We start from the raw sequence: 144,179 nt of genomic DNA, 5'->3' as shown, positions 1-144,179 counted from the left end.
TTGGCAATCTCTCTGCAGCCAGTTGGTGGGAATTCAAAGTAAGGCAAGATGGACAACAAAGTGGCAATTATTACTGCTATTGATGCAGCAAGGGCCCTGCCTGTTATACAATACCTCCCAACAGTCCCGATATTAGCGGGACAGTCCCGATAATCAGAGCCTGTCCCGCTGTCCCACCCGCCGCCGGCAGTGTCCCGCGGGCGGAGGAGGTTGCCACGGGAGATAATCACTACTACATGATCCGACTGAATAGACACTGTGCGCAAGCGCACAGCGTCTATTCGCCCCCTTTTTGTGCCCGCACGCGGCTTCGCCACGCGAGTGTCCCTATTCTGGGATTTACAAAGTTGGGAGGTATGTTATACTAATTGGTAATTATTACATCCCTGTACAATATGTTGGAAATAGTTTGGTGGTTACAGTTGTCATCAAACGGGGAGTGGTTAAAAATTGCCTTGGCACCACCCATCTATTGGCCCCACCCACCTAATACCTGAACCCCCCTGAAGACTACAAATCTGAGATTTGTAAAAGTACTGTAGCAAATCACTTTTCTTTCAGTTTCCGGGGGCCACTGCGCTACTGCCTGTGTGCGGTCTCCTGACCATGTATGTGCATGAGGAGAATACCAAGTAGGCTACAACAGCTAATGCCATCTTCAAATGGCTTTAGCTACTGTGATCATTGGAGCAACTTGGCAATAAAGCAGCTTCTATGGAAACCTATGCTTTTGCAGTGAAAAGGTTACATTCAGGGGATACACAGTATTTGGGAGCACCACGGAAAACTGGTGCTTCTGGGGTATAGCTGGCAAATATTAATTAAATATGGCCGCATAAGAGACAAAAGTTATAATTACTGCATGATATTACTGTAGTTATACTGACATTATAAATTCTCTGAACCAGACCAGGGCATTGTTATATCTCATTGTTGAAAGGGAATATTTGATATATATTTTGATATATATATATATATATATGTATACTGTGAGAAAAAAGTGACAATTTGATAATGGAAACAGTTTGTTCTTTCTGTTTTGCTTTTGAGAAATCGCGTTATCTGGCTGTCGCGTTTCATGGATTAAGTTCAAAAACAGTCCCTTGTGCAAAGGAAACAACTGCTTCCTTATTCTTTGCTGGGTGTTTTTTTTAAACATGTTTTCATTCCTAATCTAGTATATACAGCATCCTCTATATTTTTATTCATACTTTTATCTTACTCTTAGATATGACTTGGCTTTCAAAAGTGTAGAGAAGTCTTCTAACAATTCACTTTAGTTTTCATGTTGAGGTAAAATTGGTGGGGAAACACAAAGAACACTGCAGATAGCGCTCCAATCGTGTTGTTACAGGTCAAAAAGGAAAAAGTCCCAACGTTCAACGTACAAACTAATAATAAAAAAGTTCCTTATAATCCACTCTAGGTGCAACAGTACATGCAACATTTTGTGCGGTGAGGTGGAGACACTAAAGTATGGACAAGCCACAACATTGTGCTCAACTTCATACCTGAGCCTCTCTCCCTCTACTAAATCTAAAGCTAGGTGTACACTTCCATTACAATAATACTTGGTGCCCATACACTATGCGATTTTGGGCCGATTTCACCCGATTTCGGCACTTTGGGCCGATAAATCGGGTGAAATCGGCCCAAAATCGCATGTGTGTGACATCTGATGCGCGGTTCCAGGCGCATTGGACCGGATCAGGAGGTCGGACGTTCAGCACATAAGATCATGTCCGACCACCGTGTGCTCATGCCTGACTGGGGAGCAGTGGGGCGGCTGCTGAGCGCTGTGCTAGCGGGCAGTGAGGAGCAGTGGGGCAGGCGGTGGGTGCTGAGCGCTGCGCTAGCGGGCAGTGATCATATCATCAGCGTAATGCCGGGATGGGCAATGGCGGGTATTCGAATTTTAAAATAACCTGTCAAATGACTACCAGTTCTCTGATTGGCTGAGAGCTCTCTCAGCCAATCAGCAGCTGCCCGGAAGGGAGGCAGCTGATTGGTTGAGAGCGCTCTCTCTCAGCCAAACAGATCAGGCATTTGACAGGTTGTTTTAAAATTCTAATACCCGCCGCTTTGAACCACAGAGAGCAAATCTAGTAGAGACCAAGTTTTCCAGCTGCATAGAGACAATTTTACAGTTTACAGACCTCTGCTTCCCTGTGGCTCTGTGCTACCTGGTAGCACTGTGCACTGTCTCTTCTTCCTTGTAACTGCTCTCTGGTCTTCTGCACTGATGGAGAACTTAAATCCACACACACACAGGAACCTTGTTAGAAGCTGCTACCACTGGGCATGTGCAGCAGCTCTCATCTGCCCCTGATACTGCAGAATATTGCTATTGTCATAATTTCAGCCACTTGGCAAGAGGAGGGGGGTTTCAGAGTAACCGCAAACCCCCCCTGCATATGCAGATGGGTGGTGTAAGGGATAGGCACACAGCACTTAGTTATCTTTGGAAGCTGGTTACGTATATGAAGACACATTTGTAAACACAACATGAAACCCCAACCTCTTAAATCAATTTCTTTAAGGTTTGAGTTTCCCATTAAATCAATTTAGTACTAATGATAGTGAATGATAGTGAAGGCAAGAGATTCCTTACTGTATTCTTCTTTACCATGTGGAAGATACTGCTCGTAACTAGAATTATTTACTTTCCTTTTACATATATGTTTTAAGTGCATCAGCAAAATTAAATGAGACTTAAAGTATCAATTTTGTACAGACCTCTATTGTGTTCAAGGACAGTCTCCTCGGAAAACTTTGTAATTGAAGATAATGGCTTGCATGGGTTTCTAAGGCCAGACTGTCATGGAATAGAATGAAAGCTTTTTTATAATCTAACATCTAAAAGAAATGAAGAAGAAAGTCATTTAATTACTAATCTGCAGAACAAAGTAAGCTAAGTACTAGAAGGGAGCTATCAGAGTTAACATAAAACACCAAGATGACTCATCTGTACCCTGTCTGTCACATTAGGAAGGAACCTCACTGAGAACATTTAAATGTAAATAAACTAGAATCCAAAGACATCTTCCCAAATGTTGAGACTGGTGTGTTATTTTTAAGCAGGTATACATTTACACAAATCTGAAGACGTTTTAAGGGCTCCCCTTCGAAAACCAACTGTCAAAACTGTATTTAGGACATCAGTTCCTACTATAACCCAAAAACAAGGTTGGAAATCTTGTGTTAAACTTTTTTTTTATAAAATACAGTTAATATTTTTAAGTGTAATTGCATTAGTAATTTAGGGGGAAATTTACCAATATGAAAAACCTAGTTTTTCGTATTGGTTGTTTCCCTACGACTGCATACGACTGTTTAAGTCGTATGCAAAGTCGTGTTCCGGAGGGGGATTTACAAAGCAGTCAGATACGACTGCTTTGTAACCCTCTGAAGGGTTAATCAGCCATCTTGTTTCTCTTTGAAGGGTTAATCAGCCATCTTGTTTCTCTGTGTTATAGTCTCTGTTCCTGCTTATCTCAAGAAAGTTATGTTCTGGCTTGTTTCCAGTTCTCGCTTGCTAGCCCGTACTTTGTAACTTTCGTCAGGAATAGTACATTCTGTGATTTCTCATAACTTACGAATGCTACACTCCCCTGTAAGGCGACGTATAAGCCACCCCACCTCTATGCTGTTATTCCCCTACCTCTGCACCAAATATTAACCAATCATGTAATTGAACCAGCACCGTATGTTGTGTATAAATATGTCGTTTTGTCATCATTAAATCAGAGCTAAACCTTGTATCTGTGGTCATCGTTACTGGTCATATCATATAAGGTTACACTCTCACGGAGCTCTAAGGGGTCTTCACACTGAGGTCAAATAAGGTAATTAATAGATAAGGAAATCGATACATCGGCGCATGATCGATTTCCCAACAGAGCTGGGGGCTCGTCCGGGATTCGAAGTTCATTCCTACACGGTTGTCAGCAGACTCCAAAAGTCTAATCTGAGACCGCTGTGAGGTTACGGACAAACTCGATCCTGAACCTATGACTCTATCCCTGGGGGATATCGGATGTCAGTTCATAGAAGTTAAAATCTTCTATCTTTGTTTTGTGTACACACTGATCTAGGATCAGATACCGTACTTGGTGTACGAAGAGACTACGGGTCTTTATCCAAATAGAACCTCATTTTGAACACCCACTATTTCATTGGCCAAATTTCTTTACTATGTTTAGTTTGAAGTATAAGTTTTTCTTATTTCAATATCCTTGTGTGATTGGTAAGTATACACACTTGTGATATCTGTATTTCTTTGTAAACCGTGCGGTTGGTAAGTTCACGCACAATAACTCTATTGTCTCATTGATTACTGTATGCCAACAGACTTGCGGACTTATGTTCTCCCCTTTGGAGTAACGCAACGTGAGGCTTCATATACAGTTTTCACATTATAACCACTGGACTCTATCCACTGTCACGTAGACAGTCTGTGGTTCCACTAACAAACCATATATAAATAACAATTTATGAGATGTCTAAAGTGAATACATGATTCTATAAGTGTTTGGATAAAGACTAACCCTCACAGTCTGCTGCAACAGGTTTTACCTGCCTCTCTGTGACGGTGCCCCTGATCTAATACACTTTGAATCTTTTCACGCTCTCATATTACATGTCAGATTATGAATGTCCACCGATAGGAAATTGCAATAGTTGCCAAAGTAGTTTAATATTGTGGTATAAGAATCCAGAATATTATCCAATATTGGTATCTGTCAACAAACAAAGGATAAGATTTAAATCCACAATTAAAACATTCTCTAATGGCACTGTGTGTGAGGCAGTCCTCATAGTAGGTTGTCACTTACGCACAGAAATCACCAGTAAATATATTGATCAACTCTATCCTTTCTTCGTGACAGATCTACCAATCAATCTTTTCACCTATCCCATTATTTGCCCAAAATCTATTGAACAAATAAAACAATTACCAGAAAGTAGCCAGATTCTAAACTTCATAGATCTTAGTGAAGATTATAGTCATCAACAACAAATCAAAAAGTGGAAAACATTCACACGGAATCATAATAGAACTGTACATAAACATGGATTCAAAACAAAGTAAAAAGACTGTAACATATCCACCTCCCCTACCTAACGAGACATGCCCACAATTCAGTGATCATTTGTATGAGAAAGAATCAGCTGGTTGTTTTGACATGAGGAAAACTGCAGTTTCCTCTACTCACAACTTCCAGAACAGTAATAAGGGTCCGCCCAATAGACAAAATAGGGGACCCCCACAAAGTAACAGGAGACCTTTAAGGCCTCCACAGAACCAAACCTTTCGTGCACCACCATACACCAGGGATTACAACAACACTGGCGCAGTTCATAAACAGACTACTTGTTTCAACTGTGGCCAGAACACACACTGGGCTAGAGATTGCCCTTTCCCTTCTCGGAAACCACAACAACCTTGCACGCCAAGACCCCAACAAGGGCTTTCCCGACAGGGTCCTACACCACCTCAAGAAAGCGTACTTTTCAGAGTTGACTGGACCGACCCTACCCATTGACGGGGCCCGGAGGAGGGTATCCCATCTTTTGTACAGTTCACTACTCACTGGGAAGATTCTCCCCTCATCACATTATATGTAGATGATGAGGGACTGTCCTTCCTGGTGGACAGTGGGGCCACTACCAGTGTTCTATGTTCCCTTAACTATGATGGTGAACTGCAAAAGACTGTTCCTATTGCACCCATAGTACCTGACATCAATTCACTTATCTCAGCCATCCCTGCAAACGCAGCTTTCTTTAGTGTCATAGACTTAAAAAAATGCGTTTTTCAAGTATTCCTATTGACACAGAGACCCAATTACTCTTTGCTTTTTCATTTAAAGGTAAACAATTAATGTGGTGTCGTTTACCCCAAGGCTATATTGACTCTCCCGTGGTCTATAGCATAGTCCTCCAAGCCACATTGGCTCCATGGCACCCCCCCCATAGTTCTGTCCTGCTACAGTATGCAGATGATCTGCTTCTCTGTAGTGTCACCGAGGAGGCCAGCCGGTTAAATGGAATTTCATTGTTAATGTGGACACAAAGTGTCAAGAGCAAAATTGCAATGGTATAAAACGCATGTCAATTACCTGGGTTTTGTACTCTCTGAGGGAGAAAGGAAAATCAGTCCACAACGCATACAGTCTGTATTGGGCCTGGTCACCCCAACTACCCAGAAGGATATGTTGTCTTTCTTGGGTATGGTAAGTTACTGCAGACAGTGGATTTCTGATTGTTCCTACTATGATAATATCTTGAGACAATGCACACTCAAAGACAAACCCAAGGTTATACAATGGTCAGATGAAATGTATTCTGCATTTAAAAAAATTGAAAGAAATGTTAGTACAGAGTCCCGCGCTTGGTCTCCCGGACTATATGTTATCATTTCACTTGTTTGCAAGGGACACATGTACAACTATGGCGGGTGTACTGACCCAACTTCACGGAGGCAAAATGCGCCCTGTCGCATTTTTTTTTTCAAAAGTAATGCCTGTCACTGTGCAAGGAATGCCAGCTTGTCTTCGAGCACTGGCTGCCTGTGCAATGGTTGTTGAGATGTCCACATCACTTACATTAGGACATCCTACTGTGTTACATACCACACATAATGTCCTCTCCATCCTCAAAGGTCTACACACACAACACATGTCTGCCCAAAGACTCAGCGGCTATGAAGTACTCCTACTAGGGAATCCTTCTCTCACTGTAAAATACGCAACAAACTCAGAAGGACCTGTCCCTGTACTAAACGCACTTTTAGGTCTTAAAGGACCTGACGACGAGGCGCCGCCTCAACATGACTGTACTCTGACAATTGACTTAGAAACTTCACCCAGACAAGACATGTCGACTGTGCCTATCCCCGATGCCGACATAATATTTGTTGACGGCTCCTGCAGCCGTCCCAATGACAACACGTACCAGGCAGGATATGCAGTGGTTAAACTTCCAAACACCACCCTTGAAGCAAAGACAATCCCCTTACAGTCAGCACAAGCTGCAGAACTCATTGCACTCACTCGAGCTTGTCACATTTACAAAAAACAAACCTGTCACAATTTACACAGACTCCAAATACGCTTACGGAGTTGTTCAGGCAACGCCGAGGCTTCACTGGCGCTGATGGGAAAGGCATATCACATGCGCAACTCATCACAGATCTCTTACACGCAATTACATTACCATCTCAAATTGCCATCCTTCATTGTAAAGCACACACTGGAGGAAAGGATGACATCAGCAAAGGCAACGCTCTCGCTGATACCGCTGCTAAACGTGCTGCCACTACAGCAACATATAACCTCACTCTTGCTGTCATCTCGCCTCCTTCGCTAGATGATACATACCTACTGACAGAATTACAGGCTGCTGCCTCTAATTCAGATCTATCAGATTGAACATATCCAATACTGCAGAAGAATCCACGGACTGGATTAATCTGCAAAGAGGGGAAACCATGTATACCCCAAACCAGTGCATCATTGTTCATAGTACATTACCACGGAGTAGGACACCATAGTATAGTAACAACTACTTTACTCCTCTCCAATGATTTCTACATTACTAATGCCAAAGAACTTGTAAAACAGTACATCAGTAGATGTATAGCGTGTCTTAGAAACAACCCAAACAACCCAAATAAAGCAAGACACCAACATCTAGAATACCCAACCACACCATTCACACATCTTCAAATAGATTTTACACATATCAATAATGCAGGAAGCTTATCCCACTAAATCAGAAGATGCAAAAACAGTAGCCCGCATACTCACGCGAGAGATCATTCCGCGCTGAGGATGCCCGCTCCAAATCAATAGCGATAAAGGTTCAGCCTTCACAGCCAAAGTCACAGCAGAACTAGTCAAAGCACTGCAAATAGAATGGAAGTTTCACATTCCATATCACCCACAGAGAATGACTCCACAAAAGACTCTAGGTTACTCCCCCTTTGAAGTACTGATGGGCAGACCTTTCCCCACTCCCTGGGCAAAGAACCCTTTAGTTACCACAGAAGGAGACTTAGAAATAATAAGAGAAGAGTATGTCAGATCCCTAATACAGAAACTTAATGAAGTTGAACAAAATGTTATCTTTAAGAATCCTTCTCATCCACAGATACCCACTCACCCATTTAGGGTTGGAGACAAGGTCGTTGTAAAGATCCTACCCAGAAATAAACATCCAGGAGATTTCACCTACGGTCCAGAAACAGAAGTGGTCGCGGTTACCAGGACGGCTGTCCTCACCGACGAAGGACCAACGTGGATCCATGCATCCAGAGTGAAGAAAATTCCACCTCCACCACACGTCAACACAGAGGTCGACACCGATCCCGAGACTGACACAGACGGGACGAGAGAGGTAATAACGGGGGCCAGTGGCTCTGACCTCCAACCTGGAGAAGACCTGCCGGCTGGAGGTGACGAGGAATCAGGGGTACAACATTCTGAAGCCGAGGACGACGCTACAGGATATGACTCCCCCCACCTTAGCCCTAGTGATTTTACTCGGGCTTGTTCTTTATAATTGTTTTGCTGAAGTTGATATAACCCAAAATGATGGACGCTTTACCTTCTGGTATAATTCTTCTAGCACGACTGTCGCTACTTTTATATTTTCTTATTGTGATATTGTATCTTGTTCAAACAATCAAGGCGGGAATCGAGGAGAACCACCGCTGCCCTGGCTGTGTAACATCCACCACACACCACACGCTGTAAGTCACGTATATATCTGTGTCACTAGTACTTACTGGGGAGATTCTTGCAACTCATGGGGGGCTGTTGGGTGGAACACTAGAGCAGATACCACTGCCTTTGATATCAGCCAAAACTGGGGATATCACCCCGATGTTGGCCTCCAGAAATGGTCCCATGGTCGATCCTTACTAACCCGTATGTCCCTACGAAAAAAGGGCACTTGCAATAGCCAATTTATCATTAACCTAGAAAACCCGGCCCCCGGCGATGCCGGACTATATGTCATGGGTAAATATCAATCAGGAGAAAGCGGGGGCCCAAGGGGAAGATTTCATTTAAAAGACATGTATGATAACCCAGAATACACCGCCCTCAAAACCACTGTAAAACCTAAAACACCACCATCATTCTTTAAACCACATGTCGCTACTTTTAATGAAATGTTAGCCATTAACAACCCCACTTACGAAGACACTATAGCCATAGAGACTGGGTTATCTGACGTAAATTATTGGCTAGAATGGATGAAATATAATGCACGTAAAGTTAATCAAACTGATTGTTATGTGTGTGGAAAATCCAGACCCCACTTGGGTACGGTGCCCATACACATACCTTCAGACCAAGATAAATGTTTCTTTAGCCTGTATACTGATACTATTGTAGAAGAAACCAAATGTGAACAATGGAAGAAAGAATATCCCATAATGGTAAAGAATACCAATCCTGGTAGTACCATAATCATTTATCCTGGTAATTATACATGTTATTACTCAAACAGCACTGCACAAAACACTGTAGATCTGAAATTGTTTCCTGATGGGTATTGTGCTGAACGAAGACATATCAGTATACCCACCATGAAAAAATCATTAGGAGACATTTATTTTATTTGTGGAGACATGAGACTCAGGACAAAGCTGGACAATCCTTGGAAAGGAGAGTGTGCCCTGGCAAAGATTATTATGCCCATACACATTCTCCCAGCCGATTTGTCTGAGCCTCCTCCCACAAATAAACCTACCACAAACTCCAGAAACAAAAGAGAAGCTCCAAAGGAAAGCTTCGATCCACACATATACATAGACACTATTGGTGTTCCCCGGGGAGTTCCTAAAGAATTTAAGGCTCGTGATGAGGTCGCTGCCGGCTTCGAGTCCCTGCTTCCCCAGGTAACCATCAATAAAAATGTGAACTGGATAAATTACATATATTATAATCAACAGCGCTTCGTTAATGATACTAGGGACGCTTTGAAAGGTATTGCTGAACAGTTAGAAGCTACATCACAAATGACATTTCAGAATCGCATGGCTTTAGATATGATGCTTGCCGAGAAAGGAGGAACCTGTGTGTACATAGGTAAGGTTAATGGATGCTGTACTTATATCCCAGACAACACAGGTCCTAATGGAAAAACTACCCTAGCTATTAAACATCTAGAAAATTTATCCATCGAACTCAAGAAGAACTCAGGTATCACGGACCCCTGGAGTAGCTGGTTCGGATGGTTAAATGATTGGAAACACGCACTAACACAAATAGGCATATTTATCCTCATTATAATTATTGTACTTATGATAGTAGGATATTGTGTCTTTCCCATATGCAAGAAGATTGGTTCCAAGTACCTGGATAATGTAACACCTGCTATGTACACTGATCTTGCCAAAAGCCCTCCATCACCAGAAGATTATGGTGAATATGTCAAAATTCACCGTACCAAACAAGATGCCATCTACAAGAATCAAATTGTCTAAAAAGGACATTGATTCTAAGAGGGGATTGAAGGGTTAATCAGCCATCTTGTTTCTCTGTGTTATAGTCTCTGTTCCTGCTTATCTCAAGAAAGTTATGTTCTGGCTTGTTTCCAGTTCTCGCTTGCTAGCCCGTACTTTGTAACTTTCGTCAGGAATAGTACATTCTGTGATTTCTCATAACTTACGAATGCTACACTCCCCTGTAAGGCGACGTATAAGCCACCCCACCTCTATGCTGTTATTCCCCTACCTCTGCACCAAATATTAACCAATCATGTAATTGAACCAGCACCGTATGTTGTGTATAAATATGTCGTTTTGTCATCATTAAATCAGAGCTAAACCTTGTATCTGTGGTCATCGTTACTGGTCATATCATATAAGGTTACACTCTCACGGAGCTCTAAGGGGTCTTCACACTGAGGTCAAATAAGGTAATTAATAGATAAGGAAATCGATACATCGGCGCATGATCGATTTCCCAACACCCTCCGATGGTGTAATGATTCGTATTAGCGGCCGTATATACGGCCGCTAATACGAATTATTTCTAGCAGTCTGCACGGATCAAGTCAGATCCGTGCAGGCTGCAAGGTGTAAAAAAAATAGAAAAATAAATAAATTTAAAAAAAAAACGGCGTGGGGTCCCCCCCACAGCCGAAACCAGCACCAGGCTGAAGGAGCCGGGGCCGGTAATTAAAAATCAGGGAGCCCGACAAATAGGGGTTCCCCGATTTTTAACAACCAGCCCCAGGCTCCAGGTCCGGGGCTGGTTCCCAAAATACGGGGGACAAAATGAGTAGGGGTCCCCCGTATTTTAAGAACCAGCCCCAGGCACAACCAGCCGGCAGGGTAATGTCACAGCCGGGGGACACTTATAATATAAGGTCCCGCGGCCAAAACATTCTCCCTACCGACCAGTCAGCCTGGCCAGGGGCCCTGGGGGAGTGGGGACTCCCCCAATAAAGGGGTCCCCCCCCTCCAGGACTTACCTGACCAGGCTGAAGCCTGGTGCTGTCCTCGATGCCCCTGGGCGGTGGGCATCGAGCTGATAAATGGTGTAAAAAATAGATAAACCATTGTTTTTTACTGTGGCACTACAAGTGCCAGCAAGCCTCCCCAGCAAGCTGGGACTTGGAGAACCACAAGTCCCAGCCTGCTGGGCATTAAAGGGCCCGCTGGCACTTGTAGTTCTACAGTTAAAAAAATAGTGCACAAAACACACTGACACACTTTTAAAATAAAACTTTATTACACACAAAGCCCACATACTAATACTTACCTATCTTCTCTCCGTAGGTATCCCTGGTCCTGTGTCGGCGTCTTCTGGTCCTGTGTCGTCTTCTTCCTCCATGTCGACGTCGCTGTCGCCGTCCGGATCCGACGAAATCCATTTGGGAAGCTGTGGAAGGAAACCATACTCACCTGTCCCAGCGCGACGTAGTCCAGGTAAGGGTCTTTGCAAAAAAATAAACCGAAAACCCCGAAACCAAACCGGACACGACGGAGACACACGGTGTGTTTACATCGTGCGGCTCCGCCTCCCGAATGCCGCTATTGGCCGCCTTGCGGCCTAGCGGCCAATCAGGAGCCGCTAGGCCGCAAGGCGGCCAATAGCGGCATTCGGGAGGCGGAGCCGCACGATGTAAATAAACACACCGTGCGTCTCCGTCGTGTCCGGTTTGGTTTCGGGGTTTTCGGTTTATTTTTTTGCAAAGACCCTTACCTGGACTACGTCGCGCTGGGACAGGTGAGTATGGTTTCCTTCCACAGCTTCCCAAATGGATTTCTTCGGATCCGGACGGCGACAGCGACGTCGACATGGAGGAAGAAGACGACACAGGACCAGAAGACGCCGACACAGGACCAGGGATACCTACGGAGAGAAGATAGGTAAGTATTAGTATGTGTGGGCTTTGTGTGTAATAAAGTTTTATTTTAAAAGTGTGTCAGTGTGTTTTGTGCACTATTTTTTTAACTGTAGAACTACAAGTGCCAGCGGGCCCTTTAATGCCCAGCAGGCTGGGACTTGTGGTTCTCCAAGTCCCAGCTTGCTGGGGAGGCTTGCTGGCACTTGTAGTGCCACAGTAAAAAACAATGGTTTATCTATTTTTTACACCATTTATCAGCTCGATGCCCACCGCCCAGGGGCATCGAGGACAGCACCAGGCTTCAGCCTGGTCAGGTAAGTCCTGGAGGGGGGGGACCCCTTTATTGGGGGGGTCCCCACTCCCCCAGGGCCCCTGGCCAGGCTGACTGGTCGGTAGGGAGAATGTTTTGGCCGCGGGACCTTATATTATAAGTGTCCCCCGGCTGTGACATTACCCTGCCGGCTGGTTGTGCCTGGGGCTGGTTCTTAAAATACGGGGGACCCCTACTCATTTTGTCCCCCGTATTTTGGGAACCAGCCCCGGACCTGGAGCCTGGGGCTGGTTGTTAAAAATCGGGGAACCCCTATTTGTCGGGCTCCCTGATTTTTAATTACCGGCCCCGGCTCCTTCAGCCTGGTGCTGGTTTCGGCTGTGGGGGGGACCCCACGCCGTTTTTTTTTTTAATTTATTTATTTTTTCTATTTTTTTACACTGCAGCCTGCACGGATCTGACTGATCCGTGCAGGCTAAAACGCAAATAGAACAGGAAAATGGTGTTCTATTTTCCTGTCGTATTTGCGTGGGTGTTTCACACCACTAAGCAGCCGTATTGTCAGTACGGCTGCTTAGTAAATCAGAAACCACCATTCTTTTGAATGGTGATTTCTGTCGTATCCTATCGATGGTGTAGGGCATTCGTATTTGTAACTACAAATACGAATGTTCCATCTTTAGGACTACGAATTGTTGTATTTTTGGGATTGTAAATCCCGAAAATACAAATTCGTAAAAAAAAGGTGTATTTCTCCCTACGAATACACCTTTTTTCTACGAATCCATTTTGGTAAATGTCCCCCTTAATTTCATGAGCTGATTTTTTTTATTATTATTATTTTATTTCTCTAAAGTTGCTAATAGTGTATCAGGTAGGGTGAACATCCATAAAGTAATCTACACAATCTATTGTTGGTTGCAGCTGCAGTGGCAAACGCAGGATTTTTCGAAGGGGGTTTCCAAATGTAATCCAAAATCTCCCACTCTGCAGGGCATTGGAGTAAGTATGGGAGTCTGGGAAAGCTGTAACAACCCTAAAATTGGTCTTTTTATACACGGGATACTGTAATACAGTATTAATATTTAACAGTACAAATGGTCTATAGTATAGGTTGTTTTAAACATTTAAATAAGGTAAGTAGTCAGGAAAAGGTTAAACATATCATAAATAAATTCATAAACATAATATAACCAGTACTGCACTTTCTAAGCTCACAATCTCCCACCTCATAATAAGGATCCTGTCTCTTCCTCCTGGCAGCTACTCTCTGGTCCATTGCGATGTTTGAGGGCTTAGACACACACATACAGTAAATGTGGTAGAAGAAGCTGGTACAATGGGCATGTGCAGCAGCTCTGCTCTGTCCCTTACATTGTATGATGTGGTGGCAGCTCTATTGATCATATTATATACCAGCTATTGTTGTCACAATTTAAGGCACTTGCCAAGAGGAGAGGGGTTTCCGGGCAACCAGAAACCCCCCTGTGTTTGCCTATGATTGCTGATGTGAGTTATGAGTAGTTTAAAGTCACCAGGAACACTGGCAGTAATTGGAACAGACCTCCCAGCATCAAACAAAATAACAGTGGTTTACTGGTTACCTGAAGCAGTTATTGAGCTACCAGCATGATTCACATGAACAGCTAGAGTAGTGCTACTTGTAGTAAGGTGTACACAAGGGTCATTATTCTATGCAGAGCTTAGATTTTTTTTGTCGCAAATGTATGAAAAATACTAAGGAAGGAGGTGTCCACCCCAGGGCGGTCCCATCTATTAGAGACTAGGATCTGTCAAGTACATTTCCTACAGACTATACCCTGATGTCTATCTGTACTCAACCTACAGGGAACAATTACATCCAGTCCCTCCTCTCTAGATCTCTGCTGGTGTAAATACCAGAATGACATATGTACCAGTGATGTGCAGTGGTGGCTGTGTACAGAGAGGCACTGCCACCACCCACCGGCCACCGCCTGTGCTGACCTCTGTAAGGATATTTCTCAAGCCCCTCGATGTGATAAGCCCCTTAGGTACCCGTGAGAATGTAACTTAACACTACACACCAAACACACGGTGGCGAGTTAAGAAACACTCTGTTTAATATCACAAAAGCAGCTAGTTAAAAGCAGAATACATGGGGGTGTACAAGTATGCGTTACATTCTTATTGGTTTGTTAATAGTTGCTGGGCAGATTCAACAGGGGGCATACAAGATATCATACACAAGAGAATGGGTAACAGAGGGGGGAGGTTTCCATTATAAGGGAGTTTATGCAAGAGCATACTGCATACCGAAGCCAAAGGGGGGATGTAGTAAAAACTCAGTATCGAGAGATAAGGCACACTTCACAATGCATGACCTTGCAACGTAACCATGGCAAAAACAGTCTACATGCCATTTCTTATATGCTACATGGATTCCTCTTTTAACCCTTCAATCCCCTCTTAGAAATCATTTAAATGATATGATTCTTCTTACTAAACTCCTTATTTCAGTGTTTAGCAAGGTATTGCTTGTAGCCTTCAGGGGAATTTGCGTGTGCAGGGGCAATGGATTCATACATAGGAGTGTTCTCAATACCTTTGGTAGCAAGCTTCCTGCAACATGGTATAATACAAAAAACGACAATACAGATAATAGTAAGAATAATCAATATATAGATTCCTAACTGAACAAGGGCCTGTTCTATACCATTTGGGTGACCATTCTTATTACATCCCTATGTCCATCGTTTGGAGACACAGGGGTTGATGGTACAAAAGTCTATCTGGTAGGCGGCTACCTCGGTGTTGAAAGAATTGTACCAGAAAGTGTATACGCCTGCCTTTTCAGTCATGTCCACTTCAGTTTTTGTGCAAAGGTATCTGGCAGACAAGAATCAATAGAATAATATACGTTATCCACCATCGTCCAGAATCCTGGAATGACTTCATCTGCTGGTGAATCGTCTTCTCCATCATGTAGGAGGTCAGGGCTGTCTGCCCCCGTTAGTACCTCGCCTTGTTGGGGGTCAGAGTTGTCTACTCCCGTTAGTACCCCTTCCTTGATCTGTTCTCTATCCGGGTCGTTACTCGGGACTACTCTGGATGCGTGTTATCCACGTCGGGCCTTCTTCAGTTAGGACAGCCGTCCTGGTTACTGCTACGATCTCTGTCTCTGGACCATAGGTGAAGTCTGCTGGGCCCTTGTTCTTGGGTAGTACTTTTACAATAACCTTATCTCCAACCTGAAAAGGGTGTGTTGGTTCCTGTGGATTAAAAGGATTTTTACGTACAACATCATTTTCAATTTCACTCAGTCTGGTTATGAGGGATCTTACGTATTCTTCTCTAATCTGTTCTAGATCTCCTTCCTGTACTACTAGTGGTTTCTTAGCCCAGGGTGTGGGGAAAGGTCTTCCTATTAGTATTTCAAAGGGTGAGTAGCCTAGGGTCTTTTGTGGTGTCATCCTAATTTCTGCTAGGACTATGGGGAGGGTTTGTTTCCATTTATTAAATGTTCCTCCTGTTGCTTTCCTAAGTTTATCCTTTAAAGTCCTATTCATTTTCTCCACTATCCCTGAACTTTGAGAATGATAGGGAATGTGAAATTTCCACTCTATTTGAAGTGCTTTCACTAAAGCTTGTGTGATTTTTGCTATAAAGGCAGTGCCTTTGTTGCTATCTATCTGCAGCGGGCATCCCCATCTAGGGATGATTTCTTATGTTAGAATTCTTGCTACAGTTTTAGCATCTTCTGCTTTTGTTGGGAATGCCTCTGACCATCGTGAAAACATATCCACTATAACCAAAGCATACTCCTGTTTTGTACCTTTGTTAGGTATGTGTGTAAAATCAATTTGCAAATGTGTGAAAGGAGTGGTAGGATACTCCAAGTGCTGATGCTTTGCTTTCATTGGGTTATTGGGATTGTCGCGTAGACAAATAATGCGTCTGCTGACATACTGATCTACCAATGTTTTAACATCTTTGATGTAAAAGTCTTTGTTTAAAAGCATAGCTGTGGTATTTTTGCTATGGTGTCCTACCCCGTGGTAGTGAGCAATGAACAATGGGGCGCTTGATTGTAGTATGCATGGTCTCCCCTCTTTGCAGATCAATCCTGTTTTAGGATTTTTCTGCAATATCGGGAACAACCAGTCATCCAAATCTTTTGGTGATGCTGAGGCCTGTAATTCAGTGATCAGGTATTGATCATCAATCACAGGGGGTATTATGACTGTCAGATGTGATTAGGTAACAGGTTGCAGTGCTGCTTCTTTGGCAGCTTTGTCTGCAAGGGCGTTCCTATAGAAATGTCATCCTTGCCACCAGTGTGTGCCCTGCAATGTAAAATTGCGACATCAGAGGGCAGTGTGATAGCATGGAGCAGGTCTGTGATAAGCTGGGCGTGGGAAATACCTTTTCCGTCAGCCCCAACAAATCCTCGGCGGGCCCAGATCATGCCATGATCATGAACCACGCCATGGGCATATTTGGAGTCTGTGTAAATTGTTACAGGCTTGTCCTGGTACATTTGGCAAGCTCTTGTAAGGGCTATGAGCTCTGCTGCTTGCGCTGACTGGTATGGTATGGGTTTAGCCTCTAGGATGTCATTTGGGGGGCGTACAACAGCGTAGCCCGCCTGGTATGTAGAGTCATTGGGTCTGCTGCATGAGCCGTCCACAAAAACATGGTCAGAACCTTTTGGTACAGGGTACATGTCAAGTCTAGGGGAGGTCTCTGACTCTATTGATGCAGAACAGTCATGATCGTCAGGAATGTCATCCTGGGGGCCCTTTTGTCCTAGAAGTGCATTTAGAATGGGTGCGGGGCCTGAGGATGCGTTTGCATACTTAATGGTGAGTGAGGGGCTTCCTAGCAACAGGACCTCATATCCACTAAGACGCTGGGCTGACATATGTTGTGTGTGTAGCCCTTTAAGAATTGTCATGACATCATGGGTTGTGTGAAGGACAGTTGGGTGGCCTAGGGTGAGTGTGGTTGCCATCTCAGCTTCCATTGCACAGGCCGCCAGTGCCCGAAGACAGGCAGGCATACCTTGGACCGACACCGGCATCACTTTAGAAAAGAATGCCACGGGGCGCAGCTTACCTCCATGTTCTTGGGTTAGTACCCCCGCCATGGTTTTACAGTTGTCCCTTGCATATAAATAAAGTGGTTGTACATAGTTTGGGAGGCCCAATGCCGGACTTTTCATCAACATACATTTAAGGCTTTCATATGCATTTAACATTTCTTGTGACCATTGTATCTGTTTAGGTTTGTCATTGAGTGTGGCTTGTCTCAAAATGTTATCATAGTAGGAACAGTCAGAAATCCACTGTCTGCAATAGTTTATCATTCCCAGAAAAGATAGCATTTCTTTCTGAGTGGCTGGGCGGACCAGACCCAGTACAGACTGGATGCGTTGTGGACTGACTTTCCTTTCCCCCTTTGTCAAGACAAAACCTAAATAATCAACATTCTTTTTGCACCATTGCATTTTTGTTTTTTGACACTTTGTGCCCACATTCACAGAGCCAGTTTAACAGTGATATACCATCCTCTCGGCATGCCTCCTTTGTTGAACTACAGATAAGCAGATCATCTGCATACTGTAGCAGGACTGAACCATAGGGGGGGTGCCAGGGGGTTAATGTGGCTTGGAGCACGATGCTGTACACAACAGGGGAATCAATATACTCCTGTGGCAGACTGCATCATGTTAACTGCTGGCCTCAAAAGAAAATGCAAATAACAGTTGTGTCTGGGTGTCCACAGGTATGCTAAAAATGCATTTTTCAAATCGGTTACTGAGAAGTAGGCGGCATCTACAGGGATGGCTGAGATGAGTGAGTTTACATCAGGTACAATGGGTGCAATGGGAACAATTAATTGGTTTATTGCTCTGAGGTCCTGTTGACCATATCTGAGGATCTACAGTGTCTAGTTCAGGGTTTGAGTCAGAACTGTCAGTCATGAGCAAGTGTGGTGATGAAACATCAATTCCTTTTCCTGCTTCTGATGGACTGATTGTGATTTCTAGCACAGAGAGAAGATCTCTGCCTAGCAAATTGATTGGGCAGTCAGGTATTACAGTAAATTCATGTTTTCCCATGTCATGGCCCTTTAAGGTCTGTCCCTGCCAGTCAATCTGAAATCTGGGGTTGTCTCTAGGTCTGGGTTGGCTGGGCTGCATGGGGTTACTGACCTGTCGGGGTTTGTTTGAAGGGAACAACAGTCTCTAGCCCAATGGCTATCCCTTTCACAGTTATAGCAGCTTGTCTGCCTGTTGGCTGGGGGTCCCGCAGGAGCCCTCTGAGGTAGCCTGTCTCTAGGAGGACGGAATGGTTTATTCTGTCTCCTCGGATTGTTTTGATTTTGGAAGCGTATGAACGGGGTATGTGATGGTGTGACAGTGTTTCTTTTAACTTCAAAACAACCTGCTGCTTCCTTTTCATACAAATGTTTTCAAAATCCTTCACTGTATCAGAGGTCCAAGTTGAAACACACTGCTTCATAGCGAGGATATATATCGGCAGCAGATTATTAATGAAAGTGGAAACAAGTAAATTATCATTATGCAGAAGCGGCAGACCTGCTTCCTCGGTCCAGCACTTCTTGAATCTCTTCCAGAAATTTGTCACTGTTTCTGACACTTTCTGCTTACAACTTACAGCTATGGGGAGAGATGAGCGTGCTTTAAACACTTCATTCATGTGTGCAGCAAGTTGATCCCACATAGCATCTATGCCTTCTTGTGTGTTAAGTGGGTAACCTACAGCTGTTTGTGTGACTGAGGGTACACTGATAAGTGGAACTTTTTCCCAGTCCCATCCATTGTAATGGTCAATTATACCATCAACAATGAGTCTCATATCTTCATGCGTCCTTTGCATGCTTTCTTTAAATATGTTATGCATCCTATTGGTGTTATCATTGGTTTGGGACAATTTTTAATTATCCTATCCATCCCGCTAAATTGTCTACCCAAGGGTTAAAGAAATAGTAATTTGTGGGGGAGACACGGGCAACATATTCTTTACATGTCTCTCCTGGTAAAAGCGGGGAATATTCTGGTTCTTTACTCTGATGTGATCCCATAATATAACAGTATGTCAGTCAATATGGTCACAATAATATCTGTCACAAGTCAAGTCGCAAATCTACTTAGGATCACTTTAAACAGCAATAACACTCAGTGGCCGTACACTTACCACCCGTTCACTGAGTATCCTTAATACAAAATATACAGTACAATTGTATATAAGACAGACAGAACACTTCAGCGTACGTACACTTACCACCCGTCTACTGAGTGTTTAAACAAATACACAGTTGCAACATTAACAGACAAACATATATTTTAGGCGATCAAATCGAGGAGGCTTTCATATTTGGACCCCTTGTCCAATCGTGGTATCCCGGATACCTGTTTTATGACGTGGACCCCTGGTCCTTGTATCCCTGATACGTTTTATGGCGTCATAAATTTCCTTACATACAATTACGTAATATTAAGTCCCGGACTTAAATATTACCTTGTCACGTGTTCCCGGAACACGGAGTGAGTTCAGATTCAGCAGGTGACCGCAATCCCGTGGAGGGGACGGACGGCTGAATCCCAGACGAAGCCCTCAAATTGTAAGGATATTTCTCAAGCCCCTCGATGTGATAAGCCCCTTAGGTACCCGTGAGAATGTAACTTAACACTACACACCAAACACACGGTGGCGAGTTAAGAAACACTCTGTTTAATATCACAAAAGCAGCTAGTTAAAAGCAGAATACATGGGGGTGTACAAGTATGCGTTACATTCTTATTGGTTTGTTAATAGTTGCTGGGCAGATTCAACAGGGGGCATACAAGATATCATACACAAGAGAATGGGTAACAGAGGGGGGAGGTTTCCATTATAAGGGAGTTTATGCAAGAGCATACTGCATACCGAAGCCAAAGGGGGGATGTAGTAAAAACTCAGTATCGAGAGATAAGGCACACTTCACAATGCATGACCTTGCAACGTAACCATGGCAAAAACAGTCTACGTGCCATTTCTTATATGCTACATGGATTCCTCTTTTAACCCTTCAACCTCCTCCCCCCCCCCCTGCCCTCCCCCACCGAGGAGAGTTGGCAGGGTCCTTTACTACACAGACCCTGAGTACATCCCATCCATTGTGTTAGTTACTGCTGATTTTTTTACGCCAATTTTATTTTAGCAGAATTTAGGCGGCAGTGCAGGGTTACAGTATGTCACCATGGCGGCATTTCAGTGCTAACCATGTAAAATGTGCTCTGACCTAAATGAGCTTTATTTAAACTGCTTGGCCTCTTTGATAAGTAGAAAATGTAAGGGATGCATTGTATGTTATAACATAGACTCATTTATTAAGGAATACATTAGAAATATCACAAATGCCACAATAAACTGCAGCTGTCTGGTCATCACAGATCAGAGAACCTATTGTGCATATTATTAGCAAATAATCCTAAAAGGACCGTAACAATAAATGCCACTGTTTATTTTCTTGGTCAGTAATTTATATTGAAAAAAGAACATTTAAACCTTGGGGGTCTGATTTGGAGTTAAGTGCATCTGTGGCTGATGTCCACTCGGCCGCGTCATCCTGTTTACTGGCTAATGCTGCCCATCTATTCGGAATATCCATCCGTCTTCATGCAGAGGTCCATACCGCCTACAGGTTTACTGTCCATAGCCATCCCGTCTCTGTCCGCAGTTTGGAAATCAGCTTTACATGCTCATGACACTTGGGAGGGTGTTCTGGCTGCCCCCTAGAAACTACCATTTCACAGAACGCGTGTCCAGGCCAAGGACTGTGCCACAAGGCAAAGTTTCCTTGGCCTCATAAGCCGCCCAGGGACAGGCAGCCTGAGTAAGACTAGACTAAAGGTGCCTACACTAGTGCTATATGGTCCTTTTCCACACGATTTTGTGCTATCAGGCAGATAAATCATGTGAAAAGTGCCATATCATATATGATTTATCTCTGGGTACTTGTGTATTATCCACGGCGCCCATCGCATACCATCGCATACCGTATTTAGTGTTATGCGATGGTATGCGATGCGATATTCACGTTAAATTAACCGGAATGTACAATTAAATATCGCATAGCATCGCATGCCAGCAAATGGCATGCGATGCGATGCAATTTTTGATTGTACAAGCACCCTGATGGGTGCTTACAATGTTAAATGCACCCCCATTGTCACGCGACCCCCACTATCAACGCCAACCCGAAGTGTGGCGAGCACAATGAGGCCGCGAGGGGCGGGGTACGCGTCCTCCGACCTTTTCATACCTCCACTATCCTTGTCGGCGTAGAGTTAACGAAGCGTGGCAAGCGCAGCCAGCCCCGCGAGGGGACGCGGAATACATGTAAAGTAATCCGTGTCCCCTTGCGGGGCTCGCTGCGCTCGCCACGCTTTAGGCTCGGTGGCTCGCTGTGCTCGCCACACTATCTAAAATCAACTCCACACCGCCGTGGATAGTAAGGCCCGCAAGGGGACGCGGAATACATGTAAAGTAATCCGCGTCCCCTCGCGGGGCTCACTGCACTCGCCACGCTTCGGGCTTGGTGGCTCACCGTGCTCGCCACACTATCTGAAATCAACTCCACGCCGACGTGGATAGTGGGGGTATAAAGAGGTCGGAGGACGCATACCACCGCCCTTCGCGGGCTCGCTGCGGTCGCCACATTTCGGTTTGGCGTTGATAGTGGGGGTGGCGTTGAAAATGGGGGTGCGTTTAACATTGTAAGCACTTATCAGGGTGCTTGTACAATTAAAAATCGCATCGCATGCCGCTATATACTACGATAAAAATCGTGGGCGCCGTGCTAATACACAAGTACCTATCTCTGATTCCAGTTCAGTGTGCGGGCCTGTGTGCATTGGAGTGGATCCAGAGATCATCATGGCTGCCACAAGGATCCGCCATATACCTGCTGCTAGCAGCTTACCATATGCAGGGCCGCCAAGAGAAATCCTGGGCCCCGGTACAACAACTTCCTGGGGCCCCCATGGATGGAGATCCCCGCACAGTCTGCGGACCCGGTGTTACGCCACTGCTTTTAAGGTGGATACACGTACAAAAATTGACACTGTAATGTCTATTAGACATGTCACACACCCATTACATATTATACCACATGCCATAATGCTCATTACACGTTATGCCACACACCGTAATGCTCATTGCATATTAAGAAGTTAACATGCTCTACCAGGGGTTAACATGCTCTGCCAGGGGTTAACATTCTGTGCCAGGGATTAACCTGTCTGCCCTGATTTACATGCTCTGCAAGGGGTTAACATGATCTGCCAGGGGTTACATGCTCTTTGCAAAGGATTTACACATACCCTCCAACATGGTCCATTTCATTAGGTACAAAATGTTCTGTTCCTGGACTTCCCTGCCAGTGGCAATTACAGATGTGAGCCTGCAGCACAGTCCAATATTCAAAAGGGGGGGTCACATATACTGCCACCCTAAGCATCACTGTCCTGGACTCACTGGCAGTTGATGTGACTGCCCCTCTTTGAATTTTGGACTGTGCGGGAGTCCAACCTCTGTAACTACCACTGGCAGGGAAGTCCAGGAACAGAGCATTTTGTACCTAATGGAATGGGTTATGTTGGGGGGGCTTGCCACCAAATAAAAAAAAAAACCTGTGTGTCCAGACCAGGGCCCCCCTGACAGGCCCGGGCCCGGGTAAATTGTACCTGCTCCCCCCCTCTCTCGGCACCCCTGACCATATGTTATCCTCACTGAATGTAGGCCTAAGTCTCTAGCAGAAATTGTGTCACAGACAAGACATTTCCGACAGTTGGAAATATCGGCAAACACCTGGTCAATGCTGATTTAACTCTTTAAAAAGTCGAAACTGCATTGTTGAAAAAGACATGATAGATTAATGAATCTGCACCTGTTTTTGCCAATAACAATCCATGGGCTTGACTGAATAACCAACGATCGATATTTTCGACTGTCGGAAAAAAGATTAAATACCCCCATGTCACAAATGGAGGTGAGCCATGATGTGTACAGCTCTTTATCAGCTGAAATCGCTCCACATTTGTCATTAGAACTCCTGAGTATCCCTTGCGCTACCATAATGAGGGTTGTATGACTTGTACCATTAATACCAAGGAGGACACAAGTCAGGGGTGCCTCACAGCTGCTGCCCCAGTAGAATCTCTTTCCATCTGCTGCATAGAAAGGCAGCCAGTACTAACCTTCTTGCTTCCAACTCTTGTTCTAAGGCAGCGGTTCTCAAACTGTGGGTGCTGACCCCGAAGTGGATCCCTACCTTCTCAGCATGTGGTCGCGACTCCATGTTGCTGACCATCAGGCTGATGACTTTTCTAATCTCAGTCAGTGATTGAAGGAGTCTATTTGTTGAATTGTCTGTTATTGTGGACTACTCCCATCATTGTGTGCCTCCACAATGCTGCCATGTATGTGCTGTCTGCTGCCTACACATGGGATGTGATGGGTTATGGTATATTAGACTCCTCCCATCATTTTGTGCCTCCACAATGCTGCCAAGCTTGTGCTGCCTGCTGCCTACACATGTGAAGTGATGGCCTTCTGCAGTAACTTGCTGGGATCCTGTAATTATTTTTATTGTCTGATGGGGCAAAATAGTTTGAGGACCACTGTTCTAAGGCATTATTACGTTACATGATCTGGGGCAAAGGCAGAACTACCATTGGTTCAGCTGCACCTGGTGCACCAGGGCCCCTAAGTACTAAATGGCCCACTGCTGCCCCTGTCACCCACTATTTTTTCCTGTTGCACTCTGCCGCCCTCTGACTCTCCCTGTCACACTCTGCCTCTCCTGTGAACTTGGGTAAGGGTGGAGGGGGAGGGCCCAAAATACATTTTTGCACCTAGGCTCACCACCCACAAGTTCCGCCATTGCTCTGGGGTAAAATTGGCTACCGGGCTGGCGCAGTGTGTACATGCTCCATGCTATGGTGCTGATTCCCTTTACTGAAATTTAAAGCATTTTGATTGAAATCTTGCCAGAACATGCAACTCTAACAACCTCAGTCAATGAGAAATAAAATCCTATAGCCAAAGTGTAGCAGAGTATTTGTTTGCTGCAATGAAACTTATAATCACAGTTTGCTTTCCTCATGACCACGGGCGCAGCTACCATAGGTGCGGGAAGTGCAGCTGCTAAAGGGCCCATCTTCTTTGTGTAAGTTGAATATGTTACATACAGGGGGTAGCTACCATAGGTGAGGGGAGTGCAACTGCTATGTAGCCCAGAGCTGGGAGGGGCCACCTTCCCTGTCAAAGTAACATATGCTACATATGCTACAGAATATATATATATATATTTTTTCACCATTGTGTAGTACATGGGACCCTTGCAAACTTTTTCTATTGGGCCAAAAATTATCTAGCTACCCCACTGCTCATGACAGTACACCTTTAATGAAGTGCAGGTTAATGCCTTTGGGAAATCCATACAAGAGCAGGTGTATAGTGTGTAGGACTGGATGAAATGAGTGATATTGGTAGGTACCCTTTGGGGTCATAACTTGGATGAAGAAATCCATGATTCTACCACCGACCACTATAAATAGCGGTGGTACCGATAGATCTGTGAGCGCTTGCAGTTCTAGTAGCCTTTCACAATGACAGCTTATCAGGTGTGGCTGACACAGCACAGTCTGTGCCTGCTCCCAGGACTGTGTTACGGAGTACAGAACATCACCTAGTATACAGTACTTGGGGCTATGTCTTTGCAAGTAGAGACAAACCACAAAAAATCTGGGTGTTGGCTCAACATAGTCATGGGAGAGAAATTTCCTTCAAGTCAATTACTTGTGTCATTCTTAAAGCTATCAGTTTAAACAAGTCATTCCGCGTTTATATTAGGTCCTGTACATGAAAACTTTGCTTGAGAAAGCACAAATGTATACAGCGGATCTCCTTGGTGAAACAACACGGGATTAAATGATGCATGCGATAGTCACAGATGTTCAAATGTGGTTTTATAGCTACAGGACTGGTGTAAACAGTTGCTGTGTACATTCAAGGCACAGTGGCAGAGCCAGCCCTAGGCACAGGCAAACTAGGCAAATGCCTAGGGCATTTTGAATGCCATGGGGGCATGCAGCTCATACAACTAAGCCAGCAGCAGCCAGCCAGTATGAATGAGGTGTAATACAGTGTGAGCAATACTTTGTGGTGTAACGTGAATAAGGAGCAATGGGTCAGGGGCAGAACCACAGTGCTACGGGGCACCAACCAGAATCTTGCCTAGGGCATCAAATTAGCTAGTGCCGGCTCTGCACAGTGGTAAGCATTGCAGACTCTCAGGGGTAAATTGACTAAGATGGGAGTTCTATTGAAAATGGGATGTCCATTCAGATTCTATCTGTTATCTTCTAGAAGGTAAATAAATAAGAAGTGGAATCTGGTTGGTTGCTATGGGCAACAGTTTAATAATCAGTCATCAGAAATTGTGTGGCCCGGGACTGACTGAATAGGCAGGGCCCCCTTTCCGCTTCTTGAACCCCCGGCATGCCTGGTGAGACATCCGGTGTCCCCAGCACTAGCCGCACTACTCTACCGCTACATTGCTTCAAGGGAAACGTAAACTTTGTTCATGACAAATTACACTTGATAGACTCCAATCCTGGGCCCCCTTACTGTCTGGCCCGGTACCGGTGTCCCCACAATCCCCCCCCCTGATGGCTGCCCTGCCCATAATCACATAGAGTGCAGAAGGCAGCACAAGCCTGACTACTACATATAAAACCTGGATGTTGTTTTATGCACTTGATACAACTTTGGTCTCATGTCTCTGCCATTCTGATTCCATATCTCGGTGCACTGTGACATTCCGGAGCAATGTATGGCATGGACGGCATAAATATGTCATACACTTCAATGACATACAGTATGTCTGTGAATTCACAATTCAGGGTAACAATGCCCTATTTTTGTTTCAGTGAAAATATCCCACTCACTTAATACATTTCTAGGCTCTGAAAAAATCATGTTAAACATGAATACAAGAGTATATAAAAAAAAATCAAATTTTTTAATGTTATTTTTGCACTATATAATCAGGAAAATCCAACATGGTGAATGTCCTGGATTCACCGATTGGCTAGTCAGGGATTTTTAACCTGCTGTTTTTCCCAATACGCCAACAGATTGCTGATGGTCATCAGTCAGTGGTTTTGACTGGCAGATTCAAAATGTCAAATGGGGGCTATTCAACTTGTTTTGACCCTATAGTATTTTCTTGTGGAGGTTTTAGACTGTTTTTCAATCTGTTTTTACTTGTGACTTTTCACTTTTTTGGGGGAGGGCGGGAGCATGGTCGAAAAATGACTAAAAAATGGAGTAAAATGTCCACAATTTTACCCAAAAATAGACAAAAACATGTGGATCGGCGGCTAATCTGCCAAGCCACATATTTTTTTTGCCAGTGCTGAATTTTTCACCTAGGTGAAAAATCAGCACTTTAATTGAATGGGGTGAATCCAAATTTACCCTAAAAAAACAGCAAAAAGTGTAAATTTTTAACCTAGACAACAAATAGGCACCAATTCAATATCCCCCTATGTTGCAGACTTCAAGGGCCAAATTCAATAAGCTGTGATAAGACAATTTCCAGGTAAAAAAGCTTTACCGCAAATCTTGAAAAGTGCCTATTCAAAAGATTTGTGGTTATTTTACCACAAATTAAAATTTACCACCTCTAAGTTGGTGATAAATTTAGGGTAAATTCCGATTTTTAAGTTAAAAATATTGTGGCTCGGATCAAAACCCCTGTGTCATAGAGGCTTTTTAATAATATTTTTTAATTGCCCAAGAATTAGGATATTTTTAGGCTGAAAACAATACAAAATTATGGAATTTGGATACAAGGTATTAGACAGGTATATTGGGGTGTTTTATGAGTGGAACAAGTCTTTTAGGCTTGAAGGTGGGTGTAATCATTTTTTGGGGGGAACTTTTTTGTTTTTAAAGTGGTGCAAAATTACCCAAATATACACTTTACATTTTTATGCAACTCCAATTTAATCGAAGCACTGATTCTGATGATAAACACTTTCTATCATTTTGTTTTACTTTTTTTTGTAAATAAATTGTATATAAACAGCCATTTACCCTAATTTAAGTACCCAAAATATCATAACCAGTAATAAAGTTCTATATTGTTATTCAATGAAAGTTTAGTTTTTTGGTGGGGTTACCGGTAGATTTACCTATTTTTCACTTTTCACTGCTGGCAACATTTTTTGCAGTAATCCTGTTTTCACAAATTTGCCGTAGATTATGGTAGGGCGCATACCTGCAAAAGGCCAATTTTCCTAGCAAAAACTCATCAAGAGCTGCAAAAACAAATTCGTGCAATTTCGCTGCTAGTGGAATTCGGCCCTAAGGATGAGTATGGAGAAAATGTAATAAAGCAACGTAACTTTTATATGGACAAACCGTGTTACAATCATAGACGTCGACAAAGGTGTGTCGCTCTGGAACTTCCATCTTCCGCCACATTAAGTACTACTCTCTCCCCCACTTTTCTCCATAAAACAAACTGCTTATCTGGGCGGCCAAGTTGAGCAGCCTATCTGAATCAGAATCAGACCCTTCCATATACATGCAGCCTAAAGAACAGGTCAGCGCCACCCGCTACCCCGCCAAACGCACATGCCTAAGGTTACATGCAGAGTAAATGGTAATTGCTGGCTGCTTTTGCATGCAGCCCCCAATGACTGGACAGCTTTATTTTTACACAGCATTTTAGATCAGAGTTTGGACACGCTCCACTGAAATGTAAAAGTTACTTGATAGTTTTTTGCTGTGCTCCCAACTCTGCCCCTTTGTGGTACGTATTGTCCTCAACGGAATCTAGCCAGTCAAATAAAAGGGATTGCCATGTATTGTACATTGTCCAAGTCTTTTGCCTTGATACAAGGTTCATTGTGTTGTACCCCTTTCCTCCCTTCCCTCGACTCCCTTCTCTCTTTGATGTATCCCTTTCCTTATTGCCATTTTGTGTAAAAAAAAAAAAATTATATTAAATTTTTTTTTATTAAAAATGGTTTAATACATTTGCCATACTAGTAGAGTAGGACAAATTTATAACCAGGAATCCCCCTATAATGTAGCATTCGCAGAGTGACCTAATGTTGGAAACAGTTCTCTCGTCAAACTCTGATAGCAATATTATGTCTTTTCTGGATATGTGACATTCAGAGACATTTGACTCCCACTATTTGCTGACAGATGGAATAGTAATGCAACAGCTGTCCTCTGTTCTTGTGGAGCTTTATAACCTTTCAAAACTTCTCACACTCCAGAAATCCGTGTTCTTTTGTGAGGCTGCCTATGTGCAGGTATAGGCAGACAATCTACAGAAATAATTACTATTTATTATTTTTTTTTATTTGCCCTGAAAACGTTGACAAGTGCTGATTCCGCACCTAGTTTATTATTTTTATTATTATCACAAAAAGGAAAAAAGTACAAAATTACAGACGTTAAAAATTCACTTATACATATTATTTCGCGTATAGCTTATTACACCTTTTTTTTTGGCACATTACTGTAATACATTATCAACATTCCGTAGCACTGTACCTAGTCAATAATCCTTAACTATGTCTGTTTCCCTGCTAGTTCTCCCTCTTTTTCCCCCTTTATTTTACATTCTCCATCTTTATTATTTATATTGTACAAAGTGGATGTGTAGTTCATTTATAGGTGTATTACCGTTACATTGTCTTGGGTCTTATTATTATTATTATTATTATTAAAAGGGTTCTATTCCCAGTTGGAGGATCTCTGTGTTATACCATGAAGTTGTTCTTACTACTTGTCTTATCTTATACCCCTTTCACACCGCACTTTTAAAACGGTTTATTGCCGGGTTTTTTTTCCATTTTAAAACGGTTAAGGCTGCAGTGTGAAGGTGCCAGAGTTGATTTACAGGTTAAAGATAACCGGTATTTCAACACGGTTAAAAAGCAGAGTCCTACACGTTTCACAGCCGTTTTTCTTGCTATGCGAATGGCACTGAAACGGTATTTAGAAGAAAAAAAAAAACAGATTACAGACCTGTGATAGGCTGTCCTCTGCATTCTGCCCTGGGAGGTGTAATCTATGAGTGCCTGTACCCAAAGCTATGTATTGCGGGTCTACAGATGTGGGTACGGATCAATATTGTAAAATAACAGTGGTTTTATTCATATGAACAAGTGATAAAAAAGCGCTGTATCATACAATGAAAAGGAGTCAAAGTCTTTAAACCGGTGATGTTAAAGTGGAAGGGAGTTGTAGGGAGCTGGCGTCCCTACTCCCTACAGTGCACAGTACTCCCTGATACCTTAAGTACAGTAAAAAGTCTTAGCGCTGGTCCCTCGCCGAAATTGCCGTCCCTCGGTGCCGCTTCCTGGCTAATATCCCTGTCTTCCTCTGAAAAACCTGCACACGGACCGGAACTCCACAACAGAATACGCTCTGGGTGCCGTCATCATCTGGCGTCCCCGGGAACTAGCGGAGGCTGTTTAGAAGCTCCGGGCAGTAGTCAGGCGCCCGCCCCTCTGGGAGATCAGCGAAGCATCGCAACTTCACCGAATCTCTGCTGACTGACTCCACGGCACCCGGCATATTAGCCAGGAAGCGGCACCGAGGGACGGAAATTTTGGCGAGGGACCAGCGCTAAGACTTTGGACTGTACTTAAGGTATCAGGGAGTACTGTGCACTGTAGGGAGTAGGGACGCCAGCTCCCTACAACTCCCTTCCACTTTAACATCACCGGTTTAGAAACATAGAAACATAGAATTTGACGGCAGATAAGAACCACTTGGCCCATCTAGTCTGCCCCTTTTTTTAAACATGTTGCCTCAAACCATATTTGATCCTTATTTTTTTGTAAGGATATCAATATGCTTATCACAAGCATGTTTAAATTGTACTACTGTATTTGCGTCTACCACCTCTGTTGGGAAGTTTAAAGACTTTGACTCCTTTTCATTGTATGATACAGCGCTTTTTTATCACTTTTTTCATATGAATAAAACCACTGTTATTTTACAATATTGATCCGTAACCACATCTGTAGACCGGCAATACATGTTCTGCCTTGAAACGGGTTCACTGATGTGAATGGTATTTAAATGGTATTTAAAACGGTAATCTAGTGCAATGTCAAGGCTCAGACCCGTTTTAAATACCATTTTTTTTTAACGTTTAGGCAGTGTGAAAGCGGTATAAGTTTCCTTATTTAGTGACATTTCTAACCAGTCCATTTGGAACAGATGTGATTTACGAGGTTCTAATAATTTTATATCACTGTATTAGACGAAATCCATTGGGATAATATAGTTTTACGTGCTGCTGCGAATATTTTTGCTAACAGTATTTTTTGTCCCTAAGGGCCCCCATACACTATGCGATATGGGAACGATTTCATAGAAACATAGAATTTGACGGCAGATAAGAACCACTTGGCCCATCTAGTCTGCCCCTTTTTTAAACATGTTACCTCAAACCATATTTGATCCTTATTTTTATGTAAGGATATCAATATGCTTATCCCAAGCATGTTTAAATTGTACTACTGTATTTGCCTCTACCACCTCTGATGGGAGGCTATTCCACTTATCTACTACTCTTTCTGTGAAGTAATTCTTCCTCAAATTTCCCCTGAATCTTCCTCCCTCTAGTGTCAGTGTGTGTCCTCGTGTTCTGCTGCTCCTCTTCCTGTGACTAATGTCTCCCACCTGTACCTTCCTCCCCCTAGTGTCAGTGCATGTCCTCGTGTTCTGTTGCTCCTCTTCCTGTGAAGAATGTCTCCCACCTGTACCTTCCTCCCCCTAGTGTCAGTGCATGTCCTCGTGTTCTGCTGCTCCTCTTCCTGTGAAGAATGTCTCCCACCTGTACCTTCCTCCCCCTAGTGTCAGTGCATGTCCTCGTGTTCTGCTGCTCCTCTTCCTGTGACTAATGTCTCCCACCTGTACCTTCCTCCCTCTAGTGTCAGTGCGTGTCCTCGTGTTCTGCTGCTCCTCTTCCTGTGACTAATGTCTCCCACCTGTACCTTCCTCCCCCTAGTGTCAGTTTATGTCCTCGTGTTCTGCTGCTCCTCTTCCTGTGACTAATGTCTCCCACCTGTACCTTCCTCCTTCTAGTGTCAGTGCGTGTCCTCGTGTTCTGCTGCTCCTCTTCCTGTGACTAATGTCTCCCACCTGTACCTTCCTCCCCCCAGTGTCAGTGCATGTCCTCGTGTTCTGTTGCTCCTCTTCCTGTGAAGAATGTCTCCCACCTGTACCTTGTTAAAGCCCTTGATATATTTGAAAGTTTCTATCATGTCCCCCCTTTCCCTTCTCTGCTCTAAAGTATACATATTAAGATCTTTTAGTCTTTCCTGGTACGTTTTGTGATGTAGGCCATGCACCATTTTAGTTGCCCTTCTTTGTACAGTCTCTAATGTATTTATATCCTTCTGGAGATATGGCCTCCAGAACTGAACACAATACTCTAGATGAGGTCGTGCCAATGATTTCACCCGATTCGGATGAATCGGGCAGTGAAATCGGCCCAAATCGCACTTGTAGACATCCCCTCCGATCCGATGCTCGGTCCTGTGCGCATCGGATCGGGGTCGGGAGGTCGTACGGGCTGCACATAAGATTTGCCAAATCTTATGTGCAGCCCAGCCAGGGAGCCGTGCAGGGGGACAGCAGCGGGCGGGGGATGCCGGCTATAGAGAGCCAAGCAGGGGGAGGCTGCATATGGCACCGGGCTGGAGGAAGCTGTGTTGCGGTGGGGTGACAGCGGGAGGCGAGCAGGGAGAACTTGATGACATGACGCTGGCTGCCGGGCAGCGCCGCAGCAGCGGGAGCCGGGAGAAACAGATAACTTAAAAAAAACGCCCATAGAGATGACTAGCAAGCCATTGATTGGCTGAGACCTCTCTCAGCCAATCAGCGATTGGCTGAGAGAGCTCTCAGCCAATCAATGGCTTGCTAGTCATCTCTATGGGCGTTTTTTTTCCCAAGTTATCTATTCCTCCCGGCTCCCGCCGCTGCGGCGCTGCCCGGCAGCCAGCGTCATGTCATCAAGTTCTCCCTGCTCGCCTCCCGCTGTCACCCCACCGCAACACAGCTTCCTCCTGCCCGGGTCCCTATGTAGCCTCACCCTGCTCGGCTCTCAATTAGCCGGCATCCCGCTGCCGTCCCTTGCACGGCTCCCTCCTCCTGCAGCTCCCCGGGGACTGCATATGATAAATCCATGCGATTTATCATATGCAAACCTTGGCACATCAAGTGCCTAATCGTGCTTCCCCCTCCCGGGGAGCTGCAGGGGAAATCAGGTCCGACTTGTCCCTAGGACAAGTCGGACTAATGTATGGGGGCCTTTAGATAGCCCTGTTGCTTGTGTTTGTGGTTGTATATCCCATAGGGCCCATTTTGATGTTTTTGAAATTTGTATATTATATCTAGTCCTTACGAGACTGTTGATTTCCTGCCAGAATGTATTCACTTCTGGACATTGCCACATACAGAGCGGGATGTACTAAGGGGAAAATGCGCATTTTCCTATGTATAAAAAAGGTGCCGGCACGATACCGCATTGTAGGGTATCGGCGATACCCTATAGAAGCCTATGGGCTTCATTTCGACACCCAACGCCTCTGCCGCAAACCCGCCGCCTCGCCGACCCCCCCTCTCCCCCTCCCTTGAGCTTACCTTCTTGCAGGTCCTCCTGGACCCCGGAAGGTAAGCCCTTCCTCCCCCTAGCAACGCAGCCGGACATCCTTCCAGCTGCAGGGGGGAGAAGGATGCTCTGGGGACAGCCTATTTTGCTGTCCCCAGCGTGAAAGCAGCAGGAGGCGGCAGGGAGGAGACAATGAGACCCCCCGCACACCACAGTACAGGTATCATGGGGGGGTCTCCGTTACCGCACCACAATGCCAGCCGCATATGTTAGTACATATGCGCTGGCATCGCGGCAGGTGGGCGGCAAAGGGTGGCGATGTATTTTAATACATCCTGCCCACAGTGCATTATGTCTGCCTCTGATTCCTTACACTTAAAGCATGATGAGTCTATTTATTCATTTATTATCCTTTATTTACATGGCGCCACAAGGGTTCCGCAGCGCCCAATTACAGAGTACATAAGTGAATAAGCAAAATGGTGACTTACAGTTGAATACAGTAGAGGACAAGTACAGAGACCAGAGCTGGGCTGGCCCTAGGTTACTAGGCAAATGCCTAGGGACACTGAAGCCTGCCTAGGGCCAGCTCTGCCTCAACAACGGCAACTGGCAGAGCTTAGGGGGAGCCCTCTAGCCTTGCATCCCTCCCTCAGCTGGCTAGTGGTATCTGCTCCAGGGCTCCTGCAGCATGATGGGTTTTTTAAAGGAGGCGTGGCCATGGGGGTTTGTGATTAGGAGTGTCTATGGGCCAGATGCACTAAGCTTCAAAAGTGATAAAATGGAGAGTAATAAAAAACCAACCAATCAGCTCCTGCCTGACATTTTCAAACACAGTCTGTGACATGACAGGTAAGAGCTGATTGGCTGGCTGTTTATCGCTCTCCATTTAATCACTTTTGAAGCTTAGTGCATCTGTGCCTGTATCTGGGAAGCTGACTTTTGTTCAAGGGAAATTATGTCTGAAAAATCGCTCAGAATGGGCTGTCGTTAACAATACGCTCCCGCATCGTTGCTCCCTCTGCCATTGGGCCCCCTCGCATCGACCCAAGGCCAGCACCCCTACGGGTCCCCACTGCCGCAAATATCGGTGTCCATGGGGATCAGGTAATGTGTATGGGGCTTTAAAGATTCTAAATCGTTCTAATGTATGGCCAGCTTTATATATCGTTCTAATGTATGGCCATATATATATATGTGTATATTATTATTATTATTATTTATATACATTTGGTCTATCTATAATACTTTAACTGACTCGGCATATACTGGGTCACCTAAGTGTCCATCTCCGTGCTTTGCTCCACCCCTCTCTGGAAACCCCCTTCTGAAAATCCTGTGTTTGCCCCTGATCATGGTGCCTAGCAATACATAAATGTGCAAAAATCTATATTCTAAGTCAGTGGTAGCCAACTCCAGTCCTCGAGAGCTACCAACAGTTCACATTTTCCAGACCACCTAGCTGCTGCACAGGTGCACTCATTACTCACTGACACATTATAAGAGATGCACAGTTGGAGCTAATTACTTCACTTGTGGTTCCATGAGGAGACCTGGAAAACGTTAACTGTTGGTAGCTCTCAAGGACTGGAGTTGGCTACCACTGTTCTAAGAGATGATAAAGCACGTGAGGAGAGAGAGCTTACATTGAGCCATCCACCAATCACGATGCTGAGCCATCCATCAATCACCATTCTGACAGCCAATCAGTGCAACTGGATAGAATGATCCTCCTGAGGCCCTTGTCTTTGGATCAGAATAAAAAGTTTGTTGTGGGGAGAAAACACTAAATAGCTTTGGGTAAGGAAGATATACAAAGGGGAGGTGGGGAAGGAGGCTATTTGATAATAACTAGAGACAGGATTATATGCATTTGCATATTTTGGCCATTCTCACTGGTTATTGCATATTTTACCTAAAATCTGGTGATGGTGCATATTTTAGGCCCAGCCCTTTTCCTACCCGCGAGTCACAGCACTGCTTTGCCCTGCTGCTGCTGGCCAGGTAGTGGTAGAGTGTGCAGGCTGGGGCCATATGTGCGCAGTGTGGGAAACCTTGGATGTACGCTATGTCTGACACTGCTCTAGGCTGCCAATCCATGGTGATAAAAGTCAGTGAGGGCGGATGCCATTACGAAGCTCCTGAACCTTTGCCTGCCCCTGGCCTGGGACTTTACACCAAGAGACAGACTTCTGCAGCAGAGGAGGCGGGCGGAAGGGTTGTGACATCACGCGGCGCAGAGAAAATGCTGTGTCACAGTGAGTATGCGGCGCAAGGAGGAAGCCTTCCACTGCGTCGCCCTCACACGCTATGCTGACATTTGATCCATCGGCGCTGGAGATGAGGGTCCGTGCAGTTGATGCAAGAAGGGCTTTGGACGCTGCAGTATGCTGTAGCAGCCAGCATACTGACATCTGCAGATGCTGTGGGCCTATTTTTGAGGTTTATTTGCAACTAATTGTATGCTGATTTTTAAATAAATAAGTTAAAAATTACTTTTTTATTATTTAATGTAGCATATTTTAACACTTTTCATGCATATTTTAAGTATTTTTCATGCATATTTCAGGCTTTTTTTGTTGCATATAATCCTGTCTCTAATAATAACATATATTAGTGCACAGGTTCTAAAACTTGGCCTTTAGGACCCCACGCAGTGCATGTTTTGCAGGTCTCCTCACAGAATCACAAGTGAAATAATTAACTCCACCTGTGAATCTTTTAAAATGTGTCAATAAGTAACCTGCCAGGGGACCTGGGAAAGGTGAACTGTGTGGGGTCCTGAGGACCAAGTTTTAGAACCCCTGTATTAGGAAAGGGGTGAGAAAGGAAGCATTAAGTTGACAACACTAGGTCGACATGCATGAAGGTAGACATGACTGAAGGTCGACACGGGTTAGGTTAACAGGGTCATTAGGTCAACACAATCATTAGGTTGACATGGAGAAGGTCGACATGGAGTTTTTCACTCTTTTGAGCCGACAGGAGGTATTTCATGCCCTACCATCCACTATGGCGTGGTGGGAGAATAAAATAGTGTGCCCAAAACATGGCGAGGGCTACGTTTCAGTGTCCATGTCGACTGTGTCCACATTCGGGTAAAAAAATTGAAAAACCCCATGTCGACATTTTGACTGTCAACCTTCCCCATGCCGACCTAATGCTTGTGTTGACCTAATGACTATGTTCACCTAACCCATGTTGACCTTCAGTCAAGTTGACCTTCATGCATGTAGACCTAGTGGTGTCGACCTAATGCTTGTCGACTTAGTTGATCCATACCCTTTGGAGAGGAACCTGAGGCCTGAAGAAAACGTTATTATCTACTTGTTTGTGTATTTGTGTATGTTTACGTTCATACGTTATCTGGGTTTTTACCGCATTTCTGTATGCTCTGTCCCCCCTCCCCAGTGTCAGTGCAGAAGCTGATGATTCCCTGCAGAAGCCTATGGGCTTCTTACCACAGCGCTGTGTGAGGGATCCGTCACGGATCCCTCCCAGCATGCCCTGCGGCCGGCTCCGGCACTCTGCGCATGTGCAGATGGACTCCTGGGTCTCAGACCCGGAAGACCAGCGCCGTGGCCGCATCGCAAGGGACAGCTCTTATCGCAAGAGCTGTCCATTGTGTTAATAACCGCATATGTTAGAGCATATGTGATTATTAAGAATGCGGTGGCCGGCGAAGGGGGGCGATACAGATCAGCGGATGTTAGAACATCCCACCCTTGGGGCGAGATGTATTAAACTGAAAATGTGGTAAAACCCCAGTTTTACTGCATTTTCCTATGTATTAAAACCGGCCGCACCGATACCGCATTGTGGGGTATCGCAACCCAAAGGTATATTTTTATCGCCCCCTGCCTCCGACGCAACCCCACCACCTGCCTACGACACAACCCCTCCTGAGGACAAGTCGCCCCCGACTTCCCCCTGAGCTTCCCCGGCAGCTTGATTAGATTGGCACTCGATGTGCCATTTTTTACATGTGATAAATCGTCTCAATTTATCACATAATAATATGCTAAGGCAGCGTGCAGGGGACGCTGCGGGGTACAGTGACAGAGCCGGGCAGGGGGAGGCGGGAGCTGTCAGTGCTGGAAAAAAAAGCCCATACAATGAATGGGCAGCCTGTGATTGGCTGAGCGCTCTCTCAGCCAATTGCTGACTGGCTGAGAGAGCGCTCAGTCAATCACAGGCTGCTCATTCATTGTATGGGCTTTTTTTCCCAGCGCTGACAGCTTTTCCTGCCCGGCTCTGTTACTGCCAACTCTGTGTCACCCCCAGCGCCCCCCTGTCTTACTAGCAGCGCCCCCCCCCCACGCGCATTGACGGCTCCTGGCTCCCTGCGGAGGTAGTGCAGGTGGGGACCGCAGGCGTCGCAGAGCAGAGACCGTCGGCGCGGCGGGAGAATAGAAAGAAATCTTATTCAAAAGACTGGGCGGCCGCTGATTGGCTGAGAGCTCAGCCAATCAGCGGCCGCCTGGTCTTTGAATAGGATTTCTTCCTATTCTCCTGCCGCGCCGACGGTCTCTGCTCTGCGACGCCTGCGGTCCCCACCTGCACTACCTCTGCCGGGAGCCGTCAATGCGGGGGGGGGGGGCTGCTAGTAAGACAGGGGGGCTGTATATAAAGATATATCGGATCTGAACATCGTGGGTGCTAAAAAGTACCCATGATGGCTCAGATTCCGATATATCTTATGTTCTGTAGATCCGACGCCGTGATCCGATCCGATGCACGCGGGACCGCACATCAGATCAGATGTCAAACACATGCGATTTTGGGCCGATTTCACCCAATTTATTGGCCCGAAGGGCCGAAATCCGATGAAATCGGCCGAAAATCGCATAGTGTATGGGGGCTTTAGTGAGCAGGTAACATCAAGTGGAAATACAAAACACTTTTCCAGGTCCACTAAAACCACAAAAAATGTGCAACCTCTGAACTTAATAACTATGCCAACCTATTGTGCATTTAGTTACTGTAATCACCACTGTTGCACTGTGTATTGTAGGGGGTTTCCATTTTTCTGTAGGGTCCTACTACATTACAGTTCATATCCCAATAAATTACAAAATAGATGTTCCAACAAACACATGTATGTCGGTATTTTACACAAACACTCATTTAAGTAATCCGACAAACCTCAACTCTAGATATGTAAGATATTAGAGTGTTGGCAAGTGTAGGATTTCAAGTGCTTGGAAAGAAAACTAGACTCTATATAAGAGGGGGGGGGGGGGCTGTCTGCCAAACCCTCCCCCGTTCCATGTACTATCGCATGAATGTGTCATTCACATTTCACATTCCTGTAACTAACGGCAACAAAATAGGTATTTAGCAAAGGTAAACTTTCATTTAGGCAGGAACACTAAGCTTCCTTCACCACCATACACGTATTAGTGTTGAAAGCAGTGCACATACACCTCTTAGTATAATTAGTCTGTTCTCAGTACGTGGCTGACCTCATCTGAGCAATGACATTTCTGTATAATTGCCGGCAGTCACAGACTGGCTATCAGCTTCATGCCTGTACAGAGAAATTAATGTTCCGCTTAAGCGTATATTTTATTGAAGGGTTATCAATGGTGTCAAGTGACGAATTAACGGGAAATGCCGCACCTGGGATAAGAAGTGAATATAAAAATATAATCAGCAATAAGCTTTCTGTGACCCCTAAACCTGTGGTTTTAGAATGGAAAATGTATTTTTGAAGGATACAGGATTTTTCTCTGTCATGATCGTATTAAAAGACTAAGGGGCAGATTTATTAAGCTTGGAGAAGAGATAAACTGGAGATAAAGCGGAGAAAAGGTAAAAGGAGATAAAGCACCAGCCAATCAACTCCCCACTGTCTTTTTCAAACACAGCTGATTGGCTGGTGCTTTATCTCCTTTTACCTTTTCTCCGCTTTATCTCCAGTTTATCTCTTCTCCAAGCTTAATAAATCTGCCCCTAAGTATAAAATGCAAATGTTATCAGTTCATGTACATTCCTTAAGGTCCATACACACTGGGCGACTATGGAGGAAAGCCGCTCAGTGCGTAGGCTTTCCCCCTGCCCGGTGCTGACGGATAGGGGGAGGATGGCTTTGCATAGTGCAGAGCAGAACTCTGGGAGGCAATGGAGTCATCTGCCGCCGGGCTCCTGCTCCCAAGGGGGCACCTCTTCTCCACTGCGAGTTTGAATCAGTTAATTGAAAGCCATTTATATTGCTGCTGTGGCTGACTCCCCCTCCCAGCAGGACCATTGATGTCACACACTCTTTATTCTAAACATAATATCCATAACATACATACATATATTTATATAAGATGGTGTGTGTGTTGGGGGGGGGCACCAATATTTATCTTGCCTCCGGGCAACTGGGACAAACTTATGCCACTGGCGCAGAGCTGTGCAAAGCCGTCCTCAAAACTGCTTTCCCATCGATGATGCGGGAGCATTATCACTGGGGCATACACACTGGGCCGCTTTGAGCTGAAAGACGCTCACACATGTTTTGAGCAGCTGTCAGCTTATAGTCTCCCAGTGTGTATGGGCCATTACTTATCAGAAAGTTCTAAAATCTATTCCCTTAACTAACATTAAAGGTAAGATTTGGGCCGATTTCATCCGATCCTAACAGATCGGGACAAGAAATCGTCCCTAATCGGATGTGTTTGACATACCCAGTTCCGTGCGCATTAGGTCAGACCCTACAGATTGAGCCTGCTCAAGGTTCAATGTATCGGATCAGACCCATCAGCGGCACATTGCCGGTGCTTTTTCGTACCCACAATGTGTTGGATCTGATCCGTAGGTGTGTGTCAGCAGTGAAGCACCGCTGCCACGCACCTATGTGAAGAGGCAGACAGCGGCAGGTGCCATGGGGTGAACAGCGGCAGGATCCAAGCAGAATCAGGATCTCTGCAGCGTTGGGGAACTGGTAGGGCAGGGTCCAGGCAGCGGAGGGGAACTGGTAGCGGCGGGGTCTGGCCAGCGGTGGGGTTTTCAGCATGAGCGGTAGGACTAGTTCTTCTTCAAAGCCCCTCCCACATAAATAGGAAGTTTGCAGAGAAGGGTTTTTGGCAACTGAATAATTACTGAGCAACTTACTGTCATTGAAGGCTAACTCCACCCAAAAGTAGTAATTGAGTTTTAGGAGAAGGTAAGAATGAATTCCAGTCATTGGTTTATTTATGCAAGTTTTTTTAATAATGCTTCCATTTCTAATCATATTCAGGTGTTTCTGTTTAAATGAAAACTAATAGTGTATTTGGGTTCTAGCACACAGGCGTGCATACCTTAGCTAGCTATAACAGTCATGTTATCCTGGCAATACGCCTCACTGTGATCCTGGGGTGTGTCGCACATTGCAGAGCATGGCATGACCTCTTAGAAGCATCTTTGCAGAATTACAGAAGATCATTTTTAAATTCTAGCTTCAGAAAAGTTTTTAATGGGACAGCAGAAGGGTGGGCTACCAAAACGCCATCTATATCCCAATAAAAATGAAAGATTGTGTTATATAATTCACAGAACACAGGCATGTAACTGCTGAGAGATTAGTGCTGTACAGGATGTGAGTAATGCCAAGTGATTATCAAATGGGTAGTTCCCAGTGCAGGATTGTACAATACATCCTGGAGATGGAGAAGAGTTGTAAGTGAATTAAGATAGGTCACATTTGGAGAACGTTTGAAAGTTCAAGTGTTATGCTGTGTACACACAGTCCGATTTCCTTTCCGATGTTGACGATATCGGCATCGGATCAACATCGGATGCAGATCGCAAGGGTTTTAACCCTTGCGATCCCGATCCGATCCCGATGCGCGTTCACGCATCGGAAGCCAGAAAGTCTTGGCTGCCTTGTCTATATAGTGCAGATCTGCACTATATAGTCAAGATAGGATGCAAATCGGTTGTGCCTTAAGATCCTATCCACGATCCTATCTGATCAGATTGTGGATAGGATCTTAAGGCATTGTCACCTTTTATTTATTTTATTGTAAGGCAGTTTTATGAGTTGTGTTGGGGAATGAAGGTGACTAGATGTATCAAGCTTCAAAAAGTGATAAAATGGTGAGTGATAAACAAACAGCCAATCAGCTCCTAACTGCCATGTCACAGGCTGGGTTTGAAAAATGACCGATAGGAGTTGATTGGCTGGGTGTTTTTCACTCTCCATTTTACCACTTTTGAAGCTTGATACATCTGGCCTTAGGGGTGAAAAGGGATCAAATGTTCACCCTTGGGAAGGTAGGCAAGCCAACATGTTCCCCAAAGTCCCCGCACCCCCTGAAGCCGCTGAAACAAATTCTTGAATTTGTGGGTCCGCGGGGAGGGGGCGGGACTAAAATTCTGCAAATCACACAATTTTACTCCCCAGCTTTGTGACATCAGCCTTGCCTCCGCCCCCCAATGTGCAACATTGGTTATCCAACCCGGGCTTATCCCGGAGAGGCAACTTTAAAAGTCGGTAAGTATAGGTAAGTCATAGAATTTTTTTATATTTCAGCAGGTGTATGCATTTTAATGTTAATCTAGGTTTGAAGACAAAAATATTTTACTAATTCTGTTACCGACAATCAGTTAAACAGTCACATTTTTTTTTATTTTAAATCGGAGGATTGTAAGGGGCTTAGCCTGAAGGAAAGACAAAATATGTAGTTACCAGGAACACAAAATAACAGTTACATGCACAGAAATCATTGAAATGACATAGCACAATGACAGGTATTCAGCTAGTTCATAGTATGGCTAGTATCTGCATTTTACAGTTTGAGTACCTGATTTTCCAGTGTTTTTAAATCCCCCAACCACCACCACCGCAGAGCACTGCTGAATTATGTAGTGCTAGTAACTGCTGTTGGTTCTGTGGAATTAGTAGCCACTCCCCCAGAGTTGCCCCATGGTGTCCTAGGGGGTAGAATGTGCTGCAGGTTTGCATACTGATATTTCTGTCGTCGTAAATCAGGGACAGAAACAAGAATTATTCCTTTAGGGTTTTTCATTGACAATGGTCTTACTCTAATCTGCATCTCAATAAAAACGTTTTGTTCTCTTTTTTTTTGTTGTTGTCCACGATGGTGGCATTTGCATTCGGTTTAAATCCGTTAAGCCGCCTTTCTGCACAAACTGTCCTCCCATGGCCATCTTTTAGGAGGGCATAAATGTTGTTAATGTTGTATCAATTAAGGGGAAGATCCAACGTCACAGTACAAAGTGACATTTATATTTTCGTGGGCATGTGCATTACCATCTGGACACACAACCCAGCAATTATTTAGCAATTTGCTGCAAATACATTCGCAAGCCGCTCAATATCGAATGATTCTCCAGTGTGCGCAGTCTGTGCGTAGCCCGGGACTTACTCGACCAGCTGCAATAGAAATAGTCGGGCCGGAGATGACATCACACGTCCTCCCCTCAAACGCCTAAAATGATTATATCCAAATGTAGATGAACCCCAAAGCAGTTAGTAAGAGATACTATATCTCTAAAGTGCTGGGAAATGGTGCTGATGATTCAATGTAAATGTATATGTCTCTCATTCCTTTTTTACCCCAAAAATGGAACAGTGTAATGTGGGCTAGGTGACATGAGGGAGATTGCTAGACTAATGCGGGATAGAGGGAGATTGCTGCTATGTCAGGGAGTCTCCTGCAGAATGCAGGAGGGGAGGTAACTATGATGTAACAGTGTAATGTGGGCTAGGTGACATGAGGGAGATTGCTAGACTATTGAGGGAAAGAGGGAGATTGCTGCTATGTCAGGGAGTCTCCTGCAGAATGCAGGAGGGGAGGTAACTATGATGTAACAGTGTAATGGGGGCTAGGTGACATGAGGGCGATTGCTAGACTAATGAGGGAGAGAGGGAGATTGCTGCTATGTCAGGGAGTCTCCTGCAGAATGCAGGAGGGGAGGTAACTATGATGTAACAGTGTAATGTGGGCTAGGTGACATGAGGGAGATTGCTAGACTAATGAGGGAGAGAGGGAGATTGCTGCTATGTCAGGGAGTCTCCTGCAGAATGCAGGAGGGGGGGTAACTATGATGTAACAGTGTAATGTGGGCTAGGTGACATGAGGGAGATTGGTAGACTAATGAGGGAGAGAGGGAGATTGCTGCTATGTCAGGGAGTCTCCTGCAGAATGCAGGAGGGGAGGTAACTATGATGTAACAGTGTAATGGGGGCTAGGTGACATGAGGGAGATTGGTAGACTAATGAGGGAGAGAGGGAGATTGCTGCTATTTCAGGGAGTAAGGGGAGGTAACTATGCAATTACCCCATGTATTAAGCCCCAAGGAACAACTATAAAGTATGCACAGTACACACTGTGTGTAAGATTCTACGTCTTATTAATGTAGCACCTTCTAAAAGATCATAGATAGAATCTGATTGGTTGCTATGGGCAAAATCCCATCTTCCATAGAACTCCCATCATAGTCTATTTACCCTACAGCCTCAGGACCTGCAAGAGAAGTCAGCTACAAAGGGCGCCTCCTGGGGGTTACTGCATGCAAGCAAACAGTTTGCACTTAGGGGTGTACATATGGGCGGGCATACTGTACATGTACATTCTTCTTACGCTATTTCTATCATATTTATACATTTTGTAATATATTTATAATAATATTCATTACAATATATCATTGCTCTGCAAATGTTGGGGGCACAACTACTGCATATGGGGTGCCAGGCAATGTCTCTTTCCTTACCCCAAACACTGCTGCCTGGGAGAGGGCAGGCACCAGAGACCTTGCCTAGTGGCAGCAGCACAGTCACTGGCTGATTCAGCAGAGCTCAGAGCACACCCTGGATTTGTGCTACCTGAGGCACATGGACATAAAGGTAACACAGTTGGATCCCTGCCCAGATCTGCAGCCTGTGCAGCATTGTGTGTGAGCCCCTCCCTAGCCCTGTACAGTATAATAATGTCCTATCAGTGAGTGAGTGCTCCCACTACAGCCAGGCACCTGCTGCTGCACAGTCCGGGATCCGGGGAGAGTCTCTGGCTGGGAGCAGTGGGCAGGGTATAGGGAAGCCCTACAGGAGACAGGAGAAGACCTGCCGAGCCCCCAGGCTCCAGACAAGAAGACTTGGGCAGCCAGGCGTGGTCTGCCTGCTCCGTATAAAAGCCCGATCCCTCCTGAGAACAAGGGTGGCATTGAGGAGCTGCTGCAAGCAGTGGGACGGGTGCGAGGGAAAGGGCACAGGGAGGGGGGCACAGAAGGATAGGGGCACAAGGACACTAGGGGACAGGGACACCAGAGTACAAGGACACCAGCGAGTACCGGGACACTTGGGGACCTGCACGCACCCGGGAAGGATGTCCTGGCTATACCTCTTCTGCTCCGGGCTGCTCTCCGGAACGTCGGTCGCTGCTTTTAACCTGGATACTGACAATGTCATCAGCAAAGGAGGAGACCCCGGGAGTTTGTTCGGCTTCTCTCTGGCCATGCATCGGCAGCTGCACCCGGACGACAGGCGGCTGTAAGTACATAGCAGTTCTCCTCTCGCCCGGAGGCGATAACTTTCTTGTCCATTGTGATGTGAATGGTTTGTGCAAGATGTACCTGAGGGCTGGTGGTTACACTGACCTGAGCTAGACCATTGCACTAGGAGATGACTGATATGAATGGCCTGAGCTGATGCAGAACCTCTTTGGATGCCATACATTGATCAGTGATGATTGACAGCTGTTTTGCATGTGGTTCTGCAGCAGCCAGGGGATCAATATATACATCAATGAAGTAGGTGCAGGCAGCTCCCCCACCTCACACACAGCATGGGGTGCATTGCCTGCTGGTGTAACAGGTATTTTGCTGCTCAGGCCTGGCTGCTGGTGTAACAGGTACTATAAATGCCTGGGATTGTGTTCCCCCCTGTGCTGCTCAGGCCTGTCCGCTGGTGTAACAGGTACTATAAATGCCTGGGATTGTGTTCCCCCCTGTGCTGCTCAGGCCTGGCCGCTGGTGTAACAGGTACTATACATGCCTGGGATCATGTTCCCCCTGTGCTGCTCAGGCCTGGCTGCTGGTGTAACAGGTACTGTAATGCCTGGGATTGTGTTCCCCCCTGTGCTGCTCAGGCCTGGCCGCTGGTGTAACAGGTACTATAAATGCCTGGGATCATGTTCCCCCTGTGCTGCTCAGGCCTGGCTGCTGGTGTAACAGGTACTATAAATGCCTGGGATCATGTTCCCCCTGTGCTGCTCAGGCCTGGCTGCTGGTGTAACAGGTACTGTAATGCCTGGGATTGTGTTCCCCCCTGTGCTGCTCAGGCCTGGCCGCTGGTGTAACAGGTACTATAAATGCCTGGGATCATGTTCCCCCTGTGCTGCTCAGGCCTGACCGCTGGTGTAACATGTACTATAAATGCCAGGGATCATGTTCCCCCTGTGCTGCTCAGGCCTGGCTGCTGGTGTAACAGGTACTATAAATGCCTGGGATCATGTTCCCCCTGTGCTGCTCAGGCCTGGCTGCTGGTGTAACATGTACTATAAATGCCTGGGATCATGTTCCCCCTGTGCTGCTCAGGCCTGGCTGCTGGTGTAACAGGTACTATACATGCCTGGGATCATATTCCCCCTGTGCTGCTCAGGCCTGGCCGCTGGTGTAACAGGTACTATACATGCCTGGGATCATGTTCCCCCTGTGCTGCTCAGGCCTGGCTGCTGGTGTAACAGGTACTATAAATGCCTGGGATCATGTTCCCCCTGTGCTGCTCAGGCCTGGCTGCTGGTGTAACATGTACTATAAATGCCTGGGATCATGTTCCCCCTGTGCTGCTCAGGCCTGGCCGCTGGTGTAACAGGTACTATAAAAGCCTGGGATCATATTCCCCCAGTGCTGCTCTGGCCTGGCCGCTGGTGTAACAGGTACTATACATGCCTGGGATCATGTTCCCCCTGTGCTGCTCAGGCCTGGCCACTGGTGTAACAGGTACTATACATGCCTGGGATCATGTTCCCCCTGTGCTGCTCAGGCCTGGCCGCTGGTGTAACAGGTACTATACATGCCTGGGATCATGTTCCCCCTGTGCTGCTCAGGCCTGGCCGCTGGTGTAACATGTACTATAAATGCCAGGGATCGTGTTCCCCCTGTGCTGCTCAGGCCTGACCGCTGGTGTAACAGGTACTATAAATGCCTGGGATCATGTTCCCCCTGTGCTGCTCAGGCCTGGCCGCTGGTGTAACAGGTACTATAAACGCCTGGGATCATGTTCCCCCTGTGCTGCTCAGGCCTGGCCGCTGGTGTAACAGGTACTATAAACGCCTGGGATCATGTTCCCCCTGTGCTGCTCAGGCCTGGCTGCTGGTGTAACAGGTACTATAAATGCCTGGGATCATGTTCCCCCTGTGCTGCTCAGGCCTGGCTGCTGGTGTAACAGGTACTATAAATGCCTGGGATCATGTTCCCCCTGTGCTGCTCAGGCCTGGCTGCTGGTGTAACATGTACTATAAATGCCTGGGATCATGTTCCCCCTGTGCTGCTCAGGCCTGGCTGCTGGTGTAACAGGTACTATAAATGCCTGGGATCATGTTCCCCCTGTGCTGCTCAGGCCTGGCTGCTGGTGTAACAGGTACTATAAATGCCTGGGATCATGTTCCCCCTGTGCTGCTCAGGCCTGGCCGCTGGTGTAACAGGTACTATACATGCCTGGGATCATGTTCCCCCTGTGCTGCTCAGGCCTGGCCGCTGGTGTAACAGGTACTATAAATGCCTGGGATCATGTTCCCCCTGTGCTGCTCAGGCCTGGCTGCTGGTGTAACAGGTACTATAAATGCCTGGGATCATGTTCCCCCTGTGCTGCTCAGGCCTGGCTGTTGGTGTAACAGGTACTATACATGCCTGGGATCATGTTCCCCCTGTGCTGCTCAGGCCTGGCTGCTGGTGTAACAGGTACTATGCCTTTATATGGGCAGCTATACCTGTGCTGAGAGCAGTGATTATTCTCCATGCACCTAACATGTATAGTTTAGTATTATGAAAGCGGTTAGTTTATTGTCCTTATTGTCTTTGAAGATTTGCCAGAGACCAGTGGACTTTGTAACTGCAGCGTAAATGATTAATCTGGTGAATAATACATTTGTAATGTTGCCCTATTGCCTTCCTAGCTGTTCATGTTGGTAAGCAGAGGCACACTATTGGATATGCAGTATGGGAACTATTATTATTATTATTATTATCAGAGGCAGTCAGGAGGGTGTCCCCTAGCTGTAAATCTTCCAAGTCGGTATGATTCCCATGCCTTGTAGTTCCACAACAGCTGGGGTGCTACAGGCTCCCACACCAATTATTTGAGGACAGGGAGGGATGGGTTGGGGAAAGTAACTGACCATGGGAACAGCTACATTAGCTGCAGGTTTTATAGAACTGATCTGTTGGACGAGTGTTTGTCTATGGTGATTAAGTATGATAACACTAGATTGGGTAATGACTCCCAAGACCCCCTGCCCCCACTTGCAGTTTGTCCCTGTGGGAATTCGCTAGAGATTCCCTCTCCCCCATCTACTGCTGTTTGCATTGTTCCCTGCTTGCATTCTCTCTTCACACCCCAGTGACTTCTCTCTGTGTGCTGACTGTCACTTCTCTAATAAAACTTCACTGTAGCACTGGAATAGAGAGGGGTGTGGGCTGTCCCCAGGATGCCACAGGGTACTTTGTGCACATGTAGTGCAGACTTCGCTGTGTGTTGCTGATTCTGATACATGTTGTATTTACACTTGTTTGTTTGTTGTTAGATGTGTAGTTAGTTGTAATTTCAACAGAGACTTAAAATATATTCAGTGCCTAGGTTGTGTGCTGCACTGGTGTGTAGTCAGTGCCTAGGTTGTGTGCTGCACTGGTGTGTAGTCAGTGCCTAGGTTGTGTGCTGCATTGGTGTGTAGTCAGTGCCTAGGTTGTGTGATGCACTGGTGTGTAGTCAGTGCCTAGGTTGTGTGCTGCATTGGTGTGTAGTCAGTGCCTAGGTTGTGTGATGCACTGGTGTGTAGTCAGTGCCTAGGTTGTGTGCTGCATTGGTGTGTAGTCAGTGCCTAGGTTGTGTGCTGCATTGGTGTGTAGTCAGTGCCTAGGTTGTGTGATGCACTGGTGTGTAGTCAGTGCCTAGGTTGTGTGCTGCATTGGTGTGTAGTCAGTGCCTAGGTTGTGTGATGCACTGGTGTGTAGTCAGTGCCTAGGTTGTGTGATGCACTGGTGTGTAGTCAGTGCCTAGGTTGTGTGCTGCATTGGTGTGTAGTCAGTGCCTAGGTTGTGTGATGCACTGGTGTGTAGTCAGTGCCTAGGTTGTGTGATGCACTGGTGTGTAGTCAGTGCCTAGGTTGTGTGCTGCATTGGTGTGTAGTCATTGCCTAGGGTGTGTGATGCACTGTTGTGTAATTAGTACCTAGGATGTGTTAAGCACTGTTGTGTAGTCAGCACCTAGGATGTGTTAAGCACTGTTGTGTAGTCATTACCTAGGTTGTGTTAAGCACTGTTGTGTAGTCAGTACCTATGTTGTGTTAAGCACTGTTGTGTAGTCAGCACTGTTGTGTAGTAACAGATACATATTCATGAACAGTGTGTGCGTAGTGTTAATACTGAGCTACTGTACATATATCCGCTCATTTAAAAAAAGAAAGATGAATCGCTCACTTGTCTGTGTTTAGTTCTGCAAAATACTGTTTGTGGTTACATATAAACTGTTACTTGTAACTGCCAGGCTGCTGGTAATGTGCACCTGTAATTCACTGATAGTAATAACATAATATATGAAATACACAGAGAATTGTGCTGAAGCCTGATGTGAATCACAATTAATTATTTTGTTAAGTACCATTTCATCATGGCAAGACATGCTGATACTTATAGTCCCACAGCACCTGGATCCACAGGTTTCTGAATTGTTCTCAGAGATAGATGTTTTCAAACAAATGTGTAGGATTTCATGAAAAATGAGTCCAAAATAATCTAATGGCTTGAGACAAAGGACTGAATCCACTTTTACATTTAAAAACGTGAGGTTTTTTTTTTTGGGTGACAAAGACATTTTAGTGGGTCAAAAAGTTGCTACAGACTGATACTGTTACTCACCACTTGGAATCTCCTTGGCTATGGAATTTGGCTACCACTCAGTTGCTATAGTAACATCATAATGTTAAACATTTCTATTGTGGAGGTAAGTGTTAAAAATGTAGCTATATATTATCAATGTTTTAGCTAATTAAAACTTGTTGCTTAGGATAACTTGCGATGTAGCCAATCAGCTCCCAACTATAATTTTGAAAATGCATGAAAGGAGCATGATTGGCTGGAGCATCATTTTATCAACAAGTTTCAAATATCTTAAATTATTGATAAATGGGCACCTTAAATTCTAATATTGAAGGAGTTGAGAGTATATGAAACATGCACAGCTGACAATGTTACCTTAAAAGACCAGGAGAGCTGCCCTGGGTACCTGCAGTGAGGTGTAATCCTGTACTATTGATGATACTTGATATAATGTATTTCAGATTTCTATAGCCTAGAGGTAAATGTGTCGGAAAACATCATGAAGATACCAGAACTAGCTCAAACATTCCTCCTGTATTATAAGTGGTGCTCAAACCTAGGGCTTGTTAATCATGTGTTTGTGTAGCTGGAAAAGGTTGTACTGTTTGGGTTCCTTATCATATAAGATATTGCAGTTGTGATACAGATACAGAGTGAAGTACACTAGACCACAGAGATATGTCTGCTTCCTCTCTTACCACTGGCTGCTGGATTTGGATAGTGTCAGATGAGCCTTGTACAATGCAGAACTTTTCTTGCCTGGAATCTTTTGACAGCAGGTTCACTATTGTGTCTGATGGAACAGGGATTTCCATTCACATTAATGTCACACTGAGATAACATGCCCCAATTTAGTCTAGTCTGGAAATCACAGCATTATTGTATTTGTGGGTAAACCTGACCTTTAACCTGGTTAGGAACTAAAGTAAACTTTGTGTGTCCATTCATTGACTCAATGTTAATTCATGAACTAAAGCCAGCCATACATCTACAGATCGATTGTCAGATCTGGCTGGTTGGAACAAAATCCTGGTTATGGATGAATGTAAATGACAGTTGACCATTTGCTTTGAAATGCCGGAAAACTGCCAAAAACTGTCACTCATCCCTTACCAGGTTTTTGTTCCAACCAGCCCAATCTGAAAATCGATCTGTAGATGCATGGCCACCTTAAGTTCTAGAGTTTATTTATGATTATGTATTTATTTACAGTTTCTTATATAGCGCAGCATATTCCTTTGCACTTTACAATTGGAAACAGCAGTAATAAAACAAACTGGGTAGAAAAAACCCGACACAGAGGTAGTAGGGCCCTGCTCGCAAGCTTACAGTTCTTAGGGATAATAGGAGGGATACATAAGGATAGGATACCATAGCATGGCAGTCCCATCAGATTACAAGACAGTCCTGATGGGATGCAATCAGATATGAATGCTAATGGAGGTTATGTGGGGTTCCGAGATATGATACGCTTGCCTGAAGAGGTGAGTTTTCAGGGAATGCTTGAAAGTTTGGAGGCTAGAGGAGAGTCTTAATGTGCGTGGGAGAGCATTCCATATGGTGGGTGCTGCCCGACAAAAATCCTGCACATGATCGACAGTCACAAGATCGAAACAAGTTTTTCATGTAAAATGGGACAGCACGGACGGTGTACTGGTTAGCATTACTGTCTCACAGCACTGAGGTCATGGGTTCGATCCCCACCATGTCTCAAACTGTGCAGAGTGTGTATATTCTCCCCGTGCTTGCGTGGGTTTACTCTGGGTACTCCTGATTCCTCACACAATCCAAAAATATACTGGTAGGTTAATTGGCTTCCAACAAAAATTGACCCTAGAATGTCTGTGTGTGCATGTACATGTGGTAGGGAATATAGATTGTAAGCTCCACTGGGGCAGGGACTGATGTGAGTGTTCAAATATTCTCTGTATAGCGCTGCTGAATATGTGTGCGCTATATAAGAAACTGTTAATAAATACATAATAAATAATTTTGCTTTAGACTGACTGGGTTCATACTTTACTATCCAAATAGGCATAGAGTTAGATTATAATAATGAGCTGAGCGTAGCGAGGTACCGTTCCCAGAGCGGTGTCCATGTTGACATATGTCGATATTGACACCCCAAAAAATTGTGAAAAACTCATGTTGACCTATTAACTGTTGATCAAGTTGTCCCATACAAATAGTCCTTTCACTTTGTTTGCATGGCTTTCTGGAATGAAACTCTTCTCATTCACACATTCATTTCATTTTCCATCTGTTAATGACCCTTGGCAGCAGCGTAATGTACATTTCCCAGAGTATTAAATCGCTGCGGCTTGTTCTGTGCTGTCAGGGACAGTCGTTGCTGCTCACGTGTACACAAGACCGACTCCATTGGGCAGCAGAGAATTCCAGGACAACAAAAGATTAGTGCTATGAATGACCGGGCCTGGGATTGTAGCTGGCAGCCTTTTGTTATTCAGAGGGCTTAAGTTAGGGGAGAAATGCAGCCTATTGGAGTGAAACATGTATTCACCACCCCCACCCTCTCCGTGCCAGCCTATAACATAACAGTGGGGATTTCTTTCCAGAAAGGCTGTAATCCCTCTCACTGAGGACATGCACAACACTTTTATCAATGCTTTAAACTGTAATAATTCATATAATAATATCATTTCTAAGATATGATGGACTCACATGGGTTTAAGATGCAATGTATTCATTAGACTTGATAGATTAAAGGGTAAGGAAGGTGCCAGCCAAATCACAGTAGTTATCAGGGTGGGCCAGGAGGCTTGGCAGCAGGGAGGTAACGAGGAAGTCCCAGGAGTCATGTGATCATCACATGAGCGACTGGTAGGAAAATCCTGGGATGCACATTCCCGTCAGGTGCATGTGTCCTTCTACCTGGTAGAAATCGCTGGAATCCTTACATCTTAATTAACTGTGGCACTTTTATCTGATTTGAATTAATTGATAAGAAAGCTGTTTTTAAAAATACATGTCTATGTATGGCTGCTACTACAATAGAAATGAAGCAGAATGGGCATTAAGCAGTTACACACTAGACGACAAGGGGTACTACCAATATAGCTAACTGTATCGGCAGTGCCACTGGTCAAACTAGATAGTACCTACGCACTGAACGGTAAACGTTACCGATATTAATCACTGATGTCACTGGGATCTGCATGTTCAACAGACCGAGGGGTTATAACAACTCAAATGCAAAATCTTCTTCTGATGGACAAAACCATGTGCACTGCAGGTGGGGCAAATGTAACCTGTGCAGAGAGAGTTAGATTTGGGTGAGTTATTTTGTTTCTGTGCAGGGTAAATACTGTCTGCTTTATTTTTACACTGCAATTTAGATTTCAGTTTGAACACACCCCACTCAAATCTAACTCTCTCTGCACGTTACATCTGCCCCACATGCGGTGCAGCATGGCTTTCCCCATGGTACCCCTTTCACACAAAAATTTAAATCCCTAGGTGAAGCAGTTCCTCCCGGGATTTTCATGAAATACACTGGTCCTTTTTCTGTGTGAAAGGGTCAATCCAGATCTTAAACTCCGGGTCTTCGACCCTGTAAATGACCAGGGTCGGAAACCCATAGTTTAGGATCCGGGTTGACCCTTTCACACAGGCGAAAATCCATGTAATTGAGCAAATTACCAGGTCTAAATTTTAGACCCGGAGATTTGCTCTCCTGTCTGACAGCACGCGGCCAAATAATCCGGCGATTCAAATGGCGGGTAATTGCCGGGTCATTCGGCCGTGGCTGTCGGAAAAAGGTATTAGAGAAAGATTTTGCTTTTGAGAACATTACTGAATAACCCCATATGGCTTATTTTTTGTAGGGAGCCTAATAACATACCAGTATATTTTTGGACTGTGGGAGGGAGTACCCAGAGAAAACCCACTCAAGCACGTGTAGGATATACAAACTCCACACAGTTAGGGCCATGGCAGGAGTTTAACCCATGACCTCAGTGCTGTGAGGCAGTAATTCTAACCATTATGTCTTGTGACCAACGTGGATATCTGTCCCCCCTCTCTCCTTGCTTTGCATGGCTCGCTGCTCAGGCAGATGGGTCGAATCAGGCAGAACACTGTGCACCTTTTATCCATGTCTTCCTGTATTTCATAATACTTACAATTTACATGATCACAATATTTTAATATCTAAAACCTAAAGAGGGATGATTATATATTCAATTTGATATAGCAAGCAATAAATTATAATGCAAATTTTACAAGTATGGATTGTTTCTATTAATATATGTAGAATAAATGATGTTGAGTGTGCGATTAATCTTTCAGGAAGCACTGACAGGCGCACACTCCCTGCTCGGCACCAATCCTGTAAATTCTCCTTCTCTGCAATCTCACATTCCATCTGACAGAGCTGAGTGACATATATCGGCTCTAAGGCAGTGATTGGTGGGGAAGTCCTTCTGCATTCCTCATTGCTTACTGATTTATTATCTTATGTACAATATCTTTATTGCTTACTTTCTACTTTATTGATCTAATATTCCCAGTGGCCTCTATTGTGGCTGGACCGTGCAGAATCAGCTTTGATAGGAAGAGGCACGGTGTTATACAACTATAGATGTTGTGCTTAACATTGAACACGACTCCTATGTGTTACCTATCTCAATACCCTAAAGTGCACCAGTATATGTTTCCTTTTGGAAGAGGGGCTGTGGACACATACAAAGGACCTTATTCTGTTCCATGCGTTCCCATACAAATTCGCATAGCGGTGCGATGTTTCCTAACTATTATTTATTTATTTATTACCAGTTTCTAATATAGCGCACACATATTCCGCAGCGCTTTACAGAGAATATGTGAACATTCACATCAGTCTCTGCCCCAGTGGAGCTTACAATCTATAGTCCCTACCACATGTACACGCACACACAGACATTCTAGGGTTAATTTGTCAGGAGCCAATTAGCCTACCAGTATATTTTTGGATTGTGGGAGGAAACCGGAGTACCCGGAGGAAACCCACGCAAGCACAGGGAGAATATACAAACTCCGCACAGTTAGGGCCATGGTGGGAATAGAACCCATGACCTCAGCTCTGTGAGGCAGTAATACTAACCACTACACCATCTGTGCTGCCTACACATGCGCTCGCATAAAATAGTGCGAGTGGGGGGCATGGGGCGGTGGGCCGGGGGATGTTCGCATGGGAATGCCCATTGTTTCATGAGCGTTCTCATGTTAATGCCCCAGTGACATGGGTGCCGGGGGGTGAGCAGCTGACATCACTGGATGTCAACTGCCCGCCCTGTCCTCGCACAGGACACATGGAAGCCTAAGACACCTGAGAGCAGTGGCGTAACAATAGCCCCGCGGCGGCGCGGAGGTGCTTAGAAATTGTGGGCACTGGGGGGTCTGCGGGGCTATTGTTACCTGCTGTCACCTACCGCGCCTGTGCACCGGGACGGGACCTGCCGCTGCCGCATCTGTCTGCAGTCCCGTCCCGGCACTCCCGGCTCCTGCAGCTAATGAAAAGTGACACACAAAAATGGCTGCCCCCTTATAGCAGACAGTTTTTGAGGATGCTAGAGGAGGCGGCGGCCTCAAACCTGCTGTTTTGGGCAACTTTCAGCTCAGTCACCAAAGGTGGGATGTACTAAGGGGAAAATATGGTATGTACTATTACCCGGCCGCACCGATATATATTGCCGGGCAGGGTATCGCCACCTTTGGGTGGCGATACCCTATAGAAGCCTATGGGCTTCTTTTTGCCGCCTCCGCCGCAACCCTGCCGCCTCGCCGACCCCCCCTCTCCCCCTCCCTTGGGCTTACCTTCTTAAAAGCAGGCTCCCAGGAGGTGATGGAGACCCCCCGCAGACCACAGGTCTCACGGGGGGCCTTCGTCATCGCACCGCAATGCCAGCCGTATATGTTAGTACATATGCGCTGGCATCGCGGCGGGGGCATGGCGAAGGGCGGCGATGTCTATTAATACATCCCGCCCCCAGTGTGTATGGGCCTTAACATGCACAAACCACTGAAATAAATTAATCTAAAACTTTTGTATCTTTCTGTAATTTTGAATATTTCCTAGTTTATCATATAACTGAGAAGAGAACTATGTACAGTTTTCACAGTTCTGAAATTGAATCTAATCGGATGTTCCATACAAACCATTATCTCCGGTATTACGCCGCTGGAGGGTTGCCATGGTAATAGGCACATTGATGCTGATAAGAAGCCTTTTTTCAGCGAGGTCAGCTAAAATAAATAAAGAGGAAAGATAAATACTGTCTCCTCGCACATGCATTTGGTGTGTCTTGTCTTGTCTGGCTTTCACTTTTATGCACTGAAATATGAAACATTCGCTTCTATGGAAGAAGTGTGTTTGTCTTTTCTTCCCCACCAAAGTGTTCAAAGTGCACTTGGCAGGGTCACCAAGTACATAGAGGCCTGCTGCAGAACTACCATTGGTGCAGCAGGTTACGCCAGGGCCCCTGAGGACCCACTGCCGTGTGGCATACTATGAACTTGGGTTGGAGTGGAAGAGGAGGGCCCACATTGTACTTTTGCACCTGGACCAACCACTCACAAGTTCCGACACTGCTGCAGCAGCACCCCTTCTGGCAGCGTACTGCCACTGGTGGTGGCAATGGTGGCACTGCTGTAACCATGGGCAATAATGCTTTTAGTAAATAGTGTTTGGTTTACATGATTGCTGATTGCTCTATTTTGTGACATCTTTCCCCGATTGACCATTTGCACCTCTTTTTATGTTATGTTTCTTAATGTCCAGTTTATTGGGGGAACTCAATGGACCTGATTTTGTATTAGGAGTGTATCCAGATTGATGGAGCAATCAAAGGTCAACATCGCAGTATAAAAATGAAGCCAACTTGTATTTCTGTGCGGTAATTTTATGGTGTGCAAAGAAAAATTGCATTGCTATCACTCGAAACAGAAAGCTTTGAACATGTGCAGATTTACACCATTCCGACTGTAAATGAGACACAGGGGGAGAGTTATCAAAGATTGAAGAAAGTTACAGGGGCAGATGTGCTAAACCTTGGAGAGAAATAAAGTGGAGAGAAATTAAGGGGTAGATGTATGAACCAGGGATAAGAGTAGAGAAGTAAGCCAGTGGAGAAGGGGTTCCGGACGGCTCCCCGACAGTCGGGATTCCGACAGTCAATACTCCGACGTCGGAATCCCGACTGCTCCCTCGTGGGGGTCCACGACCACCATAGAGGGAGAATAAAATAGGTGGTGAGCGCAGCTCACCACCGTGCCCACAAGGGGCTTCATTGCGCTCCCCACGCTGTGCAGTCGGGATTCCAACGTCTGAGTAATGACTATCGGAATCCCGACTGTCGGGTAATTATACCACACCCGTGGAGAAGTTGGTAGCCAATCAGCAACTACCTACTGACTTTATCTCAGAGCTGATTGGTTGCCATGGGTTATTTCTCCACTGGCTCACATCTCCATTCTTTCCACTGCAAATTCTTGAGACATTGAAACAATCTTCCCAGGAGAAGGATGGGGTATTTGGGGAAGCGTCAGACATGCTCGGCTTACTCCTGGGGCGACCATCATGACAAGAAAGAGGTCTGTGTAACACTATGATGGAGGGTGTGTCTAATCCCACAGTTTTCTGTTCCTTACATCCCACACCCCCTCCCTCTATTCATGCCTCAGTGTATGGCAAATGCCTCAAAACCTTCCGATCCACAGGACATGTGTCCATGAGTGGGATGCAGGCCACAAATCAAACTGGAAATGTTCTGTCTTAATCAGATGTGAATATTGCCCCCCCCTCCCCCAAACTACTCAACATGATTGATATTAGAATATTGTTGAATTTAAATCAATATATACATTTCCGATATTAATTATTTTGGGTTGTATTGATGATTATAGATTATACTGCTAAATTGGTTTATCTACATAATGTAAAGTCACCTGTATGTCTACCCTGTGATTGTAGCAGCTGGCTACGTTACTTTAGATCAGGGATGGGGAACCTTTGGCCCTCCAGCTGTTGTTGAACTACACATCCCAGCATGCCCTGAACAGTTTTAGCATGGCCAAATAGCAAAACTGTAGCAGGGAATGCTGGGATGTGCAGTTCAACATCTGGAGAGCCGAAGGTTCCCCATCCAGCCAAGATAAGCTGAGCACAAGTCACAGCTTATCTTGGCTGGAAACATACAGCCAGTCCCTTTGCCAAGTGGACACTTTATAAAATGCTGTAAACAATGTTAATAAGCACAACATCGTCTTCTACAAGTAATAGCCGCTTGTGACTTTGGAAACTTTCTCAATGAAACTGGTGACTGCAGTGTGTGATGCGCTCCCCATCTCTCACTAGGTTAAATGCACTAAGCCTTGTAGAGTGATAAAATGGAGAGAGATAAATAACGAGCCAGTCAGCTCCTAACTGCAATATTACAGGCTGTGTATGAAAAATGCCATAAGCTGATTGGCTGATATTTTATCTCTCTTCACTTTATCCATACTTGCCTACCTTAATTGTCTTCCCTCTGGGGGGGGTGGGGGGGGGTGTGACACCAGGAATTATTAAGCCCTGTCCCCATTCCTGGTATGAAGTTTGCTGCATTTTGCCCCCTCCCCAAAAAGCCACGAATGCCGGCAGAGGGAAAGGGTGCAGGAGCCGATGCAGGGCCCCCAATAAATGTTGGAAGCTTGCCCATCCTTCTGGGGGGCCTGGGGGGGGGGGGGTCCGATTTTTAGAACCTCCCGGTTATTCTGGGAGGGTAGGTAAGTGTGACTTTATAACATCTGCCTCACTGTCTATAAGACTTTACTTTATGGCTGTGGGGTGACATTCTGCTTTGTGTCCTATAGAAGTGCGAGTACAGACAAGCAGCACATCACAGTGATTCCGATTGGCTCTGTAAAGTCTCATTGTTGTGCTGACTGATGGCAGGAATCTCACACTCAAACACCTGTGTGTATTCTGTCTCCAATGACCAAGTGATGCGCAGTCTCTGTGTTCCTATGGCTAATAACAAGACTTCGAAGCTGGAAGCGGCTTCTCTTGCTGTGTCTCTCTGGTCATTATTCTGGTCCGTTCGAATGATGTGGGTGTTTCCACATAGCCTGCGAATGGATGTTTATGTTAAATATCCATTTGCAGGCCGTGTGAACGAACCTAGCGTGAAAGGGGCCGTGGAGGGGCGGGTGGACCGACATTCGGCGGGCGGTGTCTGGCACAGCCTTGCGAGTAAACCAGAATAAGGGCCTCTGTTTCTTCCAGGCTCAACAAACTTCGAGCACTTGCTTTTAGTTTCAGGTTATGTCTTTGCAGACCAGTCGATGCTGTGCCATGTGCATCTCTACATTTAGGGCAGTATTCAATGTAAAATATCACCGTGTGCAGCGAATCCTGTTTAGGATTCGCTGCACACTCGCTGTGTTCCGGAGGGCTGGCTGCCACTCTCTCTCCCAGTATTCAATGTCGGAGGGGCTCGTTGCCCCTCGCGGCGAATCTTAACCCCTGCTCGGAGCCGTGGGACGGTGGCAGGCACAGGCTGCCCCCGGGAGAGCCAACAGGGGACCGGGTATTCACTGTACCCGATCGTGCATATGTAATGATCTGGTGCAGTGAATATATGAATATCTAATGAGCGGCTCGGCTCCCGGCCCCCTGCTGGCTGCTCTGTCTAAAAAATATATATATATATTTTTTAAATTAAATATATATTCATGTGCTTACAGCACATGAATAAAAATAGCATGCCCTTTCACAGAATAAAATTCCTGATTTTGTTACACCAAAATTAAAACAAAAAAACTTTTATTTTAAAAGTTCACATTCCACTTCTCCATGAAAAGATGGAGAATTGCTACACGGAGAGACACGGCGAAAATCACTTAGAAAGACGGCGAGAAGTGCACGTTGAATAGGGTTGTTCGCTTTTTGAGACCAAAATTCTCCGTCCAACGCGAGAAAAGCACAAACTCGCCATAAAACACGGCAAATTTTTCTCATTGAATACTGCCCTTAGACACTTCCTGTGATTTTGGCACCATAGCCCTGATTTTTGGCAGACTGTGATGTAATTTGCTTTACCTTCACACATTGATAGTGTTCAGCACCCAAGGCTGTGTTACACTGCCCCCTATTGCTGGAAAATTAACTCGCCATTTCAGTAAACCTGTGGGACTTGCCAATCCCCTTCCCCCTCAGGTAAGCTCTGGATGAATAGGGTTACATTGTAGCTTTTTGCCAACAGCTTGGCCATAACATGCAATGTATTTTCTTTCTTGCAGAGGCAGGGAAGATGGGGGGGGGGTAATAAGAATATCTGCTAACTTTTTTCGGGGGTTGTCTAGTCCTACTTCTTAAATAACTGGCTTCCAAGCTATGCCCACAGTTGCAGATATTTGAATATGTTTTAGTTGGTCCCCAGTAATGCATGCAGCACATAGATGAAGTTGTTTGGTGTGTGTAGTCCTCTTCCAACCACACTTCCAGGCCTTATAGCGATGTTAGAGGGTGTTTGGTGTGTGTAGTCCTCTTCCAACCACACTTCTAGGCCTTATAGCGATGTTAGAGGGCGTTTGGTGTGTAGTCCTCTTCCAACCACACTTCTAGGCCTTATAGCGATGTTAGAGCTTGTTTGGTGTGTGTAGTCCTCTTCCAACCACACTTCTAGGCCTTATAGCGATGTTAGAGGGTGTTTGGTGTGTAGTCCTCTTCCAACCACACTTCTAGGCCTTATAGCAATGTTAGAGCTTGTTTGGTGTGTAGTCCTCTTCCAACCACACTTCTAGGCCTTATAGCGATGTTAGAGGGTGTTTGGTGTGTAGTCCTCTTCCAACCACACTTCCAAGCCTTATAGCGATGTTAGAGGGTGTTTGGTGTGTGTAGTCCTCTTCCAACCACACTTCTAGGCCTTATAGCGATGTTAGAGGGCGTTTGGTGTGTAGTCCTCTTCCAACCACACTTCTAGGCCTTATAGCGATGTTAGAGCTTGTTTGGTGTGTGTAGTCCTCTTCCAACCACACTTCTAGGCCTTATAGCAATGTTAGAGCTTGTTTGGTGTGTGTAGTCCTCTTCCAACCACACTTCTAGGCCTTATAGCGATGTTAGAGGGTGTTTGGTGTGTAGTCCTCTTCCAACCACACTTCCAAGCCTTATAGCGATGTTAGAGGGTGTTTGGTGTGTAGTCCTCTTCCAACCACACTTCTAGGCCTTATAGCGATGTTAGAGGGTGTTTGGTGTGTAGTCCTCTTCCAACCACACTTCCAGGCCTCATAGCGATGTTAGAGGGTGTTTGGTGAGTAGTCCTCTTCCAATCACACTTCTAGGCCTTATAGCGATGTTAGAGCGTGTTTGGTGTGTGTAGTCCTCTTCCAACCACACTTCCAGGCCTCATAGCGATGTTAGAGGGTGTTTGTTCTGTTATCAGAATGTTTACACTCTGTTCAGTTATGTTACTGTTAGCAGAGCAATTCTGGACTGGATTCTGCAGGATCAGTTCTGTCCACGTGTGGCTGGCACATTGGGTCTTATTTAGATATGTATGGAGATGTGTTGCCTGCGGTAAAGTAACAAAATCTTCCTTTTATATGTGCAGGGCACATACCGCACATTTACAGTACTTCTCTACAGTATAAGACGCAGTATGACATCAGGCTGTCGATGATTGACAGTCTGAAGCTGTTTTGGACAGGGAAGGGGTGGCGACGGATTCCTTTTCCCACAACAGAGGCTTTATCTGAAGCCTTATTCTAGGATGCAGCTTGGATCTAATCCAATCCAGAGACTTAAAGCTCCCTGCTGCATTACCATATTAGTGCTATCGCTGCTGCTTCCTGGTGCCGGGAGACCTCCCAGGTCGGGATTCCGACAAAGGAATCTCAACTGTTAAATGCCCGACAGTCGGAATCCCAAATTACAGGGGCTATTCTCGCTCGTGGGGGTCCACAACCCCCTTAGAGGGAGAATAGAACCTGTTGTGAGTGCAGAGAGCCACTGAGCCCTCAAGGGGCTTCGATTCACTTGCCCCCTATCGGAGTACCAGCAGTCGGGATTCCGATGTCGGCCCGCTATACCACACGTCTGCTTCCATGTAAGCAGTGACCATAGCTCCTCCAACCATACATGAATCAGGACCATTGTGCGGGATTTAGACAAAATCTTTAATTCTGAGACTGTTTCTTTAAATAATAAGCATTTTTGCTAAATATTTTTAGGGACACTTCATGCTGGACAGATCAAGGCTGGCTTTAACATTAGGCAGCTGCCTAGGTGCGCCCACATCTGGGAGGGCGCAACCAAGTCTGCCTATCATAAAATTAGGGATGTCTATGAGGAAGACATTCTTGTTGTACTTAATGCAGGTTGGAATGTCTAAAGGTGCCCATACACTAGTAAGATTTATCATCAGATCTGTCTGGTTGGAACAAAAACATGGTTATGGATGAGTGACAGTTTTTCAGGTTTCCAGCATTTCCAAGCAAATGGTCAACTGTCATTTGCTCTCATCCATAACCATGTTTTTTTCCCAGCCAGATCTGAAGATAAATCTGCGTGTGTATGGCCACCTTAACAGTGACCGCTGAGCAGTTACAGTGGCACATCGTGCTGGATGAAAAAGTAGACTGCTGCTGCACAGTATCACTCTACAGCCCAGCAGACACTGCTGTGTGCTGGGCTGTGGAAGGTCCAGGGCTGCTCGCACTGATTACCCCCCACTGGATTCACCACTGTGGGTATAGGGTGATTTAAATAACCAGATGCAACTATGCAGATGATTTATGTATCTAAATTGCACAGTTGATGCCCCAGGTCTATTCAATTAGCCCTGATAGCAGCCCACAGGCTGCAGTTAATGGGGATTTTATTTTCATGTCTAAGCAGACCAGTAAAGAAATACACGATAAATAACCTGATGTCGGTTGCCTCTATCATGTTATCACATTGGTCCGGGAACTTATCCTATGTGTTAACACCCATTAACAGTATAATTTCCCTGGTGAGAAAAGAGGGCTCTAATTGAATAGCTCTCGAGGCTACCACTGCCTCTAGCATCTATCCATTTGTCCAGTGGGACCTCTAGCATCTGTCTCCTCCAAGTCAGCGCCATTTTGGGAGGGACATTTTTTAGCAATTTTCATACGGATGGCCATACCTCTCAAATGTCCCGCTTTCTGCGGGAACGTCCCGTTTTTTTTGGGAAGTTCCTACATCACGCCCGGTCCGTCAGTGTCCCGCGGAGGGGGGCATTTGGGAGACCCCCTGTCACCCGATGAGCAGCGGTGAATAGACGCTGTGCATATTCGCACAGTGTCTATTCCCGCAGCCAGAGGGGCTGGGTGCATGACTAGAAGCTCACAGAGCCTCTGGCCATGCCCTCATAGCGATAAATTTCAGGCACACTCCTTCTGCGCGTGCAAACGTCCCGCCGGATGACTTCAGAAAGTTGGGAGGTATGCAGACACATTGGAATCTGCGCCACCACATCGCCGGCTCCCCCAAGCCACGGCTTGGGCTGCAGTGACACTGTTATGCTACAGTGCATAATGAATACTTCTGTGTTGTCACTAGTTGGCAGTGAATTCAAAAGCCAAACATGGGTTCAGCCCACAATATACCACAAATGTTAAGTTTGCTATGGCAGCATGGAGTGGGTCTGGTGTCTTGTGGATTTCATCTCCAACCACAGTACACAGCGGGTATAGGGACGGTGGCTGCTAGCATTCACTTATATACCAACAAACGTTAGCACCTGGTTTCACTACAGTTTCATTTTAATTACCTAGAACGTGATATAATAAGCAAACAGCACCGTTGTTCAGCAGAATAATGCTTTATTATGTATCATGTGCTGCTGTACAATCAGTGCATTTACTGTTATTTGACAGTTGCTTACGATAACCACAAGCGTGTTGTGCTGTTCTTGTTTACATCACAATATGCCAGACAGTGGATCGTGTGTAGTTTGGTGCATTCTAGCGTGAAAATTAAAATGAGAAAACAACGTGAGTGTAGTTTTACTATGTAGCAGGAAGGGAACAGCTTTAAAGATGAAACAATACAGAGAGGATGCGGTACTGTAAAGGAAGTCTGCTATGGAGACATTACTACGGGCAGTAAAAGTGCAAAAGACTGCCGTTCCTTTCAAACATACTCTGTATTCTTAAACTTGATTGTAACCCCATACAGCACACACTTCAATGTCATGGCCAAGTTGGTCTTAATCTCTATATATAAAAGGCAATCTACTCCTCACCTCTATGAGGTGAAGTACCGCCAGTGACTACTAGAGGCCAATCAGTGGAGCAGATTACTCCTTTACGGTGGAGAGGTTGGGTCAGCGCAATGTTGTGGCTAAATGCTGATTCAATAGTTTACATGCTTACAGATAATAAAACATATGTTTCCAATTTAAGTTGAGTTTAATGCATTCTTGCTGCCTTTTCCCCAGTTCGAATTGGGGGTGAAGAAGGTCGTAGAGCCATGAATGATGTCATCATGACCCTGGACACAATATACAATAACAAATTTTATTATGTGGCATTGTGCAATGAGTCACCATATATATGTCATGTCATTAAGCCTCCAGTCTTCCTGCATTACTAGAGAAAAGTTGACATTTCATTCACTTAACATATTGTTATATTGCATCCAATATCATAATATGGAACATTCCAGGGCCAGATTAACAGCCGGGCAGATAGGACTACAGCTCCATGCTTCTACTTAAAACCAGACCCATCACCATGACAGTCATCCACAAAAAATCTATTTTCCTCCCAATTTATGTCATCATTCTACTTTTACATATTTAGGGAGACATTTGTGCTGTTGGTGTAGGGGGAGAACACAGCCACACATAACTGGCCACACCCACACCACACTGGCCACACCCATACCACACTGGTCACAACTCCTCCCCCTTCTCTCAATAGGTCTTGATCATTTTCAGGCCCATGTGGTCCTTAATTTGACCCTACCTTGCTTGGATCAACCTGTAGCATAGGGGGGTGAAAGAGCCCCCTTCCCAATATGACCCCTGCTACTTCATCCCTTCCACTTAATTTACTACTGTGCTCAATTAATTAATATGAGTGGGGTACTTTATTCAACACCAGTGAATTCAGCACAAGTAACTTAAAGTAAATGTTATATTTGGATAAACAGCATTTGTACTAGTAGAAGAGACTTTGTTCAGACAGAAAAACCCCAAAATACAAAAACCCAGATACAAAAACCCGGGTAAGACTCAGCTAAAAGCTCTGACCCCCTTTCACACAGCACAAAAAACCCGGGTATTTACCGTGTCGACCCCTTCCACACAGAAGCCTGATTTTTCCTGCAATATACTGTGTGTCATAAGAAAAGGACAGTTTTACAGGCACACAGAGATGAGGTCATGAAAAGTGGGTGGTGACTGCTCACTGCATTGCATTAACCATGGCTTGACACAAGGATATGTTTCTGGATCTCCTCCTCCCCTCTCACTGCCCGCATCTCTCTCACCTCTTGCTCCTTCCAGTGGGCCATGCTGTCCTTTTCGTAGCTCCCTAAAGACCTCAGAGGCCAGCGCCAGTGCCACACCCTCCCAGCCAATCAGAGAGGCCCATCCTCAATCAGCCAGCACGCCGCCAAGAGAGCCATTCAGTGGCTTTCTCTGTGTAATAATCCCAAAAACCTGGGTCTCACCCTTTCAGACAGCCGGCAACCTGGATTTTTTAAATTTAGATCCAGGAAAAACTGCTAATTTCCAGGGTCCGGATTGACCTTTTCAGACAGAAAAAAACCCAGATCTACCCTCCTAGACCAGGGTAATTCCTGGGTTATATTTTCTGTGTGAAAAGGGTATTATAGATCATGGTGGAAATATTATTGCATTCTAGTAATATAGTCTATAATAATAAGTGACTTTATGATCTGTTAAAACTGTTAAAAAGAACATAAACAGTATGTGCACAGGTAACAGGTCAATATTACATATTTTTACATCAATGAATATCTGGTTCTGTCTGCTGAGTTTATATAAGATATACTAATTACTGAGCAGGAAGTAACACATATATTTGCCACGCTAGTCCATAAATACTGTGTTTTCAATGAGATCTCATTATTCAGTACCTAGCCCAGGCCAATCTTGGTGACAGATGGAACTAAATTATACCCCTTTTACACCAAAACGCCGGACCGGAACGCTGCTGGGGGCAGCCCAGCACTAAGGAGGTAAGCTGCTGGGCTGCCCCCAGTCCCCGCGCACACTCCCCCCGCCGTCGCACAGGAGGTGAATGGATGCCGCACACAGGCATCCGTTCACCTCCCTCCCCCGCCGCCGCTGCTGTCTGCAGGGTATAGCAGACAGCAGCGCCGGCTGTCAGTGTCAGGCTGACAACCCGTCCAACCTGCGGACGCTGCGGTCCGCAGGTTGGACGTTCCCCATTCATGTAAATGGGAGCCGGGTCATCCGACCCGGCGTTCCCATTTACACCGCCCTCTACCCAGGTCCTAGCCGTGTTCTACCCAGGTCAGGACTTGGGTAGAAGTCCCGTGTAAAGGGACACGGCGTTAGGGATTTACACCGCCGAAGATCCGGGTCTGACCCGCCGCTGACCCGGATTTTTCGGCGGTGTAAAAGGGGTTAACCCAAATTCTTTTGTACTTTTGGCAAGTCTGCACTTTCCATCACTTTCCCTGGGTGTACATAAATCACTTTAAGCCGTGAATGCAGTCAATACCTTGTTTTGATGTAACATAACACCTGCACACTGAGACGCCAACTGTGATCAGTGCACTTTGCAGCTTTTGTTCTCCAGAAGTATAAGTGCTAATGAAATCCTATATTCTCCAATCCATTTGTGGAAGTAAGCACAGCATTGTACTGTTGTGTGTTACAGGTAGTTCCATGTTTCAGACATGATAATAAAGGTCTAATAAACCTACTGAACAAGGCCCTATATCACATGTACTTTCACCCTTTCCTGTACAAGCAAGAGAACATAACTAGTGGGAGATAAATGAAGAAGTCGCTGTTTGATATTTGGGAACAACAAAGGGACAGAAGTAAAAGCTTTTTATATTTTTTGCAATCTAAGTATGTTACACAAGTGTGTTGCACAATAGTAACACAAAGCAAGTGCCATCTGTGCCAACATGAAGTGCTGATATCACTTAAAGGGTGGTTCGTACAAGCTACAGTTAAGCAGATGTAACTTGTTGATTTGGTATAATGTGATTACCATTATATTATGTCTTAAAGGAGAGCAGAGTAGGGCTTATATACAGAAGTTGCACCAATGCTGATTTCAGACTGCAAAACTGGCTTTGACCAGGTATTTTAAAACGTTTCTAAAAACAGGTCTGCCAGCTAATACCCCTTTCACAACGCATGTCTTTAAACGGTATTTCAGTGCAGTTTTTGTCCTTAAACAGTATTTCAGTGCAGTTTTAGAAATACCAGTTCAATAGAACCGGTAAATTCACTCTGCACCTTTCAGACTGCAAAAATAACCGTTTTAAAACGGTTAAAAAAAATGGCAAAATAACGGGAAAAAGTGCGGTCTGAAAGGGGCACTAGTTGTACATCATTAGCATATGCTCCAGGCTTATGTTAGGAGTAATAAGACTGTATATATTTATGTATATTTCTAATTACTGTGTTGACGATAGTGTAATGAAAGTGTAATGGATGCTGCCCTTCAGTATTATAGTAAATGCACAAGTCGCATTACCGTGTTGGTACACAATATAATAATGTAATGAATTGGCAAAGATGATGGTGCGATAAGCAATAGTCAAAATGAGCCAGAAAGGCGTTCCTGGGGGGGACTGGCCTGGGCGTGACTTATAGGCGTGTTGTGGGAGTGTCAGAGACTTGTCACTACAAGTGGCTGCGTTCTCAAACTGACCAAACTCACCTGCGATAGAGCTAGAGCCAGTGTCGATGGTGGTATCTACAGAATCACCGGCAGTATTACATTGTGCAGAGATGGACCCACCGTCCTAACCCTTCCGGGGGTTGAGGAAAGAGGGTCTCTCTAAGCTTCGGCGAAGAGGACCCACCGTTCCCTATTTTCCCCTCTTCGGCCTTATGGTTGAGAGGAGTTAGGGGAAAAACGGGGCCCGTCTCCTTCGGGAGATAAGCCCATTCGATCGCACGGCCCCCTTTGCACGTGTTTAGGCACAGCACTGGTGGTAGGGAGCACACCTCGGGCTCCTGAGTTTCTTCAAACTCATTACATTGTGCAGAGATGCAGAAAGTGTGCGTCAGTCCCGGCACATTCAGGAACACACTTGTACACCAGAGGATGGGCTGATACCAGCATTTAATATTATCACAGCTGCAACTCAGGCAAAAGACACAACAGCGAACTCAACGTGGTCCATTTCTGAATCGGGCCTATAGTGTCTTGGTAGTTTGATCACCAAATGAGCTTTTAGCATTGTGGCTCTGACTCTATGGAACTCTCTACCCCGCACAGTACAAGAGGCCCCCACTGTAGAATGCCTTAAAAATAGACTCAAGACTTTCCTGTTCGCTTACGCATTTCACTAATATCCACTGTTAAACTTGTCTTGTTTTTGTGCTGTAAAAGTAAATGTAAAGCACGGAGTCCTATTGGGAGAAAAGTGCTGTAGAAATAACATTATTGTAATGCAGTGTAAGGTTAGAGTGAGAACATGCTAATCATTTTAGTTTGGGGGGGGGGGGGGGTTACAACATTGATTGCAACTAGGATGAACTTCCGTCACTGGTGTAAATGCCTGAACTTGGCCCAAAAAATACTGTCCAAAGTTTATTTAATGATGTAGTAATTGATAATCTGTCTGTATTGTGTGCCAGGTAGGAGATAGGACTGACTGCCAATAAAGCTATAAAATGAACTAGGTCCATTCATGCAGTCAGTATAATTAAACTGTATTTATTGATATGTTTAATAAACAAATGACTGTGTACAGCCAACTTTATTCTGGTAACAACTTATTAATAACATAAGTAGTGTTCATTCTAGCACCCTGCATCTTCCAAAACAGGTGCAGTTCCTATACCCTGCCTGGGAAGGCGCTCTCTGCTGTGGTGCTTGTAGCACAGTGTGTTCTGTATTTCAGCACTGATATGCTGACCAAACCTGTTCTAGAAACACGACAGCTTCTGACATTTTTCAAACTCACTTAAGGCCCCCACACACTAGAATGATTATCGGTAAAAATTGGCTGATATATCGGACGATCGGTCGGAAATCGGACAATCGGCCAAAAAATCGTTCTAGTGTGTGGGGGCCTTTAGTTAGGAGCTGTTTGGCTGGTATCACTCTCCAGTTTATCACTTTTCAAGGCTTAGTACTTGTATTATGGTACCATGTAAGTGCTTTGTATATTTATATAATCATTCTGGATAAGTCACACCCACGGTTCTCATTCATTCCCATAGTTGTACAATGACAAATTCCATTAGTAGCTGTATTGTCCATAAGGTACCACCGTGTGTTACTGTTTTTTTGTCACAAGTCTTTTTCTGGGATCTCCTAATGTGTGTGAGGCAATGTAATCCGTTCAGGAGGGGCCAGCAGTCTATGGTCCAGATGCACTAAGCTTCAAAACTGATAAAATGGAGAGTGCTAAACAGCCAGCCAATCAGCTCCAGCCTGCTATGTCACAGAGTGTGTTTGAAAACTGTCAGGCAGGAGCTGATTGGCTGGTTGTTTATCACTCTCCATTTTATCACTTTTGAAGCTTAGTGCAGCTGGCCCTGTGAGAGGTGACAGTCTGGTTGTGTGAAGACCAGTGAGGAGGCAATAGCAATGGTCATTTTCAGTTGGAAGTTATTTATATGTGAATGATAAAGATATCATATAATTTAGGGTATGATTCATTTTTGCTCTCTAAGCAGCAGCCCTTTGCTGATTAGCGAGCGGCATAACAACGCTCGACCCCACCCCGCCGCGTCAGAATCCCCTTGGTAACATGCGAGAGGATGTGTAATGAGAACACATCCCTCAGTCAGTCTCAAATTACTTTTATTTATAAGTGCTAGGACGCTAAGAGCGATCCTGAATCGGACCCTCAGTTTCATGATTTCTAATTGGATGTGCCTTCGTTGCATTACAAATAGATCTTATTGAGCCCATACACAAGCAATAACAATGAACGATTTCCCAATTTCATGTTATTGTCCCAGATTTAATGATTCTCCAATACACCAATATGTGTCAACACATTGCCAACATTTTCTAGGAATTTGCTGATCATTTTCATTCAAAGATCGGATCTACAAATTGTAATAGAGATCACATGAACAGAAAGGGTCGTCATTTAACTTAACTTGTACAGAATTTTTTTAATAAATTGTTTAATTGTCAACACGGCCCACAAAACATCTGATAGTTACACTGCAATCCTAAAGCCATGATTGGTCTGCGAAATCTAACAATTTGGAAACCCTAATTTTCAATAACCTATACACCATAGGTGTTCAAACCGTTTCTGAAGATGTACAAGCAGTTCATGTTTTCCAGTCCACCTGTGGATCTGAAGAATATCAGTTAGGAATGAATGCAGTACATGTTTGAAAATGTGACAGTAAGGAATACACCTGTGCATCCGGTGGTCTTGAAAACATGAACTGTTAGGTCCCTTTCACACACACTGGCAGCCGCCGGGAGGCGAAACCCCGCACGGCCAAGAAGCTGTGCCGTGCACAGAAGTTTACAGTGGTCGGGATGGCCACAGCATGGCAGCCGTCCTTTCCAGTGGTGACAGCTGGCTGCAACCGGGCGGCCGGGCCGTGACCGTCCCGTATGAATGGACACAATCCTGTCCATTATTAACTACTGTGTACGGCACGACTTGTGGCCGTGCGGGTTTTTGTCACCAATGTCAGCCGGAGCGTGTGAAACAGCCCTTAGTAGATCCCGAAGACCAGTTTGGCCGGAACTGCTATACACAATAGTTGGTATACTAGTGGCTAAGACACCCTGTGGACCTCAGCTGACCATCTGAAAAAAGTGGTTGAGCAAATATGGCGTGATATAAATAAACAATAATATTCAAATAATTGAGGTTTTAAACATTTGTCTGACACTGCCACGGCAATTATATTCTCTGTTGAAGTCCAATAGATAGGTATTGCAGTTGTATGATGGAGTTCTAGCAAAATACCAATTATTTTGGGGAGAAAATTGCAATGGCTAGTTAATTTAATGCTCCAATTCATGCTGCCTCAGGCAAAAATTGTTGCACCTTTCAGGTCTTTTGTTCTACTTCTGTTAAATTATTCCTTATACGTAGTTAATTGCATTTGCACGGACAGGAACAATTATGTGTGAAGGTCAAATTAATAGCCTGACCTTGAGAAGGAATTCAAATCTCTTTAGGAACAGTAAGAAGAGTACTGGTTCTAGTTATTACTGTAAAGAAAGAAACTGCTGGCCATACACTCCACAATTATCATTCCAACATGCCGATGAAATGGCAAGTTGGAACGATAAACTTGCAGTGTATTGTTTCAAACAATGATCTGTTAAATTTTATATGAAAAAAAAAACGGTACTTGTGAGTTATCTGGGCGCCCGATTTCAAAATCGGGTCGCATCGGGCACATCGCATCGCATCGCATGCGACCATCGGATGCGATGCGATGCGATGCGATGACCCGATTTTTCCATAGGAATCAATGTTAAAATGGACTGAGTCCATTTTAACATGGAATTCAATGGAAAAAAGGGGTCCTTTTCATACCCCTACTATCCAAGTGGGCATGGAGTTGGATATAAACCTGTGGCGAGCGTAGCGAGCCACCGAGCCCGAAGCGTGGCGAGCGTAGCGAGCCCCGCGAGGGGACACAGAATACCGTCCCCTCGCGGGGCGCGCTTCGCTCGCCACGCTTCGGGCTCGGTGGCTCGCTACGCTCGCCACAGGTTTATATCCAACTCCATGCCTACTTGGATAGTAGGGGTATGAAAAGGACCCCTTTTTCCATAGGAATCATTTTAACATTGATTACTATGGAAAAATCGGGTCATCGCATCCGATGGTCGCATGCGATGCGATGCGATGCGATATCGCATCGCATCGCATCTGATTGTATGCCTTAACTTAAGGCATACAATCCAAAAATCGGGCGCCCAGATAACTCACAAGTACCAAAAAACCAGCCAAAAAAACCCAAATACGGTCGTTCCTAACTGAATACATTTTCTAATGAGACAGATTTAACCAAACTCCACCCCACCGTTATTGGGCTAATTGTGCCATATACAAATCTCCCTCCAATTGTGTATTGCCGACTTATAATAAAATAATAATAAACAATGTATTTTTACAAATGCATAGGTGTCCTGCCACTTTTTTAACCAGCGCTACTCTTAGTCCAATTATCGTTGTCCCAACCTGCCCAGGTTAGTCATTCAGCCTCTTAAATTATATGCCTAACTGCACGTCAGACCTGGGGCAGACCAAGGGGAGAGAGGACTACTTCACACTGGGTTATGTACCTGGGTACTCTCATTGACCATTCAATGGCTTGAAGAGAGTTATATAATTTATTTATATACCTCTATATTTCTGACAGATTACAGTTTCTGTATTATTCTATACTGTGGGTTCTGGGGTTATAACAGGGCCCTTCTACCTCTATGTCGGTTTGTTTCTACCCAGTTAGTTTTATCACTTTTGTTTCCAAGTGTAAAGTGCAACGGATTCTGCTGCACTATATAAGAAACTGTCAATAAATAAATAAAATCAGAGTCTATTTACATTGCGACATGATCCCATCAGGTTCACAGTTTCTTGCCTTTTCTTTTCTCCCAAATTAGAATCTGTCCCAGGGTCCATACCCATTGCCAGTTTGGCGTGCATGATGTAGTGTTTTTTTCTTAAATGCTACTTCATAAAATGTATTGAGTTTGTGTTTAAAACTAAGCAGTGATCTTTAAAATCTGTAAAATCTTAGAGATTATATTTCTAGCGTCTTAAATAAATAAATAAAAATATCTCAACCCCCAGTAAGTATATGACCTCAATTGTGCACTGCCTGTATTATTTCATCTAATTCACTTTCAGAAATACCAAGTGACAATTTAATTTACTGACATCTTCCCTATTGATTCCAACTTTGTGAGCTTCACCACTTATCTCTATTACTTTCAACTATCAGCGGTGTTCTATAGCTGTAAACAAAAAGACCTCACGTCAACACTCATGGTAGATGTCACCCGCATTACATGGAGCTGTATTGTGCCAATTCATCACCAATAGCTAAAACGGAATGACAACTAATATCTGTGAAATTGTTTTTCAGTTGTAGGAACAGTGTTCTTGTTTTATTTAAGATTTCAAAAGGAATTAATATAACTGTGTGCATGTAATATGTTTGCGGCATTAGCATGGTGGGTGTATTACAGGTCAATTAAACTTAAACTCCGAAATTATATTTAACAAATACAATAATAATATTGTATTATGTAATACATAATCTGTAATATTTGTTAGAACGTTGTTGTCTTTCATATGGTATTATCTCTGTTACCAATGCTATTGATGAGTTTTAAGATGCTTGGCTATTTTCACAAGAAATACATGTTACATTTATAATTTGTACAAATCCTACCACTTGACTTTACCTACCTACCACCATCACTTTATATTTTGTCATTGCCAAAGGTCCGATCAAGGTCATACCATAGGTGCAGAGAGTGACACTGCTATGGGGCCCAGAGCTAAGAGGGGCCAGCTTCCCTGTCTAAAGGTCCATACACACTGGGCGACTATGCCCAATGTGTATGGACAGCGATGATGCCAATCATCGCTGCGGGGAAAGCCGCTCAGTGTATGCACACTGAGCAGCTTTCCCCCTGCCCGGCACCGACTGAGGGGGGGGGGGGGGGGGGGGGGGACGGCGTTGCATAGCGAAAAGCTATGCAAAGCCGTCCTGAAAGCCGCACCAGCACTTAAACGGCTTTCCCGGTGATGATGCGGGAGCGTGCAGCAGCGCTCACCGCTCATCGCTGGGGCATACACACTGGGCGCTTTGAGCTAAAAGCCGCTCAAACTGGGTGTTTTGAGCGACTTTCAGATCAAAGTCGCCCAGTGTGTATGGGCCTAAAGTTACATGTGTTATATTTTCCACCATTAGGCAGTAGATACAAACTTCTGCTTATAACTAGTTATGCTTCTGGACCTGCTCATTGCAATTTGGAATAACATTAACTGGATGGCTTTATAGTGTTTAATAATATGAACGAGGCACTGAAAATGTGGCACAATATGAAGTGGAGGCACTGTAGTGTAGCATAACTTGAACTGGGGACACTGTATGTTATAATGTGAATTGTGGGTACTGTGTTGCATAATGAGTATTGGCAGCCCTACATAGGGACATTACATGAACTAGGGTTCTATTATAGTTCATAAGATAAATGATTGTGCTATTATCGGGCATAGCATTAACTAGAGCATTATTATGGTTTAGAAAATGAACTAATGCTCTATTATGTGGCTTAAAATTAACAAATGCTGAAAGGTATCTCTAAAAAAAATGTTTCTATGAGGTTCACAAAGTTACGGCTTTGCAATTGGGTCTTGGGAAAAATTCCCGGTGGGGTTTAATAACCCTTTGACACCAGCCCAGCAAACCCAGGTTTTTTTTCACGGGACTGCACAAAATCCTGGGTTTGCAGGTGGTGTAAAAGATCTGACAACCCGGAATTTCAACATGACAGGTGCTCAGGGTTTTACTGCAATGGAAAAGATGGTCACCGGGAGATTCTCTTGTCTCCCAGCGGCGGCTCCAGTGACACCACCTGCCTGGCATTATGCCGAGTCGGGATGCTGGTCTAGAAGGGGTCACAAGCCGCGTATGACCCGGTCTGCTGGTGTATAACTTGCCTAATTGTGCGATCAGAAGATGACCCCAACTACAGGCAATTAGGGCTCATATTCTTCTGACCGCATTCTCAAACATGCCGTTTTAATCACATCATTGGGCAATCTCCTTGTTGTTGGCTGCACATACTGCAAATCCTCCCATGATGAAAACTCACCTCAAGTATCTGCTCCAAAATGTCATGTTTTTGTGAATGCTTCTAGTAACACTTATATAAAGCAACTTGTAGTGTGAACTATATGGAATAATAACATCTTAATTGTCTTTCTCTTCATAGATTGTTGGTTGGTGCACCTAAAACAAAAGCTTTTCCCGCTCAGAAGGCCAATGTAACTGGTGGTTTATTTGCCTGTGATATTACAGCCACTGCACCGTGCACACGGGTTGTGTTTGATGACACAGGTGAGCGTCTAGCTTTTCTCTTATCTAATAAAATAATGTTCAGGACACTTCCATCAATGTCTTAAATTAATCATGGTAGCTTGTTGGGCCCAGGATACTGTCTGTATTATTTACAAGTGTTACTTTTACATATTTTGAATATTTTTATTGTATGGTTCCCTAATAAAAGTATAAAATGAGTTCCAAATTGTACACGTTTATAGGCAGCAATAGATCGGCTTCAAAATGGAGCGCTCTGTGCAAAATGTGAACCTTCCGCCCTTTTATCAACTAGTGATGGTTAGTGTTTTACTATTGATGGGATCGCTGATCCCGATGGGGAGGGCTAGCCCCGCTTTCTGAACTTGTGCATTGACTGCACATTGTTGGTTCACCATGGTTAAATACCTACTGTAAAGAAACATTGACTATAGATGACAGAACTGTTGACGATTATGACTATACTGATGTATAACTTAATAATTGTATGTATAGGATAAGCATACCTCCTAACAGTCTCTAGTATGGCAGGAAGGCCCAGATTTGTAGATTCTCAGTGTATGGTTTGTGTTTAGGGTTTAGGTAGCACTGGGTGTGATGTAGACATTATATGAATAACTATATATATCTAAGGAAGAATTTTTCCTTTTTTTTCAGTTGACTTATTAGTTGAGAATAAAGAGAACCAATGGATGGGTGTAAGTGTCCAAAGTCAAGGACCAGGAGGCAAAGTTGTGGTACGTATTACATTTTTTTTTAAAACTTCATTTTTTTTAAGTGTTAAAGGGGGGGGGGGGGTGGTAACCACAACTAATACAAAAACTGTACAGATAGAAAAATGTCTTTCAATGATGACAGTATTTGCACAAACTCTTACTGGCTAATGGCCATGAAGAAATGACACTCATCAAAACGTCACCTTGAAAAATTAAGCATTTCTTAGCTGCTCTGGATATAGCAGCCAATAGTGGCAAGCGTTAATTTAAAGCTGTGCAGGGGCAGTTTTTTTTAATTATGTGCATCTATGATCCTAGAGTCATTGCTACTGTTTAGTCACAATAACATTATACTGACTACTTTCCCACTGTAACAACAGACCTGTGCTCATCGGTATGAGAGGAGGAGATTTGTGAATACCACCCAAGAATCTCGGGACATTACAGGAAGATGTTACGTCCTGAGTGAGGACCTCACTATCTCAGATGAAATGGATGGAGGAGAGTGGAACTTTTGTGAGGGGCGAGTCAGGGGTCATGAGAAATTTGGGTCCTGCCAACAAGGTGTAGCAGCAACATTTACAAAAGACTACCATTACGTTGTGTTTGGTGCCCCGGGAACGTACAACTGGAAAGGTATGCCACTTTGCCACATTTGATAGCAGGGCAAACAAGATTTAGCACTTGGCGAGGCTCCATTTGGCTGGAATAAAAAAAAGTTGTAATCTACAGGGATGGAACCCAAAGGTATTCATAGGGTTAAATGGTTGTGGTCCATGTATGCTATTAAATGTAGACTAATGACACCTAGTGTACAGACCTATTAACATCTTGGATATAATAACTGCACTACATACAAAGTAAAAATTTGTACAAGAAATATCTATAATTACAGGTAAGTGAGAGACAGGAAGTCAGGGCATTGCAGTTGGTTGTTATTACCATTAGTTGTATGCAACGTTTATCACAGATCTATTAAGTAATTCTATTAATTCAGCAGGCACGGTTTATAGATTTTTGTTTTGCTTATTTGTTTGGATGCCATATTCACATCAAGTCACTCTTTCTGTTTTTATGTTTTTGTTATGAATTTTTTTTTTCTAATTTTCACAGACACATTATTATTTTTATGGATTTTCTTATTAGCATTTAGACTTGTTAGGAAACTGACATTTTATTTTCTTAAATAATTGATGAAAATATGTAGAAATGGGGCTTTTATTGTCACTTTATAAGTCTATATTCAGTTGTTCCTGAGAAATTTTTGGCAAAAGGTTTTCAACAAATATCACTTCACCACCTCTGAGCAGGTGGTTAGCTTGGGGAAAATCCCTATTTTAAGGTAAATTTGGTTCAGAATCCCTGTGAGACCCCCTGAATTAGCACAAGGCACTTATATAAGTTTTTAATTATTTTTAATTGGACAATAATGACGTATCTTTTTTTATAAAAAGTTTTTTGGAAAGGTGATTAAGATGATCCAAATATATATTATACCCTTTTTATAAGCCCCACAATTTAATTTGAGCACTTATTTTGCTGAAAAACATTTGCTTTATATACTTGTATTACTTTTTTTAAATTTTTGCAAGAATCCCATTTTTAAAAATTTGCAATTGAATAAGGTAAATCATGTAAATCATGGGAGCGCTAAAACCCACAATAACCTTCTTTTTGCAGTAATTTCTTGGTGGTCTATTTTCTTGGGCTTGTTTTTCAAGCATTCCATGTACAACACAATTTAATATGCAGAAATTTCTTTGAAAGTGTTAAAATATTCTGTAGATCTTTAAATGCTGTTCCTGAAAAAAGTGGTATGTTTTTTTTTCATTTGCACCTTTAGATCATTTTTTTTAAAACTTTTATATAATTTTCTTAAATGAGATACATGCATATTGCCATTAACCATTTTATTGTACATTTACTAAATTACTTTTTTTGGTTATAATATATTTTTTGTTCATGTGCATTCGTCATAGTTTTAATTTTGATTTGCCATTTCATCCATTCAGGGTTTGTCCGGGCAGAACAGAAAAATAGTACATTGGAAGACATGTTAATTTTTGACGATGGCCCTTATGAAACTGGTGGTGAAACAAAACGCAACCCAGATTTAGTACCGGTTCCAGCTAACAGTTACCTAGGTAACCATGACCACACTTCTGGTTTTGTCTAACTATAGAGATAGTATTAATGAAAGGGTCTCTGTCACCTACACTGATTGGAGTTAGTCATTAGTGTGGTCTGAATCAATATTTAAGAGAAAGCAGTCTATCAATGAAGGAAGCAGTGACATTAATGATCCATGAGGGGCTTTGTGCCTCATGCCTAAAGTATATCACTTGTACCTACTTGATTTGCCATATTTAAAAAAAACTTTTATATATTATCATAAAAAAGCAAACTACTTTCTTAAAAAAAAATGTAGACTACAAACGTTTTGACTTTCTGCTTTGTGTATTGCAATATTTCTTTATTCATTGTATATATCTATATTCAAGTATTGTTATTTTCTATTTGCCTTTTTCTCTATCTTCTTGTTATTTTGAATACATACAGGTCTCCTGTTTATGACAACAATGTCCAATACTGACCCTGACCAGTTTCTTTATAAATCTGAACCCCCCAAAGCAAGGGGGAAGAAATTCTTTGACGTGACGACTAATAGCTACCTAGGTTTGTGGTTTCTGGTGGAATGTGCTATGCTTTGGTGAAATCACTTGTGTGACATCATCATCATTGCCTCCATCACCAAATCATTACATCTCAACAGCACTGAATCTGTCTTGAGAGGCATTCAACATTTGAATGAAATGGAATTCACATATACCATAGTCTACCAGAGTGTCGGACTGGGGCATGAAGGGCCCAACAGGGGAATGCAGTGGTGTGGACCCATGCTTAGGGGCGTGGCCAGCCTTCCAAGGGGTGTGGCCAAGCACCATAGCGGCTTAGAGAGAGCATTGTTTGGATCCCCTTATAAATATATATATTAATTACTACTAGTCTACACATGATACACCATAGTCCTGTGCATTCTAAAGAATCAAATGTATAATGTACAGTATAATTTTAGTGCCCAATCAGGAACCTTATACCTTGAGAAGGAGGTGGGCACACAGGAGTTTCCCCTGCAACTCGGTGAGCCAGTCCGACCCTGGTCTTCCATATGTGTTCCATGGACAGCCTTATGACATTATGGTGCACAGTTTGCTAAATTACAATTTGGAGTGTATTAGAATCAGAAGTGCATTTTAGTAAATGTAACATCAATTTCGGTACTCTTTACCTAGAAGGGCGCCAGCGATTGAAATCGCGGTCGTCGGGGGTAAAAATCGCGGTCATCGCGGGCATCGCGGGTAAATCGGGATGGCCGCGATGCCCTCGATGACCGCGATGACCGCGATTTTCCCATAGGGAACAATGTTAAAAAGCCTGATTGACCGCGATTTGACTGTTAAATGCCTCAATGGACCCGATTTGGCCCTAGGAATCAATGTTAAATGGGCCACAGAGCCCAAATAAGCACAATTAACCCTTAAATGTCCCCCCCCAATTTTTAACGCCACCCCACGATCCACGCGAACCCGAAGCGTGGCGAGCGCAGCGAGCCCGCGAGGGTCGGCGGTACGCGTCCTCCGACCTTTTCATGCCCTACTATCCACTAGGGCGTGGAGTGAGAATATAATAGTGTGGCGAGCGCAGCGAGCCACCGAGCCCGAAGCGTGGCGAGCGCAGCGTGCCCTGCGAGGGGACGCGGATACCTTCACAGTTATACGCGTCCCCTCGCGGGCTTCACAGGTGTCCGTGGCGACGCCGACACCTGTGAAGCCCGCGAGGGGACGCGTCTACCGCTTCGGGCTCGGTGGCTCGCTGCGCTCGCCACACTATTATATTCTCACTCCACGCCCTAGTGGATAGTAGGGCATGAAAAGGTCGGAGGACGCGTACCGCCGCCCCTCGCGGGCTCGCTGCGCTCGCCACGCTTCGGGTTCGCGTGGATCGTGGGGTGGCGTTAAAAATTGGGGGGGACATTTAAGGGTTAATGGGCTCTGTGGCCCATTTAACATTGATTTCTATGGCCAAATCGGGTCCATTGAGCCATTTTACAGTAAAATCGGGTCCATCGCGCCTTTTAACATTGATTCCTATGGGAAATCGGGAGCATCGCGTCGCGGGCATCGCGGGTACATTTATGGCCGGCCTCGACGCGACCGACACGATTTCCATGTTTAACATGGGTTTCAATGGGAAATCGCGGGCATCGCGTCGGTCGCGTCGCGGCCAGACATAAATGTACCCGCGATCACCACGACGGGCGCCCTTCTAGGTAAAGAGTACCTCAATTTCATTACTCTCATTATTTAATATGTTTCATTTAAGCCTTTTGAATGTTAAATTCAGTTACAAAGTTTGATACCTTAGTCGCTGACTAATACTGATGGACACATTAACATTGTTCATTGTTCGACATTGTTCGTAAACTTCCATTGAGAAACCTAGCAGTGATTGGGAAACAGGAATTGTTCCAAAGTAATTCACCTAGTAATACTCTACTTACAGCTTAAATGCTCCACTTTAAAAGAGATTTTACTGTATGTTTCCATAACACTATTATGTGGCTTTAGATTAAATATATAGAATGTGATGCTTCCAGGTTGAGAAATTGTAGCTTTCTGTTATCGTAAACTCCCTTCTTGGAAGAGAAGAGCATCATAGCCTAATAATAAATAAGTATTATTTTAATTAAGAACCATTTTCAAGGACAAAAATACATTTAACGTTGACATAAAAAAGTAAAATACCCTGCTAATATGCATGATAATACAGGTGGTATAGATGGTGTCATGATTAGCATTGCTGCCTCACAGGTCATATGTTCAATGGCTTTAACTTTGTAGAGTTTGTATATTCTCCCCGTGCTTGCTTGGTACTCCGGTTTATCCCCACAAGCTAAAAATATACTGGTAGGTTAATTGGCTCTTGGCAAAAAATATCTCTAGTGTATATATGTGCGCTTGTACATGTGTTTAGGTCAGACGAGTTGGGCCAAGTGGTTCTTATTCATATTCTATGTTTCTATCATCTTTAAATATAGGACATCCCATCTTCAACAGAACTCCCATCTTAGTAAATTAACACCATGTACCTGTAATACTTTCTGTGACCCCCAATGTATACGGTTATGCTCCTACATTATGCACCATGATACGGTTATGCTCCTACATTATGCACCATGATACGGTTATGCTCCTACATTATGCACCATGATACGGTTATGCTCCTACATCATGCACCATGATACAGTTATGCTCCTACATTATGTACCATGATACGGTTGCGCTCCTACATTATGCACCATGATACGGTTATGCGCTTACATTATGCACCATGATACAGTTATGCTCCTACATTACGCACCATGATACGGTTATGCTCCTACATTATGCACCATGATACGTTTATGCTCCTACATTATGCACCATGATACAGTTATGCTCCTACATTATGCACCATGATACAGTTATGCTCCTACATTATGCACCATGATACGGTTATGCTCCTACATTATGCACCATGATACGTTTATGCTCCTACATTATGCACCATGATACGGTTATGCTCCTACATTATGCACCATGATACGGTTATGCTCCTACATTATGCACCATGATACGTTTATGCTCCTACATCATGCACCATGATACGGTTATGCTCCTACATTATGCACCATGATATGGTTATGCTCCTACATTATGTACCATGATACGGTTAAGCTCCTACATTATGTACCATGATATGGTTGTGCTCCTAAATTATGCACTATGATATGGTTATTCTCCTACATTATGCATCATGATACGGTTATGCGCTTACATTATGCACCATGATATGGTTATTCTCCTACATTATGCACCATGATACGGTTATGCGCTTACATTATGCACCATGATACAGTTATGCTCCTACATTATGCACCATGATACGGTTATGCTCCTACATTATGCACCATGATACGGTTATGCTCCTACATTATGCACCATGATACGGTTATGCGCTTACATTATGCACCATGATACAGTTATGCTCCTACATTATGCACCATGATACAGTTATGCGCTTACATTATGCACCATGATATGGTTATTCTCCTACATTATGCACCATGATACGGTTATGCGCTTACATTATGCACCATGATACGGTTATGCTCCTAGGTTTTAAGGTACTTTGTTGTTCATATGTGTTCCGTTTTCCTGTTGCCAGGGTTTTCTTTAGACACCGGTAAAGGTATTACCTCTCAAGAAGAAATGACATTTGTATCAGGGGCCCCTAGAGCCAATCACAGCGGAGCTGTTGTCCTCCTGAAGAAGTATCCACCCAATGAAAGGATGTTGTCACCCGAGTTTATCTTTGAAGGCGAGGGACTGGCCTCCTCCTTTGGTTATGATGTAGCAGTGGTGGATCTGAACAGTGACAAGTAAGTTTAAAATTTGGGGTTTCCTAATTATTTGATGGGTATCTTTCTAAAATTAAAACTATACTTACAGCTTCAGGGCTTCACTTCTCCAGTTTCAGAGCCTTTTATTTTCTCAGATCAAGAGCATCTCTTTGCCCTCAGAGTTTTTCCTATTTCTATGTCTCTAAAGTCTACGGGAGATATTCAATCTGTGCCGATGTTTCCGATAGTCCGAAAAATCGGCACTTTAAACAATTTTCGGGCGAAATGACATTAGGCCTATTCAGTCTCGGTCGGAAGAAGATTGAAAAGCCAGCTGCAATGACTAGGAATGTGCTGATTATTTGGGAAGCCGAAAACTTAGAGAAGATTGAATAATCCTTTATATACCCCTCCCTTCCCGGCATCCAGGGACTTTCATTTCCCAGAGCTCGATTAAGACCCCAGGGGTACTGGGCAGGGTACTATTATAGGCCGCTGTTGCCCCTACATTTACAAAAAAAACCCAGAAACACAAATATAATTGGGTAATACCAGGTTCACTATTATCTGATCCGCCAATAATTGCAATGTGTATGCTGCCAACCGATCAGAAAATATAATTGTCCAGGCATGCCAGATCGTCCAGTATGTCCTTCCTATGCAATATTTTCTGAGTGTCTGGTTGGACGCCTCAGGCAGCATATGCCTTGTTGACGTTTCTCCTGTTTCTTCGCATGGGCAGGAAGGTGAAAATGTCTCCTCCCTCCCTTGTCTCCGCCCATATCAGGTGTATCACAGTGTATGTCCTGGACATCTATAGTGTCAGATAAAGGGGTCAATCCTGGGACACGACTGCCCATCTGTCCCAACAGCTGTGACCCTGGCCCGTTTTTGTGATTCAATGTCCCGCTTTGCGATCTGCGAAAAAGGGGCGTGTGTCCGATTGTCGAGATTCGGCCGTGATCATGACAATTCACGGCCGTAATCGACAAAACGGGCCTAACAGCTTTCAAAGTCAATAGCAGTTGGAAATAGCAGTTGGGACAGAATACCCCCCAAAATGTCTGTCGGACTGACAGGCATTTAATCTGACCGTGTAAGCCCAGCCTAAGAGTAATCCAGCCCTAGGCAGTAGTCTAGCATTGCCTGATGGATGATTCAGCCCAGCCTCCCTCCCCGTAGCTCCACATCCTAACTTCACGCGTTTTACTATTTAAAAAAAAGTTTTGTGTCTTGAACTTTGTCAACCCCGGAGTTCTTTCGTTCTCTCTTCTTTCCTCGGCTCCTAAATGTAATTTCCAGTGTTTTGAACTTTCCTTTATTTAATTCAGTAGCTTTTCCCATTGACCACTCAGCCACAATGTCTTATTTATCTCTCACAGCTCCTGTGTTTCCTTTTCCTAGCAAGTTCCTGTTTGGCTTACAAACATAAAACTAAAGATAACATAATGTATCTCTAATTTTACACTACACAAATGCGGATAAATGTGCCAAATATACAAAAGTATTTTTTTATTCAAATAAAAAATATAAAGTGAATGTAAGCACTAACTAAGAATGATAAATATTCCACATGTAAATGTTACAGAGGTGACAAAACAACACAATTTTTTGTCCTTAACCCCTTGAGTGGTAGGTTTTGCTGGGGCAGGACAAACATACCAGGGCAGGTTTGTCCTGCCCCAGCAAAACCAACCACAGTTGGAAGCCCCCCTCCCTCACCTCTGCTCCGGCGTTAGTACGCCGGAGCTTCCCTGCTGCAGCTGCATTAGCCGCCGGCCTGTCACATTCAGCAGTGACGTTGGCGGCAGGCTGGGGGATGTTCGCGGCGGCTCGGGAGGACTCGGGTGCCTGAGCGCTCCTGAGTCCCCTCGAGCCTGCCGCCTACGTAATTTCTACGAAAAAGTATGGCGGCAGGCGGCTGAGGGAGCGGGGTTCATAGGTGCCGATTTATGCTTTTGCTGGTGGGTGCTCAAGCCAAAAATATAGGACAGCCCTCCCGTACCTGTAACCAATAGTACAGTGCACAGCAGTGGCGGAACTCTGGGAGGCAATGGAGTCATTTGCCGCCGGGCTCCGGGCCAGAAGGGGACACTGACTCCATTGCCCCCATTGCACGTCCTTCCGGCTGTAAATGAGCCACGGAGCCATACGAGGCATGTTTACAGCAGCACCAGTAACCCAGTGCCGTGCGCGCTGGTTTCCTCTGGTCCCCCTCCTGTCTGGCACCTACAGTGGCATCTGAATGCTTCCTCCTACACCCAATGGTGATATCGGTCTTCTCCACTGCCCCTTAGCAGTCAGATTTGGTGGTGGGGACTCCTTCCTCTTAAGGTTTTTCCTGTAGCTGTTCTCACCTCCCTATCAGCCCGCTTGTTAGCAGGACATCTCCACCCCCGTGGTCCCCCTGCACGGCTTTCACGGAAGTGCAACTTCCTGTCCCATCCCCAGCCATGTCAGCCTGCGGACCACATGCAGGAGCAGGGAGGCTGGACGGAGATTGGAAGGAGGTTGAGTCCTGCAGAAGGAGCAAGTACAGTATGTGCGCACATTCCATACACAGGGTGGGTGGGAAGGGGTACTGTTTCTGTAGTCTACATGGCTGACAGCTGCTGTCATCCCACCCTCACACTCTCTCTGATTGCCCAGGGCAGGTTACAGAAAAATATCATACATATGCCCCTCCCAAATGCTGCTTCTTGTATTTATTTAGACCCTTCTATGTTAAGTAATGCAAATCATGGGCACCACGTGCAGCATCATTTGTAATGTGCAGTGTTTGTGTTTGTGTAATGTGCAGTGTTTGTGTAATGTGCAGTGTTTGTGTAATGTGCAGTGTTTGTTCACACTACAGTAATTGTTCAAGATCTTGAACACTGAAATGTTAATCTTTACATTATTGTGTGTGTTTTATACATTATGGAGTTCTGCATCCTAGAAGTTGTGTGTATATATATGTATGTATATGTATATATATTATATATAATTTGTATGTGTATATATGTATCTATTTATATATATAAAGTGTCGGGGGGGGGGGGGGGGCACCAACATTCATCTTGCCTCCGGGCGCCTGGGTCGAACTTCCGCCACTGGTGCACAGTACAATATCCATGTGGGTATTGTACTTTGTCAGGATGTAGGACTTCATAAAAAAGAGATTTCCTCCAGTGGAACCCCTGTATTTGTTTTCTATTTTTAAAGTAGGGTAATTACAGTTTTACCATTATTACCAAGCCACGGGGAGTCTGCAACCGCTTTCACTATTGCTAATGTGCCGCACACTGACGTCAATAGCAGATAAGAGAGTTGGCCGACGATAACAGACCCCCTGTCTAATAGCGTGCTGGATATTTGCGAATATTGTAACCAGTAGGTCTGGACCTCACATCCTTCCTTCATGTCAGCCTCATTCCACAGCTGTGTGCATGACACAAAAAGCACATTACAGTGGAGTTTTTGCGTAGTCTGGAAACTTTATTTTGTGTACTGAAACACAATTGGATTTTGGAAGGTTGTAAATCCCCCAAAATTGTAATTCATTTTACACACAATAGAGCTACTTTTGTCAGAAGCCAGTGTGTCCTTGGGAAAACATACAGGGCCAGATGCACTAAGCTTCAAAAGTGATAAAATGGAGAGTGATAAACAACCAACCAATCAGCTCCTGCCAGACATTTTTCAAACACAGCCTGTGGCATGGCAGATAGGAGCTGATTGGCTGGCTGTTTATCACTCTCCATTTTTATCACTTTTGAAGCTTAGTGCATGTGACCCACAGTCTGTGGCAGGTAGGAGCTGATTGGCTGCCTGTTTATCACTCTCCATTTTACCACTTTTGAAGCTTAGTGCATCTGGCCAACAAACTCAACACATATACAGCACATTTGGTCTTGAACCCATGACCCAGCACACTGTGAGACAACAATGTATGCTGGCACAGTCACTGGGGAGGTATTACATCCAAGAAACCCCACATTCTGATATTTATTTTGGGAGACTGCCTCCTGTGTGCAGTAGATGGCATTGTATACTCAAATATACAGTATGATGTGAATGTGCCAACAGATAAATAAAATGGCTGCTCTCATTGTCCAGATTTGGTGACCTGAATTTGCTTCCTCTGCAGGTGGCAGGATATAGTAGTCGGTGCTCCTCAATATTTTGATAAGAATGACAAAGATGTAGGAGGCGCCATCTATGTGTACATGAATGAGGCCGGCAAGTGGGGAAACGTTCGCCCAACTCGTATTGTAGGAACCAGAGACTCCATGTTTGGTATTTCTGTGAAGAACATAGGAGACTTAAATCAAGATGGCTACCCTGGTAAGAGCTTCCAGTAGGGTTTAAAGCAGTGATTTCCACACTCGGGGGTAGATGTATGAAGCAGTGATAAGGAAGGAGCTGTGGCCCATGGCAACCAATCAGCACTGACGTAACATCTATAATTTGTGCTACTGTAGGCAGCTGGGTAGAACTCCTCAGCTAGCCTTTAAAGACCCATCAAACAAACAGCCCTTCTTGCGTTTGCCAGCAGTGCGAGATGACATGTGTGGCCCTGAATGAAGGGGGGTCGCAGGACGCTCCAGGATGTCACACTTCCAGGGTGCCACCACTGACCAAATAGCAGGATACATTGAATTTATCTCTGCATACATTTGGCTTGTGCGGACAAATAGAAAAGTTGGCTTCTAAAAGTGTCTTTCCGGCTTCTTAATTTACCTTTATCTTGTTCATCTTTGAGAATTATTTACTGACATAATGAATTACTGGTTATTTATTGGTGCATATCTGCACCAAATCTGTATCAACCAGGTAGCTAATTGTATGCATTATGTCATGAGTAATAGACAGATCTAAGTGAATTGTGGTTTCCTTATTATAATATTTACATTGGCGCAGTTTTGGGAAATTACCATTTGGGGCAGATTCAATATACTGTAACACGAGTTATCTGGACAGCTTAGGGCTATTGCTTATCAATGAAAGCAAATGTATTGCAGGGCAAGATCATCTGGCCCTTTTTGACTACAGGACTGTACAGTCGTGCAGTGTTCCCCCCCATGCCACCTCCCCTCCCTCCCACCTCTACCTTCCTACATCCATTAATAACTGTAAAATATATCATACTAATTGCAGCAAAAATCGTCATCTTTATTTATTATGCTTAAGACATTGCAGTTGGCGCTCCATATGACGAGGGCTTTGGAAAAGTCTACGTATACCATGGGTCCAAAAATGGGATTATTGAAAAACCTGCACAGGTAAGGGAATCTCTAATTGATTACAATTTAACCCTGGTCAGACTGTGTATTGCACTATACCGCAGCACAACATGAGTGGTGCATGTAATATTTTTGTGTAAAATGTTATAGTCATGAACAAAGTAAATACAGTCATTAAAGGCATTGATTTTCCTTGGTTTAGTTTGGATGAGTTTTTCTATAAAAAAATTGCTAAAAAGTCACATTCCTATCGTAAGCGTGTCTATAGCAGCCAATAGCAAGCCCTGGAAAAACAGGTGGAGAATGGTAGAATTAAGACAGGGGAGGGGGCCAGCAAAGGGTGTGTTCCCCTCTTTTGTTGTGGGGGAGGAGCTGTGTCAGTAGGTGGTACATCTACAATTGACCAATCATCTTTATTTATTTTTAAATTTCTTCCTCCCTGAAGATTATTGATGGAAAGAGCACAAACACTTATTCATTTGGTTATTCCATTGCCGGAAACATGGATCTAGATAGAAATTCTTACCCAGATATTGCAGTTGGATCTTTGTCAGATTCTATCAATGTGTTCAGGTGAGTAGCACAGTCTTAACCAAATCCTCTATACATACATATACAGTATATAAATGGTTCTTTTCAACTTTTCTTAATTAAGATCACGACCAGTTGTCAGCATCAAAAAGAGGATTAAAGTGACGCCGGAGAAGATTGACCTAAACAAGAGAAACTGCGTGGTACCAAGCGGAATCTGGTAGGACCTACTTTTGTCTTTGGGATATACAGTTATAATGAAATCATTTGTGGGTTGGGCACGGTAAAAAATATTCTCATCAAATTGTTTTTTGTATATTTGTAGTTTGACGGTTGAGGTCTGTTTGTCATACACCGCGGTGCCCAGTGACTACAACCCGGTCTTAAGTAAGTGCATTTTTTTTCCCTTTTATCATTAATGTCTTTACTTTTTGAGTGCCAAAGTTGCTGTAAGCATACCTCCCAACTGTCACGATTACAGCGGGACAGTCCTGATTTTCGGGTCCTGTCCCACTGTCCCACCCGTGGCAGGCATTGTCCCGCTGTGGGGGGTGGCAGTTGGGAGACCCCCCAATCTAATAGAATGCATGCGTCTATTCTCGTATGAAAATGAGGTTGCGGCTAATTAGCATAAGCCGCGCCCACATTTGCATACACCCCGTCCCCTTTTCGGGCGCGAGTGTCCCTATTTCCCCAACACAGAAGTTGGGAGGTATGTGTAAGGGATGTTCAAAATATCCACTAAAATGCCAGGGACGAAGTGGAGGAATATGAATCACTTTTAGTTATTGCCGGCAAATGATATGAAGCCGATAAATTGAAGGTTTTTTAAACATTGCACCAAAAAATGAACTCTGTGAGTGTCGCTGGCATTTTTTAGCAGATATGTTGCACAACTCTTGCAGCTACGTTGGCATTCAAAGGGTTAATAATTACTGATGATGATACTCTGAAGAATGTTGGATGGGATATCTGGCATAACATCAAAGGGGGTGCTGAAAGTCTGTCAGATTATTATTGGAAATGTTGGTAAAATTGGCAGATTGGCAGATGAACATTAATAAACAAAAGACTGCACCAGAGAGGAAGAGATCAAACATGTTTCTAAGTATGGGGCCCATTTATCATCAAGCTTGAGCTATTTATAACTCGCTGCGTATTATAAGTCAGCTCCCAACTGTCATTTAGGAGCTGATTGGCTGAAGCACCAATGATCATTATGCAATGAGTTTCAAATATTTAAAATTCGTTGATAAATGGGCCCCTAAGGGTCTAAGTTTTTTTGGCTTTTGCGCATGCAGCTAAATCACTGCACATATGACACAATATTCTTGTGGCCTTTATTCACAAAGTGATTTATTTATAAACAGTTTCTTATATAGCGCACACATATTCCGCAGCGCTTTACAGAGGATATTTAGACATTCACATCAGTCCCTGCCCCAGTGGAGCTTACAATCTATATTCCCTACCACATGTACACGCACACACAGACATTCTAGGATTCATTTTGATGGCGCCAATTAATCTACCAGTATATTTTTGGATTGTGGGAGGAAACCGGAGTACCCAGAGGAATCCCACGCAAGCACAAGAAGAATATACAAACTCCGCACAGTTAGGGCCATGGTGGGAATCAAAGCCGTGACCTCAGTCCTGTGAGGCAGTAATGCTAACCATCACACCGTCCGCTCTGCCCCAGTGATTGATAGTCAGTGACTATTTGTGGAAGGAAACAGGGAGTGGCGTAAAAAATGCAGGTCTGTCGCGACCCTTTTGTTCGACTGCCATCCCCTACGTAACTGCAATGTCTTGGAAGTCTCACTTCCTGCTGCAATGCTGCACATCCATAGGGGTTACTTAGTACTTCCATAACTGATTGATCTGTGACCATTGCGTTGTACACGGCCACTGGAATTTGCAAAGCTTTCATGAATTAGGGACTCTTACTCTTTCTAAATATTCCATTCCATTAATATTTTTACCAAATGTGTTTCTTAGCTCTTGCTTACACAATTGAAGTTGAAAGCCAGAGACAGAGTCTGGGGTTGTCATCGAGGATTGCCAATGTGCAAGGGCCAATTTCAAGTACCATTGACCTCAGAGGACAAAATCAGGAAAAATGTTTCCAAAACCCTCTCAATCTTCAGGTACGTAGCAAACTGGACAGACATTTTAGTGTAAAAATACAGAGAATTGAGGGCCTTGGGGTAATTAAGTACATTGGCGGCCTACAAGATAGTTGTGTACAGGGGACTATCAGAAAACATTCCTATAAAATCAGGGGACTGATCCTGTAGATTAGAGAGAATATGCTGCAATGTTGTACTTCCCTAGGTGCACGTGTCACCTTCACTCAGTGGAGGCAGCCATTTTGAGGCCTGAAACAATATTCATGACTATGCATCATTAACAGTTCCCAGTGACTCGATGAATTCAGTGAGCGTGTCATGGATAAACACCCATAAGGTGTTAGTTCTTACAGAACCAATAGGCTGCTTTCTTTTAAATATTGGTTCAGGAACAAAATGGCAGCCGCTACTTCAGTTCTCTAATTAAATTAAATAAAGCCATGATGCAACAAAGATCATCCTTGATATGACTTTTGGTTGTGTCACCACAATCATGTTATTTATTAGTTCTTAATAATTGATGTAATTATTTTTTTACATTTTATAAACATACAGATTTAGGGGTTCTGTGATTCTTTTTATAGGATATGCAGAGAATTACCAAGGCGGATAGTGTCCACATAGATTTTCCTCGTTACATGACTACATGAGCTGGACAAATAATGAGGGATTTTCATTATAGCTTATGTAAGGGAGTATTATAATGAAGGACTACATTTATCAAAGCTTAGGGAGAGATCAAGTGGAGAGATATACAGTACCACCCAATCAAAAACCTGACGTTTTTCAAACCACCTACACAATTACAGTTAGGAGCTGATCGGTTGGTACTGTATTTCTCCAAGCTTTAATAAATTTTTTGGTTTATGTCTTTTTTTTTTTTACACAAAGGATGTCATTTTTATTGTGAATTCAGACACAAAATGGCTACTTTCATCACTTTCTGAAGATAAAAATGTGAATTGAATTTATAGTGTGAAGGCTCACGTGTAATATTTCCTGTACATGTATTTAATCTCTTTTTAGGAAAATATTAAGGATAAACTGCGACAGATTCCCGTGTCGGTCACTGTAGATATTAAAGAGGCACGTCGGGCGAAGAGGCAAAGCAGTCCATTGCCAGAACTGTTACCAATCCAGAATGCAAATGAGCCCAAGACAGTTACCGCAGAGGTACATTATTTGTGTAACAATTCATTGGTAAGGTAATTATTGCCGGTGGTGGTTATTGTAATGCAGCAACATATTATCCACCGGTAATAAAAATCCTTTGGTGACTGCAATTTCTGTAAATCGGTACTGCAAATTGGGGTTGTCATTTTCTGTATAACGTCACATGGCAAGATCTAGGGTTGAGTAAAGCCGGGTACACACTGAGACAATATCGGCCCAATATGTCCTTTCCTGATGAATTAGAACAACATCATCAGGACATTCTGTAAGGCCAGCGAGCAATATCGCTGACAACATGGTGTATGGGGACATGTTGTATGCTAATGAAAGACAGAACAGTGTACATTCCGTCCTTCATTCAATCATTCTGATGTGTACCCAGGGTCCCAGCAGTTTAAAGCTGGGTACACATTGCGCGATGTGTACCCAACATCGTATCCTGTACACACACATCAGAAGCTAGGCAATTCTCAGCGAACATAGAGAGTCATCCAATCACAACACACACCGGATCTCAATCTGTTATTAACTGATCAGAGATTCTAGCCAGACCCTTCAATATGTGACAAATACTTATAGGGCTATAATTAGGCAAAACTATTATTTTGGCTCCACACATGAAGGAATTTTGTTTTTACACAATGAATGTGACCACCAGATCGATTGTGTATGCTAAATTTGGAATATAATTCTTTTAGGCACAGTTTCTGAAAGAAGGATGTGGTGAAGATAACATCTGTAACAGTAACATGAAGATCGCTTACAAATTCTTCACCAAAGATGGACCAGACACCTACAGCCAACTAAAGATGTACGCAGTCTTTATTGTAAACATTTTATCTTATATAGAGAACTTCAACACAAAGCTCCACTAAGCTCCAAGTACCAAGATTTATTGAACTCTATGAAAAGTTTTTGACACTTTAGAACCACCCAGACAAGCATTGCTGTACTGTATAAAGTAGGACTTTTAGGGGGATATTCAATCTCCCGCCACTATTCCCGACAGAGGAAATAGCGGCGGGACCCTATTCAATGCTGTCTTCCCTGACAAAGATCTGGCAGAATGTGCCCAACTGCTTGGCCCGACTGCCAGGAGTTGACGAGCTCCCGGCCTCAGCTCAACAATTTCGACATTGAATCCCACCTGCCAAATCTGTGTCAAGCTGGCCGAGAACGGGACAGGGTCATGGCTGTCGGGCCAGCCTGCATTAAATATTCCCCTTAGAGTAGGCCTGTCAAACCCACATTTGACCTTTCACAGTCAGCGTTACACTCTGAACTCCTGGCTGTCCTCTATTCCTCTGGCTGCTCTTTCTTTGTCTCATCTCATGACTCCACTTCTTCCACTCTTCTACTATCAGTTAGTGTCCCTCAGGATTCTGTTCTTATTCCCCTTATAGTTTCCATTTATAACTTCCTCCTTATCAGCTCTTCTGGCCTCCAATATCCCCTCTATGCCGATGACCTGGAAATGTAGCCCTCCTGTCTCTCTGCTGTTTCCTTCTTGACATCTCAGTGCATTGTTTATTGATCTTAATTGTAAATAAGCTGGAGCAGGTACTGTCAATGTGTGTTCAACTCTGTATTGGCCACATTATCACTAATAGTAATAGGGAAATAGGCACCCTGAATAATATGTTATATAAATATGCTAAAATGATTTTATAGCTTAATGGTACTCAATATACATGCTAAAGTAGAATTGGCTTAACATAATATATAATGGAAACCTATATTGTGGATCGCAGCCAGAAATGAAAATTCTTTATAGCAGTGGTTCTTAAACTTGGTCATCAGGACCCCACACAGTTCACGTTTCCAGGTCACCCGACATGTGCACTCAATACTGACTGATATATTTTAAAAGATGCCCAGGTGGAGCTAATTATTTCACTTGCGATTCTGTGAGGAGACCTGCAAAACATGCACTGTGCGGGGTCCTGAGGACGACTTTGAGAACCTGTTCTCTATCGGAATGTATGTTGCAACTACTTGAGTTTAAAAAAAAAAATATATATATATATATAGAGAGCGAGAGAGAGAGACAGACAGACAGACAGACAGAGACTGCCATTTTGTGGACTGAACTATTATTCATCAGAATACAGCCTACTGCTTGACTAAGATGGACTGAAATCTAGGCTCTGTATTGGTTCAGCAAACAAAATGGCTGTCTTCAACGCAGATAGGTAACAGGTTAACTTGAAATTCATCAGTGCCCTTCCTGTCCAAAACTGACTGCTACTATCTTGTTCCACATTTCAGGGAAAATGGTGTTCCAGTTCTGGCTCTTCAAAATCAGAGAGATATCGCTCTCGAAATTACAGTAACAAATTACCCATCAGATCCAAACAATCCCAAAATCGATGGTGATGATGCTCATGAAGCTAAAATTATTGCAGAATTACCAAACACCTTGAGCTTCTCCTCATCCAAGAACCTGACTAAAGCCTCTGTAAGTAGTAAGAAGCACTGGTCAGCAGACAGAAGAATAGGGATTTCTACTATGTGTTTAACCTTTTTCTTTCTTTCTTTTTAAAAACAGGAACGATTTTTTTGTACAGCCAACCAAAATGGTTCAAAAGTTGAGTGTGATCTTGGAAATCCTTTTAAAAGAAATGCCAATGTAAGTGAATAGATTATTTGTTTATGTTTAATACAGTAGCCATTTCAGAGTTGCGTTTATTTTGTGGCCATTAGCAAAGTTTGTGACTCTCAAATGACAAATTACCTAAATGTGTTTTCCACCTTTGGAAGGCGTTTAAAACAACACCCACTTTCAAACGTGGCCAGCAATCACTTTCTGTTATGACAGAGTGGCCTCTAGTGGTCACTGGCAGTACTTCACCTCATAGAGGTGAGGAGTAGTTGGATATATATATATATATATATATATATATATATATATATATATAGGTCTGGTGGTGTGTCCTCCGCAGAGAGATGCACCGCACGGCACTCCAGTTGGTGAAAGATATCAATTTTAATGTGCAACAGTTTCAGAGCCTAACACTCCTTCATCAGGCTTACAGCAGAATCTATATATAGATAGATAGATAGATATAGATATATGTTTCTAGTAAAACTGCAGGAGGGTATGTACATTCCAATACATTAAAGTAATCAGCTAGAGGTACCCTGGAATTAAAGTCTAACCCCATTCTAAAGAAGAACACTCATTTAAAAAAAAAAACATAGACGATTTCTTCAAACACACAATAATTTAACCATCATTCTGTGTTTTTTTTCCCATCCAGTTGACTTTCCTTCTGGTTTTAAGTGCGAGTGACGTATCAGTTGACACCAAGGAGCTGCAGATTCCCCTCACACTAGAAACGTACGTCTGTTTTATTTGCTCGTTTTCTATACTTCATGATGTAATAGATCAGGTATACTACAAGTAAGATTGATATAGCATTGGCATCTGTAGTCAGACTCTAATGTTTATCTTCGGCTGAATACAGGATAGCATTAGCCACATTGTTGTTCTTAAATCATAGCTGACAACTGTCTAATCTATGGCCCTCCAGCTGTTGTGAAACTACATTTCCCATCATGCCTAGCCACAGTTTTGCTATTAGGGAATGCTAAAACTATTGCAAGGCATGCTGGGATGTGCAGTTTCACAACAGCTGGAGGGCCATAGTTTGGACATGCCTGGTCTAATCTGTCCAAGTTTTAAGATATGGATATATTAGGACATGCCCCAGTTAATTTAGCATGGCCAAATAGTAAAACTGTAGCAGGGCATGCTGGGATGTGTAGTTCAACAACAGCTGGAGTGTCAAGGTTAGCCATCACTGGCTTATGCTATGAACATTTTTTATATATTTTCATTATATTTTTAAAGTTAATCAAAAACTACAATATTTGACCAAATAATACAGTAGGAAATGCAGTGTTTAATAGGATGGTTTATTTTCACCCACATTATCAGTATGTTTTATGCGTTGCTCTAAATGCTTACTGAATGCATTGATTATAGAGATGTGTGTGTGTGACTATGTTGGTTATCACCTTTGCAGGACCAGTTCTCAAGCGAACCTAGGACCCGTAGTAGCAAAGGCTCGGGTGGTAGTGGAGCTTCTGCTTTCTGTTTCTGGGTAAGTTTAGCATAAACTTTCTATTGGTAGATGTGTGTTGTGTGACATACGGTCGGCGACTCCAGAATGACTGCCTTAGTATACAATTGCTCCTCCTGCAGTGAGCTTCACCCATTGTGTACGGCCCAATAAGATGTCTGCCTGTCGTGTGAAGACTGCGCCTCACCATTATGGCCCTGTTTATACTTGATAAATGTGGTTGTCCTGTCAGAGAAAAAAACATTAGCAATGTTTACTTCATTTAAAATGGTAGTAGTCACCAGTGCACAGTGTAAGCAGCCATTTTGTAGGCTACACCAATGTTTGTAAGGAAAAATTACCAATAGGATCTGTATTTTTGAGGCAAGTGGTATATTGCTTAGGGGAGTGTTTGAACCTTCCAGGTTGTGGCAATATTGACAGCTATACTTTCCATATTAGTCTTAATTAATAATAATCTTTTGCAATCACACAAGCCTTGTAACAAGGCCATAAAGATGGTGGCGTGACTGATGCAGCCTCCAAGTACGCAAGGCTGAAGGGGCGGCATTGCTGCTGTCCGAGCAGAACCAGCTTGTGTGGTGCCCAGAGAGGCCGTACTTTGCTGTCAGATCATGTCACATGCATTGCTGACTACAGGGGCATAAGGGGCCCTTTTATGGAACAACATGTTAAACCAGAATGCTGTTTATTTCCTTGTACACTATACTAATCTTTTGCCGTCCTCAGGGTTGCCATTCCCTCCCAGGTGTACTTTGGAGGAAAAGTTACTGGAGAAAGTGCCATGAACACAGAGGAGGAAATTGGAAGTTTAGTTAATTTTGAGTTCCGAGTGAGTATTTGTATTGTCCTCTATGGTACAGAGCTTCATTTTATGTATGACCTTAGAGCTCCCTCTGCTGGCTGGTTTGGTTTATAAGTTTCATATACAATGTTCTCTACCAAATAAATCCTATATGAAAAGAATAAAAAGAGTGAATTTAAGTTGCATAACGCAATCCTATGCCATTAATTACAGAGGAGAACACATGGGAAAATAGCGTGAGTTGAGGGGTTCTCAAACTTGGTCCTCAGGACCCCCACACAGTTCGCGTTTTCCAGGTCAACCAGCAGGTGCACAGGTGCATTCATTACTCATTGACACATTTTAAAAGATCCACAGGTGGAGTTAATTATTTCACTTGTGATTATGGGCGGGATGTATCAACATACATCTCCGCCCTTCGCACGGCAGCCGCCGCGATGCTACCGCATATGTACTAACATGCGGCCAGCATCGGGCTGCGGTAACGGAGACCCCCGCGGTACCTGTGATGTGGGCTGCGGGGGTCTCCGTCACCTCCCGGCGGCTGCCAGCGTCCCCCTATGTCTCCTCCTCCCCCCTGAAGCCGGATGTCCTGCCGGCTGTGACACCAGGGGGAGGAGATGATCACAGGAGGACGGGAGGGGGTGGGCGCGCGGACGTCGGACGGCAGGCGGCGAAAGAAGCCCATAGGATTCTATAGGGTATCGCCACCCAGAGGGTGGCGATACCCTCCCTTGCGAAAACGGGGCGGACGGGTATTGATACATAGGAAAATGCGGTAAAACGGGTGTTTTCCCGTTAGTACATCCCGCCCTCTGTGAGTAGACCTGCAAAACATGCACTGTGTGGGGTCCTGAGGACCGAGTTTGAGAACCTGTGTGTTAAGGCAACACAAAGGAATTGATAGAACATAGCAGTTTGATGCATGGTGTGGTGTACTCATACTATACACAGGTTAGCATGTAAGCCACAGTTAGCAGCGGCACGCAGTACCAGCATTCAGTGTACACGTACTTGTCACTTTTTAACATAAGGGATGCAGCTAAAGCTAAGGATGCACTGGTACTTGTTTCCTAGCACGGCGCCCATCGCATACCAGCAAATGGCATGCAATGCGATTTTTAATTGTACAAGCACCCTGATGGGTGATTACAATGTTAAATGCACCCCCATTGTCAACGCCACCCCCACTATCAACGCCAACCCAAAGCGTGGCGAGCGCAGCGAGCCCGCACGGGGCGGTGATACGCGTCCTCCGACCTTTTCATACCCTCACTATCCACGTCGGCGTGGAGTTGATTTTAGATAGTGTGGCGAGCGCAGCGAGCCACCGAGCCTGAAGCGTGGCGAGCGCAGCAAGCCCCACGAGGGGACGCTGAATACGAGCCTGAAGCGTGGCGAGCGCACGCGGAATAAATGTAAAGTAATCCGTGTCCCCTCGTCACGCTTTGGGCGCTATCTAAAATCAACTCCATGCCGACGTGGATAGTGGGGGTATGAAAAGGTCAGAGGACGCGTATCACCGCCCCGTGCGGGCTTGCTGCGCCCGCCACGCTTCGAGTTCGCTTTGATAGTGGGGGTGGTGTTGCCAATGGGGGTGCATATAACATTAAAAGCACCCATCAGGGTGCTTGTACAATTAAAAATCGAATCGCATCGCATGCATTGCATGCTGCTATATTGCATGCGATGTGATGCAATTGTATAAGATGTAATACAATCAAAAGATTGGGCGCCGTGCTAGGAAACAAGTACTGACGCACCTCCCGATGGTGTGACCCAGCAAAATGGCAATGCAGCGTAATAGTACAATGCATTGCCGCACACTATATGATCCGCTCTATCACGGCGCAATGTATCCTTACATCTGCACAAAACTACACCGCAAATGTAACTACTAAGAAAAGGTTTTACATAATTGACATTTTCCTTAAATGTGGTTCCTTCTTACAAATTTGCGCGGCTACATATATTCCTGGTAACCTTCCCCTTAGCCATCGGAAGAATATGATTACATTACTATACTGATACCCACTTCTTGTAACACCCAACCTCACTGTTATGCGCTATTTTTTTTTTATCTTTCTTACTCATTTTAAAAATATATTCAATTACATTTCAGGTGACTAATTTCGGACGGCCTCTGAAAGCACTCGGAACAGCGTTTCTAGATATTAAATGGCCAAAAGAAGTCAACAACGGAAAATGGCTGCTTTACATTGTAAATATAGAGTCTAAAGGACTGGACAGGAAGGTCATGTGTCAACCAGAAAGTGAAATTAACCGACTGAAAGTGCTGGTATGTTACTGCTGAATTGTACATATGATACAAGTGAAAGGATATTGTTCATTTTGTGACATCAGGGAAGCTTATACAGTGTTTGATTCCTGACAGGAATCTGGTAAAAGTCGGAGCAGGCGGGAGTTAGCGGACAAGCAGACCGATGCGGATGGCAAATCATTTTCTCTATTCGCTGACAGGAAATACCTGACACTGGTGAGATTTGCCGATCATTCTCATTGTAACTATATATGGGTCACTTGCATGGGAAAGTGGCATTCCGCAGTGCAATACACTGTTGTGAGTTATCGTGACACTGTTTTGTGATATCGTGACACTGTTTTGTGCAGATGCCCCTGAAGTACATAGAAGTACTAAGGGTAACATATCAGTAGAAGAGTTTGGTGATTTGGGGACATTGTATGCCCAGTGCAGATTAAGTTCATGAGGTGACATTATTTGATATGAAAGGTTGGAGAGGGTAGATTTACACCTTTCAGTTGCTCTTGCATTGCATGATTGGCATTCTGCAGCCGTTTAGGGGGTATCGTACACAGACCATTCTACAAAACGGGAGTATCGCCCCCTTTTGTAGGTTTGCCCCCTTTTGTAGGTGTGCTACAAAATGGATGCTAGAGCTGTGTATTCCAATACGGATTTCCCAGCCTTCTTTTTTGGATGCAACAGCGATGAAAAATTGCTTATGCCTGCAGGAGGCATCTGAAGAAATGAGGGGCCTCCTGCCCACATTACATATCATAGGGGTATCGTCATTGTTGCAACCATTTGGCTAACCCAATATACACAAAGAAAGGAAAGTGTGTCATGGTGTGGTGCACCGTAGAAAAGTAAATGGATACCAATAAAATATAGCCTTTATTTATATAGAAACATAGAATTTGACGGCAGATAAGAACCACTTGGCCCATCTAGTCTGCCCCTTTTTTAAACATGTTACCTCAAACCATATTTGATCCTTATTGTTTTGTAAGGATATCAATATGCCTATCCCAAGCATGTTTAAATTGTACTACTGTATTTGCATCTACCACCTCTGTTGGGAGGCTATTCCACTTATCTACTACTCTTTCTGTGAAGTAATTCTTCCTCACATTTCCCCTGTATCTTCCTCCCTCTAGTGTCAGTGCATGTCCTCGTGTTCTGCTGCTCCTCTTTCTGTGACTAATGTCTCCCACCTGTACCTTCCTCCCCCTAGTGTCAGTGCATGTCCTCGTGTTCTGCTGCTCCTCTTCCTGTGAAGAATGTCTCCCACCTGTACCTTCCTCCCTCTAGTGTCAGTGCATGTCCTCGTGTTCTGCAGCTCCTCTTCCTGTGAAGAATGTCTCCCACCTGTACCTTCCTCCCTCTAGTGTCAGTGCATGTCCTCGTGTTCTGTTGCTCCTCTTCCTGTGACTAATGTCTCCCACCTGCACCTTCCTCCCCCTAGTGTCAGTGCATGTCCTCGTGTTCTGCTGCTCCTCTTCCTGTGAAGAATGTCTCCCACCTGTACCTTCCTCCCTCTAGTGTCAGTGCGTGTCCTCGTGTTCTGCTGCTCCTCTTCCTGTGAAGAATGTCTCCCACCTGTACCTTCCTCCCCCTAGTGTCAGTGCATGTCCTCGTGTTCTGCTGCTCCTCTTCCTGTGACTAATGTCCCCCACCTGTACCTTCCTCCCTCTAGTGTCAGTGCATGTCCTCGTGTTCTGCTGCTCCTCTTCCTGTGACTAATGTCTCCCACCTGTACCTTCCTCCCTCTAGTGTCAGTGCATGTCCTCGTGTTCTGCTGCTCCTCTTCCTGTGACTAATGTCTCCCACCTGTACCTTCCTCCCCCTAGTGTCAGTGCATGTCCTCGTGTTCTACTGCTCCTCTTCCTGTGACTAATGTCTCCCACCTGTACCTTCCTCCCTCTAGTGTCAGTGCATGTCCTCGTGTTCTGCTGCTCCTCTTCCTGTGAAGAATGTCTCCCACCTGTACCTTCCTCCCCCTAGTGTCAGTGCATGTCCTCGTGTTCTGCTGCTCCTCTTCCTGTGACTAATGTCTCCCACCTGCACCTTCCTCCGTCTAGTGTCAGTGCATGTCCTCGTGTTCTGCTGCTCCTCTTCCTGTGACTAATGTCTCCCACCTGTACCTTCCTCCCTCTAGTGTCAGTGCATGTCCTCGTGTTCTGCTGCTCCTCTTCCTGTGAAGAATGTCCCCCACCTGTACCTTCCTCCCTCTAGTGTCAGTGCATGTCCTCGTGTTCTGCTGCTCCTCTTCCTGTGAAGAATGTCTCCCACCTGTACCTTCCTCCCCCTAGTGTCAGTGCATGTCCTCGTGTTCTGCTGCTCCTCTTCCTGTGAAGAATGTCTCCCACCTGTACCTTCCTCCCCCTAGTGTCAGTGCATGTCCTCGTGTTCTGCTGCTCCTCTTCCTGTGAGGAATGTCTCCCACCTGGACCTTGTTAAAGCCCTTGATATATTTGAAAGTTTCTATCATGTCCCCCCTTTCCCTTCTCTGCTCTAAAGTATACATATTAAGATATTTAAAAAAATATATAATTTCGATATTTAAAAAAAAAAAATCTAAATAAAGGCTATATTTTATTGGTATCATTTACTTCGCTACGGTGCACCACACCATGACACACTTTTCTTTCTTTGTGTATATTTCAATATGATAGTGTCAGTGGTAGCACACCCCTGAACAAATTGGTTGTTATCATCATCTATAAAAATAGGGGGCCAGAATATATATCATCCAATTGTAATACTAAATCCTGTGCGGCAGATTCCCCCACTCTGTCTTCCATTTGGGTAACCCTAAGCTTATTCAGATTGACCACTGTAACTCCTCTGTCCATCTGTGAATCACCCCTTTACACAACAATTATTTCATGCCAAATCCTTGGTAATGGATGACTTTAAATCATTTTTCTTATACTTACCTTCATTCTCTGGGGCACTGTCAGTGCAAGCACAGATTGTCTAGCTTTGCCATTTTAGCTTTTTGGCCCGTAACATATGCCTTTTGTGTGCTGTGAGGTGGCTGTAGCTGTTGATAAAGGACTAGGAGTATACTATTTATTTAAAGCTTACTTTCTTATTTAAATGAGGATTATAAATGAATTTTGTCTGCATTTAATTCCAGGACTGCGAGAACCATGCAAAGTGCGTGACAATTAGATGCCCCCTTCAGGGCCTGGATAGTAATGCTGTCATCAATGTCCGATCCAGGTTATGGAACAGCACTTTCCTTGAGGTAACCTTGCAGTAATATGTTATACATCCTACTTATGTAGAATGTACTGAGTTCCATTTGATAATTGTCTTTTCCCTTTTTGGTAACAGGAATATTCAAAGATGAATTATCTCGACATCCTTGTGAAGGCCTCAATCAGTATTGACACAGCTTCTGATAATATTAAATTGTCCAATGAAGGTTACCAGGTAAGGACATGTCTAGGTTAGTGGTTCTCAAACACAATCCTAAAGCTCCGTACACACGGGGGGAGATATATTGCCCAGTGTCTCCTTTGCATCAGCGACCAGAGATGGTCGCTGATGAAAGGGAACCTCTGCTGGGGGAGCTGCAGAGGTAATTAGCTGGTCGCAGGAGCAAGCTCCTGCGACCAGCGATTACAATGGGGCAGAAAACAGGAGCGCGCACTCGGCGATTTATCGCTGGTGCGCACTCCAATCACTGGCAATATGGTCGCCTGCGACCATATTCCCAGCGATTATAGCCCCTATCGCCCCCGTGTGTACACAGCATCAGGGTGCACGAATAGTCTGCGTTTTAAAGACATCTATGGCTCAGCACAGCTGGTTAAATCATATTGACTGAGGTACTAATTAAGGGGCTGATGCAGCAGATGTGGTGTTCAGAGTTTTGCAGAGGGACATCGTGTGCGATGTTCACGATGTTCTGCTTAAACTGCGGTTGCATAGCAGTTTCATGCGATCACAAATACAGCAGGGGGTGGTATGCATCACATGCGATCCTTACCTAAATCACCTGTAGCCAAGCATGGTCTGATTTATTATTCTGATTCCTTACACTATCTACATACTGAGGGCCAGATTCTCTAAGCTTCAAAAGTGATACAATGGAGAGTGGTAAACAGCCAGCCAATCAGCTCCTACCTGCCATGTCACAGACTGTGTTTGAAAAATGTCAGGCAGCAGCTGATTGGCTGGCTGTTTATCACTCTCCATTGTATCACTTTTGAAGCTTAGAGAATCTGGCCCTGAATGTGAATTTGCTACTACTTTCATGGGGCTTGTATATGGAGATGTTGTACATTACTAAGATGGGAGTTCTGCTGAATATAGGATATTGCCCATGGCAACCAATTTCATATTTATGTGGATGTTATGCCGCCTGGTGAGGGGGGGGGGGGGGGGATAGTTTGATGGTTGCTGACCATCGAATGATCTCTCCAGCACTCGCAGAGGTAAGACACGTCTCTGGTGTCTTACCTCTGCGAGCGCCCTGTGCAGGACGTGGCCGTCAGCTGCCCAGCCCCCCCCCCCCCCCGCGCGCACCCGCGTCACCAGGCCATTTGCATGGGAACGTCCATGAAATGCTGTGCGCTCCCATGGGCTCTGCCACACTGCTAGGTGCGCGCAAGACGGCGAACATACAGTTTGCGGTGCCCATTCACACCAAGTGTCTGCACATTCGCATAAATGTGCAGATGCTAAAAATCAGATTAAACCAGAATAACCCCCTTAGTGCACAAAAAGTGGATGTCTTGCATATGTACTTGTACAGTAGTAGCTGGATTACACCTGTACAGTTACCGTATTTATCTGTGTATAGGTGCGTGTTACCGTATTCCCTGAGAAGACACAGGCACAGTATAGTGGCGTGCCATGGTGGATTATCCTCGTTGCTATATTAGCAGGAATTTTAATGCTTGCACTACTAGTCTTTTTATTATGGAAGGTGAGTACGTTTATGGTTATCATATTTCCCACACTACACAGGAAAGTTGTAATATGGATGAGATTCCCTGGCTGTATCGCAGTATGCATTGCGATTGGTCAGAAGCACGATGCGCCTAATTGAGGAGGACATGCCAGAACTAGATAAGGGCATCCTGTTACTGTCCCAAATCCTACTCTAGCATGCGATCTTCAACCAGGTTCACCCATCTCTGGTCATGCCCTTCACCCATAAACATTGCAATTCTACAAGGATTTGTTTCCATTCTCTTTATAAAGTCCAGTGTGCAGGAACAATGCATTGAAGTTTAACCTCTGTTACATTTTTAATTGTAAGCCTGTATTGCCATAGTGATCACTGATCTCTAGCCTTCTAGCATCTCAGTACACTGTAGCTAGTGTACAGCAGTAGTTTTATTTTATTTTATACCCTCTTATGACCATATTGCAACTTTATGCAAAACGCAGACTTTGGTTCTAGAGTGAAGACAATAAATCGTTGTTTCTCAACATTAATACATCAAAAAAAGTGGATAAAATATTTGCAGGTCAAAAAAGAGTGGCTGGGTGAAATTTAATAGGATGAGAGATTTAGAAAGTTGAAAATTGGTAAGAATTTTTTTTTTAAAGCGGCAATCATTTACACTGCCAAATCAAACTGGTTTTGCAGTGTAAATGATTGCCGCTTTAAAGAAACTGGAGATTTCTTACCAAATCTCTCACTTTCTCAATCTCTCATCCTTTTAAATTTCCCTTGCTGTCTCTTTTATGGTAAAAGGTTCAAGATTCCTGCCACTAAAACCCACGTCTCCCCCCCCCCCCCCCCCCCCCCATTGAATTTTTGCACTTGCTTCACCATTGTATCTGTACTCATATACACATTACCGTAACTGCAACCATACCATCTTTCATCTCCTCATCATGTTCCCTTTAAGCTCAGTGATGTAGAAATAATTCAAGTTAAAGGCTTCATGTAATGAGAACTGAAGTAGTGCACTGAGAATCCGCTGTACAGTGCAACTATAGACAAATCAATATTCCAGATTGCTGAGCTTAAAGTTGACATTACCCATTCTTTGGATTTTTTTTCTTAAGGGGAATGTAATCATATAAAGCACTTTATGTTAAATGATCACCTGTTCCAGTGCTGTATAGACATCTCTCATATCCAACTTTTGATCAACTACACTTTCGATTGGTTATAATTATAAATGGCTGATGGAAGCCTTCTTAGTCAATATTAGCTACATGTTGGGCTGTATTCACCAGCCACCTATTTAATTACAGGTGATGTGCCAAATTGGAACAGCACATCGCATCTTAGCTCAGTGGTGCGCAAGAAAACATGTAGATGTTAGAGGTACTGTAAATGGCATGTATATGTGCTACCAATCGTTGTGGCGATGCTCAATGGCACATCGCCTTTAATTGAATTGACCCCATAGAGTAGGTAGACATTTTTCAGGTGGTCCAATTTTCACTATATTGCAGCTTATCCATTCCCTAGTAAAAGGTAACATATTTGAGTGATATTGGTAGTGCATTGATTCGCTGGTGAGGACATAAGCTGGGTACGCACCTAAAGATTTATCTGTTCAATTTGTCTGGCGGAACAAAAATCTGTCAATGTATGGGTTTCAAACGACAATCGACAATTTGCTCCAAAACACTGTCACACAGACAATGGCCATTCAGATAAATTGGTTAAATCCGTTTGATTTGACAAAATTTATCGAAACAATCGTTTTTGGTCGTTTTCCAGCATATGGGAACAAATGGCTGATTGTCATTTGCTCCTATACAATGGGGTTTATTCAATGCGAGCAGTGCCAATAGCTCATCGTCAGAGTATTCAACGGCGTCCCCTTCACTCGCCGTTTCCACCTCACTGGTTCTTTTCAGCGAGGTGAAAACGGCGGGGCTCGCTGCATTTGTGGCGAACCTCGCCGCTACGGGGAATCCTCGCCATTCGATAATGGTGAGGATTTCCCCCAACATTTAATACAGTGAGCGGCCGGCGAGGGGGTTAGATGGCGAGGATGGCTTATCTTCTGCGATCCTCTCCAAAAACAAGCCATCCTCGCCGCTCAAACCCCCTCACCAGCAGCATTGAATACCGCCCATTATCAGATATTTGTTCCCACCAGACAGATTGGACGGATAAGTCTTTAGCTGTGTACCGAGGTTTGTTATATGCATACTGTGGATGTGACAGATATTCAGTTTTTCATGCACTGTGACTGCTGATAATTTTCTTTTCTGTTAACCCTTTGAGTGCCAAGTGAATTTGTCAAAATAAGTGTGAAAATTGCCAAGCAATCATTTTTCTTCATCATAATGGCCTGTAATGTTTACCTTATATAGGAAATATAATTTTCACATTGTTTTTTGAATTTATATAACAAATGTGAGCGACGCTGGCATTTTTAGCAGATATTTTGTACATCACAGAGATGTTGGCACTCAAAGGGTTAAATTCCCTCCGCAAATCCGCTAAAAAATCTTAAAATGTATCTAATTACCTTGATTCTTTGTAGTGTGGCTTCTTCAAGAGAAATAAGAAAGATCAGTTTGATGCCACATATCACAAGGCTGAAATCCATGCTCAGCCATCTGATAAAGAGAGGCTGACGTCTGACGCATAGTATTGATCAGCGTTCTGTGATTTGGTAATTGATTTGTTGTTTGATCGCTGCTTGAGGGTGTTGGATTGGCTGCAAGATTTTCTAAAAAAAAAATAACACCACAATCGCTTTTACTGCAGGGGGCTATCATTAATCATTGGGTTCTCCATTTTTTATCTTTATTTTCTGGGATCTAATCTTGATACACGTAACTAATATTTTACCATCTACTCATGCATGTAATACTTCTAACCATATAAAACTTACACAAAGTGCTACCATCTCTCCATGTCTGTCATTGTTTATATCTCTCAAAACATTTTATTGCCTAAGAATGCTGTCCCATGACAATGGTACTGTACTGCCTGAGAATGCTGTCCCATGACAATGGTACTGTACTGCCTGAGAATGCTGTCCCATGACAATGGTACCGTACTGCGTGAGAATGCTGTCCCATAACAATGTTACTGTACTGCCTGAGAATGCTGTCCCATGACAATGGTACCGTACTGCCAGAGAATGCTGTCCAACGACAATGGTTCTGTACTGCCTGAGAATGCTGTCCCATGACAATGGTACCGTACTGCCTGAGAATGCTGTCCCATAACAATGTTACTGTACTGCCTGAGAATGCTGTCCCATGACAATGGTACCGTACTGCCAGAGAATGCTGTCCAACGACAATGGTTCTGTACTGCCTGAGAATGCTGTCCCATGACAATGGTACCGTACTGCCTGAGAATGCTGTCCCATGACAATGGTACCGTACTGCCAGAGAATGCTGTCCAACGACAATGGTTCTGTACTGCCTGAGAATGCTGTCCAATGACAATGGTACTGTACTGCCTGAGAATGCTGTCCCATGACAATGGTACTGTACTGCCTGAGAATGCTGTCCCATGACAATGGTACCGTACTGCCTGAGAATGCTGTCCCATGACAATGGTACTGTACTGCCTAAGAATGCTGTCCCATGACAATGGTACTCTACTGCCTGAGAATGCTGTCACATGACAATGGTACGGTACTGCATGAAAATGCTGTCTCATGATAATGGTACTATACTGCCTGAGAATGTTCCCATGACAATGGTACTGTATTGCCTGAGAATGCTGTCACATGACTATGGTACTGTACTGCCTGAGAATGCATTTCCATGACAACAGTTCTGTACTGGCCAAGAATGCATTTCTATGACAATGGCACTGTACTACCTGAGAATGTGACAGTGGTACTGCACTGCCCGAAAATGCTTTTCCATGCCGATGGTACAGTAGTGTCTGAGAATGCGTTCCATGCCAGTGGTACTGTACTGATCGAGAATGCGTTTCCATAACGATGGTACTGTACTGTCTGAGAATGTGTTTCCATGATGTACCAGTTCTGAGGGATATTCAAACATCAATAGCAGCAAAATAATTACTGAACTCCGTGAACATCGCCATTGCACGCAAATCAGGCTGACTTTGGCTACTTTTGTTTGTAAAACTGTAATAAGCCTATTAGGGATGTAATGCTAAAATAACATGTTTATAGATATGTCAGAAAAATTATTATGTCTAGAATATTTGCATTTTCTAAAAACATGATAAATATGACCTTTATATATATCCACGGTGACCTTCCCTGCTCATTCAGTCCATGCTATTACAACAGTTATTTGCCTCCATGATACTAAAGATTTGCAAGTCAGTAAGCCAACTGTACAATATTTTATCTATGTAGATGAAGAATATCAGATACCAACATTGACCGCTATACAATAGTGTTTCATGGCTTACTATTATCTATGTCCTCACCATCAGATCTGGCTGATTGGTCTAATGCTGAACAACCGCGCTTTTTAATATTTGCGGCTAATTCACCTAAAACACTTAGGGACCGCAGCAAGGACCGGAGATTGAAGATCCCTCCTGCCCCACTGGCAGCCGCATCATGTGAAGCTGCCCGATTTATCGATATCGGGGAGTAACTCATCGGTCTTTGGGCTGCCACCATTCTCAGATGGCGGTAGGCCAAGGGCTACAGACTGCACTGCTGGGAGGGCTAAGCCCACATGCCCAGACACCCGGCGAAGCAGATTGCAGGGACAGGCTCCTTTCGGGACCCCTGTAGGGACCTACATCCCGCTGATAGGATTGCATATTGCAATGCGATTCTGGGCGATACTAGTTATGCCCTAAAGAGGCACAGTATGTTCATGCCTCCCTTTGTGGCAGTGCCATAAGCATCTAAGAAGGTGGCCCCAAGAGGCTGCTGTAACAGTCCAGAAACACCCCTTGGCAGCTATGCATGCATCTTACATCATACAGGATGTTCTGTTATTTATTGTATGCAAACTTCTGTTCTGCAGCATTCTTTCCTTTTCCCACAAGGGATTGTGGGAACTATTCCAAAAGTATTGATCTCTTAAGATGCATCTGTGCTGCTTTTTTTGTTTAACACCTATGCCTGGCAATGCGCTTTCCTATCAAAGTCCTCTTCTAATGTTGCTGGTGGTTACTATGAATGACGATACTGTAATGATCTAATGCTGGTGTCTCTTTGCAGTGTGGATTCTTTAAACGTTCCAGGTACGATGACAGTGTCCCGCAATACCATGCTGTACGAATTCCCAAAGAAGAACGCCAGTTTAAAGATGGCAAACTGAAGCAGAACAGTGAAAAAAAGCAATGGGTCACCAATTGGAATGAAAATGAAAGTTATTCCTAGGAATATTTATAATTGTATTTTTTTATAATGGCTACTGTAAATTGAAAGAGCACCATGGTTGTTGAATTTGGTTATGTTCTAAGCCATAGGCTTTATTGTGAATTGTCTTCCTGGCCCGCTGTGTAAGTGGGACTCGCCTGTGCCAGAATATGGAATAAAAGGATTAAGCTGCCCGATACGTGATAGGGATCATCATATACATAGGGATCATCATATAGGTGCACACAATGTCAGGAAGGGGTGCTAAGTTTTATTTAATGCTGATCTACTGTCATTATGCAATAAAGGAGAAAGCAGTCACTGATCTACTTTTAGTGCATTAAGAAGGCGTTTACAGTCACTATACGATCCCATTCTCTATTTGCCTTAAACCCATCTGTGCCATTATTTAGCATGTGATGTCATGTTTCCTATGCAAATATACAATTCTTTACACAGTCATCACCAACTGCCAACCAATGGCAGGTCATCATAGTACCTAACTGGGTGTGCCTTTAAATCCCTTCACTGTAAGGAAAGCCTTGGAATTGTTGCCTAGTGCTGAACGTTAAGTCTTCACCGCACTATGTACAACTACTGCCTGGATAGAATATACATTCCTTTCCTTTTGCTTTGAGGCTGCAAATTGACTTAAGCATAAAAAAAAGTGTAATTGTGCAATATGTCATTCAACACATCGTAACATTTGCAATTGTGTTCAGATTTAGAACCGAACAGCCGTGTTTCATAAATTCTGTAAATAGCCTAACCTGTTGGGGTATTTATTACTTCCTGTTACATTTAACTTTAAAGTGTGCAGGCGGCCAACGCACAGTGCCGAGTATCCATGGGAGTGCGTCCTATCTGTACAGTAACATCACTGTGGCCGGCTGTGTGTTTCTATGCCCTAGTCCTGGGTTGCGGTTAGAACCACTTCTGTTTTGTGAGATTTCCCATCATGCACTGCGTCCACGTATACCTGGAAAGGGAGTATATATCTGTGGCGAGAGAAGCGTGGTGATCGAAGGGTACAAACCTGCTGCAATAGAATAACCCACACCTACATACAATACAAATAAAATAAAAAAACGCTGTGAGGGCATCTAACTACTTCTGCCCTCACCTAACATCACATCCTGGTCAAGAAACAGAAGTGGATAAAGACACGACCCTTAGCTCTGTCCTTTTATACTGCCGCAGGGTGATGGGTATAACAGTGGGCAATTAACTCCTGTGTAATTCCACTGGCTTCTTTGTGTTCTTATCTGCACAAACAGCTATTATAATATAATTCCACAGTTTAACAATCCATGTGCTAAATGTGTAAATACTGTGATGTGTAGATATAAAATGTTATTTCTAATGATGGGACACGTTCCCTTTATGTCTTGGTTCACTGCATGTTTAGTAACCCTGGATCTTTCGGCCATAAACTCTATATTTCTATAGGCTATCGGTTACATAGTTGAAAATTCAAAAAAAAGGAAAAAGTTACGGTGGTTGCCCGTAGCAACCAGAGTCTAGCTATCATTTCTTCAGTGTGCAATATAAATGATAGTTAGAATATAAATGGTTGCTATGGGCAACGCCTGCACTGCACCTTATTTGGAGTATTTATAAAAATCTATCCCAAAAAGTGCAAGCTACTGAAACATTATTATATTGATAAGACATGAGCAGTAATACTCCGCATCAATATGCACTATGCTAGACGAGAGTGGATATATATTTTTCCTGGACATTATGGGGGAGATGGATCAAAGCTTGGAAGAGAGGTAAAGTACTAACCAATCAGCTACTAAATGCAGATGTGTTTGAAAAAATGACAGTTAAGATTGGTTGGCAGTTTATCTCTCTCCCGGGTTGATACATCTGCCCTTATGTGCTGACATTTAGTGATGTGTAGTTTATGTACAGTTATAATTCTAGTTGTGCTTTGGTTAAGTAGTAATAGCTGTATTCTGTAGTTATATAGGGGAAATTCAGTCATCTGCAATGTGTCTACAGAGTGGCGGTGAAGGCACTGGGGCACTGACCTGTTCTCTAGACTGCGAGTATACGCAGTCTAGCAAATAGGTCCGAATCAGGCCCACAGTGTAGTGACATATGACCAACCAACCAGCTCCTGTCATTTTTCAAACCCAGCCTGTAACATTACAGTTAGCAGCTGATTGGCTGGAGATTTGTCGTTACTCACTTTTCCTCTAACCGTGCAGAGGTGCAAATGAAAAAGTGCGGGAAACATTGCTTCCTTTAGCTGCAATGTGCGCAGCCAGATGTCATTGGCACATCGCTGAGAATGTCCTTCTCCTTTGTACATGCATTGCTCTACAGACATGTCTGATACTTTGTTATATGTAACCATATTCCGTGCACAACACTGTAGATCCAGGAAAACGGCGATGCGTGTGCATGTAATGTGATCTGCAGGTTCTGCAGCCCCAGAATTCATCCGCTGAAAGTTTTTATTGTTGCTCAGGAAAAAATAAAGGAACATTATGTATAGATAATGCTGCTTCCCATGAAAGAGCATACTGTAATATGTACATACATATGGATGTAAAATGTTTATGGATGCAAAATATGGATTACCTGACAGTAAATAAAAGTTACATGAGGGAAGTAATGGTCACTTCATTCCTGACTGCCTTATCAGTACCGAACAAACAGTAGGTTCAACTAAATGGAACACACTGCTGCAGATATTGGGGCAGATGTATTAAGCATGGTGAAGACTCAGAGATAAAGTGGAAGGTGATAATAACGCACCAGCCAATCAACTCCTAACTGTCATTTTAAAACAGCTGATTGGATGGAGCATTATCACTTTCTATGTTATCTCCACTTTATTTCTTCAGCAGACTTCATACATCTGCCCCATTATATGTGATAACGCATTCTTATGTATATTTATATATTCCAAGATGTCATTTTACCCACAAGCAATGTGTATTTTAGCTTTGGTTTAGGAAAGCGACCTCATAAAGAGCTGTTATATGGGCCCTTATTCTGGTTCACTAGCAAAGGCAAATTCCTTCTCAAATGGACAAAACCATTTGCACTGCAGGTGGGGCAGATGTAACATGTGCAGAGAGAATTAGATTTGGGTGGGGTTTTACTTCAAAGTGAGATCTATATTGCAGTGTAGAAATAAAGCAGTCAGTATTTACCCTGCACATAAACAAAATAACTCACCCAAATCTAAATCTATCTGCACAAGTTATATCTGCCCCCCTGCAGTGCACATGGTTTTGTCCATTTGAGGAATGTGCCTTTGCGAGGGAACCCGAATAAGGGCCCTGGTTGGAGACAATACTAGTCTTCTATAAATACTCCTCAGATTTTAGGGTACTTATGTAGTATCTGGACGCCCGATAAAAAAATCGGGTCCATCGCATCGATCGTACGCGATGCGATGGACCCGATTTTTTCAGCGGATTCAATGTTAAAATGGAGTCCATTTTAACATAGGATTCTATGGGAAAATGGGCCCATTTCATTTCCCCACTATCCAAGTGGGCATGGAGTTGGATATAAACCTGTGGCGAGCGTGGCGAGCCCCGCGAGGGGACGCAGGATACTGTTTAAGAAATCTGCGTTCGCTCGCCACGCTTCGGGCTCGGTGGCTCGCTACAGGTTTATATCCAACTCCATGCCCACTTGGATAGTGGGGAAATGAAATGGGCCCATTTTCCCATAGAATCCTATGTTAAAATGGACTCCATTTTATCATTGAATCAGATGAAAAAATTGGGTCCATCGCATCGCATACGATCGATGCGATGGACCCGATTTTTTTATCGGGCGTCCAGATACTACATAAGTACCGATTTTAGTTACACATTACAACTGAGATACTAGAAGTTTTTTTTATGTAGTTATGCAACACTAGAGAGAAATATAGGTAAATTTACTAAAAATAGGAATTCTATTGAAGATGAGATGTTGCCCATAGCAACCAATCAGCACCTTTTAGAAGATAAAAGATAGAATCTGATTGGTGAATATAGGCAACATCCCATCTCCAGTAGAAAGCCCATTTTAGTACATTTACCCCATAGTATTTTCTCTCACTATATAACAGGGTTAGGGAACCTTTGGCCCTCCAGCTGTTGTTGAACTATGCATCCCAGCATGCCCTGCAGCAGTTTTAGCATGGCCAAAGAGTAAAACTTCAGCAGGGCATGCTGGGATGTATAGTTTAACAACAGCTGGAGGACCAAAGGTTCCCCATCCCTGCTATATAAGGACCCTCTATAGCAGTGGTTCCCAACCCTGGTCCTCAAGTACCCCCAACAGTGCATGTTTTGCAGGTCTCCACACAAATTCACAAGTGCTATAATTAGCTCCACCTGTGATCTTTTCAAATGTGCCAGAATAATGAGTGCACCTGCCGGGTGACCTGGAAAACGTGCACTGTTGGGGGTACTTGAGGACCAGGGTTGGGAACCACTGCTCTATAGGGATGGGAATGACTGGAGCGTACAATGACAACCTGATCCATGGATGACCTTGTGAAGCTCCTGAGATACTGTATGTAGGGTTAGCTGAAGGAGCATATGTTACAGTTGAAGGTCATACCCAGGGCTTTAAGTGGTCATGCAGAGGTGGGGGAACTCATCTCTCTATGCCACCTAATTACCCCTCCCCTCCCCCCATTAGGCAGAGACAGGGCCAGTGGTAGGGTTTTTGGCATCCCCCTGCAAACTAGAATGGTTTTCTGTGAGAATTACTGTGCAGGGCCAATGTGGTGGTTACAATGTTCCACCTCACCATTAGAGGTGGTGGAACTCAGTTCCACCCTGTTCTCCCTCACTTTAACCCCCGGTCATACCATTGTGTATGAGCTGATGGCAGCCGACACTGTGTAGCTGTGGATGCATCTTTTTTAGATAGGGAACACTACAGGGTAGACAAGGGGTACACATTTGGCTGGGTGGCACAGATCCTAGGCAGCCTTCAGTGGCTCCGTCTTGACTTTGTTACTTCCAGGGCAGCAGTGAAAGGGCTCAAACAGGCCATCTCCCCTGCAGCACACCACAGCCAGCATGGACGGGTCCAGAGGCTGACCTGCTGTGGGGGTAGGCCAGCATGTCAGGAGCTACACCTGGAGGGAGAGAGTGAGCGAGGTGGGGGGGTAGTCACTGAGGCCGGGGGCCATAGTTGGGCCCTCTCTGGGCTGCGCTGCCACCCCACATCGCGGGAGACATTAGCAGGAACACCAATGGGGGGGCGGCTCCAGCAGTCCTCCGCTCGCCACCTCCTCCTGCAGGCCGGGGATTTCTCCAGGAGGCCTGCTGGCTGGGAAGTACCTGATGATCTTTCCTCGTGGGGGGTCCCCCTTGTCGATGGCGCTGCAGGGGGCCGCGACACTGCCCACCTCCGGCCGAGTATTGCCACGCCTTGCGCCAGGGGACACTCAGCGATTTCTTCCTCCAATCTCACCTACCATGCTATGGGGGACTGATCTTGAGGTCATCAAGCTGAGGAAGGGGCAGGGTGAAAACGATGCTATTTGGGGAGATTTTTATTAAAAGCAGCCTCCAGGCGACTGGCTGTGCGGCTGCCGGCAGCTGCCTCCTGTCAGAGAGACAGGCTGCTGCCGGCTGCAGATGGAGGGAGCTAGTGTGCAGCTCCTCCCAGGCCCGGCTGTGCTACATGTGTTGTGAGGAGGCCTGAACTGTACCCAGCTGCTGAGCATGATGTTTGAGGGTGGGGGAATTATGTGTATATGCTGTGTGCTTGTATGCATGTGTGTATGTATGCTATGCCATTATAATCCTGCGTTTGCCCCTGCTATTGGTGGAGAGAAACCATCTGGTTCTCTTCAATCGATGGCAAAACTATTCTTCATCGGTCATAAACCATCGATGATTGTGAGCCATTGATGCCCATCCCTTGTCTATGCACCCTCTCTCCTAGAGGATACGGTCGCTAGGCCGACACTATAAAGGTCTATATAAAGGCAGCAGCTCCAAACCTTTTTCTCTCCTGCACCCCCTGATTAGCCTTTTCATTTATAATTACCCCTCCTCTCAATTTGATATCCACAGTACTTAAGAGTGGAGTGGAAGTGAGCGGTATGTGCGTCCTTATATTAAGGAGTAGTAGCTGAGGAGTAGTGTGAGGTCAGGAACCGGGACCATCTGTGTCTGGCCGCAGGCTGTGTACCGTCTCTCGCTAACGCCTGTATGATTAATGCCGCTGCTTCCTCCACCCATGTCAGCGCAGGGCAAGTTATCCCTGATGTCTGAGTGCAGCACTGGGGTATGGGTAAAATCCGGAAACGGATAAGACACCGGAATGCCGGACTGGACATCAAACTCTGCTTTCCGGAGCTTGTAGTATCCGGTCCGGGGGTGTCCTGTCCGGGGGTGCTCCATCTGATGAGGCTGCTCTCGCACCTGTCACCTGGGAGAGGAGAGGGGGGAGAATACAGCCTCACTGCATGGTCCAGGGGTGTAATAAAAACTGGAACGGTCCAGACCACACGGGGAGGCTGTAATCTCCCCTTCCCCATGTCCCTGGTGTGAGCAATCACAGGCATCCCCCCGGACAAGACACCCCCCGCATGGGACACCCCTCGGACCAGACACTATAAGCTCCGGAATGCAGAGTTTGATGTCTGGTCCGGCGTTCCGGTGTCTTATCCGGGTCCGGTTTTTACTTAGTCCCCTGGTAGCGCCCATTGTATTGTTGGTCAGTCAAGACCTCAAGGAGATGCAGCGAAACCTGAAGTGATTGAAGCATGGTGAATGGTAAACTGACACGGTGCCCATGTTGAATTACGCCAAAATTTGGATAAAAAAAGTGAAAAACTCATGTCGACCTTTTGACTGTCGACAATCCCATTTTTTACCTAATGCTTGTGTTGGCCTTCAGACCCTAGCCATGTTGACCTATTTTTCATGACATACAGTCGACTCTATGACCCATATCATCTACTGTACCAGCTGGTTTCAGCAGTGGCTGCCCAGAGCCCATCAGCCACTCACCCGGCGGCAGCACAACGTCATAACACCCGGAGTCGGACCCCACCGGTAGGCTGACTCCTCCCCCTAATAATGACAGCACAAAGCTAAGCCACCCCCCCATCACTTGCGATTGGTGAGTTCCTTCCCCTCGTGTTTTCTTCAGACAGCTGCGATTGGCTGGGAGGAGCAAGATGGCGCTGGTTGTTTATTGTGGATGCCACGGTCCTAAACGCGCTGCGCTGGGTGTGATTGGCCGGAGCCGGGATTGCACGTAACACTGTTCTCACTCCTCCTAGCTGCATCCTTGGCTTAAACCGGAGAGGACACTGGCACTGCTGGCAGTCACCAGTCGATGCGCCAGGCCCATAGGGAGAGGATGCTCGTCTCACTGATGTGGCAGTAAAGGGGTGTGTGCCTGGCCCCCAGGGGCCCCCACCTGTCACAGGATGCGGCTACTCAGGGCCCTGATGAGACAGGCTACCGTCCCCGGACTGGTGGATTACTATTCCAAGTTCTCCCCGTCCCCCCTCTCCATGAAACAGTTCCTGGATTTCGGTGAGTTGGGTGCAGACCCTGTGGGGCCCTAGACATGCTGGTGTGGCCCCCTTCCTCTTCTTGCCCGTATTCCATTCATTGCACCACTTCTAGAGGAGCAGTGCTGCCCTGGCACCACTGGTATATAGGTCAGTGGGGTATAAATAGCCATAGCACTGCCTGGGTTTGGTCTCTGAAGGGCAACATATCCTTGTTCCCCCGGCTGATCTGCACCATAGCTACTTTCACAGGTTACACGTCTATATAGTCTAAGGGGGAGATGGATCAAGTCTCGGAGGCAGAAGGCTGTTTGACATAACAAGCTGATTGGTTGCAGTTACTGTCTCGCCAATGTGTGATACATCTCCCCCGTGGGTGAGGTACAGAGCTAGGAGGCAGAAAAATGAATGAATATATATGTATTCATTCTAGCACCCGCTATCTTTGAAAACCCATGCAGTTCCTCTTCCCTGCCTGGGGTGTCACTGTCTGCTGTGGTGTTCCTAGCACAGGTCTGGTTTGCATATCAGTGCTGATATACAGACCACACTGTGCTAGAAGCACTACAGCAGACAGTGACACCCCAGGCAGGAAGAGGAACTGTATGGGTTTTCAAAGACAGCGGGTGCTAGAATGAACACTATGTTTATACATTTGGCTTTGCCTCAGAATCTGAATCACAACCGTAGTCTTAAGGCCCCATCCACTAGGGTGAGGTTTTGCATGTGACAGCTGTATCGCATACGGTCATTCTGCATACAGTGTATTGATACCATTCACGGTTCAAGATACGATAAATCTTTGTTGCAGCAGTGACAATCACGGGATCTGATTGGAATTGGAAGCAAATGACATGTACGATGTAATAATTTTCAAACTATTTATCGACCAAAATGGGTCAAAATCGTACTAGTGAATTGGGGCCTTTAGTGTTTGATCTGTTGTCCTTGCTAAAATAAGCTCTTATATAATTGGGTCTCACATGAAGGAAAAGGAAGACGCTCCTATGGGTGTGGGTAAAAGCTGGAAACAGTAAATTCATTGATAAAGTTGGAAATCTTGCTCACTGACACATTTTTAAAGATCCATAGGTGAAGATGATTATTTTACTTGTGATTCAGTGAGGAGACCTGGAAAACCTGCTCTGTTGGGAACCAGTGATCTAGGCCATTAGCGTGCCTTAAGGACTGTATTTGGGAACCTCTGTGCTAAACTATACTTTAAAGTAGAGTGCCCCTATAGGAGATGATGATGCCTAACCGGAAGTCCCTCCCTCTAGTGCCTCAACCTAACCCTAATCCACCCTGGTGTACTTATGTTCGGCTGTCGAATTTGTGATGCCGTCATCCTCTTTTATGTCCGGATTCCTGCACTGGCGATAGTAGGGATACCAGTGTCGGTATTCTGAACGCCAGCATCCGGACCACCAGGTTCTAAACGCATTCCGTGTAGGTATGAATGGTTATATCTATAGATCTGGAAATATATATGTAGAAGTTTTTTTTTTGGCTGTTCCCCAGGATCCGTTAATGCTTGTGAAAAGACGTCATTTAAATTTTTACGGCAAGAATTACCTGTGCGACTAGCGAATATAATGAAAGAAATAAATTTGCTTCCAGACAACCTCCTAAAGATGCCTTCCATTAAACTGGTGCAGAGCTGGTGAGTGTGATACAGCGCCCTGATACTGCCAGCTGCTTGATTTAATATGCGGGTTCTTAATGCATTAGCCTTGACCCAAAATGGGTTTTAAAACCATACACTGGGTTCCTGTGGGCCTCCCTTTCTAAACCTATGGTATGTATTTAATAATGTTGTAAAACCCAAGAAATTGTGAGATAATAAAAATGGAATTATTACACATTTTCTTGCCATTATTTTACACTACAAACAGCATAGTGCCTGTGTACATGTAGACCTGGTTGCCAGGATCTTTCATTCTACCATAAAACAAAATAAATGTAATGGTCTCCGAGTTTCCAGAGGTGCAAGACTTTATGCCAGTCTACCTAGCTTGGCCTTGTAAATGATTGCTGCTTTAAAAAACAGGCAAACTCGCAGAAAGTCATTGCACCTCCGGAAACACTGAGGCCTGATTCTGGTTTCCACGCTCCCCTGCATGTACTCGCAGCATGCGCTGGATGTGAGTGGGCACGGTGAACTGCAAGTTCCATTAGCACCCAACAGTGCGGGCAGGGGGCGTGGGTTGGCGGCGGATAGATGCTCCCATGGGACCGCCCAGCGTTTCATGAAAATGAGGCAGTGACACGGCTGCCGGGGACGGGCAGCTGACATCACCGGATGAGTGCCTTAGTTTTGCGTGCACGTTCCACATCATTCGATGGTTGGAGACCTGCAAATGATGTGGTCCTCTTCCCCCTAGGCTGTGAATGGATGTTTATGCAAAACATCCATTCACAGGCGGGCGGGCAATCACACGCAGCACTGGAAAAGTTCTCAGTCCTTAGCTTCTTGTCTCTTCAGTAGGAAGACCAGGATTTATCCAGCCGGATCTAAGTGGATGTGTCTTTATCTCATTACAGGTATGTTCAGAGCTTCCAGGAGATAGTTGATTTTAAAGACACAAATGCAGAAGACCCGGGAACCGTCAGGCGGTGAGTATGTAATAGGGTGTATGACTGTGTTAGGCACATTAGGGAATTGGACATTTTATAAAATATATATTCACATTTCCCCATGACTTCGCTCGCGTGGATGTTTTCCCCCAAAAAATAATTGTCTCCATAGTTCATAAACTGTCCCCAGAAATATATTTCTCCCCCAAAGCTTTAGATTATGTACATATAGTCATTTTGGACTTGAGCCGGTGTGCAAGCAGCATTGTATATGTGTCCGACATGCAGGAGACGTCTCAGTAGAGGCAGCATTGTATATGTGTCCAATCTGATGGAGGGATATGCAGGAGACATCTCAGTAGAAGCAGCATTGTATATGTGTCCAATCTGATGGAGCGACATGCAGGAGACATCTCAGTAGAGGTAGCATTGTATATGTGTCCAATCTGATGGAGCGACATGCAGGTTGACATCTCAGTAGAGGTAGCATTGTATATGTGTCCAATCTGATGGAGCGACATGCAGGAGACATCTCAGTAGAAGCAGCATTGTATATGTGTCCAATCTGATGGAGCGACATGCAGGAGACGTCTCAGTAGAGGCAGCATTGTATATGTGTCCAATCTGATGGAGCGACATGCAGGAGACATCGCAGTAGAGGTAGCATTGTATATGTGTCCAATCTGATGGAGCGACATGCAGGAGACATCTCAGTAGAGGCAGCATTGTATATGTGTCCAATCTGATGGAGCGACATGCAGGAGACATCTCAGTAGAGGTAGCATTGTATATGTGTCCAATCTGATGGAGCGACATGCAGGAGACATCTCAGTAGAAGCAGCATTGTATATGTGTCCAATCTGATGGAGCGACATGCAGGAGACGTCTCAGTAGAGGCAGCATTGTATATGTGTCCAATCTGATGGAGCGACATGCAGGAGACGTCTCAGTAGAGGCAGCATTGTATATGTGTCCAATCTGATGGAGCGACATGCAGGAGACGTCTCAGTAGAGGCAGCATTGTATATGTGTCCAATCTGATGGAGCGACATGCAGGAGACGTCTCAGTAGAGGCAGCATTGTATATGTGTCCAATCTGATGGAGCGACATGCAGGAGACGTCTCAGTAGAGGCAGCATTGTATATGTGTCCAATCTGATGGAGCGACATGCAGGAGACATCTCAGTAGAGGTAGCATTGTATATGTGTCCAATCTGATGGAGCGACATGCAGGTTGACATCTCAGTAGAGGTAGCATTGTATATGTGTCCAATCTGATGGAGCGACATGCAGGAGACATCTCAGTAGAAGCAGCATTGTATATGTGTCCAATCTGATGGAGCGACATGCAGGAGACATCTCAGTAGAAGCAGCATTGTATATGTGTCCAATCTGATGGAGCGACATGCAGGAGACGTCTCAGTAGAGGCAGCATTGTATATGTGTCCAATATGATGGAGCGACATGCAGGAGACATCGCAGTAGAGGTAGCATTGTATATGTGTCCAATCTGATGGAGCGACATGCAGGAGACATCTCAGTAGAGGCAGCATTGTATATGTGTCCAATCTGATGGAGCGACATGCAGGAGACATCTCAGTAGAGGTAGCATTGTATATGTGTCCAATCTGATGGAGCGACATGCAGGAGACATCTCAGTAGAAGCAGCATTGTATATGTGTCCAATCTGATGGAGCGACATGCAGTAGACGTCTCAGTAGAGGCAGCATTGTATATGTGTCCAATCTGATGGAGCGACATGCAGGAGACATCTCAGTAGAGGCAGCATTGTATATGTGTCCAATCTGATGGAGCGACATGCAGGAGACGTCTCAGTAGAGGCAGCATTGTATATGTGTCCAATCTGATGGAGCGACATGCAGGAGACGTCTCAGTAGAGGCAGCATTGTATATGTGTCCAATCTGATGGAGCGACATGCAGGAGACGTCTCAGTAGAGGCAGCATTGTATATGTGTCCAATCTGATGGAGGGACATGCAGGAGACATCTCAGTAGAGGCAGCATTGTATATGTGTCCAATCTGATGGAGCGACATGCAGGAGACGTCTCAGTAGAGGTAGCATTGTATATGTGTCCAATCTGATGGAGCGACATGCAGGAGACGTCTCAGTAGAGGCAGCATTGTATATGTGTCCAATCTGATGGAGCGACATGCAGGAGACGTCTCAGTAGAGGCAGCATTGTATATGTGTCCAATCTGATGGAGCGACATGCAGGAGACGTCTCAGTAGAGGCAGCATTGTATATGTGTCCAATCTGATGGAGCGACATGCAGGAGACGTCTCAGTAGAGGTAGCATTGTATATGTGTCCAATCTGATGGAGCGACATGCAGGAGACATCTCAGTAGAGGTAGCATTGTATATGTGTCCGACATGCAGGAGACGTCTCAGTAGAGGTAGCGTGGAAGTACAGACGTGATCACAAGGCCCGTGCTGCACATTGAGTCAGATCTGAATCAGGCTCCGTTTGTCTATTTCAGTGAGTCACATGTCTTTAAATATTGATGACTAGTTAAAAGCCCGTCACAATGACGGCTTAGACCCTCTCTGCTCCTATCTCCAATCTCTGTCTTCACAGCTCCCTCTCTCCATGTCCAACAACTTTGGAGCAAATGAATTGTTTTCCATGCACCGGACATAGGATATAAACATTACATGTTCATGCACGTTGACCCGTAAAGCCACCAACCCATAGTGTCGATCAGGGGTATGACGTTGTGTGACAGAAGCCTCATTTGCGTCCTGCTGCGACATATCCTAGAAGATAGCCAGTATCTTATTGATCTGATCGCCACTAAAGGCTGCAACACTCTTTCTTAAGTTTTGCAGAAACGGTGACCACCATCCGGAATCGGCACAATGATGTCATCCCAACCATGGCTCAGGGTGTGGTGGAGTATAAGGACAGCTTTGGCGTTGATCCAGTGACGTCTGAGAATGTGCAGTATTTCTTGGATCGCTTCTACATGAGTCGCATATCGATAAGAATGCTGCTTAATCAGCACAGTAAGTAAGGTCCAGTTACTGACAGTACATTGGGGCAGATGTATTAAGCCTTAACAAGAGATAAATGCAAGGGTGATAAGGAGAGATAAACGTCCAGCCAATCAGCTCCTTACTTACTTTTTTTCAAACACAGGCTGTAACATGGCAGTTAGCAGGTGATTGGCTGGACGTTTATCTCTCTATCACCCTTGCATTTATCTCTTGTTAAAGCTTAATATATCTGCCCCAATGTTCCATGTATAAGTTGGCATACTGGGGCTCCTCCTATTCAATGTAAAGAAAGTTTTTGTTTATTACAAACTGCTTATGTAACCCTGTACACACACACAAGCTGGCAGTGGTGTAACTCAGTAATTACTGTGAGCAGCGGTTACGTAATAGGCCATTCTGGTGCATGAGGATACATTCATTAAATTCTTGTGTGAACTATACAGTAGGGTTGTGCTTCACCTCAATAGGGATGGGGCAGCTGTGCAGGGGGAAAGGCTGAAGCTAATATTAAAGAACTGGGGAAGAGGGAATCCGAGTGCAACAGTGTTGCCAGAACAGGGTTTAGTCCAGGAGAATCTGGTGAAGGGGTCAGCAGAGGTGTTGAGGTGCGCAGCACTGGAAGTGGCAGTGTGAATATGAATTGTATGCTTTCTATGACTGCAAAGAGAAATGTGCTCTCTTACTCAGGGCCTTATACTAGTTCACTCTTAGAGGCAGATACCTTCTTAGCTGGACAAAACCATGTGCACTGCAGGTGGGGCAGATGTAACATGTGCAGATAGAATTAGATTTGGGTGGAGTTTTTCTTCAAAGTGAGATCTATATTGCAGTGTAAAAATAAAGCAGCCAGTATTTTCCCTGCACAGAAACAAAATAACTCACCAAATCTAATTCTACCCAATGTGTTTTTTCATGCAGTGATTCCAAAAAATGTGGCCACTAATTGTTGAATCAGAACATATAATTGGAGAAGATGGCAATTAAAATGGATAACCTTGTTCCAAAAATGATACTTTTCCATCTTTGCCACAAATCACGCTATGCGGTCATTGGGTTGACAGTATTTAGGTCAGGCATGTCCAAACTGTGGCCCTCCAGCTGTCATGAAACTACACATCCCAGCATGCCTTGCCATCGTTATAGCATTCAAAACTGGCAAGGCATGATGGGACTTGCAGTTTCCAAACTACGACCTGGATGGCCGTAGTTTGGACATGCCTGACATGCCTGATCATTGGGTTGACCACTATTTTGTTTTTTTACTTGTTTATAATTTACAATCCCAGTGGACGTGGAGGGAAAATATAATGGTGGTGAAGCATGGTGAGCAGATATGTTACACCTATGTCAACATAGACACCCCCCCCCCCCCCTAAAAAAAAACCTCAAAACACTCATGTTGACCGTCATATGTGCTCTTAGATATGACATGGCATGTTAAATAAAGAAAGACATGAGTACACAACATTGCATTGTGGACTGTGCTTTGTAATCTAGGGATGCAGTTGTAGAGCTGGATTACAGAAATTGTGGAGAACAAAGGGTAAGTACAGAGCAGGCAAAAGTCTAGCAGATGTCTCATGCGAAGGACCATACAGGGTGCAAGGTCTCGCGTATAAGGAAGAGCGTTGTTGCAGGAACATGGTTTTTGTTTTCTATGTGTAAGAGGTTCAATCCCCCTAAACTCAGGTTATGCAAATTCAATATGCAGAAAATGTACTTGATACGCTTTATATATAACATGAAAGTTTATTTTATGACAAACATTGGATTTTAGCGTTCTCCAGTGAGCCACGGCAGAGGAATTAGACACTAGAGAGGTGACTGGTCTGTGCGCGTCTCCCCTGCGCTATGGTTCTTGGGGGTGTTATTATTGCTAAGTATTTGCTTTATGTACCGTACTAGTTGCACTGTTTTATTACCCTATTGCCTAAATCTTGGTACGCCTGTGCTGGACTCCTCACTGCAATGGTCTTGCATGTATCCTGTAGACTGCAGGTTTCAACTGGAATTTATTCTTTCCACCTTGGTCCTGAGATTATTCACCAGGGCGCACTCTGCAGAGTAACTAATTCTCCCTACATCCGTTCTGTGAATCATTGAGGTGTGGCAGATATTTGGCAGATGCACCTCTCTTATGAGTAACTGCTAATATGTATTTTCTCCTTGGAGGTAGCATAGGATCCCCCTGTCTCTTGTGCATGTCTGCGTGTGTGTGTTATCCATGCGCACCCAGGCCAATCTGTAAATGAGGGTTCCCTTTAAACCAGTGGTTCCCAGACTCTGTACTCAAGGTCCCCAAAAAAACTCATGTTTCCAGGGTATCCGGCAGGTACGCAGGTGTACTTATTACGCACGGACACATTTGATTCAACAGGTGGAGATTATTACTTGTGAATCTGTGTGGAGACCTTGAAAAAGTGCAGTGCATGGGGTGGATTGAGGGGCTTAATCAGATCTGATTGCTGCTCTGCTAATTTGCCATGTGATCAGGTATACGACGCCCAGACAGAATGAAATCCCACCCCCTGCAATTTGCTTAGCAGGGCTTGCGATTCGCTGCAAATCCATTTGCAAGCCGCTCGCTGTTTAATGATTTTCCCAGTGTGTGCTGTCTGTGCGTAGCCCAGGACTTACTGGGATCAGGGGCCGGAGCTGACGTCACACGACTTCCTCTCAAACGCTTGGGCAAGTCTGCGTTTTCCCAGACACTCCCAGAAAGAGGCCGGTTACCACCGACAAATGTTGGCTTCCTGTCAATCAACTTTTGTATGTCCAGCGAGTGTAAAAAAAAAAAAAGGAGCAGAATTTATTATAGGACGGGCTTGCGCGCATGCGGGTTATGATCCGTACGACCTGCGACCGGTCTGAAACCCCTGTTCAAAACACAGGATAAAAATGGTATCCTGACTCCTGTATGCTAGTCTTTGTGGCCAATATTCTATAATGTTCCTCTGCCGCTGTCTGCGCCTTCTGCTGCTATTTCTGCTAATGATTAAAGTGTTCCTGGATATTTGATTTGTTTTTGCATTCCAGCCCAGCGCAATCTATTTTTCTAAGAAACCGTATCAAACTTTAAAAGCGTAAGAACCATATCTGCATAATGCAGGTGTTTACAGTATGATCATGGGCTGTGCTTATCAGGCAGCCGCGATGTACCTTGGGGTTGTTTCATGTGCTACCTTTAATCTGCTGGTCACATGAACATACGTTTTGTGCTGCGATCAAGCAGGTTGTCGTGTGTTTTTTTTTTTTTTTTGTTTTTTTTTTAGAATACTTTTGCTTTCAGAATATTTGTCCATTCATGTAACTACAAGACTGACGTATGTAGGAATATGGACTATTAGCACCTTTCATTTTATCATTACTATCCCCCCCCCCCCCCCCCCCCCCCAACACGAGACCCCAAGGTTACAGTCCAAGAGCTACTGACAGGTCTTCCGACACTACTGCATTTTGGTTGAGTGACATGTCCAGCAAATCCCAGCAGACTACCCGGAGAAATATTTATTTATATTAAGTACATTATATCCTGGTGTTCTCCTGTAGGGTGTGGTACAAGATGCCATTACCAGTGTCGACATGAACCTCAGTGTCTACATTCTGAGGGTTGATGTAATGACTATATGACCTGTGAGAGGTCAATTCTACAAACCAAAGCCTACTTTATTCTATACTTGCCCCAGTATCACATTGTGTATTTGTAGCTGAGACCGCGAGCTTTCAATTACGCGGTATTACGTAATAAATAATGTAATGATTAATGCAGCAGTTACATATGAGGCAGGGAATTGCATACACTGGATAAGATGAAATCTTCCTTTTGTACCAGGTAAACAGCGTGGGTAAGGATGGTTACAGCATTACAGATGTCACAGCATAGTACAAACTCCTCTGTATGTTCCAGTGGTCCCTACTGTAGCCACACCTCCGGTCTATCACTTGGGCAGCTGGACCACCGTTAGGAGCAATGACATCCTGCCCTAGAAACACTTATATTGAGAAAGAACAGGTGCTGCTAATCAGCCATACCCTGTTCACATCAGTTTTCCTGCTGCTGCTGCTGTAAAACCTGGACCGGATCCTCCACATTCCCTGCATGTGGGGGTATCCTGTCCTCCCTGCCACACATAGAATACATATTTTTGTATACAAAGTATTCTGCATATATTGCTTGGGTGTCCTCCTATGTGTTCTACTATTAAATATGTTCATTCTCCTTCTTTTTTTTTCCAGCTTTGCTATTTGGTGGAGAAGTGAAGGTGAATCCAGCTCACCCGAAGCACATCGGCAGCATAGACCCATCATGCAATGTGATTGATGTTGTAAGAGGTACTGATCGCTTTTATCCCCTAGTCTTAAACCAATAATAGGATGAATAATGTATTAACCTGGTGACTCATTTTATTCAGTCTCCCTGTAAAGCTTGAAGTCACACATAACTAACGCGAGCAACACCTAGAGGGGTCTATTCATCAAGCACTGAAAAGAGTAAAGTGAGCAAGTGCAGGAGCTGTTTATGGCAACCAATCAGACTGGTAAAATATCAAAACAAAGGCAAAATATAAACGCAGCACCAGAACACAGGAACACTCTGTGTATGTGCACTGTCTGACTACAGCTTCTGTCCAATGCACCTAGTGCCATGCCCAATACATAAGGTGTGTCCTGGCAGACCTGCTGCTGCAGCATTCCAGCACAGAATGGGTTTGTGGCCTCTGCTCAGCTCTCATTTATGGGGGAGAAGAATGATTCCTTAGACCAGTGCTATAAATGTGCCTGGCAATGACTTTACCAAGAGAAACTAAGTGCAAAAGCCATAAAGCCTGTTTGATTCACTCGCTGCACATCTCTGCCTGGGTAGGACTTTATTGGAAGATTTGATCTTGCGACGGGCTGATACGATGTTACAATGAATCACACACACTGCACCATATGATGGCACAGTACTGTTAGTATAGTATCAATGTTAGTAAACTGTCATCCCATCTGTTGTGCAGGACATCAGATAGGAAGATGGGACCACACAATTCACTGAACAATGGATTGGAGGCACACGTTATACAAGAGGTGTTGTGATCCGCAATATTGGCCACTGTAGCCTATAGTGCAGTGGTCAGGGAACTCGGTCCTCATGACCCCACACAGTGCATGTTTTGCTGGTAACCCAGCAGGTGCACAGGTGTACTAATTACTCACAGACACATTTTATAAGGTCCGCAGGTGGAGTTAATTATTTCACTTGTGATTCTGTGAGGAGACCTGGAAAACATGCACTGCGTGGGGTAATGAGGACCGAGTTCCCTGACCACTGCTATAGTGTGTACCCAGCTTTAGCCTATTAAAAGACAGTGTAGGAGGCATCTTGTTGTCTAGGTATAATGCAATAGAGAACCATCGCTTTTACTTGGTGTTGTATAGATCACAATGGAATATTGCATACTCTGATAACTTAGATGTATGTGAACCAGTGCAACTTGGGGAATTGTTCCAGGGCCCTCCATCTTATAAACCTGTGCAGTTCTTCTCCTTTGTCTGGGGTGTTGCTCTCTGCTGTGGTGCCTCTTGCACAGTGTGGTCTGAATATCAGTGCTGAAGTACATACCAGACTTTGGTAGAAGCATCACAGCAGAGAGCGACACCCCAGGCAGGGAAGAGGAAGTGCACCAGTTTTGGAAAACGCAGGGTGCTAGGATGAACACTACAAACAATGAGTGAGACATTCTCCAGCAGAATCCAAATGCAAACAATGTGCCTGATGCAGGTCCACTTGCAGTGAAATAAAGGAGGCGATTTCAGATTTGATCATTCAGGGCCGAATTTGCCCCCCGTTCCGATAGTATAGGGGGATCTGCGTATTTACAGACCCCATGAGCGAACCGCTTCTGTGAGTTTCACACTCGCTGAGCCGTTCGGAACAGAGGTGGGGGACACCAGGCCGGAGCAGGGGAACTCCCAGCGTTTTATGAGCGTTACCATTGGAAGGCAGGCGGGCTGATTCCTGCTCAGGGCAGGCGGCCGATGTCACATGACGTTAGCACCCACCTCTTCTTTGGCCAACAGTGTGTAGCCTTTGGCCTGGTCCCCAATCTTGCAGCTCACTGACCCTGTTCAATAAAAACCAGGCTGGCTAGTACTGCGGCTATGCTGAGTCTGTCCAATGGCCGAAGGGTGGTTTCTTACATATCTAGCCTTGGCGGGGAGGAAGATCCCAACAGAGTCCGCCTGTGTGGAGGCTCTGGCGGACTGTTGGGAACTTTCTCCCCTGTGCTAAAAATGCAATTTTATTATTACTTACACTTTTTTTATATTTAAATACATATCTGCAAGCTGAAAAACTGTGTATACCATACTACATATCCAATACAATGATGGGAAATGTATATGGAGCAATGTTCAGTGCAGTCTGATCTGTGATTATTTGTTGTGCGTAAGGGATTGCACAGATACGGTAACATTGTTGTGTCATCCCGTAATATACTGCTGTCACAGTATAGCGACATGTGACCTATAATTGTGCTCCCTTAACAAAGGCTTAAGCAAACTGTCATCATTATTCTTAATATATCTAAGCTTGTCAAAATGACTAACAAATGTGTAAATAAAGGTCACAAAGCGCACAGTAGTGTATTGCAATGCTAGTCTCAGGTTACAAGAATGAAGCCTGTAGCTGAGCAAACAAAACAGAACACAGTCCGAATGCTGCGTCTAGATCAAGACTGAGCGGGGTACATGCTAGGGCCACCAATTGGGAGACCCAGACTCACACCACCAGAGCAGCTGTTCCAAGCACCTATACACACTACCGATTGGCCGCACGATATACCACAACAGGCACTTGAGTTTGCCCACCCAACTGTGTCGGCAGTCCGTGCAGCAAGTGTACGGTTGGTCTGTGTACTGCCAGATCCACCAGTATATATGCCATTGGCTGTGCAGCGCAGCCGACGCAGTATGTCTGAGTGATGTCATTCGCAGACATATTGGGTGTACACACCCTCCTAAGCGCTTGTGATGTATCAACAATTCTATAGCTTAACTCAGGCATGTCCAAACTGTAGCCCTCCAATTTTTGTGAAACTACACATCCCAGCATGCCTTGCCATGCTGTTAGCACAGGGTTGCCGACTTTATTATTCTCCTCTCCGGGAGAGGTTCAGCAGCCGCTCAGGGGGCGGGGCTTAAGAGTGACGCGCTTGTGCCGTTTTAGCCCCGCCCTCTTCTCTGAGACCCGATGATTGCGGCATTTTAATGCCGCGATCCGGGGGACCCCCCTGAATCCGGGAGGGTTGCCCACCCTTCCGGGGGGCCGGGAGGGGGTCCCGATTTTTGGGAGACTCCCGGAAATTCCGGGAGGGTCGGCAACCCTGTGTTAGCATTACCTAATAGCAAAACTGTGGCAAGGCATGATGGGACTTATAGGGTGAGATTTAATAGGATGAGAGATTCAGAAAGTGAGAGATTTTGGAAGAAATCTCCAGTTTTTTTAAAGCGGCAATCATTTACACTGCAAAATCAAACTGGTTTTGTAGTGTAAATGATTGCTGCTTTAAAAAAACTGGAGATTTCTTCCCAAATCTCTCACTTTCTGAATCTCTCATCCTATTAAATCTCACCCGTAGTTTCACAACAGCTGGAGGGCCATAGTTTGGAAATGCCTGGCTTAACTGATATATATCGCTCGTACCAAGTTTAAGGGGCAGATGTACTAAACCAGTGGTTTCTAACCTCAGTCCTCAAGTACCTCCAACAGTTCACGATTTCCAGGTCACTCGGCAGGTGCACTCATTATTCACTGACACATTTTGAAAGGTTCACAGGTGGAGCTTACTTGTGGGGAGACCTGGAAAACGGGATGCTGTCATCTATTAGAATGAACTAAGGTCTACAGTCATTAGGTCGACCCCACTAGGTCGACTGGCAGGAAGGTCGACCTGACTTAAGGTCGACATGGGCCAAGGTCGACATGACTTAAGGTCGAATTTGCATAAAGGTCGACATGAGGAAGGTCGACTGGTCATAAGGTCGACATGGGTTTTTCACTGTTTTTTGAGCCGACATGTGCCGACAGGCGGTATTTCATGCCCTACCATCCACTAGGGCGTGGTGGGAGAATAAAATAGTGTGCCCAGCGCAGCGAGGCACCGTGCCCGAAGCATTGCGAGCGTCCGATTCTCATTGCCAACTGTGTCCATGTCGACTGTGTCGACATTCGGATCAAAAAACAGTGAAAAACCCATGTCGACCTTATGACCAGTCGACCTTCCTCATGTCGACCTTTATGCAAATTCGACCTTAAGTCATGTCGACCTTGGCCCATGTCGACCTTAAGTCAGGTCGACCTTCCTGCCAGTCGACCTAGTGGGGTCGACCTAATGACTGTAGACCTAAATGCAGTCTGACGAATGATCCCATTCCTGGAAAACATGCACTGTGTGGGGTCCTGAGGACTGAGGTTGGGAAGAGAGATAAAGTACCAACCAATCAGCTCATACCTGCCATGTTACAGGCTGTGTACTGACATGAGCTGGCTGGTTGGTACTTTATCGCTCTTCAAGGCTTAGTACATATGTCCCTAAGATTTAAATGATTGTACCATGCAAATATTTTAAAGTGTTGTAATGGTACTTGTGTAGTTTCACGGCGGCAGCTCTACACTACGTTTTCAACGTATCCTAAGATACGTAGTCAGCGTAGCCAGTAGCCGGAGCCGTGAAACTACACATGGGAGCAGGGTGGTGGGTGTTTTTGTTTTATACATACCATCCTCCGGGTGGCGATCCCCGCTAGCGATGGTCACTCCCCGGCACCACCAATGTACGTAATTCATCGCATTGCCGCTGGCGGCGCATCACATGGTTTCCCAGCTCCCCCAGCGGCACTACGCTAATTGCGAACATTGTTCGCTGCCAGTGCCGGAGTAGGGGGACTGAACGATGGTGACGGGGAGTGACTGCCGGAGGAGGGGGACTGAACGCTGCCCATCGGTGGATCGCGGGGGCCCAGTGGACGCGGCGGCCGGGCTGGAGGAGGGTAAGTATAATGCACAACACACACATTTCCACCACTATCCACGTCATACCCCCAGTATCCACGTCTGCGTGGAGTTGTTTTTATAAAGTGTGTTGAGCACAGCGAGCCACCGAGCCCGAAGCGTGGCGAGTGGACGCATATCCGCGTCCCCTCGTGGGGCTCGCAGCGCTTGCCATGCTTCGGGCTCGCTGCGCTCGCCACACTTTAAAACAACTCCACGCCGACGTGGATACTGGGGGAATGACGTGGATAGTGGGGATATTAACCATTGTTTAGTTTCAGGGCTCCAGAAGCACTTACGTAGTTTATGTAGGCAGCATAGTGCTGTATTCTCAATACAGCACTACATAAACTACGTAACTGCAGCTGTGAAACTACACAAGTACCGTTGTAATAAAGTCAGCAGGGTCCCATTTGCTCTATAAATGATAATTATTCTATGCTATAATTGAAACCCTTTGTGTACAATTTGTCCTGTTTACTTGTGTATTTAATGAGAGACTTCTGTACATAGTTATGTGATTATGCAGCGGTCCTAAATGTTTTTTTTTTTTTAACTATTATAACTTTTCTTCCGAATCTGACCCATATGTATTGAAAGGAGAACCTTGTGCTTTGCTTCTAGATGGATACGAGAATGCAAAACAGCTGTGTGACTTGTATTATATGAGCTCTCCAGAATTGGAACTGGTGGAGTTCAACGGTAAGTGTCTCAGTTCTGTGCATGATCTGCAGGGTACCGCACCAGCAGAACCATACTGTTCTCTGTCTGTAATTCTGTGCACTGTACCTAGGCCGCTAGTCTGCTGCCTCCCGCTCATTTTTGCTAGATACAACTTTATTTATATTTTGTAGGCTACTGTTGGGTTCAGCGCAATATCATATCACCATAATCCAGTGCGCTTCCCGTGTGCCTGGCTACTACAGTATATTCCACCAGTGCAGTATAACGCTTCATTTAGCTTTTTATTAGCTATTAAAGATGTATATTGAATAAAAGTGGGTACATTAACATGGGACAAGGTTATTCATTTTGTTCAAACCAATAATTGGATGCCTTTTACATGTTCTTCTGGTCCTAGCGAAGAACCCAGGGCAACAAATCCAGGTGGTGTACGTGCCTTCCCATCTGTACCACATGGTATTTGAGCTTTTCAAGGTGAGTGATGTCCTTTTGGTGACTTTTATATATTTGAGAATTCCACTTAGGGATAGGGTTGGTTGTTTAGATTTGCCTCTTAACATTATGTATCACATATTTTGAGGTTTGATTTACTTTTTGCTCTTTGTAGCCTATTGGTAGTGGTGGGGAATACGCACTCTTAAGGACACACTAGTCCAATTTGACCCGATCCGCCAAGAAATCGGCCCAAATCGGAGGTGTTTGACCTCAGATCGGATGCGTGGTCCCATGTACATCGGATGTAATCTGGAGATTGCAGGTCCGGCCTCCTACTTGGACCACCTTCCCACTGTTGCGGAACGTGCAACATATCGCATATGAAAGGACCACATGCGATCCTGCCACCCAGGAAAGTCCAGGGGGGGTCGGATGGCCATACAATGCTGCGATACATCGCAGTAGTGTATGGCCAGCTTTACAGTCCCTCACATTCATTGGACTGTAACCCAAGCCTAATTCCACGGGTATGAGGCCAAGCAAAACTGTGTTTAAATCTTCTTTATTCAGTAATGAAGACCCCAAAATGCAGTAAGTTTAGCTTTTATTTAGGCACTGTTTCATGACTTAAACTGGGTACAGACAATATGATATACAATATATGTACAACCTTTGTATCCTGTGTACACCCAGTCATTTGCGCCCATCACATTGGATGTTCTGCGCATCCAATTAAAAGATACCATGGACAGCACTGTGGGGCAGACTTATTAAGCTTAGTGACATGATAACATAGTAGCCAGTCAGCTCCAAACTGTCATTTTTCAAACACATGGGTAGATGTATGGAGAAGTGAACCAGAGAAGTGGCTCATGGCAACCAATCAGCTGCTCTATAATGTTATATTATGCAAATTATAGATGTTACCTCAGTGCTGATTGGTTGCCATGGGCCACTTCTCCTCTGGCTCACTTCTCATCCCTTATCACGGCTTCATACATCTACCCCCTAGTATGTAACATGACAGTTGGGAGCTGATTGGCTGCTGTGTTATCACCTTCCACTCATCACTGTACCAGGCTTAATAAATCTGCTTTCTTGTTATATGAAGATCTGGCTTTGCAGTATTGTGTAGTCGGTATGCAGTATATTCCATTGCGTCGCTGGGTCACACAAGTATTCAGGTGTATACCCGGCTTTACTCGCTGTACTGTGATATTTACCAACCTGTTATCTTAAGGAAACATTATTTTCCAAAAACTTAGAAGCATAATAACTGCATATACCACTCTGTTCTTGTTTCTGCCGTAGAACTCGATGCGTGCGACCATGGAATTCCACGCCGACACAGGTGTCTACCCTCCAGTCAAAGTGCAGGTGGCCCTGGGGAGCGAGGATTTAACTGTTAAGGTGACTGATTGTGCTTTTGAAGTGTATAAGTTAGACAGAGCAAGTTTGTATCACGTGTAGGTCAGGCTTTCCCAACCATGGTCCTCAAGGCACACCAACAGTGCAGGTTTTGTAGATATCCAGGCTTGAGCACAGGTGACTTAATTAGTACCTTAGTGATTCTGATTAAACCATCTGTGCTGAAGCCTGGATATCACTAAAACCTGCACTGTTGGTGTGCCTTGAGGACCGTGGTTGGGAATGCCTGGTGTAGGTAATTGCTGTGATTCTAGTGGTTTTTGTGCCATTGTCTTTTAACCAGAGCAAGTCGATGTTATGTATAAGTGCTCTTGAAAAAATCCTACTACAATCCCAGCCATACGTAACTGACAGCTAAAACCAATGTCTTAGTTCTGCGTATGCTGAAATATGAATTGTGGGTAGGATAGTGGTTCACAAACTGTGCTGTGGCACCCCGGCGCGTGTCTCAGGACACTTACAGGGGTGCCCTGGGTTGGTGTTTCTCTAACAATTCAAATGATTTATAGTAAATATTACAGGCAAAACCAGTGCTTGTGGTTTCCCGTCATAAAATATGTGGACAAACCGAAGCAAATCCCATCTCTCACCATATAGCTGACAGCCGGGAGGGCTCACATACCATTTGGCGCTTGATGTGCCATTTTGACATGCGACAAATCGCATGCATAACTCCTAGGGAGCTGCAGGTGGGGTGGCAGGAGAATTCAAATAAATAAATACAAAACAGCCAATCAGGGGCCACCCATTCTTTTGTATGAGGGAGCTGGAATGATTGGAGGTCCCGAGTCCATCTCTGTGAAAATTAACCACCTGATGCCTGGACGGTGTAATAGGTGAAATCTGATTCATGTAACAAAATGTTGGTATTCCTAGCTAAGGCCTGTGAGATGAACCATTGTGCCAGGGGACACATGGCTGAGCAGCACCCAGGCTTACAGTAAATGGTGCTTTGTGTTTTCATAGATCTAGTCTAGTACGGAAAAAAGGATCAAAATGACCCCCCTCCTCCCCAACCACAAGTGTATCTTTCAGACAACGGTGTATTGTGAGAACCCGGCAAATCCAGCACATGTAACCCTTTCACTTCTAAGGGTAAATGTCTATAAGTATATTTCTAAGCATTCTGCTATCTCCGTACTGTAACATAAACTCTATGTACAGCCTCATACAGCAACAGAGCAGCGTTTACAGGTGCTTTGTACCTGTGTATATCCCCACGCCACTTACACATTCCTTATTATTCTGCGGTATTGGGTTGCTGAGCTGGGATATATGTATACATGGTAATTGGGTCACCTCCTACGATGTCCTTGTTTCAAAAGGACTCCAGAGCAGTTTGTGTAATCTTTCTGTGTAGTATAAAGCCTCCATTCCCTTAGGTTATCCTCATCCGAACCCTCTCAAGTTGTGTGTTCTGGTAGATGAGGGATAAAGCTGTAGTTGCATCACAGGCATCTGTTCTCCTCTTTGCTGCGGGTTCTTACAGGGAACAGAGAAACACAGACTCCCAGCATCTGAGGTTGGAGACATAACATCACTTATGGCTGTACTTGTGCGCTACTGGCTTGTACTTTTTATGATTTATATTGTTTTTCTCTAAAAGTGGACAAAATACAATATTGCCTACTTTGTTTGTGTGTATATAATATATACAGTATATTCTGTGGCAACAGTATAATTTAGAGGTAGATGACTGCACTCTCGGGCTTTCATTAAAGACAAACCTTCACCGATATCAGGTGAATCAACGTTTCCGTTTAATGATGACCTTCATCAGGACAGAACGATAGTGAGTTCTGCACATTGATGATTGTGCATTGTTCATATTTTGTATAGGTGTATATTCCATTATTTAGCAGTTTCCAGGTTTGTTAAGTGAACACATGTGAACGCCTAGCTTCTGGGTTAAGTGCCCAAAGCTATGGCATTACCCTGTGTGGGAGTGCCCTTAATGAAGACCCTACTCTGCAGCTCATGTAGTGTGTTAAATGCTTCGAAAGCCAGATGTAGTTTCACTTGCTGCCAACAGATGGCAAGGGTTTCGGTGACACACAGACGCTAGATATATATATATATATATATATATATATATATATATAGTGTTCATTCTAGCACCCGCTATCTTTGACAACCCATGCAGTTCCTCTTCCCTGCCTGGGGTGTCGCTGTCTGTTGTGGTGCTTCTAGCAAAGGTCTGGTTTGCATATCAGTGCTGATATACAGATCACACTGTGCTAGAAGCACTACAGCAGACACCCCAGGCAGGGAAGAGGAACTGCATGGATTTTCAAAGATAACGGGTGCTAGAATGAACACTATGGATGCTTTATCATGCCCCAGACAGCTAGCACTGACCATTCTTCTGTCCCCCCACATAAGCATAGTCCTAGGATTCCGTCCCAACACCATCATCCAGTCCACAAACAGTCCTAGGATTTGTTCCCCCGCTGACCCCATTGACCAGAGCCAATCATTTTTGCTTTGCACATGTGGGGCTTGCTGTGCTGCAGTGTTTGTGCTGGGACTATGGGGGATATTCAATCTTCGGGGAGCACCTCCCATCGGGGAGATGCCCGCCGGGCCCTATTCAATGCTGTCTTCCCAGACAGCATTGAGCAGGGTATCTCGGCAGAACGAGCCCGACATCACTAGCTGTCGGGCTCGTTCTGCCGGGAAGTGACGAGCTGCCGGCTGCAGCTCGCCTCTTCCCGGCCGCAACTCGCGGCCACGCCCCCTTTTCGCTCCCCGGCAGGCGGGACATTGAATCCCGCCTGCGTGTTCTCGGCTCGAGCTGACCGAGAACGGGACTGGGTCACGGCGGTCGAGCAAGCTCGACTGCCGTGACCCTGACATTGAATACCCCCCTATGTCTATAAAGTGCCCATCCTAAACCTGGAGCAGGCTTTGATTTCATTGTACAAAAGCTAATGATCTATAACAAGATTTATAACCCCATTAGGTCTCTCCTCCAAGTACAGTCTCCCCAGTTATCCTCCAAGTACAGTCTCCCCAGTTATCCTTCAAGTACAGTCTCCCCAGTGATCCTCCAAGTACAGTCTCCCCAGTGATCCTCCAAGTACAGTCTCCCCAGTGATCCTCCAAGTACAGTCTCCCCAGTGATCCTCCAAGTACAGTCTCCCCAGTGATCCTCCAAGTACAGTCTCCCCAGTGATCCTCCAAGTACAGTCTCCCCAGTGATCCTCCAAGTACAGTCTCCCCAGTGATCCTCCAAGTACAGTCTCCCCAGTTATCTTTATTAACAAATGACTCTTGTGGGTAAAAGTCATCTTGTGGTTTTCTGAGATGAATCTGCTGGAAGCTGTGGGCGTGCGGCTGGGAGTAAATCAATACAGGTTCCATATGTATCCTCTGTCTTGTTTTCTATTGCAGCTTAGTGATCGTGGTGGTGGTGTCCCCCTACGGAAAATTGATAGGCTGTTTAACTACATGTATTCTACTGCGCCACCACCTAGGATGGAGACCTCTCGTGCCACACCATTGGTAGGTACATTGTTCAGTTTTACAAAGCTGAGTACCCAGATCACTGTTGTCCATATTCTTCTGTTGCTAAAATAGCTGCATGCAGGCAACTTGGAGAACAAGTAATGTGTCTATGCCAAATTTAGCGGGAGCTTCAGTGTCTCCGCATTGTAGCGGGAGCTTCAGTGTCTCCGCATTGTAGCGGGATCTTCAGTGTCTCCGCATTGTAGCGGGAGCTTCAGTGTCTCCGCATTGTAGCGGGAGCTTCAGTGTCTCCGCATTGTAGCGGGATCTTCAGTGTCTCCGCATTGTAGCGGGATCTTCAGTGTCTCCGCATTGTAGCGGGATCTTCAGTGTCTCCGCATTGTAGCGGGAGCTTCAGTGTCTCTGCATTGTATCGGGAGCTTCAGTGTCTCCGCATTGTAGCGGGAGCTTCAGTGTCTCCGCATTGTAGCGGGAGCTTCAGTGTCTCCGCATTGTAGCGGGAGCTTCAGTGTCTCCGCATTGTAGCGGGAGCTTCAGTGTCTCCGCATTGTAGCGGGAGCTTCAGTGTCTCCGCATTGTAGCGGGAGCTTCAGTGTCTCTGCATTGTAGCGGGAGCTTCAGTGTTTCCGCCTTGTAGCACGAGCTTCAGTGTCTCCCCATTGTAGCACGAGCTTCAGTGTCTCCCCATTGTAGCACGAGCTTCAGTGTCTCCCCATTGTAGCACGAGCTTCAGTGTCTCCCCATTGTAGCACGAGCTTCAGTGTCTCCCCATTGTAGCGGGAGCTTCAGTGTCTCCCCATTGTAGCGGGAGCTTCAGTGTCTCCCCATTGTAGCGGGAGCTTCAGTGTCTCCCCATTGTAGCGGGAGCTTCAGTGTTTCCGCATTGTAGCGCGAGCTTCAATGTTTCCATTCCACAACATTACTTTGGTTTTCACCATCTCACAGCTGATATACTTCTGATCCACTCTTATTGCAACTTGCTTTGTGCCTCCATATTTCCAGCCGCACCCAAAACAATGTACTAAAAATCTCCTATACATTTACCACAGGTAAAAGACTTTTCCTGTATTCCCTCACTCTTAATTTAATAAAGATTTAAGGCCAAAAGCAGTCATTTAGGACCAAAACTGAATTGTTTTCTTGAAATTGGTAGGAGGTGTGCAACCTAGCAGGGGCACTGGATGGGCCATTCAGGACACAATGAAGGCATTTCATGTGCGCACTGGTACATGATCCCTGCGGATTGGTTGATTCAAATGTGGTGGCGGGGCCTAAGTAAATAATTACATGGTCAGCGGTTTGATTTACCGGATAACATTATAACACCTACCTTCTGTAGTCTGTTATGGAGTACGGAGTTATACTGACTCCAATTAAATAAATTCATTATGGTTAATCAGCTAACTATAATGCATTTTACCTTCTTGGTTTGTTTATGTAAATTTTGGTCCTATCCGTTTTATACTGGCTTGGAAAACTAATTTATTTTACATAGTATTTCAAGATGTACAATTAGTGGCCGTTTAAAGGGCTGTAAAGTTGTTGTTTTTATTGGTTCTGTCGAGATTTGAGGAATATATTTTAAATGAATACAACGGTTTGGTGTATGCAGACCTAGTTGTCTTCTGTCACTTTTCAGATCACATCTAGACTTTTTCCATTGTCGTGCTGCTTAATTATACTTAGGTCGTATACACAGTGAGGGTAGCGTTATTTGGGTTGATGCGCACTGCAGCTCTGCAGCGGATGGATGGTATGTCTGTTACCCTGCACTTTAAACAAATAATTGTATTGGTTTCTCTGTTATACACAGGCCGGGTTTGGCTATGGCTTGCCTATATCAAGACTCTATGCCCAGTACTTTCAAGGAGATTTGAAACTCTATTCTTTAGAGGGATATGGAACCGATGCAGTAATATATATTAAGGTAAGACCCAGAATTTATGTAAAGATTGCTGGACCATTTTCTGAATTGAGAGGGTCAAAAGGGAAATGTGCATATACTTTGACAATAGGGGGCAGTGTGCTACAGTGGACATCCCTCCCCCCACACTTACTCTTCTCATTCACTATATGGACAATAATATTTGACCACACCTGGTAATAATTTAATTCAGGTGTTTCAATCAGACTTGTTGCCACAGATGTATAAAATAAGCACCTAGCATGCAGTCTCCATTCGCTAACATTTGTTATACACAGTGGTTTGTTCTGAAGAGCTCGGTGACTTCAAGCATAGTACTGTGATAGGATGCCCCCTTTGCGTGGTACTGTGATAGGATGCCCCCTTTGCGTGGTACTGTGATAGGATGCCACCTTTGTGTGGTACTGTAATAGGATGCCCCCTTCTGCAAGAAGAAGGCTCATGAAATGTCGTCCCTGCTGGATATTCCACAGTCAACTGTAAAGGTGCATACACACTGTACAATTTTTTTGACATTTCCATTGAACCCAGTGTCCTGGACGAAAGATGTTGACTAAAGATATCGACGACAGAAGAACGACGTATGATGATGCGCATACCCGCCAGTTGTTCATCAAAATTGTTCGTCAATTTGGATATCTTTCAAAAAGCGCCTATAAACTGTAGCTAGATCTTTCGTCTGTCGTCAGTATCTTTCGTCCAGGACACTGGGTTCAATGGAAATGTCTTTCAACAAAATTGGTCAAAACAATTGTACAGTGTGTATGCACCTTTAGTTATATTATTAGAAAGTGGATGCATTTAGGAACAACAGCAACTCAGCCACTAAACGGAACACCATTTAAAATCAGAGCGGGGTCAACGGCTGCTAAGACTCATGGTGTGTACAAGTCGCCAACGATCTGATGATTCCATAGTTGAAGAGAGAAATTTCACTAGCATTATTTATTTATTTATTTATTAGCAGTTTCTTATATAGCGCACACCTATTCCGCAGCGCTGTACAGAGAATATTTGGCCATTCACATCAGTCCCTGCCCCAGTGGAGCTTACAATCTATATTCCCTACCACATGGACACGCACACACAGACATTCTAGGGTTAGTTTTTTTGGAAGCCAATTAACCAACCTATATAATTTTGGATTGTGGGAGGAAACCGGAGTACCCGTAGTAAACCCACACAAGCACGGGGAGAATATACAAACTCCGGACAGTTAGAGCCATGGTGGGGATAGAACCCATGACCTCAGTGCTGTGGGGCAGTAATGCTAACCATTACACCATCCGTGCTGCCCCTTTAGCACTCTACTTGGGATTATATTATTTCGCAAATGTGTATTTTGAAACAAAAACCTCTAGTAAGTTGTGTTCAAAAAAAAAAAAAAAAAGGTATCTTGAGGACAGGAGCCATTTGTGAACACAAAATGCATTTATGTTATATAAACACATGACATACTCACAAATATATTTTATTTGTGCATGAAACAAGGTTTCAAAATCTGAAACAAAGTTTGTGTACTATCTCAGGCACTGAATGTGACTGCTAAGCAATTCTTTTCTTGCAAATTTAGTGCCAGTTACAGAGCCCGTCCCCCAGGAGGGCCAGTTACAGAGCCCGTCCCCCAGGAGGGCCAGTTACAGAGCCCGTCCCCCAGTAGTACATTCCGGGAAGCTATAGTTTTCTGAATAATTTGGATAACCAATATCTGGATAAGGGATACTCAACCTGTATCTAGTGTTCATTCTAGGACCCGACAGCTTTGACAACCCATGCAGTTCCTGTTCCCTGCCTGGGGTGTTGCTGATTGCTGTGGCGTTTCTAGCACATATCTGGTTTGCATATCAGTGCTTATATACAGACCACACTGTGCTATAAGCACTACAGCAGACAGCGACACCCCAGGCAGGAAAGAGGAACTGCATGGGTTTTCTAAGCTGGTGGGTGCTAGAATGAACACTATGTATCTTCCTGTGATTTTAACCATCCATCAAATTTAACCACATGCCCCGGAGAATCATCCCAATAAAATGATGCTGCCACTCCCAGCATCAGTGGGATAATATTTGCTGGGAATACGCACGGTTAGGTTTGCGCCACATTCTGGGCCAGATGAAATTAGCCACCTTGATTGGTTGCCGGCTTATGCAGTGGCCGGGCTTGTTCAATTGCAGAACACAAAAAGCCTGCAGGCTGCATTTACCACTGATATCTGTGTAAGCCTGAGGGAGGCTCGGAGTGCACTTATTCAGGTGCCATGACACCAGGACGACTAGGGCCCGATCCCCTCAATCTAGATCCAATTCCGACCAATTGGATGTAGATTGTGTGGTGATTGGGCCCTTTTCTGTCCTGGTGTGGACCGATACCGATCCGATGCGCGGCCCCGCGGGTCGGTCGGTCGTTTTTGAGATCCTACCTGCTGCAGGTAGGATCTGAATGACGACCATACAGCCGGGTGCAGGTCGCCATCGGATCGGACCCGCTCACGGTGCACATCGTGAGCGGGTCGTGCCCCCCCGCGTCACCGTGAGCGGGTCGGACGAGACACTGACGACCCGCTCACAATGTGCATCGTGAGCGGGTCGTCCTGGTGTGTACCCTACTTTAGCTTCGAGCACTTGTCCTGGAATCTACCCCACAATTGTGGCTCATTTTTAGCCATTAATATAGGGCAGTTGTATGCAAAGTGCTAATTGGCCTCTGTGGCGTCCCACACAAGTCTCCTCTTTACTGTGACACTGAGTGAGGGGCGGCCCTGTCTAGGCAGTGTCAGGGTGGTATAATACGCATGCGATTCCTAAGCAACCTCGGATTGCACACGATACAATGTATCCTATGCAATGCCTTTCTCCGTGTGGCTGCCATGATGAACTCCGGATCCGATCCAATACGCACAAGACCGCACATCGGATCGGAAGTAACATACGATATATCAGCCTGATGGGTTGAGGTCACGTGAAAGACTCATGTCCTACTAGTGTATGGGGGCCTTAAGGTCTGTCAGAAGCAAACTGACCTTTCCATAATAACCATGTTTCTATAATGTTTGCATGTTTATTAGTAAACTATGAAAAGTGCAGCATACTAACATTTTTATTCTTCTTCCTCAACTAGGCGTTATCCACGGAGTCCGTAGAGAGGCTCCCGGTGTATAATAAGTCGGCGTGGAAGCATTATAAAGCCAACCACAAGGCAGATGACTGGTGTGTTCCGAGCAGTGAACCGAAAGACATGACCACGTTCCGTATCAACTGATCCACCGCCATGGTCACCACAACGCTAGCACTCTGCTTGTTAGTTTGTCCTGCTTGCATATTTTCTAGAACTCAGTGGATAAATATATATATATTGCACATTCTGCAATGAAATTTATTTTTTAAAACTGTAGACTCTTGCTTGCCCCCAAAGGAACGTGTGTGTATATATAAGAAAGTAGTGTGTAAACCGCGTGGGGTATTAATCCGCACAATCTAAGCGAGAAGAAATGTAAAATCTATTTTTTGTATCACAATCCTAACCTAGCGTAATGTGTATACATATATCCTTGTGTGTGAACACGTTGGTCAAAACCTTTTAGCGCTAATTTGACGATGACCACTTCAAATAATGTTGACATTAATTGAAACCAACACAATCCGTTGTAGGTGACTGTTATCTCCCCGACAATATTTGTCGTATCTTTACAAGTAACGTTTTCTGCAGATTGCTTTCCATACTTGTTTCACCATGTAGAAATTTCCATAGACTGTGTCGTTTTCTCTATTGATCTTTGTTTTGTGTGTGCTAATTTATATTTGTGGGGTTTTGTTTATTATTATTGCATTTCTAAACTAAATCTGGGTGCACATTAGAACAACGGGGTTCACGGTTGACGGGACTGCTGATGTATTGATACTGTACATTAATCAACCGTACCCATCGAACAATATAGCAACTGACTATGCAATATATAGTTCTTTAGCTGCATGCTGTCGGCCAATGTCCCATCTGACGGGCAGAATAGCAGATAGGACGACCTCTGGGGTACTCATCGGACTATGTGTATGGGATCGAATGACAAGTCATCTGATGTGTACCCAGCTTAAAGGTCCATACACACAGGGCGATTTTTGCCCAGCGTGTATGCTGACCGATGATGGGGAAAATCGCTGGGCTGAATAAACGCTCAGTGCATACACACTGAGTGATTTTTTTTTTTTCCCGGGGGTGGACAACTTTCCATAGCAGGACGTTGGTAATACCAGCAGAGGAGAGGCGGGGCCAGCGATGATGCGGGACTCAGTACAGATTTTATTTAACTTTTGTGTATTTTTGGTGTTTGACTTTTACTTTGCATTCATTGCAGTGACCTTCCATTTAAAATTTACGTTTTTGTTGTGCCTTTTTAAAAAATAATTGCATCTTAAAGAATGATTGAATGTAAAACAAAATGTTTCTGCGTGGTTTATTTTTTAATTTACATATGGCTAAGGACATACTTTGAATGGAAATCATAGAGATAGATCATGTTTATTTAGTACCTTTTTTGTGTTTTTTTTTATTTTTATACAGTACTTGTTTAGAAAATTGGGTACTTGTTTCCTAGCACGGCGCCAACGATTTTAATTGTATCCATCGGGTCTGCAAAAATTGCGTCCATCGCATGCAACCAAATCGCATGCGATGCGATCAACCCAATTTTTACATTGGAACCAATGTAAAATGGTCCCTGAGACCCGATTTTACATTGGGCCCAATGTAAAATGCCCCCCCCTAGACCCCAATTTTCATTGTATACCCACCCTGATGGGTCAAATGCCCCCCCCATTGTTAACGCCACCCCACGATCAACGCCAACCCGAAGTGTGGCGAGCGCAGCGGTACGCGTCCTCCGACCTTTTCATACCCCCACTATCCACGTCGGCGAGTTGATTTTTATATAGTGTGGCGAGGGGATGCGCATTACTTCACAGGTATTACGAGTCCCCTCGCGGGGCTCGCCACGCTTCGGGCTCGGTGGCTCGCTGCGCTCACCACACTATATAAAATCAACTCCACGCCGACGTGGATAGTGGGGGTATGAAAAGGTCGGAGGACGCGTACCGCTGTGCTCGCCACGCTTCGGGTTGGCGTTCATCATGGGGGGGCATTTCACATACAAATTACCCATCAGGGTGGGTATACAATCACAAATTGGGTATGGTGGGCCATTTAATATTGTTCCCTATGTAAAATCGGGTCCATTGCGTCGGTCGCATTATAATGGGCGTTGCCCATTATAATGGCATGCGATGGACCCGATTTTCTAATTGTCGGGAAAAGGCTAAAAATAGCCCAAAAATCGCGTTGGTCGGGTCCATCGCATACCTTAACTTAAGGTATGCGATGGGTCACGATGGGTGCCGTGCTAGGAAACAAGTACCGAAAATTGTAACCAGGTGATCCCCAATAAACTATAGATATCACTGTCTGAAAAAGGTGAGCCAGCCCGGCAATGAACTACGTTAATCCATACGACTATCTGCTTAGGTGTAGCTATTCTATATGATCACCTGAAATATTCACATTGAGACAGGTTTACTAGCGTAACAAAAAATGCACTGATCTGAAGAGAGGTTCCCCATATACTCTTTATTTAAATTTTATATATTCTATCTAAGAAATTTTACTATTCAGTTTTTTTAGACGGAGACGAATTTCCCCAGCTTGCATATACTCTAGCTAGTATGTAGCCATTCTTGTAGTAAAGAAGGCTATTTGTCTTACTCTCCTTTAAAGAAACTAAATAAAAAATGTAGAACAATTCATGATCAATTATCAATCGCGTTTAGCTGTCCTAGTAAATGTATTTAGCTATTTTGTCCTTAATTTTGGCTT

At 44.5% G+C, this 144,179-nt stretch overlaps 2 protein-coding genes across 6 annotated transcripts; both read left to right on the top strand.

Annotated features, from left to right (window-relative positions):
- Positions 1-44,273: 44,273 nt before the first annotated feature.
- On the top strand, positions 44,274-110,870 carry ITGA6 (integrin subunit alpha 6). 5 transcript variants are annotated; one of them, XM_083154806.1, is made up of 26 exons: positions 44,274-44,828; positions 74,513-74,637; positions 75,274-75,353; positions 75,713-75,968; positions 77,345-77,476; positions 77,892-78,008; positions 81,600-81,813; positions 85,904-86,100; positions 86,947-87,038; positions 87,445-87,572; positions 87,655-87,750; positions 87,856-87,917; positions 89,532-89,680; positions 90,689-90,835; positions 91,534-91,646; positions 93,104-93,293; positions 93,384-93,464; positions 94,096-94,175; positions 94,864-94,941; positions 95,650-95,752; positions 97,848-98,024; positions 98,121-98,222; positions 101,131-101,241; positions 101,331-101,429; positions 102,805-102,930; positions 108,104-110,870. In XM_083154806.1, exons 1-26 carry the CDS (start codon positions 44,665-44,667, stop codon positions 108,263-108,265), a joined length of 3,381 nt encoding a protein of 1,126 aa, XP_083010932.1. In that variant the 5' UTR covers positions 44,274-44,664; the 3' UTR covers positions 108,266-110,870. The 5 variants fall into 5 exon arrangements, with proteins under 5 accessions (XP_083010932.1, XP_083010930.1, XP_083010933.1 ...); XM_083154807.1 differs by lacking the exon at positions 77,345-77,476 and adding an exon at positions 105,467-105,598 and having other exon boundaries at positions 44,519-44,828; positions 108,104-108,241; XM_083154803.1 differs by lacking the exon at positions 77,892-78,008 and adding an exon at positions 105,467-105,598 and having other exon boundaries at positions 44,520-44,828; positions 108,104-108,241.
- Positions 110,871-115,446: 4,576 nt separating this feature from the next.
- PDK1 (pyruvate dehydrogenase kinase 1) lies at positions 115,447-143,062 on the top strand. The gene is made up of 11 exons (XM_083154801.1): positions 115,447-115,773; positions 117,273-117,414; positions 118,296-118,367; positions 121,172-121,356; positions 125,584-125,679; positions 131,006-131,083; positions 131,463-131,539; positions 132,812-132,910; positions 136,322-136,432; positions 138,210-138,323; positions 141,438-143,062. Exons 1-11 carry the CDS (start codon positions 115,665-115,667, stop codon positions 141,576-141,578), a joined length of 1,224 nt encoding a protein of 407 aa, XP_083010927.1. The 5' UTR covers positions 115,447-115,664; the 3' UTR covers positions 141,579-143,062.
- The last annotated feature ends 1,117 nt before the right edge of the window (positions 143,063-144,179 follow it).

Source organism: Crinia signifera, chromosome 7, assembly GCF_055691185.1.
Source record: "Crinia signifera chromosome 7, ASM5569118v1, whole genome shotgun sequence".
Classification (NCBI taxonomy): Eukaryota; Metazoa; Chordata; class Amphibia; order Anura; family Myobatrachidae; genus Crinia; species Crinia signifera.
This window is presented reverse-complemented; position numbering and strand designations above follow the sequence as displayed.

Excerpts from the sequence above, each read along its gene's own strand:
- ITGA6 (XM_083154806.1), top strand. The coding sequence starts at position 44,665 with ATGTCCTGGCTATACCTCTTCTGCTCCGGGCTGCTCTCCGGAACGTCG. Across the intron at positions 77,477-77,891 it reads TCCAGCTAACAGTTACCTAG|GTCTCCTGTTTATGACAACA; the intron begins GTAACCATGACC and ends GAATACATACAG. Across the intron at positions 93,294-93,383 it reads AGAACCTGACTAAAGCCTCT|GAACGATTTTTTTGTACAGC; the intron begins GTAAGTAGTAAG and ends TTTTAAAAACAG.
- PDK1 (XM_083154801.1), top strand. The coding sequence starts at position 115,665 with ATGCGGCTACTCAGGGCCCTGATGAGACAGGCTACCGTCCCCGGACTG. Across the intron at positions 125,680-131,005 it reads TGTGATTGATGTTGTAAGAG|ATGGATACGAGAATGCAAAA; the intron begins GTACTGATCGCT and ends CTTTGCTTCTAG. Across the intron at positions 131,084-131,462 it reads GGAACTGGTGGAGTTCAACG|CGAAGAACCCAGGGCAACAA; the intron begins GTAAGTGTCTCA and ends TTCTGGTCCTAG.